Source organism: Ranitomeya imitator, unplaced genomic scaffold (assembly GCF_032444005.1).
Source record: "Ranitomeya imitator isolate aRanImi1 unplaced genomic scaffold, aRanImi1.pri SCAFFOLD_269, whole genome shotgun sequence".
NCBI classification, from domain to species: Eukaryota; Metazoa; Chordata; class Amphibia; order Anura; family Dendrobatidae; genus Ranitomeya; species Ranitomeya imitator.
Genome location: NW_027194684.1, coordinates 10,160 through 154,338, shown reverse-complemented (window position 1 = coordinate 154,338; position 144,179 = coordinate 10,160). Strand labels below are relative to the sequence as shown.

The 144,179-nt window shown below is 45.4% G+C and overlaps 2 protein-coding genes and 1 non-coding gene across 4 annotated transcripts; 1 reads left to right on the top strand and 2 right to left on the bottom strand.

Moving 5' to 3' along the window:
- The first annotated feature begins 30,736 nt into the window (after positions 1–30,736).
- LOC138656268 (transmembrane protein 255A-like) lies at positions 30,737–89,731 on the top strand. The gene is made up of 9 exons (XM_069743666.1): positions 30,737–31,027; positions 75,609–75,751; positions 79,032–79,094; positions 80,167–80,256; positions 81,343–81,420; positions 81,508–81,596; positions 84,695–84,854; positions 85,158–85,301; positions 88,876–89,731. The coding sequence occupies exons 1-9, from the start codon at positions 30,883–30,885 to the stop codon at positions 89,035–89,037; spliced, it is 1,074 nt and encodes a 357-aa protein (XP_069599767.1). The 5' UTR covers positions 30,737–30,882; the 3' UTR covers positions 89,038–89,731.
- A 3,150-nt stretch (positions 89,732–92,881) lies between these two features.
- LOC138656269 (transcriptional regulator Kaiso-like) lies at positions 92,882–109,641 on the bottom strand. Of its 2 annotated transcripts, XR_011316852.1 has the most exons (3): positions 109,170–109,641; positions 97,021–100,897; positions 92,882–96,938 (listed from the first exon to the last, which is right to left on the bottom strand). XR_011316852.1 is itself a non-coding variant. In XM_069743667.1 (2 exons), exon 2 carries the CDS (start codon positions 100,893–100,895, stop codon positions 98,928–98,930), a length of 1,968 nt encoding a protein of 655 aa, XP_069599768.1. In that variant the 5' UTR covers positions 100,896–100,897; positions 109,170–109,641; the 3' UTR covers positions 92,882–98,927. The 2 variants fall into 2 exon arrangements, 1 of the variants encoding a protein (XP_069599768.1); XM_069743667.1 differs by having other exon boundaries at positions 92,882–100,897.
- Positions 109,642–140,878: 31,237 nt separating this feature from the next.
- On the bottom strand, positions 140,879–141,030 carry LOC138656271 (5.8S ribosomal RNA). The gene has a single exon (XR_011316854.1). It is a non-coding gene; the product is annotated as a 5.8S ribosomal RNA (ribosomal RNA).
- Positions 141,031–144,179: the final 3,149 nt, after the last annotated feature.

Sequence of the window (144,179 nt, the reverse complement as noted above, 5' to 3'; positions counted from 1 at the left end):
TACATAGTTTCATAAAGGACTGCTCTGACAGTAAAGAACCCTTTCCTGTTTAGCTGCTGAAATCACCTTTCTTCCACCCTTTTGATCAGAAAATGTTAACTAAGCACCTTACTCGCAGTGTGCTGATTCATAGGATAGGTCACTGTGCTGGCTGCCCAAACATTATAGGACCCAATTTAAACTGCTTGTTCTCACCCACAACGCTCTCCACAGTGCGGCACCTCCCTACATCTCCTCTATCATTCCTGTTTATCAGCCTACCCACTCGTTACGCTCCGCAAGCAACTTTTGATCAACATCCACACTAATCTGTACCTCCCAGCTCCAAGATTTCTCCAGAGTTGCGCCAATCCTTTGGAATGCTCTACCCCAAGAAATTAGAACCACAACTTACACAATTTCAGGTGCTCCCTAAAAACACATCTGCTTAGGGCGGCTTATCATGTTCCCTAATCGAAAATTATATATATATATATATATATATATATATATATATATATATACAGTGGGGCAAAAAAGTATTTAGTCAGTCAGCAATAGTGCAAGTTCCACCACTTAAAAAGATGAGAGGCGTCTGTAATTTACATCATAGGAAGACCTCAACTATGGGAGATAAACTGAGAAAAATAAATCCAGAAAATCACATTGTCTGTTTTTTTAACATTTTTTTTGCATATTATGGTGGAAAATAAGTATTTGGTCAGAAACAAACAATCAAGATTTCTGGCTCTCACAGACCTGTAACTTCTTCTTTAAGAGTCTCCTCTTTCCTCCACTCATTACCTGTAGTAATGGCACCTGTTTAAACTTGTTATCAGTATAAAAAGACACCTGTGCACACCCTCAAACAGTCTGACTCCAAACTCCACTATGGTGAAGACCAAAGAGCTGTCAAAGGACACCAGAAACAAAATTGTAGCCCTGCACCAGGCTGGGAAGACTGAATCTGCAATAGCCAACCAGCTTGGAGTGAAGAAATCAACAGTGGGAGCAATAATTAGAAAATGGAAGACATACAAGACCACTGATAATCTCCCTCAATCTGGGGCTCCACGCAAAATCCCACCCCGTGGGGTCAGAATGATCACAAGAACGGTGAGCAAAAATCCCAGAACCACGCGGGGGGACCTAGTGAATGAACTGCAGAGAGCTGGGACCAATGTAACAAGGCCTACCATAAGTTACACACTACGCCACCATGGACTCAGATCCTGCAGTGCCAGACGTGTCCCACTGCTTAAGCCAGTACATGTCCGGGCCCGTCTGAAGTTTGCTAGAGAGCATTTGGATGATCCAGAGGAGATTTGGGAGAATGTCCTATGGTCTGATGAAACCAAACTGGAACTGTTTGGTAGAAACACAACTTGTCGTGTTTGGAGGAAAAAGAATACTGAGTTGCATCCATCAAACACCATACCTACTGTAAAGCATGGTGGTGGAAACATCATGCTTTGGGGATGTTTCTCTGCAAAGGGGCCAGGACGACTGATCTGGGTACATGAAAGAATGAATGGGGCCATGTATCGTGAGATTTTGAGTGCAAACCTCCTTCCATCAGCAAGGGCATTGAAGATGAAACGTGGCTGGGTCTTTCAACATGACAATGATCCAAAGCACACCGCCAGGGCAATGAAGGAGTGGCTTCGTAAGAAGCATTTCAAGGTCCTGGAGTGGCCTAGCCAGTCTCCAGATCTCAACCCTATAGAAAACCTTTGGAGGGAGTTGAAAGTCTGTGTTGCCAAGCGAAAAGCCAAAAACATCACTGCTCTAGAGGAGATCTGCATGGAGGAATGGGCCAACATACCAACAACAGTGTGTGGCAACCTTGTGAAGACTTACAGAAAACGTTTGACCTCTGTCATTGCCAACAAAGGATATATTACAAAGTATTGAGATGAAATTTTGTTTCTGACCAAATACTTATTTTCCACCATAATATGCAAATAAAATGTTAAAAAAACAGACAATGTGATTTTCTGGATTTTTTTTTCTCAGTTTGTCTCCCATAGTTGAGGTCTACCTATGATGTAAATTACAGACGCCTCTCATCTTTTTAAGTGGTGGAACTTGCACTATTGCTGACTGACTAAATACTTTTTTGCCCCACTGTATATATATTCCATTCACTATCTCGGAATATAATTCTCCAACATACTCCACCGCACCCAAAAGCACCATAAATACTGACTGGTGACTAGCTCGTGCGCAGCTTTATCTTTCTCCATTTCCTCAAGATGGCTGAACCATCATTGTAAATAAGCCCCTGTACCTTGTGTCACACCCACCTCATTGTAGATTATAGCTCTTACAAGCGGGGTCGTCATTATTGTGCTTTAATTATTTTATTATCTTTAACTTTGTTACTTATGACTGTTGTGTATAAACTGTTGAATTGTAAAACGCTGCGGAATATGTTGGCACTATATAAAGATTATTATTATTACATGTTTGTATAATGGTCACATAGCGTACTTGTGCTCCTGTACATTAATTTAATACTAAAAAGGTGCACAGGCCCTATTTTTCGTTATATAGTGACAAACACTAAAGTAGTGACAACCATTTATCTGTACTTATCAGAGGCAGAATGACAATGATGGAAAATGCTAAGGAGTCTGCTGAAAATTATCCCTTTAAGGAAAAGTAGTATGAGTCTAACCTCCCCCAGTGGCCTGAATGAAAACTGCAAGATTACTATATACCGTATATACTTGTGTATAAGCCGAGTTTGTCAGCGTATTTTTTTGTGCTAAAAACGCCCCCCTCCCCCCCCCGACTTATACTTGAGTTATTGTCCCAGAAGACGGTGTGGGAGGAGGCTGCAGAGTTGCAGGTCCCAGAGGCAGGAGACGGCAGCTGCAGCTAAGTCCTGTGCCCCTGCTAAAGGGAAATGAATATTCACTGCGCTGGCAGTGGATATTAATTTCTCTTATAGCGCGCACATTTACAGCCGCAGCCTTTCAGCACACATCCTACTTACTTTCCCTGTGCACCCTCGCTGCATCTCGTTCCAGGGCCAGCAGCTCTTCAAGCTGAGCGATCATGTGGCCCCACTCGTTAAGGTAATGAATTTTCACCTCTCTTTACTCCCATAGGTGTGGAGTGAATATTCATTACCTTAATGAGCGGGAACACGTGATTGCTCGGCCAGAAGCGCCGCTGGAACTAGATGCAGCGAGGGCGCGCAGGGAAGGTAAGTAGGATGTTTTTTTTTGTTTAGTTTTTTAATAGGAACCATGCATACAGGTACGGGGGAGTCAGGGATGGGGAGCTATGCATACCAGGATAGGGATGAGTGGACAATGCATACCCGGCTTATACGCGAGTCAATAAGTTTTCCTATTTTTTTGTGGCAAAATTAGGTGCCTCGGCTTATACTTGGATCGACTTATACATGAGTATATATGGTATATTCTTTTAAATAAAGATCGTAATCTGAAAGCAAAACAACAATTGTTGCCTTAGCATTACATGCAATACAAGAAAAAAAAAAAAATCAAGATTTCTGATGATTACTTCTCTTTACATTTCTTTTAAAGGTGGTCCTATGATGGCAATAATGGTGGTAAATAGTCTTCAGCTGGGTGAAGGCCATATTGAAGCTCAGTGGCAATGGTGCAGGAGATTGCTGAGTATTTATGATTTACAAATGTTGCACATGGTTAGTTAGGTGTGACATGTGTCATGTAGGAGTTTGCATAGGTTTGAAGGTAATCCGAGAAATATACAGAACAATTGGAACTTAATTGTAATGTGTTATGAAGTACATAACTGTCTGCAGTTTACAGTCCAGCAATATGCTATCAGAAATCATTTCCATTACATGGTTAAAGACTAGTGTTTTACATTTGGTTAAGGGGCATTGAAATGTTAAGACGTAAAAATTCCCATGTGCCATAAAAGTACCAATGAGCAGATCTCATGCAGTTAAAGGCTTATATAAGACATTTAGGCTACATATATAAGCATGTAAAACAGATTTACTTACATACGGCTATAATCATCTGATCAATGCATAGGTAATTGATTACTGAATATTTGGTGTATTATTATTTTACCTTATAGTGTCTTTTTGACAAAATCTTCAATAAGTGGATTTGGTGATTTTCAATGTCTATCAGTGCTATCTCATATCTTTGGGTAACATCGATCCTTAAGTGAACCGTCTCTGCACAGACGGAGATGTCCCAGCTCTCCTGGAAAAAGAACGACTGAGAGAGGTTTTCTCACATACAAGCCCCGGACCTAGAGAACTGGCAATGTGTGCCTGTCAGTCAAAACTAGCCCATACTGGCAGGCCTCTCAAAAATTGCCACTATTTTTATCCTTGCATTCAGTCATGGCAAAAAAAAAAAAAACAACGGTTTGCAGTGTCAGTTCCCAGCGAGACATAACTTGTGTGAACTGGATGGAGCAGGCATAGCTGCCGCTGTATGAAGGGTTACATTGGGTAAGAGTTCAGACACACATTACATTCGTGTTTAGAATTGGGCACAGGAACCACAATCTACACTGCACTTGTTTCTACTTAGTTGACTAAATATGTCTCCAAATTTATTGAAAGCTGCACATAATTTAAGAACAGTTTCTGGATATTTATTATTAGGCAGAGGTGTATCTAGGCTTTCCGGCACCCGAGGCAAGAATTCACTTTGGCGCCCCCCTCAAGCAGTTTGAGTAGTCATCGTGTGACCAATCATTCATATGTGATTTGCACACTTACAGTCACATGCCGACAAGCTGCTATTCCTAATTCTCTCCATGTTCAGTGAAAAACTGAGAAAAGCTAATTGTCATGTGACTAAGTGTAAAAATTGCATATGAGTGAAGCGGCTAGGTGATGACTGAAGGAACCAGCAAGCAGAGCTGAATCCTGACTGAGGATATCACACTCCGTTAGGATTGGCATGCTACAAGGCTTCATTTTATAATTTAAGGGTGCGTACAGGTTTGAGATAAAAGTCTTTAATCACTTTAAGTGACTACAAGCTTTCCAAATTCTCATAGTGTAAGCACTGCACACTTTTGGGGTTCTACCTTTCAGGTGGCAAGAGTGGACGGTCATGTGAGCACAAGTATGCGATTTGTATACTTATGGCCACATTCCGACTAGACACTTGCTCAATTCATTTTGATTGAGCGAAGCAATGCATGTCTAATCATCAAGTGACCACATGTATGCAAATTGCATACTTCCAGTTTCATAACATCCCATTCTCACCGTTGGCACCAGACAATCTTGACAGCATGCTGTGGGCGCTGTGAGAATTCAGCAGTTACAAAGAATTACTGATGACTCATCACTGATCCTCTGCGGATTTGATAAATCCGCAGGGCAAAAACTGTGTGTTTTACCGCGGTTTTTGCACGGATTCCACTGCGGTTTTACACCTGCGGTTTTCTATTATGAAGCAGGTGTAAAACCGCTGCGGATTCCGCACAAAGAATTGACATGCTGCGGAATGTAAACTGCTGCGTTTTGCGTTTCCCATAGGTTTACATTGTACTGTAAACGCATGGGAAACTGCTGCGGACCCACAGCTGCGGAAACGCTGTGGATCCACAGCAAAATCTGCAGCGTGTGCACATACCCTGAATGCTCCTAACATATAAAACATACGAAACCTACAAGAAAAATGAGCAAAAACCCTGCTGTAACTAAATAAGTAAAAAGCAAAAGCACATTTGAATAACAGAGTTCTTAGCAATACTGTTTTTGATCAAAAATAGCATAAAAGCCATCCCACTGTCGACAAGGTGAGCCTGATCGGGACGGTCCTACACTGTCTAAAATTGACCTCAATGTGTGAATAAGGGCTGACAAAAGCATAAGAGCACCATTAGAACAGGCCTTACTGATTTGCCAATTCCCAAACATTTTCTGGACAATAAACATTCGGTTAATCAGTTACGTTTCAGAGTAATAGACAGTGTCCCTACTTTGAGAAGAGGGGGTGATAGATTAACACTTCTAAAAAGGAAGGAAATGAGCTGGATCTATGAATTAGGGTCCTTACAACCCAGGGGCCTGAATCTAGACTTTAATTTACAAGTATGTGTCCCCAAAGAATAGCTGTACTTTGATTGTTGTTATGTCGTCATCAGTGTTCTTGTTTTTATTCACACATTTTTGTTTGTTATATTTTATTTTTTCCAATAGACAATGGATGCGACAGTCGGTGGACAGACTATTGGAGTTTTTTGGAAATTGCATTTAAGATTTTGTCTTCTACTCAATGAAGAATACATGGATTTTGTATACAGGCCTCTGATGTATTGTCTCCCGACTGCCTCATTATATGGGTATAAGGTGTGTTTATGGGATTGGGCTTGGCTTGTGTTGACACAATTTGTATATTGTATATCATTTTTGTATTGGAAGGTGGCTCTGTATGAAATCGTTTTTTTTCCTATCGCCACGACAGCACCCACAACGAGAGAGGGGATCCGCCCCCCTTCCGGACAGGAACCTACAGGTTAAAAAGGGGCGGTCCCCCTCGCCCTCCAGTTTGGGTTCCTGTCCGGACGGCGGGAGCCTACAGGTCTCGTTCACCTACCCGGGTCCGCCAAGCCTCTGTGCGGTGTCCAGGTGAGAACGGCAGAGTCGGGGGCCCGGAAGCAGCGTCGGGGGAAGTCCTGTGTCCAGCTTCCCCCCTCGTCTGGCAAGGAGCGGCTGAATGTCGGAGTGGCGTTCCCAGGGGAAGGCACGCCGCCCTGGGTCGTCCACACGCGCGCGACGCTGCGGGAGCAGGTCGGCGCTTATGACCCGGAAGTGATCTAACGACTTCCGGAGGAGGCCGGGAGGAGGAGCACGGGACCTTTGAAAAGAAGGCAGCGCTTGGTGAGTGGTGTGCGGCAAGATGTCTTCCACAGGAGACGCCGAACACCGAAAAGGAGAGCAGCAAAGGAGCAGCAGCAGATCTCAGAGTGGAGATGTGGCACGCGGGCAGCAGGATCCTGGCACGTCACATCGCACCTCACCCCCTCAGAAACCGGTACTCTAATTTCATCAGCAGTGGTGAGTGTTATATCTGAGCCACTGGCTGATACAACTGTCTTCTATACTATGTTTTGTTATAGGGGAAGAAGGTCTCAAAGTCCAAACATAAGCAGTGTGCGTTATGCACGGAGCCACTACCTGACACCTATGTAAAGAGATTATGTCAGACGTGTATATGCCGTACGTTAGAGGAAGAGGCTCCCCTTCGTGTATCGGATTTGAGGGAAGTAATTAGGGAAGAAATAAAATCTTCTCTTAAATCTAAGCGGCATGAGAAGAGTAGTATGGAAATGGTATTCGATTCCAGCCCTTCATTGCAAGAGGGCGAGTGCTCGGAGAGTTCATCACCATCCTCCTCAGATGAGGAAGGAAGGCCTTGCTTTGCCACAGATAATATGGAGACTTTAATTAAGGCAGTCCGTGCGACTATGGGTGTGGCTGAGAGTAAAGGGCCGAAAACAACCCAGGAGATCATGTTCGCAGGGCTGAGCCAGAGAAGTCGCAAAGCTTTCCCGGTGGTAGATACCATTAAAGATCTGGTCAAACGGGAGTGGGACAAGCTGGATAAAGGGTTCTTACCTTCGGCCGCAAAAAGAAGGTACCCCTTTGAGGATGACACCTTATCCCAGTGGATGAAGATCCCTAAAATAGATGCAGCAGTAGCCTCTACCTCGAAAACAGGCTCGCTACCGTTAGAAGATGTTGGACTCCTTAAGGATCCTTCAGACAGGAAGGCTGACATGCTCCTTAAGAAGGTATGGGAAGCATCATCTGGAGCCTTTAAGCCCGCAATCGCAGGCACCTGTACGGCAAGATCAGTTATGGTCTGGGTGACTCAGCTGGAGGAACAGCTTAAAGCAAAAGTACCCAGGGATAAATTGTTAAACTCCCTGTCTCAGGTCAGGGAAGGAGCGGCTTATCTAGCGGATGCCTCGATTGATTCCCTGAAATTGGCTGCAAGATCGGCGGGTCTCTCAAATGCAGCCCGACGGGCACTTTGGCTAAAAACCTGGAAGGGGGATGCTCAGGCAAAAGCCAAATTGTGCTCCATTCCATGTAGGGGTGAGTACCTATTCGGCCCGGTGCTGGATGACATCCTTGCAAAGGCAGAAGACAGAAAGAAGGGATTTCCTAAAACGTTTAATCCCACTTTTAGGAATGCCTTCCGGAGACGCATGCCCTTCAGAAGATTCCAGTCAGACCAGCAGGGAAATAATCGCGACTGGGAAACATCGGATCAAAATAAGAAAGGTGGATACTATAAGAACCCTTCATCTTTCTCAAGACGTAGACGTAATTACAGATAAAGCTGATCTACCAGTAGGGGGAAGACTAAAGTTCTTCTCGGATAAATGGAAAAAGATTACTTCTAGTGCCTGGATAATGGGGGTGGTTGAGTCAGGATTAAAATTAGAATTTTTGAGAACTCCACCAAATCATTTTGTGATAACATCACTGGACACTCCGGCCCAACAACAGGCCTTAGAATTAGAGATTCAACAATTGCTTACAAAGCGAGTTATTGAAGAAGTACCAAAACATCAGGAGAAGACGGGTTTTTATTCTCCGCTATTCTTAATCTCTAAACCTGATGGGTCCTTTAGGACTATCATAAATTTACGTAAATTGAATAAATATCTTCAGTACCACGCTTTTAAGATGGAATCCATTAAGTCAACAACTAAGCTTTTGTTTCCTAGGTGCTACATGTCGGTCTTGGATCTAAAAGATGCGTACTACCATCTTCCAGTTCACAGAAATCACCAGCAATTCCTCAGGATGGCAGTATGGGTAAACCATCAGATTAAACATTTCCAATATTTGGCAATGCCCTTTGGTCTATCCATGGCACCTAGAATTTTTACTAAAGTTATCTCGGAAGTAATGGCCCATATTAGGGAAAAGGAAACCCTTGTAGTGCCCTATCTAGACGATTTTTTGATAGTTGGAAATTCAATTGCTCAGTGTACGTTTAGGGTAAATGCCATAATATCATCCCTACAGGAACTCGGGTGGATAGTCAACTGGGAAAAGTCAAAACTGGAACCCACAAGACGTCAAATCTTTCTAGGAGTTCTTCTAGACTCAGAAGATCAGTCATCCTTCCTACCAGAAGAGAAGAAGCAGAAGATTATTCAAAGAATCACGGCTGTAAGGAAAACTCCAAACTTAAGTTTAAGAGACGCAATGTCTCTACTAGGATCTTTGACTGCGTGTATATCGGCAGTGAGATGGGCTCAGGCTCATACTCGAATGCTTCAATACGAGGTTCTTCAAGCGGAGAAAGATCTTCACGGTGCTCTGAGCAGAAAATTCGGTCTATCACCCGCCACTCTTCACGATCTGAGATGGTGGCTCAATCTGGCACATTTGTCAAAAGGGGTTCTCTGGACCATCACTCCGAACAACGTAATTACAACAGATGCCAGTCCGTTCGGTTGGGGGGCCCATATGGGAGACATTCTAACCCAAGGGCAATGGTCGATTCAAGAATCCCAGAATTCCTCAAATCTAAGAGAGCTAGTGGCAGTCAAACAGGCTCTTCTTTGCTTACTACCATCCCTGAGGAATGCACATGTACAAATACAAACAGACAATATGACTGTGGTAGCCTACATCAATCATCAGGGGGGGACAAGATCACGATCCCTAATGACCACTACAGCACAGATATTGTCTCTGGCCGAGAATCACTTACAATCCCTGTCGGCAGTTCATATAAAAGGGGAACTCAATATAGAGGCGGACTATCTCAGTCGCCATTCCCTGCGTCAGGGAGAGTGGTCCCTAGACCAACAGATATTCGATCGAATAGTCAATCTGTGGGGTTTGCCGATAATAGATCTATTTGCTACGAGGAAGAACAGGAAGGTCAGGAGGTTCGCATCCTTACACATAGCAGACCAACCATTCATAGTGGATTCCCTTCGTGTCCGTTGGGACTTCCAGCTGGCATATGCCTTTCCTCCTATGTGTCTGATTCCGATAGTTCTCAGGAAGATCCGGGAGGAAGGAGCCACAGTGATCTTAATTGCCCCCTTCTGGCCCAGGAGGCCTTGGTTCTCTCTCCTCAGGACAATGTCAGTGACCGATCCCTGGGTGTTGCCAGTGGTTCAGGAACTCCTTTCTCAAGGTCCATTTCGTCATCCAAATTTGGAGACTCTTCACTTAACGGCTTGGAACTTGAGAGGGAGCTTCTGAAGGAGAGAGGGTTCTCCAATGCTTTAATTACTACCTTATTGAAAAGCAGGAAGGAGGTTACTACAAAGATCTATACAAAAATTTGGAAAAAATTCCTTATGTTTCATCAGCAACCATTAGGAGATAAGGCTCCGATTTCAGCTATTTTAGAATTCCTTCAGAAGGGCTGGGAATTGGGTTTAGCAGTCAACACTCTGAGAGTTCATGTTTCAGCCTTGGGAGCTCTATATAACAGTGATGTAGCTGGTAATAGATGGGTTACTAGGTTTATTAAGGCATGTCAGCGTTCTAACCCAATCCATATTGTAAGAATCCCCCCTTGGGATCTAAATTTGGTGCTTGAGGCGTTGACTGAACCTCCTTTTGAGCCATTAGACTCTATTTCGATAAAAAATTTAACTTTAAAGACAGCTCTACTTTTAGCATTAACGTCTGCCAGGAGGGTCAGTGATATACATGCGTTATCAGTAGATCCTCCCTATCTTATAATTCTCCAGGATAAGATTGTCCTAAAACCTGATCCTGCATATTTACCAAAAGTAGCAACTAAATTTCATAGAAGTCAGGAGATTTATTTACCATCTTTCTATGAAAATCCAGGTTCAGAAGAGGAGAAAAAATATCATACCCTAGATGTAAAGAGGGCGATATTAGAATACCTGGATAGGACACAAAGCTGGAGACAGAGTAGGGCTCTGTTTGTTTCTTTCCAGAATCAGAAAAAAGGTTCTGGTGTCACGAAGAACTCTATCGCTAGATGGATTAGAGAAGCGATATGTCTTGCCTATTCTGCCAGGGGAGTAACACCACCAGAAGGCATCAGGGCGCACTCCACTCGGGCCATGGCATCATCCTGGGCGGAGAAGGCAGATGTCCCCATTGAAATGATATGTAAGGCGGCAACTTGGTCATCACCTTCCACCTTTTATAAGCACTATCGCCTTGATCTATCTGCTAATTCCAGCTTACAGTTTGGCCGTTCAGTACTTAGTGCTGTGGTCCCTCCCAGTTAAATAGTCTTTGAAAGTCTCTCGTTGTGGGTGCTGTCGTGGCGATAGGAAAACCGGTTTTTACGTACCGGTAATAGGATTTTACAGAGTCCACGACAGCACCCATACATTCCCCCCCGTATTTAGTTACTTATTCCTGCACTCTGTTGGAAGGTGTGCCTTAGAGATCACTCTATAGAGGTGGTGGTATTTAGTAGTGTTTAAGATAATATTGTCATGTACTGGTTCATTGGCGGTAACCCTTGTACTCTGGAACACAAACTGGAGGGCGAGGGGGACCGCCCCTTTTTAACCTGTAGGTTCCTGTCCGGAAGGGGGGCGGATCCCCTCTCTCGTTGTGGGTGCTGTCGTGGACTCTGTAAAATCCTATTACCGGTACGTAAAAACCGGTTTTCTTTTTTTTCTTCTAGCAGCAGTTAAGCTGCTGTCCTCTGTCGCGGTTACGTGGGTCCGCTCTTGGGGGTGTGTGCGCATCTTCGCTTGATTTGTCTACCTCGTGAACTCACGGGGGGCTTGTCGGGCGGATGATGTGCGGGTGCCTGCATGTTGCGGTGCCCACCGGACCTGCGACTTGATGTGACAGCTTGCGATTAGGTTACCTAGGTTACCACTTCCAGTCGCGGTCACATGGGCCCCAGGTGGTGGGAGTGGCGTTTGCTGTGCTGCTGTACATGTCCACATCGCGGTCATGTGATGTGGGCGTGTCTGGTGGATGTGCGCTTGCGCTCTCGCAGTGCGGTGCCCGTGGGACCTATGACCCGGTGGTGTAACCCGAGGATGGACGCACTTGTACTATGAAGGTATGGAGGTATTATGTTATGGATTATCTGATTGGCGTCCTTAGGAGCACACCTATGTGTGTGCCGATACCATTCGCTGCCTTTGTTTTTTGGCGCCGGTGTAGGTTGATGTCTGATTGGCTTTGCGGATTTCAATATGAACATGGACATTGGCTGGATACTACCATGGAAATGAGGATGCCTTGCTTCTATTCGCCGAACAGAAGATAAACACATCATCTATTTATGTTTATGATTGTATAGTGAGATTATCTATGTGGGATATTGGATTTTATGATTGTCAGAGTATTATACGTTTATCTGATGTGTCTTTTGTATTATGTTTTTATGTAATTGCTGGCTGGATGGTGATTGGTGCCCTGTGTGGTATCCACACTATTTAAACCAGCCTACTGTGCTGATATGTATGCTTGAAAAAGACCATATTTTTGGTAGAAACGTTGCTGTATTATGGCTTAATAAATTTTTCACTTTAATACTACTACACCCGGTTGGAGCGCTGTTCATCTATTTTGAAACTTGTCTGGATATCCGGGATGGTTCCCTGGACATAGAAAGGGCGCTCCATGGGGTGAGTGCTGTCCGTCCCTCCTTCTCTTTATTCCTGTGGGCATGCATGAATTGGCCAAATTATGTGCCAAGCGTCCTAGCTTTTGCCTAGTATCCAGAAGCAGTATTGCTATTCATATTTCATATATTTCACATTGACATGCTTTAGCACTACAGAATGCAACTTTTTTTGTTTATTGTATATGGAGGTAGCTGCTCCTAGTTGGCCCCTGTTCACATTAGCTTGGAAGTGCCAGTCAGTTTTTTGTCACCACCCTGAAATGAAGCGTCATCAGTAAAGTTCATTTTAGGGACTGGACTAGTCCAAGCTCTACCTGAGAATGAGTTGGTTGTCAATTCCAAAGTATGCTTAGTACAAGCCCCCATCGTACCGTGCAATATCCTTTTCAGCCCACAGTGACAGTGTGCTTTCTTGCCAGCTCAAACTAGAATTGACGAGCTGACAACAGAGCAGACTGTCAGTGTGCATTGAAAGGAGAGAAAGTGGTGAGCAGGGAAGAGCCGTGCCCCCGAAAGTGATGCCTGGGGCTGGGTTTGTCTCCGCTCACCTAATTCTCTCCTTACAATGCACACTGACATGGCACTCTGCTACTGGCTCATCACTTCCAATTAGTGGTGGTGATGGGGCACTGTCACTGAGAATAATACTAATAATTTTATTTTAGTCCATAGTAAGAAGGGAGCTCCTACTGAGCATACAAAGGAACTAACAACCAACGCATTCTCATTACAGCAGGAAGTAGCCCAGCCCATGAAATGGATATCACTGATGACACTTCGCTTCACGGTGGGGACAGAGGCATCTGCCCTCTGATGTTTGAGCATCCAAGCATGCACTGGGGATTTTCAAATTAATCATCATCAAAACGGAAATAGGCAAAAAAAATGAAAACAATTCACTGCCTTATAATCCCCGTATTAATATTTCCACCATATAACAATGACCCTGTATCGCCATATAATAAAAACAAGTATACATAATAAAAAGGCCAATGGCCTACTAAACAATATTATGGCCCCCACAGCTCCCCTATGCACCATACTCTCCCTTTCCTAAGCCCCACAATAATAATGACATAAAACATTTTTTTTACTCAATCCTGGTTCCACGTAAGTTCACCACAGCTGCTTTCTTCTCTTTTCGCTTGTATATGGGTAAATGCAGGGGATGGCAGACAGCACCCCCTGCAAAGCGCTGGCCGTCTACAGGCCACAGGAAGTAGCCTGTGCGCTGAAACAGCTGTTGATAGCATTGGCGTCATAGGGGCACCAATACTATTAATAGTTTTCCAGGCTGATGCAGCCCATGGCCTAACTGGCCCATCTGGTATTTTTTTAGATTTGCCATGTGGCCATGATGCCAAGTTGGCCAAACGTGACCTGCGGAACATCTTATGAGTATGGGCACTTACAGACAAATGATGCTGGGAAAGAGAGAGATCAAGCTGGTTGAATTTCAACACTAGTTATTTTTTTCTCCTGGGAGACAAGCAGTCACCAGGTATACTGGTTTACTTTCCTTTCCTCATATCGAAATATTGAGAGATACCTATTTATCGAATGAGTTATCAGTTGGTAGCAATCTGATGTATATGGACTTTAGAGATGATTGTAAATGTGAGATGTATACAGTGGAGTGTAAAAGTTTGGCCCCTTGGTCAAAGTTACTGTTATTGTAAACAGTTAAGCAAGTTGAAGATTAAAGGATCTCTAAAAGTTAAAGATAACACATTTCCTTTGTATCTTAGGCAAACTGTATATATATATTTTTTTCACCTTAACATTAAACAAATTTACAAAAAGGAAAATGGACCGTTGCCCAAGTTTGGGTACCCATGGAAAATTGTGTGCTCAGATAACTTTGACCAAGGCTTCAGACCTTAATTAGCCTGTTGGGGTTATGGCTTGTTCACTATCATGGTTAGGAAAGGCCAGGTAATGCAAATTTTCCAGCTTTATAAAAACCCAGCGTCCTCTAACCTTTTATCAAAAAAATAGCAGCCATGGGTTCTTCTAAGCAGCCGCTTAGCACTCTGAAAATGGTGGAGGCCCACAAAGCAGGAGACAACTATAAGAAGATAGCAAAGCTTTTTCAAGTTGCCCTTTCCTCAGTTCGATATGTAATTAAGAATGGTAGCTAACAGGAACAGTGGAGATCAAGATAAGGTCTGAAGACCAAGAAAAATTTCAGTGAGAGATGCTTGTAGGATTGCTAGAGAGGCAAATCAGAACCCCCGCTTGACTGAAAAAGACCTTCAGAAATATTTAGCAGACTCTGGAGTTGTGGTACATTGTTCAATATTATTAAAGATGACTAGCTAGATATGTTCTACACTGAAGATTTACTACCAAAGACTATACCTTCAATATCAAAACGAGGCCAAGCTGCTCAACAACGCCCAAAAACATAGGAACTGTGGTACAGAAAATGGCAGTAGGTGCTTGGACTAATGAGTTAAAATGTGAAATATTTGGCTGTAACCGGAGGCATTTTGTTTGCCATAGGGCTAGAGAGCGGTACAATAAGGACTGCCTGTTAGCAACAGTGAAGAATGGTGGAGGTTCCTGGCAAGTCTGGAGCATTACAGCCAATGGAGTTGTGAATTTTTGTATTTTTCCATCATGCAGTAAAATCAGGGAGACATCTGACTGGCTCCACATTTATTCTGCAGCAGAACAGGAAATGTAAAAGAAAACTGGTTCCAGTTCCTGTGCGGATATTAAAACTTGATGCTTCATTTAAAACTTCAAAAATAGCAAATGTACATGTGGAAGAAAGAAAAAAAAAAAAAGTAATGTGTTTCGAACACTAACAGGTGTTTGTCACAGCTAGCTGGAAAATGTTCCCAGCAACAAAAAGTATTCTCATTGATCAATGAAAATATGATGAGAACAAGTGCTAGTGAAACAACTAATTAAAACAAATCAGTATATAGAGAAAATAATAACAATGAATACTAAAAACAGAGACATAATCTATGCAAAAAGAAAAAAAACAAAAAACAAGGCAGTTACAAAAATACAAAAGAAAAAAATATAAAGATACATTAGTGTAAGTAATGATACATAATCTCTCTCTACATAAATTCCCAAGTTAGAAATCCAAAACGCCTCTCTCGTTAGCAAACACCTTATGGCATCTCTTTGTGCCAGCCTGTTAACCGCTCGATAACTACAAATTGGAATGAAGAGCACTGTCTTTGATGATGGTACATAAAGAGTTAAGTAGCAGCAGAAACATTGCGATTTGGAAAAATACTGGGTAAAATAATTTTTCCTATAGAGTGAGCTTTTGTGGGGGCAGAATATGACAGCCATCATGCAACAATAAGGATAAAATTTGATCCTCAAATAAAAACAGGAAGATATTTAATTTTGAATAATATTTTTAATGGACAAAAATTATGAACTGTTTTGGAGAGACAAAATAGATTTGGATAATCAAAGATTATAACTGATTGAAGATCTGTCATATATTTTTTTTATTTTTTATAAATCAGGTTTATTGAAGCAAATAAACAATACAAACAATGGTACAGTGCTGAAACAATTGTTAAACTCGACGGGGTACAACCCGTAAATCGTACAAAAGGAGAAAGTCTCAGCAAGTATTAAACGTAGTTGGCCACTGCCAACGATAACACTTTCAAGTTAGCAATGATACTTTTCATAGTTGAAACATATAAACAGCATCAAAGGCAATCAAGCATTACTAGCTATATTTAATCGTTTATATTAGTATAAAATGTCGCTAGATATAAGAAGTAAGCAGAAGTAGAAAGAAGTAAAGAAACGGAAAGAGGAGGAAAGAAAGAAGAGAAAAAGATAAAAAAAAAAGGAGGGGGGGGAGGAGGGGTGGAAGGAAAGCGGGTGAAGGTAAGAGGGTACGCTAGGTATGAGGAATGCGGCACCCCTCCCGGGCTGACCCCAGGCCCCATGTAGTGGAGAGAAGAACATTGAGTCACCAACATTGGCTTTATGCCACGACAGCAGGCCAGAGGATAGGGGCAACAACCGTTACGCGAACGCTCCCATATCGGCTCCAGATAAGAGATGTCATATTTAATCCAATCTGCGCTCTTTTATGCTTTTGTTATAGATCTGCCTCTCTCCATCATCCAGTTAGGGTAAAAATCGATCTTGTAGTCTATAACAAGATTTTTTTTAATTTCTTGTGTTGCATCTGATGGGTCACTGCAGTTCTTAATGATTCTTGTACCGGAATGGCTTTTGTTACATGTTTTGGATGACAACTTGCAGCATGCAAGATGGTACTTCCAGAAAGGGGTTTACGATATAATGAAGTACTGATCAATTTTTTAGGGACTCCTCTTAGTTGCAAATCCAAAAAGTTGATGTTGAAATAATGGTAAAAAAATGTAAATTATAAGTATTTGAAATAGTGTATTTAATGAATGCATTTAATAATCAAGATGAAGAGCAGATCATCGATGTATCTGCCATACCACACAATAGAGTCAGTGAATGGACTCAACACAAAGTAAAGATGTTTCAAATTCCCAAAACTGCCAAAGAGGGGGACCACTTAGCTCCCATTGAAACTCCCTTACGTTGGAAATATTTTTTTATCAAACAATAAGTGTGTGACATAAGGAAGATTGTAATTTGAATAAATTGCAGCAAAAACTCAGTGTACATGTCAGATACTTTGAGATGGAATGTCAATGCTTCAATAGCAATATCCTGTGGGATTGATGTACACAAGGAAATAACATGGCAACTGATCCAAGTATATCCATCAAACCAATATCTCCCCAACATCTGGTCTAAAATGCCACCAGAGTCCCTGACGTAGCTTGGGATACTTTGGGCAAGGGGCTGTAATCCACTAAAATGTTCATTAGATGAACCGTTTCCAGTAATAATGGGTTTCATCGGAGTAGGAACAATACCTTTATGCACTTTAGGAAGTACCGTACATGTAGTGTAGGATTTTCCACAATTAGACAATCAACTTGTTTTTTTTTTTAGAAAAGATATCTAATGCAAAACCCTCATAAATTAGATAATCAGATAATCTAGAAAAATTATCAGTTGGGTTAGCTGGTAATCTAGAATAACCAGAGGATTCATCAAGCATGTTCAAAATGTTAAATCCTATACATGTCAATGTTCATGATAACCACCATTCTGCCTTTGTCTGACATTTTAACAAATATATCCGACATACAGTATGTGACAGTTCATACAATGCTTTTTTAAGTTGGGGAGAAAGATTAGAAATGGATGGAATTGTGGACAAATTGTTCTAGTGAATTTCTTTTATAACTGTAGTTTATAAAATGTTATAGTTTTAGCAGTTGAAAATAATAAATTAAACAATCACATAAAGAAAAACAACTTCAAGAATCCTCAAAGATGAAGTACAATAAAAATGGATTATTGGGGAACACTTCCTGTTCGGGAGAATTTTAAGATCTTTCAATAAAGGTCTTGGAAATAGTCCATTCATTCAAAACGGGATTGAATTGGGTAAAACAGATTTTTTTTAATTTGTAGTTAGGTGCTTAATTGAGATCACCCAAGGTAGTAGTTGTGTCCACATCTCCCACATTCAAAATTGCACTTCGCAGAAGAACAACCCCCACCATACAGCCAGTGTCATTAAGAACCATCTTCAGAGGAAAGAAGCACATGGCAGCCGGGAAGTGATAATATGGCTCTGATCCTAAAATCAGCCAGTCTGTCTACAATTACATGATGACACAGAAGGATTTACAGAATCCAACATCCACAGAAGAGCTGTGGTTAGTTCAGTGGTGGCCACAGATGGAAGAGGACTCCTGTGCATAAACAATATATGGGCCCCACTTTGTGTCCATGAGAAAAGCTGCTTACTGCTTGGAGGTGGAAATTCGCCCAGCCCAGTGCGGCTGCAGGGGGCCCAGGGGCTAGTTCTCCCAAATCTTTGGAACCAACTGTTTACGCTGTTAAGACAAAGAGCACTCATGCCAAATATTGATTTGACTTATATTTGTCTATTATTTACTCACGTTGCATTTTGTTAATTTTAAAAACTAAATTATGAAAAGGAATCTGTCAGCAGGTTTTGCTATTTAACCCAAGAGCAACATAATGTAGGGGTTGAGAGCCTGATTCCTGGGATGCATCATTTGTTTTATCATCAGGAGATAATTACTACTGGAATAGTTGAGGTACCACTGGGGTAGCTGAGACCCTGAAGAACATGGCTGTGGTCGGTTTTTACCATTCCCAGTCTTGTGATCACTTATTTACTGAATAACGGCGATCGCAAACAAACAAGTCAAGATTTCCCATTCATTTCTCTCTCCTCTGATATGATCTACCATACCAGAGGAGAGAGAAATGGGGACCCCCTGAGACCCTTCCCCCCCCGGTATCCCTGGACCCTGTCTCTGTCCCCCAGGATCTTCCTCCTGGAAGAAAATGGCGGGCGCATGTGCAGTGCGTCCGCCATGAACTGCCGGCTGGTACCTTGCAACAGTAGATTTTTCCTATTGGTTCATTTTGATCACCGTGATAGGGTCTAAATCAAACCCCCTGTATCACCCCGTTAATTAGGTAAAAATAATTTAAAAAAAATGTATTTTTTTCTCCATTCTTTGCAGTTAAGGTTAGGGCTACGGTTACAGTTGTGGTGTTGGGGTTAGGGTTGGAGTTAGGGTTGTGTTGAGGATACGGTTGGGATTAGGGTGGTATTGGAGTTGGGGTTATGGATTAGGGTCAGGAGTAGGGCTGGAGTTAGAATTGGGGGGGTTTCAACTGTTTAGGTACATCAGGGTTCTCCAAATGTGTCATGGTGCCACCATTGATCCCAGACAATTTTGCGTTCAAAAAGTCAAACTGTGCTCCCTCCCTTCTGAGCCCTGCCATGCGCCCAAACAGTGGCTTTCCCCCACATACATGATATCGGTGTACTCAGGAGAAATTGCACAACACATTTTGTGGTCCACTTTCTCCTGATACCCTTGTGAAAATAAAAAAAAGTTTGGTTCCAAAGTAAATTTTTTGTGAAAAAAGTAAAATGTTCATTTTTTCCTTCCACATTTCTTTAGTTCTCGTGAACCACCTGAAGGGTTAATAAACTTCTTTAATGTGGTTTTGATCACCTTGAGGGGTGCAGTTTTTAGAATGGTGTCACTTTTGGGTATTTTCTGTCATACACACCACCCAAACCAACTTCGAATGTGAGGCGGTCCCTAAAAAAAGGTTTTGTAAATTTTGTTGGAAAAATGAGAAATCGCTTATAATATCCTAACCAAAAAAAATAATTATGTTTCCAAAATTGTGCTGATGTTAAAGTAGACATGTGGGAAGTTTATTTTGTGCGATATGACTCCCTGATTTAAAAGGGAACCAGCCGCCCCCCCCAGGCGTTTGTAACTAAAAGAGCGGGAGTGGTAGTTTAGCCCAGGGGGGGGGGGGGTGGCTTCACCCCCCCGTGGCTACGATCGCTCTGATTGGCTGTTGAAAGTGAAACTGCCAATCAGAGCGATTTGTAATATTTCACCTATTATAACTGGTGAAATATTACAATCCAGCCATGGCCGATGCTGCAATATCATCGGCCATAGCTGGAAACACTAATGTGCCCCCACCCCACCGATCACCCCCCCAGCCCCAGGATCTGTCCGGTACACTGCTCCGGCTCCCCTCCATCCTGTGCTCCGCTCCCCCCGTGCTCGTGTCCGCTCCCCCCGTGCTCCAATCACCCTCCCCGTGCTCCAATCACCCCCCCTGCACTCCGATCCACCCCCCCGTGCTCCGTTCCACCCCCGTGCTCCGTTCCACCTCCCCCGTGCTCCGTTCCACCCCCCCCGTGCTCCGATCCACCCCCCCATCATGCTTACCGATCCTGCCGGGGTCTGTCCGTCTTCTCCCTGGGCGCCGCCATCTTCCAAAATGGCGGGCGCATGCGCAGTGCGCCCGCCGAATCTGCCGGCCGGCAGATTCGTTCCAAGGTGCATTTTGATCACTGAGATATAATCTATCACAGTGATCAAAATAAAAAAAATAATAAATGACCCCCCCCCCCCCCTTTGTCACCCCAAAAGGTAGGGACAATAAAAAAATAAAGAATTTTTTTTTTCCACTAACGTCAGAATAGGGTTAGGGTTAGGGGTAAGGTTAGGGTTTCGGTATGTGCACACGTATTCTGCTCCTCTGCGGATTTTTCCGCTGCGGATTTGATAAATCCGCAGTGCTAAATCGCTGCGGATTTATGGCGGATTTACCGCGTTTTTTCTGCGCATTTCACTGCGGTTTTACAACTGCGATTTTCTATTTGAGCAGTTGTAAAACCGCTGCGGAATCCGCACAAAGAAGTGACATGCTGCGGAATGTAAACCGCTGCGTTTCCGTGCAGTTTTTCAGCAGCATGTGTACAGCGATTTTTGTTTCCCATAGGTTTACATTGAACTGTAAACTCATGGGAAACTGCTGCGGATCCGCAGCGTTTTCTGCAGCGTGTGCACATACCTTTAGAATTAGGCCATGTGCACACGGTGCGGATTTGGCTGCGGATCCGCAGCAGAGTTCCATCAGGTTTACAGTACCATGTAAACCTATGGAAAACCAAATCTGCTGTGCCCATGGTGCGGAAAATACCACGCGGAAACCCTGCGTTGTATTTTCCGCAGCATGTCAATTCTTTGTGCGGATTCCGCAGCGTTTTACACCTGTTCCTCAATAGGAATCCGCAGGTGAAATCCGCACAAAAAAACACTGGAAATCCGCGGAAAATCCACAGGTAATACGCAGTGCCTTTTACCCGCGGATTTTTCAAAAATGATGCTGAAAAATCTCACGATTCCGCAACGTGGGCACATAGCCTTAGGGTTAGGGTTGGAATTAGGGTTGTGGTGGGGTTAGGGTGGTGGTTAGGGGTGTGTTGGGGTTAGGGTTGTGGTTAGGGGTGTGTTGGGGTTAGGGGTGTGATTAGGGTTATGGCTACAGTTGGGATTAGAGTTAGGGGTGTGTTGGGGTTAGTGTTGGAGGTAGAATTGAGGGGTTACCACTGTTTAGGCACATCAGGGTTCTCCAGCCAATCTCGTATTCAAAAAGTCAAATGGTGCTCCCTCAATTCCGAGCCCCGACGTGTGCCCAAACAGTGGTTTACCCCCACATATGGGGTACCAGCATACTCAGAATAAACTGCGCAACAATTACTGGGGTCCAATTTCTCCTGTTACCCTTGTGAAAATAAAAAAAATGCTTGCTAAAACATCATTTTTGAGGAAATAAAAATTATTTTTTATTTTCACGGCTCTGCGTTGTAAACGTCTGTGAAGCACTTGGGGGTTCAAAGTGTTCACCACATATCTAGATAAGTTACTTGGGGGGTCTAGTTTCTAAAATGGGGTTACTTGTGGGGGGTTTCTACTGTTTAGGCACACCAGGGGCTCTGCAAACTCAACGTGACACCCGCAGACCATTCCATCAAAGTCTGCATTTCAAAAGTTACTACTTCCCTTCTGAGCCCCGGCGTGTGCCCAAACAGTGGTTTACCTCCACACATGGGGTATCAGCGTACTCAGGAGAAACTGGACAACAATTATTGGGGTCAAATTTCTCCTGTTACCCTTGGGAAAATAAAAAATTCTGGGCTAAATAATTATTTTTGAGGAAAGAAAACGTATTTATTATTTTCACGGCTCTGCATTATAAACTTCTGTGAAGCACTTGGGGGTTCAAAGTGCTCACCACATATCTAGATAAGTTCCTTTCGGGGTCTAGTTTCCAAAATGGGGTCACTTGTGGGGGGTTTCTACTGTTAAGCCACATCAGGGGCTCTGCAAACGCAACGTGACGCCCGCAGAGCATGCCATCAAAGTCTGCATTTCAAAACGTCACTACTTCACTTCCGAGCCCCCACATATGGGGTATCAGCGTACTCAGGAGAAACTGGACAACAACTTTTGGGGTCAAATTTCTCCTGTTACCCTTGGAAAAATAAAAAATTGCAGGCTAAAAGATCATTTTTGAGAAAATAATTTTTATTTTTTATTTTCATGGCTCTGCGTTATAAACTTCTGTGAAGCACTTGGGGGTTCAAAGTCCTCACCACACATCTAGATTAGACCCCCAAAGGAACTAGTTTCCAAAATGGGGTCATTTCTGGGGGGGATCTCCAATGTTTAGGCACACAGGGGCTCTCCAAACTTGACATGGTGTCCGCTAATGATTGGAGCTAATTTTCCATTTAAAAAGCCAAATGGCGTGCCTTCCCTTCCGAGCCCTGCCGTGCGCCCAAACAGTGGTTTACCCCCACATATGAGGTATCGGCGTACTCGGGAGAAATTGCCCAACAAATTTTATGATCCATTTTATCCTATTGCCCATGTGAAAACGAAAAAATTGAGGCTAAAAGAATTTTTTGTGAAAAAAAAGTACTTTTTCATTTTTACAGATCAATTTGTGAAGCACCTGGGGGTTCAAAGTGCTCACTATGCATCTAGATAAGTTCCTTGGGGCGTCTAGTTTCCAAAATGGGGTCACATGTGGGGGAGCTCCAAATTTTAGGCACACGGGGGGTCTCCAAACGTGACATGGTGTCCGCTAAAGAGTGGAGCCAATTTTTAATTCAAAAAGTCAAATGGCGCTCCTTCCCTTCCAAGCCCTGCCTTGCGCCCAAACAGTGGTTTACCCCCACATATGAGGTATCAGCGTACTCAGGACAAATTGGACAACAACTTTCGTGGTTCAGTTTCTCCTTTTACCATTGGGAAAATAAAAAAATTGTTGCTAAAAGATAATTTTTGTGACTAAAAAGTTAAATGTTCATTTTTTCCTTCCATGTTGCTTCTGCTGCTGTGAAGCACCTGAAGGGTTAATAAACTTCTTGAATGTGGTTTTGAGTACCTTGAGGGGTGCAGTTTTTAGAATGGTGTCACTTTTGGGTATTTTCAGCCATATAGACCCCTCAAACTGACTTCAAATGTGAGGTGGTCCCTAAAAAAAATGGTTTTGTAAATTTCGTTGTAAAAATGAGAAATCGCTGGTCAAATTTTAACCCTTATAACTTCCTAGCAAAAAAAAATTTTGTTTCCAAAATTGTGCTGATGTAAAGTATACATGTTGGAAATGTTATTTATTAACTATTTTGTGTCACATAACTCTCTGGTTTAACAGAATAAAAATTCAAAATTGCAAAATTTTCAAAATTTTCGCCAAATTTCCGTTTTTATCACAAATAAACGCAGAATTTATTGACCTAAATTTACCACTAACATGAAGCCCAATATGTCACGAAAAAACAATCTCAGAACCGCTAGGATCCGTTGAAGCGTTCCTGAGTTATTACCTCATAAAGGGACACTGGTCAGAATTGCAAAAAACGGCAAGGTCTTTAAAGGTCAAAATAGGCTGGGTCATGAATGGGTTAAGGGCACAAAAATTAAAAGTTAAAAAAAATTGCAAAATTTTACCACTATCATGAAGTACAATATGTCATGAAAAAAAAAAATTCTCAGAATCAGTGGGAAACATTGAAGCATTTCAGAGTTATGACCTCAAAGTGGCAGTGGTCAGAATTGTAAAAATTGGCTTGGTCATTAAGGACAAAATTGTCACTAAGGGGTTAAAATGTTGTATGTTAATATTTTTCTTGCCTTAGAGAGGTGGAAATTTTGCTAAGGACCACATCTAAATCTCACCATTTATTATTATTATTATTATAATATATTAATGGAACATCTGAGCTAGTCAGCTGATTCTGAAATGCTGCATCATAAAACGTGAATCCCCTTCCTCATCTTTAGCTTGCACAAGTATATTTGTATATATATTTCGTTAACCACATTGATTAAATGCCTGGTAACCTTCCAGCAGAAACATAAAAACTTGTACAAGTAAACCATGCACTCGAATTATAATGCTGAAACCCCTTACAAACAATGTACCGTATGTCCAAGATGTTGCTCCAGAACATAACATGGAATCACTGCATCCTACATGGCGGATGGATAGAGACGCTTAGAGGGCATACATAAATCCCCTCAAACAGAATATTGATACATTGACATACAGTATTTTCAAGTTAGAAATGTATTCAGATCTAATACAAAGTCTATGGGATAATATAAACCATTTTATAAGCTTATTTGAGCCCAACAGTTTGTCACACCGGTAACTTGCACACCTTCTCAACGCTGTCCTACTCACTGCGGTTACCGCTCTGCTCCACCAAATGTCAGGCCATCGCGCTGAACTGCCTCTGCAGCTCTCCCACCTCCGCTGCATTCCCATTGCTGGAGAGCGTCCACCTGTCAGGTTTAGCTTCCCTAGCCCATCGGGATATATTAGGCAACTCCTCCATCCACACCTTGCCTCAACTTAGGTTCCTAGTTGCAGTCTGTCTCTAGAAATCTGTTAAGGTGCATGTTCGTTTGGATTTGCCTATTACTAACACAGCTTGTTCTCTTATCTCGTCTGACCTTTCTGCTCCTGACCCTGGCTTTGTATTCTGATTCTGTGCTGCCCGCTAGACCACGTCTCTATCCTTGCCCTCTGTAACTCATGTTTTGCCTCCGACCCTTTGGTTGGTTGCAGGTTCGTGGACTGCCTTGGAGTGGCACCTGGTGGCTGACCAAGCTTTATCATCAGAGGCTCTAGTGAAAACCAGGTTAGATACTTAGTCAAACCCCTCCAGGGTAAGCCTGGCCAGTGGCGCAGTAGGTCTATATGCATCGTTGTCACACAGATTGACCCCATTTCTATGCAATCATAGTAATATTCAGTTGAGGGAGCAGCGATGGTCACCACTCAGAATCATTCTTTATACGGAGCGTTGGCCGGCATTTTGATTGACCGCTTGGTCTACAGCGCATCTGTCAAAGTGTCGGGGCGAGCCTAGAGCGGCTGATCACAATGTAGTGAACAGTGATTAAAACTGCTCAGGGCATTTCTTTATGACTGAGAGCTGGTGGCTCCAGGTAGGAATACGGTTCATGTTCTCCCAGGAGCCATGGTTTCTGGATAGCACAACAACGGTATTAACCAGCAGAAACACATCAGTGGTTTACATATGAATTCATGCCCGGACCAGGACACATCAGCAGGTAGTGATAGTGCAGTGAACTCCTTTGTCACCATGGTGTTCCATGTCTTCTAGTTACATGCGCCTGTAAGAACACAACATGAAAATGTAGGAAGCTGTATAAGAACATGAAAAAATAAAAAAAACAAAATACATCTAGTCTAGAGGAAGGGACTGGCATGTGACACCTTTCAGACAGACTCCCCATGTCCCCTCCTTACACAGAATGCTCTCATCACACACACACACTATTCCTTATGTATGTCCCTGTATCTCACAGACTGCTCCCTATACCACTCGTTACACAGACTGCTCCTTATACCACTCGTTACACAGACTGCTCCCTATACCACTCGTTACACAGACTGCTCCCTATACCACTCCTTACACAGACTGCTCCTTATACCACTCGTTACACAGACTGCTCCCTATACCACTCGTTACACAGACTGCTCCTTATACCACTCCTTACACAGACTGCTCCTTATACCACTCGTTACACAGACTGCTCCTTATACCACTCCTTACACAGACTGCTCCTTATACCACTCGTTACACAGACTGCTCCTTATACCACTCCTTACACAGACTGCTCCTTATACCACTCGTTACACAGACTGCTCCTTATACCACTCCTTACACAGATTGCTCCCTATACCACTCGTTACACAGACTGCTCCTTATACCACTCCTTACACAGACTGCTCCTTATACCACTCGTTACACAGACTGCTCCTTATACCACTCGTTACACAGACTGCTCCCTATACCACTCATTACACAGACTGCTCCTTATACCACTCGTTACACAGACTGCTCCTTATACCACTCGTTACACAGACTGCTCCCTATACCACTCGTTACACAGACTGCTCCTTATACCACTCCTTACACAGACTGCTCCTTATACCACTCCTTACACAGACTGCTCCTTATACCACTCGTTACACAGACTGCTCCTTATACCACTCCTTACACAGACTGCTCCTTATACCACTCGTTACACAGACTGCTCCCAGGGCCGCCATCAGGGCATTACAGCCGTGACTGGCGTAAGGGGCCCGGTGAGCAGAGGGGGCCCGCATCGGGCCCCCTCTTACCTGCTCACCGGGCCCCTACCGGCAGCCGCAGGCTGAACCGGGCCCTTAGCGGCGGCCGGCGCTGCAGCTGTACGCTATTGACATGCGGGCCCGCGCCCGCACGTCAATAGTTAACAGCCGCCAGCCGCAGCGTGCAGGTCGCCGGCGTCTGACGTCATTGTCAGTCGCCGGCGAGTGCACAGTGCAGCTGCGTGGAGAGAGGAGCGCGGCAGGTAAGTAGAACTTTTTTTTTTTTCTATTAAGAGCGGAGAGCGGCGATCGGGGGGGGGGGGGGGGGGGGTTTGGGCAGAAGGCTGGACACAGAGGGGGCAGAAGGCCGCTGGACACAGAGGGGGCAGAAGGCCGCCGGACACAGGGGGGCAGAAGGCCGCCGGACACAGGGGGGCAGAAGGCAGCTGGACACAGGGGGGCAGAAGGCCGCTGGACACAGGGGGGCAGAAGGCAGCTGGACACAGGGGGGCAGAAGGCAGCTGGACACAGAGGGGGCAGAAGGCAGCTGGACACAGGGGCAGAAGGCAGCTGGACACAGGGGGGCAGTAAAGCTGGACACAGGGGGGCAGAAGGCAGCTGGACACAGAGGGGGCAGAAGGCAGCTGGACACAGGGGGGCAGAAGGCAGCTGGACACAGAGGGGGCAGAAGGCAGCTGGACACAGGGGGGCAGAAGGCAGCTGGACACAGAGGGGGCAGAAGGCAGCTGGACACAGGGGGGCAGAAGGCAGCTGGACACAGAGGGGGCAGAAGGCAGCTGGACACAGGGGGGCAGAAGGCAGCTGGACACAGGGGGGCAGAAGGCAGCTGGACACAGAGGGGGCAGAAGGCAGCTGGACACAGGGGGGCAGTAAAGCTGGACACAGAGGGGGCAGAAGGCAGCTGGACACAGGGGGGCAGAAGGCAGCTGGACACAGAGGGGGCAGAAGGCAGCTGGACACGGGGGCAGAAGGCAGCTGGACACAGGGGGGCAGTAAAGCTGGACACAGGGGGGCAGTAAAGCTGGACACAGGGGGGCAGTAAAGCTGGACACAGGGGGGCAGAAGGCAGCTGGACACAGAGGGGGCAGAAGGCAGCTGGACGCAGGGGGGCAGAAGGCAGCTGAACACAGAGGGGGCAGAAGGCCGCTGGACACGGGGGCAGTAAAGCTGGACACGGGGGGGGGGGGGGCAGAAGGCCGCTGGACACAGAAGGGCAGTAAAGCTGGACACGGGGGGCAGAAGGCTGGACACAGGGGGGCAGTAAAGCTGGACACAGGGGGGGCAGAAGGCTGGACACAGAGGGGGCAGTAAAGCTGGACACAGGGGGCAGTAAAGCTGGACACAGAGGGGGCAGTAAAGCTGGACACAGAGGGGGCAGTAAATCTGGACACAGAGGGGGCAGTAAATCTGGACACAGAGGGGGCAGTAAATCTGGACACAGAGGGGGCAGTAAATCTGGACACAGAGGGGGCAGTAAATCTGGACACAGAGGGGGCAGTAAATCTGGACACAGAGGGGGCAGTAAATCTGGACACAGAGGGGGCAGTAAATCTGGACACAGAGGGGGCAGTAAATCTGGACACAGGGGGCAGTAAAGCTGGACACAGAGGGGGCAGTAAAGCTGGACACGGGGGGGGGCAGAAAGCTGGACACGGGGGGGGCAGAAAGCTGGACACGGGGGGGGCAGAAAGCTGGACACAGGGGGGGCAGAAAGCTGGACACGGGGGGGGGCAGAAAGCTGGACAGGGGGGGGCGGGGCAGAAAGCTGGACACGGGGGGGGGGCAGAAAGCTGGACACATGGGGGGCAGAAAGCTGGACACATGGGGGGCAGAAAGCTGGACACATGGGGGGCAGAAAGCTGGACACATGGGGGGCAGAAAGCTGGACACGGGGCAGAGTGCTGGACAGAGATGGGGCAGAGTGCTGGACAGAGATGGGGCAGAGTGCTGGACAGAGATGGGGCAGAGTGCTGGACAGAGATGGGGCAGAGTGCTGGACAGAGATGGGGCAGAGTGCTGGACAGAGATGGGGCAGAGTGCTGGGCAGAGTGCTGGACAGAGATGGGGCAGAGTGCTGGACAGAGATGGGGCAGAGTGCTGGACAGAGATGGGGCAGAGTGCTGGACAGAGATGGGGCAGAGTGCTGGACAGAGATGGGGCAGAGTGCTGGACAGAGATGGGGCAGAGTGCTGGACAGAGATGGTGCAGGATTGGAAACAGATGGGGCAGGATGGATACGATGGAGACAGATGGGGCAGGATGGGGAGATCATATGGGGTAGAATGGATACTCATGAGGGCAGGATGAGAGAACATATGGCTGGAGCCTGAAATGAGACACACGGTGGCCAGGATGGCGAATATTACCATAGGGGCTAATTAAGGGATATTATTATTGCAGTGATGTATTTATTTTATTTTTTGAGTATACTGTTTTAAATGGGGGGGGCGGTCCTGTTACTGTGTAGAGTGATACTATGTTGCCTTCTTCATGTGGTGTAATGTAGAAGTTGGGAAAATTAAGTAATGTGTTCTACAAGCGGAACTCGAGATAACTGTTTTATTTCCTGCAGAGACGAGTCCTGGCTGGATAAAGTGATGGCGGTCTGTGCTGGATGAAAGATGAAGGACTTCACCTAGAGACGTCACTGGTGAGTCAGTGTTACCTATACACTTACACTATACACTGTATACTATATACAGAGGTCCTGTGTACAATGTCACCAGTGATCACTGTATTATCTATACATTATATACAGAGCTCCTGTGTGTAATGTCACCAGTGATCACTGTATTACCTGTACACAGACACTGCTTACTAATTACAGATCTCCTGTGCATAATGGCACTGATGGTGATAGTATTGTGGGTTTTTTTTGTATTACTGATCAGTATTGTAGTATTCAGTCATTGTTGGTAATATGTGGTCTGGTCATGATGTGGAGGTAATATGTGGTCTGGTCATGGTGTAGCGGTATTTGTTCCTTGTATTTTATATTATTCGATCACTGTGGTGGTAATATGTCATCTGGTCATAGTGTTGTGGTATTTGTTCCTTGTATGTAGTATTATAGGTCATTTTAAAAATTGAAAAATAAATAAAAATATACCTAAATTGTATTGCATATTTTAACAAATATTTAGTAGGTTACAGTAGAGTAGGGCCCGGCCAAAAGTGTCTACCTTGTTGTGGTGGCGGCTTAAAAAATCTTTTGGCCAAAACAAAAGCTGCCGGCTATATGTGTGATCTGGTGATGGGAACTGTCAATGTGTGATAGGTGAGAAGTGGAGATTTTCCAAGAGAGAGTGGTGGGACTGTGGACAGTTCGTGGGGTGGAGCCTGGAGGCGGGGCTGGGGTGGAGCCTGGGCGGAGTTTCAAGGGGGCCCCGAAAATTTTGCCAGTATGGGGCCCCGAAATTTCTAGTGGCAGCCCTGACTGCTCCTTATACCACTCCTTACACAGACTGCTCCCTATACCACTCGTTACACAGACTTCTTTCTATTGCCTATCCTCACACAGGCTTGTGCCCCCTCCTTACAGACTTCTCCCTATGCCCTCCCTACTTACAGACCTCTCCGTGTGCCCCCTAATAACACAGACCTCTCCGTGTGCCCCCTAATAACACAGACCTCTCCGTGTGCCCTCTAATAACACAGACCTCTCCGTGTGCCCCCTAATAACACAGACCTCTCCGTGTGCCCCCTAATAACACAGACCTCTCCGTGTGCCCCCTAATAACACAGACCTCTCCGTGTGCCCCCTAATAACACAGACCTCTCCGTGTGCCCCCTAATAACACAGACCTCTCCGTGTGCCCTCTAATAACACAGACCTCTCCGTGTGCCCCCTAATAACACAGACCTCTCCGTGTGCCCCCTGCCTACACTGACTTCTCCCAATGCCACCCACCACAGCCTGCTCCCATCTCCCCTCCCCCATGACCCCGCCAGTCTGCTCCATCCCCGTATTGCTGCCGCCGGTTGCCCCCAGAGCAGCGGTCCGTCCGTGTCTCCTCCGTATAGCGCTGTACACAGCAGCACGCCCCGCCCCTGCTCCCGATCACATGCCCTCCTTACACCACTCCGCCGTCGCTGCTAGCTGTCATGGCCAGCGCTGCTGTGGGACTATGCCCGGGGAGGAGGCGGCGGCGGTGGCGGCAGTGAGGCGCGGGTCACCCTGCAGCCCCTATGGATGCTATGTGCCCAGCCAATTCCCAGCGCATTGTTGCACCTCCAGGACGCGCCCTTGTGCTGCCGCCCAGTAGCCGGACCCTCCGCCTGCAGCATGCTGACTCAGCAGTCCCAGCGCACGGAGATCCCAGCGGCAGATTCCACGGGTGAGTGCAGCCTGGCACCGCCGTGTCCGTCCGTGCAGGGATGGGGAGCAGGGCAGTGACGTCAGCAGCACCCTGGATGTGACTAGTCACTGTGCCATCTGTGCCTGGCACCTCCGCACTGTGCAGCCCCCGGCTGTGTGGCAGCCAGTGCTCTTTCCATGAGTAGCAGAACATTGGGCTTGTGTCATGGCGTCTCTTCCATCACCTTGTGTGTATCCGTGTCCCTCAGGCTGCACCTCATGTATGAAGGTGACATGGTGACTGTCCCATACGTGTCCCACCACGTCCAGCTCTATGGGGTCCTCTAACGTCTCTGCTTTCTGGGGTACTCTGCATGCCAGTAAGGCTTTCTTCAGATTGCCTTTTTTTTCTATTCCATTTTCATACCTGAAACAAAAAACCTGAAACCTGTGTTTTGTTTTTTTTAACCATTGATTGCTCTGTATTGGAAGCTTCATTATCTGGCTTCATAGAAGATTCCCTAATTTTTCTTCTGGCTCCACCTAAATAATCTGTGTTTGGGGGTCTTGTTAAGGTGGCAGCAGATCTACAATGACAGCCGTCGATCAGGCATGTTGTATTCAATATGTCTGATCCCTCTTCCTAGGACACAGACTGAACACATCCGATTGTTGGCCGGTCACCACCTTCTCATTTGCAGGGACACCTAGGCTGGATTTACAGATTAAGGCCAGTTTTTGTGGCATTTTGCCAGGACTTTTGTAAGTAAGTTGGCAGTAGCCGGACGTTTGATATCGGTCATATAAAGGGGGTGTCAGAATAGGGTCTGCAGTCACTTTGTGCTTCTCCTGAATCTTGGTGGTCTACATGATTCCCCTCTGTCTTCTGACCTTATGTATGTGATTTGCTTTCTCTTCACCACAAGCCCTCCAGACCCCGGAGCTCCTCTAGTCTCTTCTATTGCGAGAGTCTAGTGGGGTCATGACTGTATATCACATATATTGGGTCATGTCACCTTCCACCTGCATGGGGTATCCTGGGGCATTGTGCCATTCAATCTGCAGTCAGTGATTTTGATTGCAAGCTTTGCTTAAGTCTGGACAATCCCTTTAAGCTGCTGTTCGCTAAAATTTTGGACAGCCAAAAAAGTCTAATCCAACTCATATTCTGCTGACTTGCCAAGTTTTCTTTCCACTAGTGAGTGTGACAGATGCTGGTCAATTGTGATTATCGCAAACGCTTGATCTGCCTTGTTGGGTTTTGTGTTCGGGTAATGTACTTTAAGGGGTTGTCCACAACTCGAACAATCCCATCTCAATCAGCATGTTTGCACCAGTAAAACAGCAATACTTGCTTGCGCCGTTCCAGCAGGGTCAGCACTCGCTCCTCTGGGCTTGCGTCACATTATGTCATGCGAGCCCTGCGCCCAATCAGCGCTGGCTTCACCCTTCTCTCCTTCAGACAAATGAGAGATGAAGAGGACGTCAGCGCTGCGGCTGGTTGCTCAATTCTTCATGTTTGGTCCCGCCGGGGGGAGAGTGAAGTCAGCGCCGACTGGGCACAGGGCTCTCGTGACATAAAGTGATGTGAGCCCTGGGTGATTGTGCGCCAGCACCTGCCGGGATTATAGGTGTTATGTTACTGGTGCAAGCATGCTGATTGAGAGTGTTGGAGTAGTAACCAACCGCTTTAAAAAGTCATTCATGTCCATCAGTGACAGGCCACAGGTCATGGCAGAGGTTCAGAGGCCATTTATTTTTTTTAAAGTTCTCTGCTTGATGTTGGGATCATTTATCTTTTTTTACTGTCTTTCTTTGGTTATTTGTCTCCATGGCAGTAAATATTTATTCTGTGCAGATATTGGATATGCAAACATTTTCCATGATAAGCCTCCTCTTTCTTGCCTGTTTATATATTTGTAGCTCTCCAATTCTTGGTGGTTGGGTGGTGCGTGACAACTTTTCTAGTGTCAGTCTCAGAGAAATAAATGAGGCTCTTAGCCCAGGTCAGAAGACCTACGGTTGGGATGGCCAACATGGACCCCAAAATACCCCCTACGGCATATAGCACACCATGCCTTTATCATACTTGGAGAGCTTCAGAATCTGATGTTGACGCTTCTCTGGTTAGTCTTAAAATAGATCTTATGTTTTTAATAAATCATATTCATATACCACAAATGTATACAGGGAGGAACTGCCGGGACTGAAGCAGTATTGCATTACTGTTCGCTCTGATGGTTATTTATCCTTTCCATACCCGGCACATGGTTATAACGGCATCGCCTTTTTGTATCTTCACCGAATTTACAGTTGCCGTCTAATGCAGAGTTTCTCAAACTGTGAAGTGGGTCCCACTGATGAAGCACCCCGCCACTGTTGGTGAGGGTTGGCGCCTGCTTTAATCATTTAGTTTATCGGACTGTGGGTGGGCACTGATTGTTCCTCCGCGCTGCTCTAAGAAATGAGCTGCAAAATTTAGCTCCACTTTAGCATTGGACGTCCAGGATAACTGCCCCTCCAGACCCCCCTCCATACACTACTCCAGGAGAAAAACTTGAAAATAAATAAATTATTAACTAAACTTATCTTCTCATAAATCAGCCATATGAGTGGCAATAAGAAATTTTGTAATACGTCTTTTTAGAGAAATATTACAGTTGAGGTAAATTTTTGCAGGACCCTGGTCTGGCAGCCACATCGGTAGTCTATGGCCTCCAGTTCAGAGCACTGTGAACCTCCTGCGGCATCCCAGCTCCCCTCCTGATCAGTAAGTCCAGTGATGTCATTACATGGTGAGGTATGTATGATGTCATAGGGGCCTACAGATCAGAAGAGGCTCCAGGGAGGGAGCAGGCAGTAGCAGGCTCACAATGCTTTTCTTTTTATTCACCTCTTTCATACTCAAATCTACAATTATTAGTGTGGGAAAATGCTACAGCCTTTGCCTATGTTAGCCTACAGAGAGAAAGGACTAAGAACAGGCAGTACACAAAGAGAAAATGCTGAGGCTTTTAGAGCAAGGGAAAATAATTGAAGATCTAGGAGTCATAATGGCAATGTTAGGCTCACCTGGTGAGGTGGATTCTCTAAGCCTCAGGTACGGGTGGGCACATTGGCCCCGGGTGCTGATGCAGGAGGGCATGTGGGCAGCGAGGACTTGGCACACAACAATCTCAGAAGCAGCAAGACAGATAAAGCACCCAACTGGCATGAATGCACTCACACCAAACATAGGACTAATCTCAAGACACAGGTGTGTGTCTACATGGGCCTTAAAGGGACACTGTCACCTGAATTTGGAGGGAACAATCTTCAGCCATGGAGGCGGGGTTTTGGGGTTTTTGATTCACCCTTTCCTTACCCGCTGGCTGCATGCTGGCTGCAATATTGGATTGAAGTTCATTCTCTGTCCTCCGTAGTACATGCCTGCACAAGGCAATCTTGCACAGCGCAGGCGTGTACTATGGAGGACAGAGAATGAACTTCAATCCAATATTGCAGCCAGCATGCAGCCAGCGGGTAAGGAAAGGGTGAATCAAAAACCCCAAAACCCCGCCTCCATGGCTGAAGATTGTTCCCTCCAAATTCAGGTGACAGTGTCCCTTTAAATAGGTCTATGGAGATGATGTCATTGATCTACTCAAGGCAACTTGCAAAACCCGACGTGGAGCACAACAGACCCAGGGCAAGGAAATGAAGCCTGGGATACCTGGAACAGGTGTGTAACCGGCAAGAGATGGTGTTAGTACACATGTAACACAAACGGCAGCTTATTCTGAAATGTCACCTGTAAGTTCAGTTATACTAAAGAACAGTCTGTGCAGCTGCTATATAATGCAGGTGAATTGGGCCACATTGCGACCCCCCCAGGGCACCATGACCTTAGCAGTGATTTGGAGTTTTTTGTATGCTTGTTGTTGTTCTACTGTAGGTATCTCAATGCGACTCAATTTTCCTGTATTATGATGCTACGTAACAGTCAGGGTTGTGGAGTTGGTATACAATGGACCGACTGCTAAAATAGATAGTAAAATGGGTTCAGTGGTACAATGCAGTGTGTGCTGTAAATGTTTTCATAATAATTTTGGAAAGTTATGAAATGTCCTATAAATGTCTGTTCTGTTCCTAATCTGAGGATCTCGGCATTTAGTTGAGATGAATCTGTGCTGCACTTTATGTACAGGCTCTGTAGTGACCAGTGCTGGGCAGTCGTAGATAAGATGAATCTGTGCTGCACTTTATGTACATGCTCAGTAGTGAGGCGGTGCTGTGGGGTCATAGATTAGATGAATCTGTGCTGCACTTTATGTACATGCTCAGTAGTGACCAGTGCTGTGGTGTCGTAGATGAGATGAATCTGTGCTGCACTTTATGTACAGGCCCAGTAGTGACCAGTGCTGTGGGGTCATAGATGAGATGAATCTGTGCTGCACTTTATGTACATGCTCAGTAGTGACCAGTGCTGGGCAGTCGTAGATGAGATGAATCTGTTCTGCCCTTTATGTACATGCTCAGTAGTGACCAGTGCTGTGGGGTCATAGATGAGATGAATCTGTTCTGCCCTTTATGTACATGCTCAGTAGTGACCAGTGCTGTGGGGTCATAGATTAGATGAATCTGTGCTGCACTTTATGTACATGCTCAGTAATGACCAGTGCTGTGGGGTCATAGATGAGATGAATCTGTGCTGCACTTTATGTACGGGCCCAGTAGTGACCAGTGCTGTGGGGTCATAGATGAGATGAATCTGTGCTGCACTTTATGTACATGCTCAGTAGTGACCAGTGCTGTGGTGTCGTAGATGAGATGAATCTGTGCTGCACTTTATGTACAGGCCCAGTAGTGACCAGTGCTGTGGGGTCATAGATGAGATGAATCTGTGCTGCACTTTATGTACATGCTCAGTAGTGACCAGTGCTGGGCAGTCGTAGATGAGATGAATCTGTTCTGCCCTTTATGTACATGCTCAGTAGTGACCAGTGCTGTGGGGTCATAGATTAGATGAATCTGTGCTGCACTTTATGTACATGCTCAGTAGTGACCAGTGCTGTGGAGTCATAGATGAGATGAATCTGTGCTGCACTTTATGTACATGCTCAGTAATGACCAGTGCTGTGGGGTCATAGATGAGATGAATCTGTGCTGCACTTTATGTACGGGCCCAGTAGTGACCAGTGCTGTGGAGTCATAGATGAGATGAATCTGTGCTGCACTTTATGTACATGCTCAGTAGTGACCAGTGCTGTGGAGTCATAGATGAGATGAATCTGTGCTGCACTTTATGTACATGCTCAGTAGTGACCAGCGCTGTGGAGTCATAGATGAGATGAATCTGTGCTGCACTTTATGTACATGCTCAGTAATGACCAGTGCTGTGGGGTCATAGATGAGATGAATCTGTGCTGCACTTTATGTACGGGCCCAGTAGTGACTAGTGCTGTGGAGTCATAGATGAGATGAATCTGTGCTGCACTTTATGTACATGCTCAGTAATGACCAGTGCTGTGGGGTCATAGATGAGATGAATCTGTGCTGCACTTTATGTACGGGCCCAGTAGTGACCAGTGCTGTGGAGTCATAGATGAGATGAATCTGTGCTGCACTTTATGTACATGCTCAGTAGTGACCAGTGCTGTGGAGTCATAGATGAGATGAATCTGTGCTGCACTTTATGTACATGCTCAGTAATGACCAGTGCTGTGGGGTCATAGATGAGATGAATCTGTGCTGCACTTTATGTACGGGCCCAGTAGTGACTAGTGCTGTGGAGTCATAGATGAGATGAATCTGTGCTGCACTTTATGTACATGCTCAGTAATGACCAGTGCTGTGGGGTCATAGATGAGATGAATCTGTGCTGCACTTTATGTACGGGCCCAGTAGTGACTAGTGCTGTGGAGTCATAGATGAGATGAATCTGTGCTGCACTTTATGTACATGCTCAGTAATGACCAGTGCTGTGGGGTCATAGATGAGATGAATCTGTGCTGCACTTTATGTACATGCTCAGTAGTGACCAGTGCTGTGGTGTCGTAGCTAAGATGAATCTGTGCAGCACATTATGTACATGCTCAGTAGTGACCAGTGCTGTGGAGTCATAGATGAGATGAATCTATGCTGCACTTTAATGTACATGCTCAGTAGTGACCAGTGCTGTGGTGTCATAGATGAGCTGAATCTGTGCTGCACTTTATGTACATGTTCAGTAGTGACCAGTGCTGTGGTGTCGTAGATGAGATGAATCTGTGTTGCACTTTATGTACATGCTCAGTAGTGACCAGTGCTGTGGTGTCATAGATGAGATGAATCTGTGCTGCACTTTATGTACATGCTCAGTAGTGACCAGTGCTGTGGAGTTGTAGATGAGATGAATCTGTGCTGCACTTTATGTACATGCTCAGTAGTGACCAGTGCTGTGGTGTCGTAGATGAGATGAATCGGTGCTGCACATTATGTACATGCTCAGTAGTGATCAGTGCTGTGGTGTCGTAGCTGAGATGAATCGGTGCTGCACTTTATGTACATGCTCAGTAGTGACCAGTTCTGTGGAGTCGGGGTCAGGAAAATTGAGGAGTCGGAGGTTTGGCTTTCCGACTCCATAGCCCTGGTAGCAACGGCACAGATGATCTTTGGCTGTATGACCTGTGTCACTGGTTAAATTCCCCATGTAGCCTCAGCCTTAAGGGTAAGTTCACACAGGGCGTTTTTGGTGCTTTTTTCTGCAGCAACCTGATCTTCTTGGCAGAAAAGAAGCTGCGTAAAAAACGCAAGTTTAGTTGCCTTTTTTTTGTGCGTTTTTTAGTGCCTTTTTTTCTCTCTGTCCATGCTAATGTCCTTGAATTTTCAGCATAAAACCGCAGCAAATAATGATACCTGCGTTTTTGCTGCGTTTTTTCAACACCCATTCAAGTCAATGGGTGAAAAATGCAGCAAAAACACTGAAAGAAGTGACATGCTCTATGTTCAAAAAACGCAGCAAAGCACAAAATACTGATCACACAAAAAAAAAACCAATGTGTGTGCATGAGATTTCTGAAATATCATAGACTTTGCTGGTACTGTAAAAAGCATCTGAAAATTAGCATAAAAAAACGCAGCAAAAACTCCCAATGTGAACATACCCTAAGGCTGTTTTTATAAATGTGGCATGCAATACTAAAGGTACCGTCACACTTAGCGACGCTGCAGCGATACCGACAACGATCCGGATCGCTGCAGCGTCGCTGTTTGGTCGCTGGAGAGCTGTCACACAGACCGCTCTCCAGCGACCAACAATGCCGGTAACCAGGGTAAACATCGGGTAACTAAGCGCAGGGCCGCGCTTAGTAACCCGATGTTTACCCTGGTTACCATCCTAAAAGTAAAAAAAACAAACAGTACATACTTACCTACAGCCGTCTGTCCTCTGCACTCCTCCTGTACTGGCTGTGAGCACAGCGGCCGGAAAGCAGAGCGGTGACGTCACCGCTCTGCTTTCCGGCTGACCGACGCTCACAGCCAGTACAGGAGGAGTGCAGAGGACAGACGGCTGTAGGTAAGTATGTACTGTTTGTTTTTTTTTACTTTTAGGATGGTAACCAGGGTAAACATCGGGTTACTAAGCGCGGCCCTGCGCTTAGTTACCCGATGTTTACCCTGGTTACCAGTGAAGACATCGCTGAATCGGTGTCACACACGCCGATTCAGCGATGTCTGCGGGGAGTCCAGCGACGAAATAAAGTGCTGGACTTTCTTCCCCGACCAGCGACAGCACAGCAGGGGCCTGATCGCTGCTGCCTGTCACACTGGACGATATCGCTAGCGAGGACGCTGCAACGTCACGGATCGCTAGCGATATCGTCTAGTGTGACGGTACCTTAACAGAGTGAGGCACAGGCAGCCCCATGTTTTGGTTGAGGAAGTCCCATTGGAAAACCATTAAACATCTGTGCTTGTATTATATTCTAAATGGTCGAATTATTCTCAGGCAGGAAGAATTTGGCTAATTTCTATGATTTCCCCCTGTTCCCACCTCTGTACGGTCGGTACACTAAAGGACTATGGCTGATTTGATCAAGGCTGGCGGTATCGCATGGCAGCCTTGATCCTATAGCCCGCTGGATGTGCCAGATTTCTTAAGAGGCGCTCCACTTTGAATTATACTGGCACATCTTTTGAGCAGTCTGTGCACTGGAAAATTAAATCTATGTAACCTTGTTCTGAAATTGGCAAAAGAGGTAAAAAAAGGTCTCCAGGTGCTAATGACACTTGTGACAAAATTTGCTCCGTTTGAATGCAAGAAAACTGGCGTCAAGATGGTGATAAATTCCCTCTTCTGTTTTATGCACCTGCACTAAGCGAGGTCCACAGCAGCGCTCCTTTCTCCACTGACAGATCCGGAAATAGCTGTAGTGCAGAGGTGATCTCCTGCCACATTTGGAGACTGTAGTGATTGATTCCAGCCATGGTGTAATGACGGCATTGCAAAGGAGACATTGCCAATCGCCATGAAATTCCAGGGCGATCCATTAATTAAGGCCCTTTTTGCCCTGTCTGTAAAAAAAAAAAAAAATATTTAAGGCGTCTGAGATTTTGTTTGAGGCTGAAGTAATTATTTTGACTAATTATCATTTTACAGTGAATGCGGCTGATGTGTCTATGTATCAGAATTATGGGCTGCAGACGTATCTCTTATAATCTTATTGATTTATTATAGATTTCCAATGTGTCTGTATAAAAATATTGTCTGTGCGGGATTTTTTCATAAGCTGTCCAGAAAAAAATAAAAAGTCAAGTTGTGAACCCTACAGGATACTTGTCCTGTCATTAATGACGAGATTAGGGTAAAAACGCGTCATTTTCTTTCATGTGCATTTTGGTGTCAATTCTGCAAAAAAGGTTCAGAGTCAGATTTTTGCAGCCAAAACCACTAGTCAGACGTTAACCACATGTTTAAGGCATGTTAAAGGGAAACTGTCACCAGGTTATGGCTGCCCTGAGAGCAGCATGATGTAGGGGCTGAGATCTGATTCCAGGGATGTGTCACTTACTGGGCTGCGTATTGTATTTTTTTTTATCTGCTGCAGATCTCTGAATGCTGAGTTCTGCATAACCCCGCCCACACCACTGATTGGCTGCTTTCTGCCTACACAAAATCAGTGGTGGGGGCGTGGCCACAATCAGTGGTGGGGGCGTGGCTAGACTACCTGGCAGCAGATTTACTAGTCCTCTAGTGATAATCTTTTGCTGATCAAACAGTGATTTTATCAAAACTGCAGCAAGCAGCCCAGTAAGTAACACATCGCAGGAATCAGGGTCTCTGTCTTTATTTTGTGCTGCTCTCAGATTAGGAGGCAAAAATTGGTGACAGATTCCCTTTTAATTATAGTTGAGAGAAACAAGTGGAAGGCAAATGATAGGGACATAAGTGATTTTGAAATTCTATGGACCTATAAATATATTTTGTGTCGCTAAATTCAAGCTAAAATTCAGAAACATTACTGGGCAGCATCTGTAGAGTGCCTGTGAATTAATTCACTAATATGTCCATCATTCAGAGTTTTATGCAGAATTCAGGGAAATATAATAATAATCTTGCAGTCAATAATGTGCATCCATTGCCCAAATATAGGTCACAATGGGAAATGCTGGCTGCATTGTTCACTTCCTCGGGTCTGTAATTGGGAATGTGTGTTTCTGCAGTGCACATGTTTAGTATTTCATCATTGTTCTATATGTCGGATACTCAGGACACCATTATATTAGGAGGCTGCACTGCCATTGACCTTAGTGTGTACAGTGCTCTGCATCCTTGCTGTTCCCAGGTTATAGAGATTTCTATTGTGATGACACAGATTTTTCCACTGTATACAGTGGATTAACCACGTGGTATGCAGGCCGCTGCAGACAGCGCGGTGTATCTGCTGCTCTGAGTGCTAATGCGGCGCTCTGATGTGTCTGCCTGATGTACGGTAATTACGGTTTTCCAGGCGGCAGGAACAACCCTCATTACACTTTCATCATGCATCCTCAGCCTGTGTACCTCCATAGATCACTTGTGCAGGGGCTGCTGCCTGTCATGGGTCCACTGTGCTGTTTTCTCCCCATTCTATAGATCTGTCCTTACTGTTCTCAGATTTACTTGTTTTATGCAGACTGTATACTCTTCTTAACAAATACGCTTCTGCAGGGGTGGGCAATTAATTTGCCACATGAGAGACCGTGACTGTTATGGAGGGGCCGAAACAATAGGCTGAAATTAATTCTACTCAATATTAATATTGATATATTATAATGATGATATTATTTATAATTATATTAATATTAATTGTAGCACTTAACCCCATTCTGACATCTGGCGTAATACTACGCTGATGTAGGACTCCCTCCCTTAGATGTGGGCTCCGGTGCACATGTCAGCTGTTTTGAACAGCTGACATGTGCCTCTAACAAATAGAGAACAAGACTAGCACATCCAAGCTAGTGTAAACAGGCGCCAACCAAAAAAACATATAAGTTGAAAAACGATAAAGGTTGCACCGTTATTTACCAAGAATGATTACTCTAGAACATTGAAAATGCATTACTGCCATAGAAAATTGGAAAAAAGCGCTATATAATGTACACATGAAATATTTATCTGTAAAAATTGCTATGAAAAAAGGAAGGTACGGTACTTCGCGCATAAATTGGCAATGTATGTGAGCCCAATTGCCATGTCAAGGCGTCCTTCGTAATTGGGTCCCTGTCCTGTTTTGTCACCTCTCCTGTCAAAAAAGCCTACAATTTATGGGTCAGGAGTGGACCAGCTAACTGCTTAAAATAATAAGTAAATAATGGTGCAACCTTTATTGTTTTTCAACTTATATGTTTTTTTGGTTGGCACCTGTTCACACTAGCTTAGATGTTCTGGTCTTGTTCTCTATTTGTATTAGGCCTTTTAGATAGCTGGTCCACTCCTGACCTATAAATTGTAGGCTTTCTTGACATGGCAATTGGGCTCACATACATTGGCCAATTTATGTGCAAAGTACCTTCCTTGTTTCATAGCAATTTTTGCAGATAAATATTTCATGTGTACATTATATAGCGCTTTTCTCCTGTTTTCTATGGCAGTAATGCATTTTCAGTGTGCCTCTAACAGCCGCAGGTGGAATCGCGATCAACCTGTGGCTGTTAACCTGTTAAATGCCGCTGTCAATCTCTGATTTCCCTTATATACTGTTAGAACCCCACGCAGCCTCTCCATATACAGCTTGAGCCCCACACAGCCTCCTCTATATGTGGCATGAGACCCGCACAGCCTCCCCATATGCGGCATGAGCCCCGCACAGCCTCCCCATATGCGACATGAGCCCCACGCAGCATCCCCCATATACGGCATGAAGTCCACAGCCTCTCCATATACAGCATGAGCCCCGCACAGCCTCCCCATATGCGGCATGAGCCCCGCACAGCCTCCTCTATATGTGGCATGAGCCCCACACAGCCTCCCCATATGCGGCATGAGCCCCACGCAGCCTCCCCCATATACGGCATGAGGTCCACGCAGCCTCCCTCACATACGGCATGAGGTCCACAGCTTCCCCATATACTGCATGAGCCCCACATAGCCTCCCCATATACTACAAGAGGGCCCCATCGCCTCCCCATGTGCTGCATGACACCCCTTTGCCTCCCCATGTGCAGCATGTCACCCCAATAGCCTCCCTATGTGCAGCATGTCACCCCCATAGCCTCTCTATGTGCAGCATGTCACCCCCATAGCCTCCCCATGTCCAGGATGAGCCCCCATAGCCTCCCCATGCCCACCCAAACATCCCATATGCATGAAAAAAAAGAACACCACATACTCACCTCGGCCCTGTTCTCCGGCGCTCTGCTTCTGCTCCAGTCTCGCTGTCTCCGGGGCGCTGACTTCCCGCAGTACACAGCTGACACGATAAAATCACGTCAGCTGTTTCACACGCTGATTGGTGGAGGAAGTGGCCGGAGACCTCTCCTCCACCAATGCAGGCAGCGTGCGGGCACGGTGCAGACCGTGGGCCACTGTTTTCTGCCCCTCAGCTGTCTCGGTCCGTGGACCAGACTGAGACAGACAGAGGGACGGATCTGGGCCGCACTTTGCCCAGGTCTGTGCTTCTGCATACACACTGTAGCTGGATTATTGATAGATGGCAGGTACTGAATATGGTTACTCCATTGTCAAAGTTGCCATAAATGTGTTCTTTTTTATGCAGGCTACAAAAAAGTCAGTCTTGTTATCCTAAGAAAATAAAAAAACATTGTTATTATGTGCCGGAGTCTTTGCCAATTCTTTGCATTATGTAATTGTATACTGGCAGGCTGATAATAATATAGTGTACTAGATGGTGTCCCGATTCTAACGCATCGGGTATTCTAGAATATGCATGTCCACGTAGTATATTGCACAACCCGCGTAGTATATTGCCCAGCCACGTAGTATATTGCCCAGTCACATACTATATAGCTCAGCTACGTAGTATATTGTCCAGTGACGTAGTATATTGCCCAGCCACGTAGTATATTGTCCAGTCACGTAGTATATTGTCCAGTCACGTAGTATATTGCCCAGCCACGTAGTATATTGCCCAGCCACGTAGTATATTGCCCAGCCACGTAGTATATTGCCCAGCCACGTAGTATATTGCCCAGTCACGTAGTATATTGTCTAGTCACGTAGTATATTGTCTAGTCACGTAGTATATTGCCCAGTCACGTAGTATATTGCCCAGTCACGTAGTATATTGCCCAGCCACATAGTATTCACTTGTATTGAGTGAGGCAGCACCCTGTCTAGTGACATGGCCGTCCAGTGGGTATGACCGACTAGAGGGAACAGCGTTACTCCATACAAGTGTATGGAAGTGAGGCCGCTCCTACTGGCCGGGAGTTTGAATAACTCATACAGTGGAGAAAATAATTTTCAATGCTCTTACTGAGGGAAGGAGGTTGTTTGCCAACATCTCGTGATATATGACCCCATCCATCCTCCCTTCAATATGGTGGTTGTCCTGTCCCCTTTGCATAATAGCTCCCCCTAAGCATGATGTTTCCCTCCACCATGCTTCACAGTTGAGATAGTGTCCTTGGGGTTGTATTCATCCTTCTTCTTCCCCCAAACACGGCGAATGGAATTAATACCAAAAAGTTCTATTTTTGTCTCATCTGACCCCATGACCTTCTCCCATGCCTCCTCTGGATCATCCAGATGGTTATTGGTGAACTTCAAATGGATATGTGCTGGTGTTAGCATGGGGGACCTTGCGTTCCCAGCAGGATTTTAATCCATGATGGCGTAGTGTGTTACTAACGGCGATGTTTGAGACTGTTGTCTCAGCTCTCTTCAGCTTATTGACCAAGTCCTGTCTTGTAGTTCTGGGATAATTCCTGACCTTTCTCAGAATCATCCTTACCCCACAAGGTGAGATCTTGCATGGAGCCCCAGAACAAGGCATATTGACAGTCATCTTGTGTTTCTTCCATTTCTAATAATTGTGCCAACAGTTGTTGCCTTCTCACCAAGCTGCTATTGTCCTGTAGCTCATCCCAGCCTTGTGCAGGTATACAATTTTGTCTCTTGTGTCCTTAGACACTCCTTGGCCTTGGCTATGGTGGAGAGGTTGGAGTGTGATTGATTTTGTGGACAGGTGTTTTTTATACAGGTAGTAAGTTCAAACAGGTGCAATTACCCAGATCGTACTGTTCGGACCTGATTATGAAAAGCTATATAGACAAAATACCCAGCCCAGAAAGGGGGAGTCATGCTCCTGTTTGTTCATAGAACAAAATACTAAAGCAAAACCAATGAAATGAGATGGAACAGATGTTGGTGGAAGTGCAATGTGTAGGTGTGCATTCACACTGTGGCCATCTAACAGACAGAACCTAACATAAAAAGAGCAAATAACCTGTAGTGAATAAATAAGTAAACCGTAATAGTACATGTAAATAACATAGGGTACTTAATACACAATAATGACCTTATGTCCATTAGGAGTTTATACCAATGCCTAATAGCAGTCAGGGTATCGTTAGTGTGAGGACACATCATTGTATCTTAATTAACCAGATGTCTATTTTCAGCAAGCCAAGAAGTATAGACTGTTATCTATACAGTTGTGGCTAAAAGTATCGACACCCCTGCAATTCTGTCAGATAATACTCAGTTTCTTCCTGAAAATGATTGCAAACACAAAATTCTTTGGTACTATTATCTTCATTTAATTTGTCTTAAATGAAAAAACACAAAAAGAATTGTCCTAAAGCCAAATTGGATATACCGTATATACTCGAGTATAAGCCGAGATTTTCAGCCCAAAATTTTGGGCTGAAAGTGCCCCTCTCGGCTTATACTCGAGTCACGGTGGGCGGCAGGGTCGGCGGGTGAGGGGGTGAGGGCGCTGAGGCATACTCACCTAGTCCCGGCGGTCCTGACGCTCCCTCTGCCCGTCACACGGTCTTCAGTGCTGCAGTACTTCCCCTGTTCAGCGGTCACGTGGGACCGCTGATTAGAGAAATGAATATGCGGCTCCACCTCCCATAGGGGTGGAGCCGCATATTCATTTCTCTAATCAGCGGTTCCGGTGACTGCTGATAGAGGAAGAGGCTGCGGCACCGAAGACCGTGTGACAGGCAGAGGGAGCGGGACGCCGGGAGCAGGTAAGTATGTAATATTCACCTGTCCGCGTTCCACACGCCGGGCGCCGATCTGTCTTCGCGTCCTCTTGCTCTGACTGTTCAGGTCAGAGGGCGCGATGACGCATATAGTGTGCACTCCGCCCTCTGCCTGATCAGTCAGTGCGGAGAGACGCCGGGACCGGACGCTGAGGAGCTGCAAGCAAGAGAGGTGAGTATGGCATTTTTTTTTTATTGCAGCAGCAATGGCACAGCTTTATATGGCACAGCTATGGGGCAATAATGAACGGTGCAGAGCACTATATGGCACAGCTATGGGGCAATAATGAACGGTGCAGAGCACTATATGGCACAGCTATGGGGCAATAATGAACGGGGCAGAGCACTATATGACACAGCTATGGGGCAATAATGAACGGCGCAGAGCACTATATGGCACAGCTATGGGGCATTAATGAACGGCGCAGAGCACTATATGGCACAGCTATGGGGCAATAATGAACGGTGCAGAGCACTATATGGCACAGCTATGAGGCAATAATGAACGGTGCAGAGCACTATATGGCAGCTATGGGGTAATAATGAACGGTGCAGAGCACTATATGGCACAGCTATGGGGCAATAATGAACGGTGCAGAGCACTATATGGCACAGCTGTGGGACAATAATGAACGGTGCAGAGCACTATATGGCACAGCCATGGGGCAATAATGAACTTTGCAGAGCACTATATGGCACAGCTATGGGGCAATAATGAACGACGCAGAGCACTATATGGCACAGCTATGGGGCAATAATGAACGGCGCAGAGCACTATATGGCACAGCTATGGGGCAATAATGAACGGCGCGGAGCACTATATGGCACAGCTATGGGGCAATAATGAACGGTGCTGAGCACTATATGGCAGCTATTGGGCAATAACGAACGGTGCAGAGCGCTATATGGCACAGCTATGGGGCAATAATGAACGGCGCAGAGCACTATATGGCACAGCTATGGGGCAATAATGAACGGCGCAGGGCACTATATGGCACAGCTATGGGGCAATAATGAACGGCGCAGAGCACTATATGGCACATCTATGGGGCAATAATGAACGGCGCAGAGCACTATATGACACAGCTATGGGGCAATAATGAACGGTGCAGAGCACTATATGGCACAGCTTTCTATGGTACATCTATGGGGAAATAATGAACGGTGCAGAGCACTATATGGCACAGCTATGGGGCAATAATGAACGGGGCAGAGCACTATATGACACAGCTATGGGGCAATAATGAACGGCGCAGAGCACTATATGGCACAGCTATGGGGCATTAATGAACGGCGCAGAGCACTATATGGCACAGCTATGGGGCAATAATGAACGGCGCAGAGCACTATATGGCAGCTATAGGGCAATAATGAACGGCGCAGAGCACTATATGGCACAGCTATGGGGCAATAATGAACGGTGCAGAGCACTATATGGCACAGCTATGAGGCAATAATGAACGGTGCAGAGCACTATATGGCAGCTATGGGGTAATAATGAACGGTGCAGAGCACTATATGGCACAGCTATGGGGCAATAATGAACGGTGCAGAGCACTATATGGCACAGCTGTGGGACAATAATGAACGGTGCAGAGCACTATATGGCACAGCCATGGGGCAATAATGAACTTTGCAGAGCACTATATGGCACAGCTATGGGGCAATAATGAACGGCGCAGAGCACTATATGGCACAGCTATGGGGCAATAATGAACGGCGCAGAGCACTATATGGCACAGCTATGGGGCAATAATGAACGGCGCGGAGCACTATATGGCACAGCTATGGGGCAATAATGAACGGTGCTGAGCACTATATGGCAGCTATTGGGCAATAACGAACGGTGCAGAGCGCTATATGGCACAGCTATGGGGCAATAATGAACGGCGCAGAGCACTATATGGCACAGCTATGGGGCAATAATGAACGGCGCAGGGCACTATATGGCACAGCTATGGGGCAATAATGAACGGCGCAGAGCACTATATGGCACATCTATGGGGCAATAATGAACGGCGCAGAGCACTATATGGCACAGCTATGGGGCAATAATGAACGGTGCAGAGCACTATATGGTACAGCTATGGGGCAATAATGAACGGTGCAGAGCACTATATGGCACAGCTTTCTATGGTACATCTATGGGGAAATAATGAACGGTGCAGAGCACTATATGGCACAGCTATGGGGCCATAATGAACAGTATGGAGCATCTATTTTTATTTTTGAAATTCACCGGTAGCTGCTGCATTTTTCACCCTAGGCTTATACTCGAGTCAATAAGTTTTTCCAGTTTTTTGTGGCAAAATTAGGGGGGTCGGCTTATACTCTAGTATATATGGTAATTCCACACCAAACATAAAAAAGGGGGTGGACAAAAGTATTGGCACTGTTTGAAAAATCATGTGATGCTTCTCTAATTTGTGTAATTAACAGCACCTGTTACTTACCTGTGGCACCTAACAGGTGTTGGCAATAACTAAATCTCACTTGCAGCCAGTTGACATGGATTAAAGTTGACTCAACCTCTGTCCTGTGTCCTTATGTGTACCACATTGAGCATGGAGAAAAGAAAGAAGACCAAAGAACTGTCTGAGGACTTGAGAAACCAAATTGTGAGGAAACATGAGCAATCTCAAGGCTACAAGTCCATCTCCAAAGACCTGAATGTTCCTGTGTCTACCGTGCGCAGTGTCATCAAGAAGTTTAAAGCCCATGGCACTGTGGCTAACCTCCCTAGATGTGGACGGAAAAGAAAAATTGACAAGAGATTTCAACGCAAGATTGTGCAGATGTTGGATAAAGAACCTCGACTAACATTCAAACAAGTTTAAGCTGCCCTGCAGTCCGAGGGTACAACAGTGTCAACCTGTACTATCCGTCGGCTTCTGAATGAAAAGGGACTGTATGGTAGGAGACCCAGGAAGACCCCACTTCTTACCCCGAGACATAAAAAGCCAGGCTGGAGTTTGCCAAATCTTATCTGAAAAAGTGCCTAAAACGTTTTGGAAGAATGTTCTCTGGTCAGATGAGACAAAAGTAGAGCTTTTTGGGCAAAGGCATCAACATAGAGTTTACAGGAGAAAAAAAGAGGCATTCAAAGAAAAGAACACGGTCCCTACAGTCAAACATGGCGGAGGCTCCCTGATGTTTTGGGGTTGCTTTGCTGCCTCTGGCACTGTACTGCTTGACCGTGTGCATGGCATTATGAAGTCTGAAGACTGCCAACAAATTTTGCAGCATAATGTAGGGCCCAGTGTGAGAAAGCTGGGTCTCCCTCAGAGGTCATGGGTCTTCCAGCAGGACAATGACCCAAAACACACTTCAAAAAGCACTAGAAAATGGTTTGAGAGAAAGCACTGGAGACTTCTAAGGTGGCCAGCAATGAGTCCAGACCTGAATCCCATAGAATGCCTGTAGACAGATCTAAAAATGGCAGTTTGGAGAAGGCACCCTTCAAATATCAGGGACCTGGAGCAGTTTGCCAAAGAAGAATGGTCTAAAATTCCAGCAGAGCATTGTAAGAAACTTATTGATGGTTACCAGAAGCGGTTGGTCGCAGTTATTTTGGCTAAAGGTTGTGCAACCAAGTACTAGGCTGAGGGTGCCAATACTTTTGTCTGGCCCATTTTTGGAGTTTTGTGTGAAATAATCAATGTTTTGCTTTTTGCTTGACTCTCTTTTGTGTTTTTTCATTTAAGACAAATTAAATGAAGACGATAATACCAAATAATTTGTGATTGCAATAATTTTCAGGAAGAAACTGAGTATTATCTGACAGAATTGCAGGGGTGTCAATACTTTTGGCCACAACTCTATGTTGACTTTTGAATTCATGTGGTTGGTTGCGAAAACAGACTTTTGATTGTGTAAAGGTACCTTCACACATAACGATATCGTTAACGATATCGTTGCTTTTTGTGACGTAGCAACGATATCGTTAAGGAAATCGTTCTGTGTGACAGCGACCAACGATCAGGCCCCTGCTGGGAGATCGTTGGTCGCTGAACAAAGTCCAGAACTTTATTTCGTCGCTGGATCTCCCGTGGACATCGCTGGATTGGCGTGTGTGACACCGATCCAGCGATGTCTTCACTGGTAACCAGGGTAAACATCGGGTAACTAAGCGCAGGGCCGCGCTTAGTAACCCGATGTTTACCCTGGTTACCAGCGTAAAAGTAAAAAAAAACAAACACTACATACTTACCTACCGCTGTCTGTCCCCGGCGCTCAGCTTCTCTGCACTCCTCCTGTACTGGCTGTGAGCGTCGGTCAGCCGGAAAGCAGAGCGGTGACGTCACCGCTCTGCTTTCCGGCCGCTGTGCTCACAGCCAGTACAGGAGGAGTGCAGAGAAGCTGAGCGCCGGGGACAGACAGCGGTAGGTAAGTATGTAGTGTTTTTTTTTTTTACTTTTACGCTGGTAACCAGGGTAAACATCGGGTTACTAAGCGCGGCCCTGCGCTTAGTAACCGGATGTTTACCCTGGTTACCCGGGGATTGTTGGTCGCTGGAGAGCTGTCTGTGTGACAACTCTCCAGCGACCAAACGGCGACGCTGCAGCGATCGACATCGTTGTCGGTATCGCTGCAGCGTCGCTTAATGTGAAGGGGCCTTTAAGGTACCGTCACACTTTAGCGACGCTGCAGCGATACCGACAACGATCCGGATCGCTGCAGCGTCTCTGTTTGGTCGCTGGAGAGCTGTCACACAGACAGCTCTCCAGCGACCAACGATCCCGAGGTCCCCGGTAACCAGGGTAAACATCGGGCTACTAAGCGCAGGGCCGCCCTTAGTAACCCGATGTTTACCCTGGTTACCATCGTTAAAGTAAAAAAAAACAAACGCTACATACTTGCCTACCGCTGTCTGTCCTCGGCGCTCTGCTTCTCTGCTCTGGCTGTGAGCACAGCGGCCGGAAAGCAGAGCGGTGACGTCACCGCTCTGCTTTCCGGCTGCCCGCCGCTCACAGCCAGACCAGAGAAGCAGAGCGCCGGGGACAGACAGCGGTAGGTAAGTATGTAGCGTTTGTTTTTTTTACTTTAACGATGGTAACCAGGGTAAACATCGGGTTACTAAGCGCGGCCCTGCGCTTAGTAACCCGATGTTTACCCTAGTTACCAGCGAAGACATCGCTGAATCGGCGTCACACACGCCGATTCAGCGATGTCAGCGGGACCTCAACGATCAAAAAATGGCCCAGGCCATTCCGACACGAGCAGCGATCTCACAGCAGGGGCCTGATCGCTGCTACATGTCACACATAGCGAGATCGCTACTGAGATCGCTGTTGCGTCACAAAACTTGTGATTCAGCAGCGATCTCGCTAGCGATCTCGCTATGTGTGACCGGGCCTTTAGTCTGTAATGTTGACAATTTGTTGTGACACATTGTGCTCTTATCCTGGATAACTAGTGATGTTTGCTGATGCTAATTACACATTGTCTAGGCCAGCTAGTTTGTTGACTTTTAAAGTAGAGTAAGAAAAACTATGCAAATAGATTAAATAATCAAACAGTGCTACTTGATGTTGTCAATATTCTTCCCCTTTACCTACAAATACTGAATGAAGGACACTTGTTAATCATAAATGGAGGTTATATGCCTCTGTGAGTGACAAAGAGAGAGAGTTTCAACCAAGACATCCAAACATCCAAAGGACCAGAGACGAGACAGCAGCCATGACATCGTGTCTCCATCACAAGGAACGCAGATTTATCCTTCTACAGGATGCCAGTGTAGGGGACCACTGCCCCAGCTGGAAGAATACAGATCTGTCCAATTGACCATCGTGAATCCATGTATACGTTTGGAGAAAGCCAGGATTGGGACACGCCGATTGCCTGGCTCAATGGATATGTTCGAAGAAGCCAGGTTGTGACCCTCCGGTCAACTGGCCTTTTACCTGGATGAGCTGTCATCTTCCTATGCTTGTCATTCCCGCCTCTCTGTGCGTGCCGCAGGTGGAGAAAAAGGCCCTGGAAGATCTAAAGTAACAGGTGCATTCCCAGTGAGTCAACGGAAGGGTGAGACTCTGTAATGTGCACCATCTTGGGTACTGTGCTGGGACTGTTCTATGTGTTATCTGCCTGTTTTGTGGTTCAAGTATTGCCACACTGTTTTACCCTCAACCCGTGTTGTCTGGGTAGTGTTATGTCCATGGTAAAAGTGGAGCGGGCGTATGGTGGGACGATCCATGGTCCATGTGGTTTCGGCTAGCGAACCGGGGCACCCACCACCCCCTTGCCCCGTGTCTCCACAGTTGGCTACTATTTGAAGGTTTATGCTGTTCCCCCTTCCTTAAAGATATATATGGTCTTGCTTTATGATGTTGCAGGCAGCAAACTATTCGCCATGGCATTTCCAACCTCTTTGATGTGTGTCACATGTGCTCAGTATGATCACCCGCTCATCTGTGAGAAGAACAAAACACCAGTGGCAGACCTGGCAATTGTGGTGTTCTCTGGTAATTGTGAAATGGAGCTGCATGGTGCTGGGGTGTAAGCACAGATCCATCTACAAGATGTCAGACCCTCATGTCACCCTCACAGAGTCTGTTTCTGACAGTTTGGTCAGAATGATACACACAAGTAGCCAACTGGAGGTCATTTTGTAGGGCCCTGACAGTGTTCCTTCTTGCACAAATGAGCAGATACCGGTCCTGCTGCTGAGTTGCTGATCTTCTATGATCCTGTCGGAATTTCCTTATGTAATGGCCAATGTCCTGGTATCTACTTGAGACTGTGCTGGGCGTCACAGCAAATCTTTTGGAGATGGCATGTACCGATTTGCCATTCTATCGGATTGTGCCTGACGGCTAAAACCTGATGTGTGAAAGCAGCCAGATATATGGATAGATACAGCTATGTATCTATAGATATATCTATCTATAAATATATCTATAAATAGATATATCCATAGATATATAATCGAAAGGCCGATGTTTCTAAGGCTACTTTCACACTTGGGTTTTTAGCAATCCGTCGTTTTGGGAAAAAAACCGGATCCTGCAAATGTGCTCGCATGATGCGTTTTTTACCCATAGACTTGTATTAGCGACGGATGGCCACACGTCGCGTCCGTCATGCAACGGAACCGTCGTGTTTTGGTGGACCGTCGGCACGAAAAAACGTTCAAGTGAACGTTTTTTTTGTCCATCGCGTCCGCCATTTTCTACCGCGCATACGCGGCCGAAACTCCGCCTCATTCTCCCCGGACTTCAGAATGGGCAGCGGATGCGTTGAAAAACTGCATCCGCTGCCCACGTCGTGCACAAATTTCACAACGTGCGTCGGTCCGTATGTCGGCCCGACGCATAGCGACGGACCCGTACCGACGCAAGTGTGAAAGAGGCCTTAATGAGCGTTTAATTTAAAAAAAGGAAAAAAACGGCGTTGGCTCCCGCGCAATTTTCTGCGCTAGAGGGGGAAAGCCGACGGCCGGGGGCCAATATTTGTAGCCTGCTATGAATATCAAACCGCAGCTGTCTGCGTAGCCTTTACTGGCTATTAAAATAGGGGGACCCCCCAAAAAAATGACGTGGGGTCCCCCTATATTTTATAGCCAGAAAGGCTATGCAGCCAGCTGCTGGCTGATATTCATAGCCTACAGAGGGCCATGGATATTGCCCCCCCCCAAAGCTACAAATACCAGTCCTTAGCCGCCCCAGAAATAGCGCATCTGTGAGATGCGCCAATTCCGGCACTTAGCCCCTCTCTTCCCACTCCTGTGTAGCGGTGGGATATGGGGTAATAAGGGGTTAATGTCACCTTGCTATTGTAAGGTGACATTAAGCCAGGTTAATAACGGTGAGGCGTCAATAAGACGCCTATCCATTATTAATCCAATAGTAATAAAGGGTTAATAAAACACGCACACATTAGGAAAAAAGTATTTTAATATTCTTCATTTAACCATACTTACCATTTTTCAGCGCCTCCAAAAAATGTAAAATAATAAACCGTATACTACCTGTCCGCCGTAGTCCAATTAATAACGAGTGTCCGACGATGATCTCCCCTATAGAACAGTGACATCGGGTAGTGTCACTGCTCTATAGGACCCTAAGTGACACACTGACAGGAGACAATGGCTCCTGCAGTGCATCACTGAGGTTACTATAGTTCAAAGTCTCACTTTATGGCAATTGCTGCGTGGGAAAATTTCTCACACAGCAATGCCAAAAGTGAGACTAGGGACTATTTTTTTTTACAGCAGCGGAGGAATACAGTGCGGAGGGATACCTTCCTCCCGTCATTGTGTTCCTGGAGCCCCTGGAGAGCGGTCGCATCAGCTGATGCTGCCGTTCTCCACGGGAGATCGTCGTGGGACACTCGTGGATTTCTACGGACAGGGAGTATATTGGTTGTTTGTTATTTTAATCTTTTTTACAGATGACACTTGGTTCGGGGAATAAAGTGACAAGTAATGGTGAGTATGTACTCTGTTTAATGTACTGTATGTCTGTATGTATAGTCCGCAGAGAGCCCTGGCAGCCTGCACAGAGCCCCCGGCAGGCACGCACATACCCCCGGCAGCCCGCACAGAGCCCCCAGGCAGTCACGCACAGAGCCCCCAGGCAGTCACGCACAGAGCCCCCAGGCAGTCACACACAGAGCCCCCAGGCAGTCACGCACAGAGCCCCCAGCAGTCACGCATAGACCCCCGGCAGCCCGCACAGAGCCCCGGCAGCCCGCACAGAGCCCCGGCAGCCCGCACAGAGCCCCGGCAGCCCGCACAGAGCCCCGGCTGCCCGCACAGAGCCCCCGGCAGCCCGCACAGAGCCCCCGGCAGGCACGCACAGACGCCCAGCAGCCCGCACAGAGCCCCGGCTGCCCGCACAGAGCCCCCGGCAGGCACGCACAGAGCCCCCGGCAGTCACGCACAGAGCCCCCGGCAGTCACGCACAGAGCCCCCGGCAGTCACGCACAGAGCCCCCGGCAGTCACGCACAGAGCCCCCGGCAGTCACGCACAGAGCCCCCGGCAGTCACGCACAGAGCCCCCGGCAGTCACGCACAGAGCCCCCGGCAGTCACGCACAGAGCCCCCGGCAGTCACGCACAGAGCCCCCGGCAGTCACGCACAGAGCCCCCGGCAGTCACGCACAGAGCCCCCGGCAGTCACGCACAGAGCCCCCGGCAGTCACGCACAGAGCCCCCGGCAGTCACGCACAGAGCCCCCGGCAGTCACGCACAGAGCCCCCGGCAGCCCGCACAGAGCTCCGGCTGCCCGCATAGAGACCCGGTAGGAACACACAGAGCCTCGGCAGCCCGCACAGAGCCCCCGGCAGTCACGTACAGAGCCCCGGCAGGCTGCACAGAGCCCCGGCTGCCCGTACAGAGCCCCCGGCTGCCCGTACAGAGCCCCCGGCAGCCCGCACAGAGCCCCGGCAGCCTGCATAGAGCCCCGGCAGGCCGCACAGAGCCCCGGCAGCCCGCACAGAGCCCCGGCAGCCCGTACAGAGCCCCCGGCAGCCCGCACAGAGCACCGGCAGCCTGCACAGATCCCCGGCAGGCCGCACAGAGCCCCCGGCAGTCACGTACAGAGCCCCGGCAGGCCGCACAGAGCCCCGGCAGGCCCGTACAGAGCCTCGGCAGGCCCGCACAGAGCCCTGCCAGTCCCACACAGACCCCCGGCAGCCCGCACAGAGCCCTGGCAGGCCCGCACAGAGCCCCAACATGCCCGCACAGACCCCCGCAGGCACGCACAGACCCCCAGCAGGGCCGCACAGACCCCGCCCGCACACACAGACACGCAGTCTCCGCCCACGCACAGCCCACACTCCATTATAGTGCATCATTGCACTATGGGAACTTCCGATTCTGGTATCCGATATCGCAAAAGTATCGAAACTTGGTATCGGAATTCCGATACAGCGAATATCGGCCGATACCCGATATTTGCAGTATCGGAATGCTCAACACTATTCAGCACCGATCTTTTGGTGAACGAACAGTTATCGAACAGAAACTCGAACAGCCGAATTTTAAGCAAATTGTTTGAGTTCGACGAACGACTCGAACACCGCCCAAAACAGCTCGAATTTGAAATTGGCGAACAGTTCGACTCGAACACCGCTCATGTCTAGTAGTGACCTGAACACCAGCTGAACACAAAACTAGAGAAGAAGGATAAGGAAAGAGTATTTGTTTGTGGCCACCACCTGCAGAACCATAGTCTGTTTGGGGGGCAGTGTTCCTGTCACCTATCTGATGCGTCTGTTCTCACTTTCATTTGTACCCAAACTGGTGAAGATGGTTCACAATCTCTTACACTTCATAACTGGACCCATTGATATTCCTGAAGTTAACTGACCTGAAGTTAGGTAACACTCATTCAGACGTTGGTGTTTTTTAAGCATGATGCAAAAACAAGGTGTCATCAGTATTTTGGATCCGTGCTTCATCATGGTCATTGTCAGTTTTTACTATCGGTGATCATCAGTGATTTTCATATATGGATAGATAATTTACAAAGCGTCTCCTATCCTTTGCAGTGGTAAACATGGACAGCACACTGATGGCACATATACTATAATGGGTAGGTCTGTCAAAAATGTGGATAGAACACATACGTGCAATACAGATGTCTGAATGAGGCCTTATACTGTGATGTGCAAGTGCTCCCTTCATATTTTTGAGCAATGTACTTTTATTCAGCAAATTATCCATATACAATATAGACATTTTTGACAGTCTGATGCGTTAGTGCTCGTCCTTGTGCTGTGTCCATTCTCGCGGAGGCTTTCGTCATTACTGATGATATTGCTGTCAGTCATTGAGGGGATAGATAATGGTGAACCTATCAGGCATGAAATTGTAGATGAAATGCCCCGGCTCATTCCTGGGGATTAGTCTGCTCCACATTTATGTCATAATTACAATAGGAGACAGACATCAATTCTTACAGTGACCTCTCACTTGGATGAGAGGTTGTCCAGATAAAAAGGCTTATCTGTCAGTCTCACTGAAAAAAAAGAGCTCAAGTACATTGGAAAATACAGTACAAATAAATACCGTAACTATTATATATACCGTAAATATATTCCTTTTTACCAATCGGATGAGGGTTTTTCCTCTGGGTAGACAGCTAAGCACTTGCAAGCAATCACATAAATTACGGTATATGTACCCGCATTGCGTTTGTCAGATCTGGAAAATACGTGCAGGAATTCTTCAGTCAAATAACAAATTTGTGAAGTATGTTTTTAAAATGCATGCTTTTGGTGACAAAGCAATGGACAAGAAGTATAATTAAAGTACAGGTTGGAAAAGTAGCAATTACGATGGCATGTCCAACTCTACCAGGCCCATTAGCCACCTTAGTCCTTACAAATGGGAGCGGGAGGCAGGTGGAACTGCTGTGATGACATCATACCAACTGCACGGTGATATAATTGTAGATAAGGTCAAGGTTTTGGCCTAGGTATATGTTTTGGTATTTGGCATTGGGTACCCTAGACAATTTCTGTAGATTTGACATATGGTTTAAAGGTGTCCGGATAGGATATCAATGTCTGATCAGAGGGGGTGCGACACCTGGCAGCCCTCCCGATCAGCCGTTCCCTGTGTCAGCAGGGACCGGAACTGCTCCGTTCCAAAGCTACACAGAACAGCTCCGTTGACGGTACAGTGACTGCGGCCTGGTGATGCACCTACACCCTCTATTGATTTGAATAGGTGACACATGTGCATTACACGGCCAATATACAGTCGACGATGTTGTACAGATCCATAAATGAGCTGTTGGCGGCCGACACCGAGAACAGCTGATTGGCAGGAGTGCCAGGTGTCACATCCCCACCGATCAGGTATGATGACCTGTGTCAAAGACTATCAATATTAAAGTCCCGGACAACCCCCTTTAACAAAGCTTATGAACAGGAGTTGCGTCGATGAGACAATCCCTCCTGTAGACTGCAACTATTTCATGGTGACTAAAAAAGTGGCCATTGTGATGAGAGGAGTATAACGTGTGCCAGGGGTGGTTTTCTTTAATCCCTCTTATGTATCGATGTGTTAGGATAGTTACACACGGCATCTTTATTTAGGCGATTCTGGCTTGAAACCGCTATCAAAAAAAAAAAAGAAGCTCAATAAGCATTAAAAATAATGAACATACGCACAGCAATGTCAAAACGACTTGCTGTGCATGTGTAATGTCTTTTTTCACTTCTTCCACCTGCTTCAGGCCATGTTCACACAGTGCGTTTTTTTCTGCGGAACCGCAGCGTTTTTGCCGCTGCGGTTCCGCAGCTGTTTTCCATGCAGGGTACAGTACAATGTACCCTATGGAAAACAGGAACCACTGTGCACACGATCCTGAAATTCAGAAAAAAAGCCGCGCTGAATAGCTGCGGGAAAAAAGAAGTACCATGTCACTTCTTTTTTCGGAGCCGCAGCGGTTCTGCACCCATAGACCTCCATTGTGAGGTCAAACCCGCAGTAAAACCCGCAGATCAAAAATATATCTGCGGGTTTTATTGCGGTTTGTGGTGCCGAACCGCTGCAGCAGGAAGTGCGGGGAAGCGGGCGGAAGTGCGTGGGCGGAGTGTGGCTGCCCCGATCCCACCCCCCATGCTCCGATGCCCCCCCCGTGTTCCGATGCCCCCCCCGTGCTCCGATGCCCCCCCCTGTGCTCCGATGCCCCCCCGTGCCGTCCGGCCGTCTTCTCCCTGGGCGCCGCCATCTTGCAAAATGGCGGGCGCATGCGCAGTGCGCCCGCCGAATCTGCCGGCCGGCAGATTCGTTCCAAAGTGCATTTTGATCATTGAGATAGGTTATATCTCAGTGATCAAAATAAAAAAAAAAGTAAATGACACCCCCCCCCCCCTTTGTCACCCCCATAGGTAGGGACAATAAAAAAAAATTAAGAATTTTTTTTTTTCCACTAAGGTTAGGGGTAGGGTTAGGGGTAGGGTTAGGGTATTTTCAGCCATTTTAACCCTAAAAAACTTCCTAGAAAACACACAGACTCTGCATAGAAAACTGCATAAAAAAACGCATCAAAAAAGGACCTGCGTTTTCTGCAAAGAGCTGCGGTTTTTAGTCCTGAAAAAAAGGATAGAAATCAGGAATGTGTGAACATACCCTCAGGCTTTGAAACCTGTGAAGTGACCGGTCCATTTTTCATGCGGCTTCTGCTTGGAAGCTGCTACAAGTTTATTTATAAAATTTAAAAAAAAAATGCTAGTGGGAAAGACACTGCAAAAAATGACAAAAAGATGATAAAGAAAGCGGTTCAGAAAAACACCTTCAAAAACCATGCCGGTACGTTGGCGCTTAAAAGCTGCTGTGTGCACATACCCTACAGGGGTTCTCCGATCTCAAACATTTCTTACATGCTCACAGGATATACCTAGATGAGGCGACTACCGGCAGACACTCTATACACAGTAGTTCAGATTTCCGTGAATTGCTCTCCATGCTCTAGGTATGGGAGTTGGCCGCCATAGAGGGTGACCTGCACACGTCGGTGTAATCCAGATAGAATGCCCCTGTGTCTTCTGAACCCGATTTAACTTGTACTCTGTAAAAAGTAACTTCATATGGTGCCCATACCCCCTTTATAGCTACACATTCTACAGCCATCATCATCTGTCAGTGAAGACATCGGGAGGTCTCGTACAAATAAGAATCTTCTGGTCCCCCCAAAATCTGTGAGTTTTTCTACAATGTGTATACAGGCCTTAAAGGGAACCTATCACCTAATTTTTGAGCTATGAGCTGCGGCCACTGCCTTTCGGGGCTTATCTACAGCATTCTGTTATGCTGTAGATAAGCCCCCGATCCGACCTGAAAGAGAAGAAAAACAAGTTTTATTATACTCACCCCGGGGCGATCCGGTCTGATGGGTGTCGCAGGTCCGGGTCCGGCGCCTCCCATCTTCATGCGATGTCGTCATCTTCCTTGCTTCGTGTTGCGGCTCCTGCGCAGGCGTACTGATCTGACCTGTTGAGGGCAGAGCACAGTGCTGCAGTGCACAGGCGCCAGGAAAGGTCTAAGAGGTCCAACACCTGCGCACTGCAGTACTTTGCTCTGCCCTCAACAGGACAGATAAGTACGCCTGCACAGGAGCCGCAACACGAAGCAAGGAAGATGATGACATCGCATGAAGATGGGAGGCGCTGGACCTGCGACACCCATCGGACCGGATCGCCCCCGGGTGAGTATAATATAACTTGTTTTTCTTCTCTATCAGGTTAGATTGGAGGCTTATCATTGCAGAATGCTGTAGATAAGCCCCGAAAGGCAGTGGCCGCAGCTCATAGCTCAATGAGGTGACAGGTTCCCTTTAAAAGAAATCTGTTACAAGGTTTTTGCTATGTAAACTGAGAGCACTATGATGTAGAGGGCAGAGACCCTTATTCCAGTGATGTGTCACTTACTAGGCTCTGTCATTGTATTTCAATACAATTTGTATTTTATCAGCAGTAGGTTATCACTACAGGACTAGATGTCTTGTACCTTGTAGTCCAAGCGCACCCCTCAGCCCCCTCAGCAGCTTCCTGTCAATCTACACTGGACACAGAAGGCTGTCAATCAGAGGTGTGGGCGGAGTTAGACAGAGCCCAGCATTCAGAGCTCTGTTTGATCTGCAGCAGAGAAAACTGTGATTCTGTCCCAGTAAACTAAGTGACACAGTGCTGGAATCCGGGTCTCTGTCCCTAGATCGCGCTGCTACCAGATTACATAGGAAAACCTGCTTACAGATTCTCTTTAAAGTCCGGTACCAGACATGTTTATTCTAAATGTTTGGTGCATGAAAATTTAAAATTAACCCATACAGCACACAGCTCAAAGAAGAAAATTTGAATATCACCACAATTGTGATTTTTTTTTTTTTTTTTTTTTTTTTTTTTTTTTTGGGGGGGGGGGGAGGAGCAGGAGGAGGCAATTAGTAAGTATCATTAGCAAATATTGATATTGAGCTTGTATTTTACTGATGCAATAAATCTCGGGGCTGCTGTGCTCTGCCTGTAGGTAACTTGCTGTCTGTCTTCTTGCCAGACGCTAATATATTATGGGCAATCAATGATCGTTTTCAGATGTAAATATTTAACAAATCTGCTCACAAGCCAAGCTGAGCCTGATCATGGCATGTATGCAAATGTCGGCTCTTTGCCTGTGTACTAGCAGCAAACTGAGCCCCATCCGAAGACTGAAGCCCCCAACACCTGCTGCAACCTAATACATGTTCTAGGCGGCGGGGCCAGGGGGCGTCCAGACAGCTGAAAATATCAGGATGACATGATTGTGCACTTAGCCCACGCATCAGCCGCTCAATCATAGACTCCCTGAAGTGGAGCATTAATTAGTCTTCTATTTCTAATAATCATTAATGGAAAATTATAGTTTTATGTCTGTGGCCATCCCGCCAAATGGTGCAATGTCCAAACCTTTACCAGTCCTTGTACACCAAAGCCAGGAGCCAGTGCAAATGAAAGATTTACTTTAATTTGTGCAGGCCCCACTCTTGGTTTTGGCTTACGACTGACTAAAATACAGCAGTGTGAATGTGGGCTGTATGATTCTACTACTTTTTAAAAAAAAAAAAAAAATGTTAAAAAATGTTGTATTCTATAATTTAACCCCCCTAAATGATGTGTCCTATTTGGGATCTTAGGATGCAGCCCCAGTTTGCAAATCCGATGTGTCACTTTATGTGATAATAACCTTGCAACCCTTCTACTTATCCAGATGTTTCTGGAAATGTCAATTGTTAATTTTACACTCATTTTCTTTTATAAGTTTTGAGATTATTTCCAAATCTTTTCTTTAACACAACAGGTGTTACCAGACACATGCAACTTCAGAATTCATTCCAAGATACTTGTTCGTTTTTAGAAATTTCCCTAGTTTGGTGCAAACCCAGGCTTAGAAATGAAGGAGCGTCTCGCAGATTTTTGTGATTCCTTGTTTAGGTGCAATGTTTTCAGGTACCATTTCAGTTGAGGTAAAACTTGCATAAAACAATAAGCAAATACCCTGTGGTAAGTAAATACAGTAAGTAAATAGTAACAGTACATGTAAATAACATAGGGCACTTTCATAAAAATAAGTGCAAGGCTGTGTGCACACGTTCCGGATTTTTCACGTTTTTTTTCACGTTTTTTTTCGCTATAAAAACACGATAAAAGCGCAGAAAAAAAACGCATACATATGCATCCCATCATTTATAATGCATTCCGCTATTTTTCTGCATATGTTGCGTTTTTTTCCACGAAAAAAACGCAGCATGTTCATTAATTTTGCAGATTTTTTGCAGATTTCCAACTATATTATTGCATTGGGAACCTCCGGAAAAATCTACAAAAAAAAAAACTAGCGAAAAACGCAAAAAAAAAACGCATGCGGATTCCTTGCAGAAAATGTCCGGTTTTATTCAGGAAATTTCTGCAAGAAATCCTGACGTGTGCACATAGCCTAAAAGCCATTCCACCGTGTCAAGGTGACCCAATCAGTATGGTGTTATCTTTAGCATTAAACCTCACTATGTGCCCTCAGACCTCAATAGACGGTAGCAGAGCAGGACTCAGGCCTGACTGTTTTGTCCCTCAAATGGAAAGTTATATAGACAAGATGCCCAAATCAAAAAGAAGGGGGGCATTCTTGCAGGCACAGAGAGGTGAAATGCTAGAGATGGGTCCATTCCGATTGGGCACACCTTGTCACACTTTTTGGATCAAAATAGTGATAGACAAGTACCTTATTCTGTCATGGGTTAATTGACCATATTGGAAAACTCTGAGCTCAATTAGCCACTCCCTTCCCCTTTATAATCTGCGTTCTGATTCATATCCATGTCAGAGCTAGCATTTGCTGCATGGCTTCAGGAGGAAGAGGTGTTCATATGAGAAGGAGTGTTGAAGGAGTTATCTTTGACCGTTGCGTGGTTTGTAAGTGTGGTAATTCCCTTCACTTCTCTACTTTTGTTTATTCCCCATCCTCCACTTCCCGGTTAATTTCTCTGTTTTATGTGATTGAATATTTTGTATGCCTGAAGTTTTTTGTTAACCTTTGTGTGTATAGCCTTGTTGGTCAGTTTGGTATACTGCCGTGCACAATAGCGCCCCTCTTCCCCGGGTGGGGGGGAAGAGAACAAACGGAGGGCTATCTCAGGAAATAAGGCAAGGGTGGCGGCTTCGGCATCTTCACCTTCAGAAGTATCTCGGGGAATAGGGTGAGCTAGGGCGCCCCTTAGTGGTAGGATCAGGGAAGGAGCCCCTGGTCCCGGGTCACCTGACAGCTGTGTTGTGACAATATCTTTTTATCCTAGGTTTTGTCTGTTAATGGCCACAGTGTGAATGTTCACCTACATGTTGCATTTACACCAGCATGTGTTTCGACCCCATTTGAAAATGAAACCCCTCTCCCTCTAGGAATTCAACTTGGGTTGTAGTCATTATTTTGACACCAAAGATGTTTGATAGTTTTATAGCGTAGGCCATGAAAATGTAAACTATTTTGTTTTCCAAAATTTAGTTTTGGTAATATTTTATTATTTAACCCCTTTCTGCCAATGGACATACTATTCCGTCCATGTGGGGTGGGCCCTACTTCCCAAGGACGGAATAGTACGTCCAGCGCGATCAGCCGCGCTCACGGGGGGAGCGCGGCCGATCGCGGCCGGGTGTCGGCTGCCTATCGCAGCTGACATCCGGCACTATGTGCCAGGAGCGGTCACGGACCGCCCCCGGCACATTAACCCCCGGCACACCGCGATCAAACATGATCGCGATGTGCCAGCGGTGCAGGGAAGCATCGCGCAGGGAGGGGGCTCCCTGCGGGCTTCCCTGAGCCCCCCGCAGCAACGCGATGTGATCGCGTTGCTGCGAGGGTCTCCTCACCTCCCTCCCTGCTCCAGACCCGGATCCAAGATCGCCGCGGCATCTGGGTCCTGCAGGGAGGGAGGTGGCTTCACAGAGCCTGCTCAGAGCAGGCACTGTGAAGCCTGCAGTGCTGCAAGTCAGATCGTTGATCTGACAGAGTGCTGTGCACACTGTCAGATCACCGATCTGTGATGTACCCCCCTGGGACAAAGTAAAAAGTTAAAAAAAAAATTTCCACACGTGTAAAAAAAAAAATTCCTAAATAATGAAAAAAAAAAAAATAATTATTCCCATAAATTCATTTCTTCATCAAAATAAAAAAAAACAAACAAAAGTACACATATTTAGTATCGCCGCGTCCGTAACGACCCCACCTATAAAACTATATCGCTAGTTAACCCCTTCAGTAAACACCGTAAGAAAAAAAAAAAAGAGGCAAAAAACACGGCTTTATTATCATACCGCCGAACAAAAAGTGGAATAACACGCGATCAAAAAGACAGATATAATTAACCATGGTAACGCTGAAAGCGTCATCTTGTCCCGCAAAAAACGAGCCACCATACAGCATCATCAGCAAAAAAATAAAAAAGTTATAGTCCTCAGAATAAAGCGATGCAAAAATAATTATTTTTTCTATAAAATAGTTTTTATCGTATAAAAGCGCCAAAACATAAAAAAAGATATAAATGAGGTATCGCTGTAATCATACTGACCCGAAAAATGAAACTGCTTTATCAATTTTACCCAACGCGGAACGGTATAAACGCCTCCCCCAAAAGAAATTCATGAATAGCTGGTTTTTGGTCATTCTGCCTCACAAAAATCGGAATAAAAAGCGATCAAAAAATGTCACGTGCCCGAAAATGTCACCATTAAAAACGTCAACTCGTCCCGCAAAAAACAAGACCTCACATGACTCTGTGGACCAAAATATGGAAAAATTATAGCTCTCAAAATGTGGTAACGCAAAAAATATTTTTTGCAATAAAAAGCGTCTTTCAGTGTGTGACGGCTGCCAATCATAAAAATCCGCTAAAAAACTCGCTATAAAAGTAAATCAAACCCCCCTTCATCACCCCCTTAGTTAGGGAAAAATTAAAAAATGTAAAAAATGTATTTATTTCCATTCTCCCATTAGGGCTAGGGTTAGGGCTAGGGTTAGGGCTAGGGTTGGGGTTAGGGTTAGGGTTGGGGCTAGGGTTAAGGCTACAGTTAGGGTTGGGGCTAAAGTTAGGGTTAGGGTTTGGATTACATTCACGGTTGGGAATAGGGTTGGGATTAGGGTTAGGGGTATGTTGGGGTTAGGGGTGTGGTTAGGGTTACCGTTGGGATTAGGGTTAGGGGTGTGTTTGGATTAGGGTTTCAGTTATAATTGGGGGGTTTCCACTGTTTAGGCACATCAGGGGCTCTCCAAACGCGACATGGCGTCCGATCTCAATTCCAGCCAACTCTGCGTTGAAAAAGTAAAACAGTGCTCCTTCCCTTCCGAGCTCTCCCGTGTGCCCAAACAGGGGTTTACCCCAACATATGGGGTATCAGCATACTCAGGAGAAATTGGACAACAACTTTTGGGGTCCAATTTCTCCTGTTACCCTTGGGAAAATACAAAACTGGGGGCTAAAAAATAATTTTCGTGGGAAAAAAAAAGGATTTTTTATTTTCACGGCTCGGCGATATAAACTGTAGTGAAACACTTGGGGGTTCAAAGTTCTCACAACACATCTAGATAAGTTCCTTGGGGGGTATAGTTTCCAATATGGGGTCACTTGTAGGGTGTTTGTACTGTTTAGGTACATATGGGGCTCTGCAAACGCAATGTGATGCCTGCAGACCAATCCATCTAAGTCTACATTCCAAATGATGCTCCTTCCCTTCCGAGCTCTACCATGCGCTCAAACGGTGGTTCCCCCCCCACATATCGGGTATCAGCGTACTCAGGACAAATTGGATAACAATATTTAGGGTCCAATTTCTCCTGTTACCCTTGGAAAAATACAAAACTGGGGGCTAAAAAATAATTTTTGTGGGAAATAATTTTTGTTTTATTTTTACGGCTCTGCATTAGAAACTCCTGTGAAGCCCTTGGTGGGTCAAATTGCTCACCACACCTCTAGATAAGTTTCTTAGGGGGTCTACTTTCCAAAATGGTGTCACTTGTGGGGGGTTTCAATGTTTAGGCACATCAGTGGCTCTCCAAACGCAACATGGCGTCCCATCTCAATTCCTGTCAATTTTGCATTGAAAAGTCAAATGGCGCTCCTTCCCTTCCGAGCTCTCCCATGCGCCCAAACAGTGGTTTACACCCACATATGGGGTATCAGCGTACTCAGCACAAATTGTACAACAACTTTTGTGGTCAAATTTCTTCTCTTACCCTTGGGAAAATAAAAAATTGGGGGCGAAAAGATAATTTTTGTGAAAAAAAAATGATTTTTTATTTTTACGGTTCTGCATTATAAACTTCTGTGAAGCACTTGGTGGGTCAAAGGGCTCACTACACCTCTAGATAAGTTCCTTAGGGGGTCTACTTTCCAAAATGGTATCACTTGTTGGGGGTTTCAATGTTTAGGCACATCAGGGGCTCTCCAAACGCAACATGGTGTCCCATCTCAATTCCTGTCAATTTTGCATTGAAAAGTCAAACGGCGCTCCTTCCCTTCTGAGCTCTCCCATGCGCCCAAACAGTGGTTTACCTCCACATGTCGGGTATCGGCGTACTCAGGACAAATTGTACAACAAAGTTTGGGGTCCATTTTCTCCTGTTACCCTTAATAAATTAAAACAAATTGGAGCTGAAGTAAATTTTTTGTGAAAAAAAGTTAAATGTTCATTTTTATTTAAACATTACAAAAATTCCTGTGAAACACCTGAAGGGTTAATAAACTTCTTGAATGTGGTTTTGAGCACCTTGAGGGGTGCAGTTTTTAGAATGGTGTCACACTTGGGTATTTTCTATCATATAGACCCCTCAAAATGACTTCAAATGAGATGTGGTCCCTAAAAAAAAATGGTGTTGTAAAAATGAGAAATTGCTGGTCAACTTTTAACCCTTATAACTCCCTAACAAAAAAAAATTTTGGTTCCAAAATTGTGCTGATGTAAAGTAGACATGTGGGAAATGTTACTTATTAGGTATTTTGTGTGACATATCTCTGTGATTTAATTGCATAAAAATTCAAAGTTGGAAAATTGCGAAATTTTCTACATTTTCGCCAAATTTCCGTTTTTTTCACAAATAAACGCAGGTAATATCAAAGAAATTTTACCACTATCATGAAGTACAGTATGTCTCGAGAAAACAATGTCAGAATCACCGGGATCCGTTGAAGCGTTCCAGAGTTATAACCTCATAAAGGGACAGTGGTCAGAATTGTAAAAATTGGCCCGGTCCATAACGTGCAAACCACCCTTGGGGGTAAAGGGGTTAAAGACGTATGTACACTATCATATCTTACACAATTACCCCTCTTTTGGGGCATTACCCTGTATGTGGCTATAAGCTGGTGGGACTGAGAAAGATAAAGTGAAGTTCAGGTTGTTATGCACATGGTGATATTCTGTTTATTTTTATGTTTCAGCACTTTTATCCAATTTAATCACTTTAAAAGAAAGTGCTATACTTTAGGAGACATAACTTTTTTGTGTTGAATGTGGTGTGTGAGGTTTGATTTGCTGCAGGAAAATCTGTGCTTTTATTGATACCATTTTGGATAAATGTGACTTTTTAATTGATCTTTAAAAAACTTCTCTTATAGACTAGCATGTTAGCCTCTATGTTAATATAGCAATAGCCATATGGATTGTAATTGGGGAGAAATCTAAACCCTCATTCATATGCACTTGCACTTTTATATTTCGAATCTACATGGAGATATATACTTTAAATATGATTAATATTACATTGAATAATGCCATAATTCTATAATTATTGATTGCGATATTATTGCCTGATTGTTTTTTTTCTAGTTGTGTCAGATTTTTATAAAAACTTTTTAATCTATTAAGGGAATTCCACCCCTTTATACTGAAAAAAGTATAATAATGACTATGCAAATAATTTGAACTGATGGATGCATAAAATTACTGCTATGATATGCAGAAATTATTTGTTGTGCAACTCCTCACAAAAGAGGCACCTTTTGTTTTATGAAACTATATGTTGTTTTGTTCTTTTTTAAATAATTTGACTAATAAAATATATTATTTTAAAAATAAATCCGTTGAAGAGGTCACTTCTGTGACGAAAAGAGTCGGGCGGATACAGATATCTCCCTTGCCGTCACCAATCTGTGACGGAACTTACATAGTTACAACCTCTGGCGCCTCCCTTACCCTCAGGTCAGTCAGGGAACTGCACCTAGGATCAGTAGTCACCAGAGAGGCTGCCCTGTTACGTACTGGTTATCAGGGCACCCTGCAGTGAGGGTGGGGTATATATCTCCAGTCCCAGACCGGGAATATATATATAAACCTCTGGTCCATCACTGTCAGGATCCACCAATAACACTATAACGGTATGCTACCACTAGTTGCTCGTTAGATATAAGCCCAGTCCGTTAACAAGCTTATATTGGGTCAGAAACCAACCCCAGGTAGCGCATAAGTACAAGCCAGACTCACGGAGGTGGGAAATCAGGTTTCGAGATAAAAGAGCAGACCAAAATTAATTGATATTTTAATTGCCGAAAGGCGCACTAGTTAATACAAATATATACAGAGTAATACACAAATATTGCAGCCAGAAATACAGATAAAGGTAGGGTACATTATGGTATTGCAGTTAGCTGTATGTGTCCAGTTACGTTCCTTATAGTATGTGGGCTCGGGGAAGCACTTGAGTTCACAGGTACTTTCTTAGTTTCTGGTACATCTCCACGCGTGACGTGACCCGGTTTCTGTGGTAGAACAATGATGCTAGCTAACGGTGTGTGGGTAGCTTCTAACTCTTAGCTCGCCCCTCCCATATTTGCCGCTGCCCCTCTGGGCCGGACTGAAATCTTTGGCCTGACCTTCTAGCTGAAATAATTCCCAATATCTAGGATGGGTCATAACTTCCTAGTGGGAGGTCCAAACGGGACGACTGACGTCTTAACAGGGTTCGTTGGGGCTGGACCGATACGGAGAATCCAAACTCCAGTCGGCTAAGTGGTTCTGGAGAGCCAGTCTCGGTAGCTCGGTATCTCGGGCAGCTAGAGAACAATGAGAACCAGGTGTGTGTGCAGAGGGCTCCCAGGTTTCTGGTGGTATATTGGACATAACCCTGAGATGCATGGTACTCTCATAATTCATCTGTATGTGTCGGCGCCTAACCGTCTAGGGCTTCCAGTGTTAGCTTACAGCACTGCACAAAAGACAGCAGGGGGTTCCAGCTCTGTTCCTCCTCACATTAATGGACATGGGGCCTCTAATTCTCTTGCCATATGGCATGTTCCTGTTCTTTTGGGAATTTGTGTACTTATCTCTTGGGGGGGTTGGGGGGGCACAGTTCAGGAGTGGAGGGAGATCTCTGGATAATATATTGGGCCTGAAATTAATGAATCAAAATGGAGTCTCCCTCGTCCCTCAATGTGGGACATCTTGAATTATATTACAGTATGTGACATCACACTAATGGATACCTTTCTTTGATCTTAAATTACCCTGTATGTGGCTCTAAACTGCTGTGGCTGAGAAAGGTAACGTGAAGTTCAGGTTGTTATGGACATTGTGATATTGTTTATTTTTATGTTTTTGCACTTTTATCTAACTAGTTGGCCCGTGTGAAATTTTCGCACAATGGTTGTCGGGGACGCAGGCAATTTCAGAAAATTCAAGCTGGTCAAATGTTAATGTATTTAATGAGATGATGAACACAGAGAGGTATTTATATATGTAGATTGGTAATACAATAAATTAGTTTGATAAGTAGAGGCTAAAAAAATGTCTTGAGGTTGTGGTGCCACCTGCAGGTTATTGTATTTTTTTCTGCAGGTTTCTGAAAATGAATGTTTAAACTGTATTTATTGATCAATTCGTGAATGTGTGGTGTGTTTGTGTCTTTTCTTGCTGAAGGGGGCAAGTTTACATTTCAAATGGTGTACTATTTGTGTGTGTGGGGTGAAGTAATCACCGAAAAAGCAGTGCATGTTTACAAATGTGTTTGCATATGTGAGTCACCTGCAGTGAAGTGTGCAAGCCTCGAATTTGCCTGAAATAGGCTGAGCAAGCACTTCGGCAAGCTGGAAAGACCCCAAGGCAAATGCCACCTGCAGGTAATTTGACCTTTAAAATAGTGTATCATTTGTGTGTGTCGGTGGAGTATAAACGAAGCAACTTGAGGTCGTGGAGCCACCTGCAGGTTATTGTTTTTTTCTGCAGGTTTCTGAAACTGAATGTTTAAGCTGTATTTATTGATCAAATCGTGAATGTGTGGTTTGTGTGTTTTCTTGCTGAAGGGGGCAAGTTTACGTTTCAAATGGTGTATTATATGTGTGTGGGGGGCAAAGTAATCACCTAAAAAGCAGTCCATGTTTACAAATGTGTTTGCATATGTGACTCACCTGCAATGAAGTGTGCAATCCTCAAATTTGCCTGAAATAGGCTGGGCAAGCACTTCGGCAAGTTGGAAAGACCCCAAGGCAAATGCCACCTGCAGGTAATTTGACCTTTGAAATGGTGTGTCATTTGTGTGTGTCGGTGAAGTATAAACGGAGCAAGTGTGCAATTTAATAGGCAGTGCATGTTTACAAATGTGTTTGCATATGTGACTCACCTGCAGTGAAGTGTGCAATTGTCCAATGTGCCTGATATCGGCTGGGCAAGCTGGAAAGCCCCCAAGGCAAATGTTAGGATTTGTTTGTGATGTCTAAGCAACTTTGTGGTAGTGTGCTTTGGGGTAAGTGTGGTGCTACCTGCAGGTCATTTTTCCTTACTGGAGATTTATGAAAATTTATGTTTAAATGTTTAAACTGTATTTTGTGATCACATCGTGGATGTGTGGTTTGTTTGGCTATTTTCTTCTTGAAGGGGGCAAGTTTACCTTTCAAATGGTGTATCATTTGTGTGTGTTGGTGCAGTATGACCGGAGATACAAAGTAATCACCGAAAAAGAGTGTTTAGAAATAATATATAAGGATTTAATCACTTTGCCATACTTTAGTAGTTCATAACTTTTTTTCTGTTGAATGTGGTGTGTGAGGACTTATTTGTTGCAGGACAAGCTCTGTTTTTCTTGGTAGCATTTTGGGTAAATGTGACTATTTAATTTGAATTTTTTTTTCTTTTTTGGGGAGGTGGGTGCAAGATTACCAAAAACAGCAAACAGGTTGGCGAATGTACCCGAGGTCTTATGGAGAGCTAAGCAGAAATTGCAATGCTTATCCATGAGAAAGTCTTGCTGCCACAAAAGAAACCTGAGTTATTATTTTTATGGCAGTTTTTACACATAAAGATAACCTGTTGTTTTTATTACCATGTTTAACATTTGGATAGGGGGACACGGGGCGCACTTATCAAGCTTCAATGACAGAAAACTGGTGTGAAAGCTTCAAATAGTGACAACATTTTTCTACAACGTGGAGTTGTGCAAAAATTTAGCTACTTTTTGGCATCTTCACATTAGTTTAGGTCAGCATGAATGGGCGGGGTTGGGGTGGAGGCAGGATAGAGTGGCCACACCCTCCTGTCCAGTTCAATAAAAGTGGCGACGTTTCGGCAGCCAGAAATACTATTACTCCAGTTTTAGCCTTGAGTAGCATTTCTACTGCTGTGCACGGAGGGGCTGGCCACTGTGAAATTCATTAAGTGGAGTTCGCCTCCTTAATTCGGAGCATTGGACTCCCCCAAGACTGGTACAGCACGAGCGAGCGCTATGCCAGTCTTAATTAATTGGATTCGGTATGTTTGAGAGAACAGTTACTATAGATAAGTTAATATACACAGCATGATACGACCTTCACGCACTAGCATTAAAAAAAATCCATATTTGCTGTTTTTTTTGGTGAGAATCAATTTTCGCATTATACATATATTATTATATTACGTGTCACATGCCTGCATTTTTTTGTGTTCATTGAGTGGCTCAAAATTTAAATTGCACAGGACACACAAGAGTATCACCTCCAAAAATTGGAGTTTATTTTTTTTTTGGAAGACCAAAATGTTTCCTGACATTAAGCATAAGACATTGGCCTAAATAATTTTTTTCGATAAGGATGCTGTCGCCTTTGCTACATTTTTTTATGACATTGGGATAACGAACAATCCCAAATTAAACGACTTGGCCTCGTAGACTAACTGTTGAGGTTGCTGTTTGTACGTAGTTTTCACCATGGAGTCGCAGACAAATCGCACAGATTTTGTGTTATGCAACCAAAGTAGCCGTCCTGCCCTAATCCTGACTTTTGGGAATTAGAAGGAGAAAAAACGGCACATTGTCCGTTTTAAAATAATTTTTTGCTTGAGGAAGGGACTCGTGGTCCAGACTTTCGGAGGTAGAAACCCCAGCTCCGCAAAGGAAAATGGCACTGTAGGTCTTGCTGCAGTGTAAATTCATTTTATTCCGGCAACGAGTCAAAAAATGATATGGTCCCTGGTAAGCCCACACTTGCCGAATTTCCTGATTCCCGGCTCCTCACAGGTCCTTGACATGAAAGAGATCTTATGATTTATGTTATTGCTCTACTAGATTTCTGCCTACCTGCACCCACAATGGATGTCCTTGACAAAGACCGCTCCCAGTCGAAACGTTGGACCATACCAGTTTTTGAATCCTTGCTGGATCAAAAATGGTTTTTACACTGCAGCAAGACATACAGTCTCAGTTTCCTTTGTGGTTCTGAGGTTCCTACCCCAATAATCCTGGCTGTTGGGCATACTATAACGTCATGGCATCTGTTGTGTATTTTGCTGATCTCGCACAATTTGTACTTTATAGTGATGGTAAATTGATATTAATCATGACATGTCTAAATGGTTTGCTTTGCAGAAATATTGTGATGATCTGGTAATTAAGTAAATGCAGAATATTCTACTTGTGCCAGATGTTATGGTGATTGAAGATATATAAAGCATCGCTCGTATTTCATTTGCAGTTTTATTGAATGATAAAATATTTGAAGGGCAGTTTAGTATATTTCAGTAAAGCAGCCTAGGCTCAGATTGCCCAATAATTCTTCTTCTGCATAGAGCTGCCATATTGTACGTTTTTTTGCAGTCCTGTATTGTACTGTGTATTTGCAGAAGTTTTAGGTTTTGTGCAGATTGGAAGTAGAGTATATATTATGCCTTGTGTCTAGCCTTTACTCATTACATAATTATCTTGTTTAATGGGAACCAGGTAATAACTATGATTGACTGGCTGTGGTTCACTGTTGTGAATTCTGTGGCAGAGCTCCCTCCTGTGGTCACGAGTGGTACTGCGGCTTCTGAGTTTCCTTCCTCAGGTGATGTGGTGAAGTCATTAGGTGCTGTTCTATTTAACTCCACCTAGTGCTTTGCTCCTGGCCTCCAGTACTGTTATGATTAGGTAATTCAGAACCACAATGGACCTTGAAGTTCAGAGCACACAAAGTGACCTGACAATAACCAAAAGACATAGGACGAGCTCTGAGACGTGGGAACTCTGCTGACCGCAATCCCTAATCCTATCCAACCACACTAGAGGCAGCCGTGGATTGCGCCTAACGCTCCCTATGCAACTCGGCACAGCCTGAGAACCTAGCTAGGCCTAAGATAGAAAAACAAGCCTACCTTGCCTCAGAGAAATTCCCCAAAGGAAAAGGCAGCCCCCCACATATAATGACTGTGAGTAGAGATGAAAATACAAACGCAGAGCTGAAATAGATTTAGCAAAGTGAGGCCCAACTTACTGAACAGACCGAAGATAGGAAAGATAACTTTGCGGTCAACACAAAACCCTACAAACAACCACGCAGAGGGGCAAAAAGACCCTCCGCACCGACTAACGGTACGGAGGTGCTCCCTCTGCGTCCCAGAAGCTACCAGCAAGCAAGAAAAACCAATTAAGCAAGCTGGACAGAAAAAATAGCAAAACAAAAATAACACAAGCAAAACTTAGCTTATGCAGAGCAGACGGCCACAGGAACGATCCAGGAGGAAGCAAGACCAATACTAGAACATTGACTGGAGGCCAGGAGCAAAGCACTAGGTGGAGTTAAATAGAGCAGCACCTAACGACTTCACCACATCACCTGAGGAAGGAAACTCAGAAGCCGCAGTACCACTTGTGACCACAGGAGGGAGCTCTGCCACAGAATTCACAACAGTTCACTGCCAAATGACCTGTCAATCAACCAGAGGAGTGTGGTGCTAGGCAAGGGAATACATCGCGAGACAAAGGAGCTGGAAGTGCATGACCACAATGCACTTCCAGACTCGTCTACAGAACTTCAACATGTTATTTTTCACTGCTGGAGCAATCTCTTGGGGTCATGAAGGGATCGTCTGGCTTATTTTTTAAAAGGATACACAGTCATAGCATTATCAAGCCTCTTTTAACATGTCAAGGATATGGACACATATGGGCGCCAACATACACACCCATAATCCATAGTAAAGTTGAGTATCTTTGTAGTCATGTTGCTCTATTTATTCTGTTCTGATTTTAAGCCTTTACATCTAATAATATACTCCAAAGCTGCATTCACTGTTCTTCCCTTTGCTATAGGAAACTGTGAACCGTAAACCTTAACACCTCCATTATTCCATTATTATTTTTGACATACAAATTCTTATTATCAGTACAATATGTAAATGTAATTACCCCTTATAGTGACATTTATATGGAAATCAGTAGGCATCAATCACGCTCCTTCTCCAACTGGGAGCTAATAACTGGGAAATGTGTAACTAGAAAATAACCTGTTTAAATCATGTTCGTAAGTAAAATACATATTTTTTACAATTTTAAAAAAAATAATTTTCCATATACCGTAATTATATATGTATACATAGTGATGAAATCTTGTAATTGTCAAACTTGATTTTTCAGCAGTCTTATTATCATCACAGACAAGATTAATATAAATGGTAATACCTCTATACACAGCTAAAAACACAAAAGCCACCCTTTATGGACAGTGGCTGCAGTGATGATTAAAACATAGTTTTTATTTTTGAATATCTGTTCTGCATTGTGGAGATGTTAGCTTGTAAAGTTTAGCCTATGATTTTATGATAAGCCCAACAAGGCATCACTGGAGATTCTTCTCTGGGAGTGTGTAGTTTTTCCCTTGCAAGACTTGACAAATCATAAGCAGGAGGTGTCATGAAGGGGAAAAGGTGTGAGACATGCAATGATACATGGCCCTGATCTCCTCCTTGACCTCTGCACCTACTGTGTAGAGTAGAGCCATCTCATTACAAACACCTCTAGCAGTTTTCAGCTTGGTAGTCAGTGTGGGAGGAGTAGAGCAGAACGGACAGTGCCCTGAAATAGATGCTGAAAAGAGGTGTTTGTAATGACACACATCTTTGCTGTACTCCTCCTTCTCCCATGCTGACTGCCTTTAGGTGAAAGCTGTTGATATTTTAAAGACTCATAGCTCTGCTTTACCTTCCCCCCACACTAACTGCTGTGGGATAAAAGCTGCTAAAGGTGTTTGTAGTCACACACAGCTCTACTTTACCCTGTAGGTGCAGAGATCATGCAAGAAAGCAGGTCTGTCTGTTGCTACATGTCTCAAAGGAGAAAGCCTGCTCTAAGGTTTTCTGGGGCATGTTATTTTTTTCATTCCTACTTGTGATTGGTCATTGTCATACAGGAGAAAAAGTACACACCTACCAGTGAAGAATCTCTGCTAACGCCCGTGCATTAGAACCTAATGGAGATTAAACATTTTAAAAATAAAAAAAAATGTTTTATTCAGCTCTGAAGCCACTATTCCTTGATGTAGCCAGTTTAACATGAGAAAACTGGTGAAAGGTGATCTTTATCATGTATATGATATAAAGCAGTAGGTCATTTTCTAATAAAACATTCTCTTTAAATGACTTTTCAAATCATCTTTAGTATCAAAGGATGATTTAGCTGGGTGTAGGTCACCTAGTAAACTATCTTGGACAAAAAAAGTACATTTTAATCATACTAGTTTATTTTTTTTATTGTAGGATCTTTTAATAGAAGAAGACGAAATTCCATATTTGTTACTGTGACACTTTTCCTGGTATCCATACTAATTTTAACTGTGGGTCTGGCTGCAACCACCAGAAGTGAAAATGTCACCGTGGGGGGCTACTATCCCGGTGTAATAGTAAGTCTAAATAAAGTACTTTTGAACCTTTAGAAAACTTTAAATTTGTATGTACAGGGAGCCCCTGTGTACGTTGTCATCTTTATTAGATCCATCAGTTTGTTGTAATTTACATTTCTAAAAAAAAAAAGTGTTAATAAATAAATAAATAAATAAAATGAACTGAAATATACGTAAGTTGTAATGCATCTAAAATAGGAGCATGTTCACACTGGTCACCAAACAAACACCCAACACAGAGGCAAAATGAACAAATACCCTGCTGTAAGTGAATACATAAAAGCAGTAGTGCATATAAATAACGTAGGGTACTTCGTAAACACAGGTTTTGAATTACAAAAAAGCTTTAAATCCATCCCACCAGTGTCAGGATGAACCCAAATCGGGATGGTCCTAACCTCTAGTATTAAAACCTTACCATGTGGCAAAGTGACATCAGTGTGAATAAGGGCAGAGTAGGACGGGGTCCCGAATGGATTACCAGCAAATGGGAAGCTATATCAACGTTATGCAAAGCTCCAAAAAAGGGAGGAGACACCATTACCTGCACTGCTGGGTATCCATTTGGGACCCGCTCCTGCTCGGCCCTTATTCACATTGACATCACTTTGACACACGGTATTGTTTTAATACTAGAGGTTAGAACAGTACCGATTTGGGTTCACCTTGACGCTGGTAGGATGGATTTTATGCTTTTTTTAAAGAATCAAAAACAGTGTTTACTAAGTACCCAAGGTTATTTGTATGCACTATTGCTTTTACTTATTTACCTCCAGCAGGGTATATGTTCATTTTTTTCTGTCTTGGTTTTGTTTGTTAGCAAATGTGTTCACCTCTCATTGGAGATGTATTGTCCTACAAACCCATAATATCCAGAGAAACCAGTAACTAATATCAATATACAAACTGCTACATAGTATAAAATTACTGTGCATGAAAGAACACATTTCTGTCCAATCATCCAGTATTTAAATGACAGTCATGGCCAAAACTTTTAAGACTGACACAAATTTTACCAAACTTGCTGCGTCACTGTTTTTTAGATCTTTTAGGCAGATGTTCCTATGGTAACTGAAGTGCAATTATAAACATTTCATAAGTTTTTACACTTCTATTGACAAATCATCAAGTTTATGTAAAGACTAGAGATGGGCAAACCCAAACAGTAAAGTTCGGGGTCTATACCGAACATTTCTCCTTGTGAACTCTCTGAGCTTAGCGGTGCACCGTGAGACTTTTCTTCACTGTGCTAGCGGTGATCTCAGCGAGGTCATTTAGTTCAGGGGCCTGGCTGGAAACGCAGCCTCAGTGACTGGCGGTAACCTCGATGACATCACCACTAGTCACTGAGGCTGCGAACGCAGAAGGTCATTCCCCAGTGGTTCTCAGCCTGGACGGTCGCATTTTGGCACTGTCCTGGCTGAAAACTGTCCACAGACATGGATTACGGCGTGGGACAGAATGAGAGGCATATGAGGGATATGGTTGTTTTTTTTTACAGGAGACGCTGGCTTCAGAGGAATTGGGCATTAGGTGAGTATTTTTGTTGTTTATTATTTTATGTTTATTTTTTTACAGGAGGCGAGGGCTTTGGTGGAATAGGCATTAGATAAGTATAACTGTGCTTGTTATTTTTAAATAAAAAAGTAAAAGTGTTTTTTTTTCTTCAAATAATGGATATTATACTTGCCGAGTGTTTATTTACAATGCAACTATAGGATTAGTAATGGATAGGTGTCTTATAGACGCTTCTCCATTACTAAACCTGCCATTATGATTCTCCAGGTCATTACGAGTTCATAGACACCTAACATGACTAGGTTCTCTTTTATCTAAGTGGTGAAAAAAAATTCCAAAGTTTGCTAAAAAGAAAAAAAAAAATTGCGCAATTTTCTGATAACGGTAGCGTCTCCATTTTTTGTGATCTGGGGTCGGGTGAGGGCTTATTTTTTGCGTGCCGAGCTGACGTTTTTAATGATACCATTTTGGTGCAGATACGTTGTTTTGATCGCCCGTTATTGCATTTTAATGCAATTTTGCGGTGACCAAAAAAACATAATTTTGGCGTTTCGATTTTTTTTTCACTACGCCATTTAGCGATCAGGTTAATCCTTTGTTTTTATTGATAGATCGGGCGATTCTGAACGCGGTGATACCAAACATGTGTAGGTTTGATTTTTTTTTTTATTGTTTTATTTTGATTGGGGCGAAAGGGGGTGATTTGAACTTTCATATATTTTTTATTTTTTTTATATTTTTAAACACTTTCTTTTTTAAGTTTTGGCATGCTTCAATAGCCTCTAGAAGCATGCAGAACTTGATGGCCTCTGCTACATAGAGGTGAAGCACAGATCACCTCTTATGTAGCAGAAATGCAGGGTTGCTTTGAATGCCGACCACAGGGTGGCGCTCAAAGCAATCGGCCATCAACAACCATAGAGGTCTCAAAGAGACCTCTGGTTGTTATGGCAATGCACCGATGACCCCCGATCATGTGACAGGGGTCAGCGGTGCGAGTACTTCCGGCTGCGCGGCCAGGAGCGCTAGTTAAATGCCGCTGTCAGCATTTGACAGCGGCATTTAACTAGTTAATGGGCGCGGGCGGATTGTGATTCTGCTCGTGCTCATTGCGCGCACATGTCAGCTGTACAAATGTCAGCTGTCACCGCCGGAGCCCACCTCAAAGCGGGGGTTCTGCCAGCTGATGTACTATTCCGTCAGCTGGCAGAAAGGGGTTAAATTATTAATTTACAGCACAGGTGCTGGCTGATATGTCATTTGACAGCGTGGGAACCGTGCCTCTCTGACTGGTGGTAATGATTTTACCGCCGATCAGAAGCAGTGTTTGTGGTACTGTCATGCACATGACAGTGTGGCAAACATTAGATGTTCTGGTCCCCCATTCAACTGAATGGGGTCCCGGTTAGGGTTCAGGTGCTGTTCTTGTACCCAAACCTACCTTTTTTTTAACTGTTTGACTGAACCCGCCGGACCTGAAAATTCAGGGGTCCGACCATCTCTAGTAAAGACTCAATATTTACAGAGTTGACCCTTATTTTCAAAACTCCTGTCCTTTGCCCTGGCAGCAGAATATCCGGTTCTGGGCCAAATCCTGCCTGATTGCCACTTGTTCTTGTCTAATCAGTGCTTATGAAAACCAAAATTTGTGTCCGTCTCAAATCTTTTGGCCACGACTGCAGGTATTTCTTGAATATTGAAAAATTAGCCAGTTGAACATATAAGACAACCTTGTCTTTTTTCTTTTCTTTATCTCTTTCAGCTTGGATTCGGATCCATACTAGGAATAATTGGATCCAATCTAATCGAGAATAAAAGACAGATGGTAAGTGTAATAATATATTATAAAACATGAAGCACAGATTTTGTTAAAATGAATGAAATTGTAACTTTATTAGCTCCTTTTATTTAGCGCTTGTACCTTGAATCACATCTCCCACCTCCCTACACAGTATAATGTCCCCACAGCCCCCCACACATTATGATGTCCCAACGTTCACCTGACAGTCCCCCACAATTACCTACAACGTATGATCCCATCGAAATCCCCAGAAATAATTGATTTGCACTCAAATCTGATAGGAGGTGCTGGTAAAGAGGGGAATTATCCCAAAATATCATGGAGGAAGTATCCACACACTCTCAAGGTTTCTTTTGAATTGCAGATTTTTATTATGAAGTACAGTAGAGCATGGTCAAGTGTGACATTTCAGGACATAAAGCGACTGACCAGATAAGGTTGATTCGCCCCGTTCTGGGTCTTTGTCTTATGGTCACTGTTTTCAGCAAGTATCTCAGAAATGATCTGGCGCCAATGCAGTATATACACATATATTTATTATATACATTTTATAAAGTGTTAAATCATGCTTTTAGAACAAGCAGGGCTCAGTAATACCTTTTTCCAAGTTTAAAGGGGTTGTCCAGTGAAGATAAGTTAGCGCGTATCAATAGGATAGGTGATAACTTCTAAATCGATGGGAATTTGACCACTGCACCATTCATACCCTACGGGGCTATTGAGCGCTGCCATCTGCTTTTTTTTGGGTGACCCATGGGGAATGAGTTGAGCAGCGGGGATAATGGTGCCTGATTCTGCTGATTGGTGTGATTCTCAGTAGTCAGACCCTCGCCGATCTAGAAATTGGTGCACCTCCAGACATAACTTCAAAATGTGATTTCTTGCTGCTGGAGCCGCGCTTTTGGGTCACAAATTTTTTTGTCATAAAGGGATAGTACGACTTATCGCTTAAAAGGGGTACATCATTGTATTAATGATTGGGGGGATGGGGGTGTTAATATTTTCGATGAGTTCCCATTTAAGAAAAGTCAGTTCAGTTTTGCCTGTCTATATTTTGCATACTTGTCTATTCTCACCTTTTATCTTGTGTTTTCAGCTTGTTGCATCAATAGTTTTTATCAGTTTTGGGGTGATCGCGGCTTTCTGCTGCGCTATCGTAGATGGTGTGTTTGCTGCAAGACATCTGGTACGTACCTCTTAAGTGACGTCCCTACATTACATTTGTTTGGTTTAATTATGCATTTTTAGCTTATTAACTGTGAGTAATTAAAGGGAGAGTTCATGTTTATAATTTAGGAGCCATTGGTTTTTCTCTTTTCATATGCTAAGAATACCCCAGAGTTAGAGATCTACCTGAATGAATAGTACTAGGTGGAAGTCCCTAATGGAAAACTCAATTTTGTCAGTATGTCATTTTTAATAAAAAAAAATTCTGGTCTAATGAATATCTTAAATAGAATGTGCCATTGGAAAATGGCCAGTTTGAATCAAGTTTTTTTGTTAAATGTATTTTTTCAATTTTTGTTTGATAATGTTTGCGTCCGTTTTACATATTACTATTTATACTTAACAAAAAATCTGAAATCTTTCAATTTTCCCACTGTCCACCAAGCATAATGCTAGATTCATGTTTCTTGCCGGTTACAAGAGACAGGATTACAGTGTAAGAGGACCTCTTGAGGCTAGAGATGGAGCAGATCACTTTGAGCAGCCTGGTCCATAGTCCAGGTCAGTGCTCTCTGGCCCTGGACAGGCGTGAGGAGCAAATTCTCTGACCTGGGTTCCTCGTTGAGGAATTTCATTCACTGGCTTGGTGTGACATAATCTGTGCGGCGCAGAGTTGACCACACGCCAGCTCTGAAAATGATAAGACGAGCCCAGAAGGTCAAGAAATTCACGCAACTCCTGTTTACGGACCAGAGAGCCCTGACCTGGACCATGGACCGGGGTTGCGCAAAACGATCTGCTCATCTCTAATTGAACAGATAAAATAGGATCCAGCATCTACAGAAGGTCATGGTCACAGCACACCACCTCCGCCTACCTTCTTATAGTGAATTGAGCTGATTGGACCTGCCTGGAACAATCTCCAATATAACGTCAGTGAGTAAGAGCCGGTCTATGGTTGATGATAATCAGATGAATTTTCAGAATGTATTATTTATTGTTATTGTCACTAAATCTTGCACCAGCACAAAGTATATTGGGACATGAGAATGTAGAATTAGTGGTCAAGAAGTGATATGAATTAACAACGATTTTACTTTTAAAGGATCTCAGACCAATCTACGCAGGCAGATGTCGATACTTTACCTCTGCTGGAGAAGATCAAGCTACTGACACTGTGGAAGTAAGATTATCATGACGTACTGTGCTATACCTGCAGGAATTACTGACCAAGGAGGTTTACCATGTTATGTATCCATGTCTTGTCCAGGTTACTTGCCAGATGCCGACACGGGGCTCGTGCTCTCTGAAGATTAAGAGCAACACATGCTATTGCTGTGAGCTGTATAACTGTGGAAGGTAAAAACGGCAAGATTTGCTGCTCAAATTTAGCACTAATCTGATACTGATTATTGGCAACTTGCTTGTAACAGTTGTGGCAACTTGTAGGTAGAAGAGTTATCACATTCAATTGTATCATGTTGCAATGTAGCATTATTGTAACAACTCTGTTGTCGGTTGACCTGGGACCAAGGGCTTCTTCCCTGTCCCTAGTGCTAGGGGGCACCCTAGCTCGCCCTGTTACCTGGATTACTTCTGAAGGTGAAGATGCTGGGGCCACGTATCTTTCCTCGTCTCCTGAATCCGTCCTCCGTCTGTACCCTTCTCTCACCCAGGGAAGAGAGGAGTAGTTGCGCATCGTAGTACACCAACCAGATGAACAAAATAACACAAATAGGGGCAACAGAAAATACCAGGCATACAAATATACACTCACAGATAACAGAGGAATGCATTGGGGAACGGAGGATGGGGAAAAAAAACAAGAAGGAGAAGGAAACGGAATTATCACACTCACGAAACCAAGCAATAGTCACAGATACACCCACCAACCGGTGGTCCTGCGGTGGTGGTACAGTGGCAAGGGTGGTGGGCGGTGAGCAGTAACCCTGCGGCAGCGGCATATGGCGGCCGTCATTCTTCTTCTGGGGTCTGGCGTCCAGCTTCAAACTCAGTGCAGGCACAAATGGAGGAAAGCCGATATCTCCATTCGCACCTGCCTCTACGCGATGTCTCCGGGAAAATGGCCGTGGTGCAGATGGAGATCTCAGCAACAAGATCTCCGTCTGCGCATGCGCTGCCCCAGCTGCCATTTTCCCAGAGTCCATCGCATAGTAAACAGTGTGGGGCCTTTGGGCTTTCACAAAATGTTAGCGGAGCTCCAGCACCACCGTACACCCGCAGCACCACCGTACACCCGCAGCACCACTCTTACCTCCTCCAGCAGCGACCCTTCTCCACTTTGGCCTGCACCACCGAACACCAGCGGAGACCCTGGGACCCCGCTTCACCGCAGCAACCCCCCCTGGTAAGCAATAAGATGCCTGGATTGTAATAAGTCCACCATTTTAGTAAAAAAATGTGTTTTATTGTATTTTTCTCCTCAAAATTTGGGGTGCGTCTTATAATCCTGCAAGTCTTATAAACCGCAAAATACGGTATATAACAATGTGATTAAAAATATGTAAAAACAATAACATTAAATAATAAATCCTCTTATAATGGATAGCGATAAGGACATGATGCACAAAACTGTCCTAAAAATCATCCAGTGGAAAGTTGTGTGGGTTTTTCGTTGGTGGGCTTTGCTGCTCCTCAGCTCTGGTAACAATGATCCAGCCACTTCTGCCCCCAACACTGCACATAACATTCTTTATTGCAGCTTCTTCCATGCTCCAGTGTCATTCATGTTGCATTAGCCATTTGTAAATGTGCCTAAGTACCTCTAACAAGAGCGTCTACAACGGCATGAATGAAGAGATACAATTCTCTTTCGTTCTCCTCAATGCTTGCAGTTCTGCTAGGAGTAGATGACCATAGTGACAATCTTGGAGGAAGAGATCCAGTTCACGTTTATATTGCAGCGTATGCAGGGTTAGTACCAGGCAAGCTAACGGGAGCAGAGCTTTAATGAGGACGAGACCGGGACATATTGGGGAAATTATATTGCTATGCAATTAACCTGAGCGCTACTCCAAAAGTTCAAAATCCTGATTCTGAGATAGTTTTTTCGTGACATATTGTACTTCAGGATAGTGGTAACATTTCTTTAATGTGACTTGTATTTGTGACAAAATCGGAAATTTGGCGAAAATTTAGCAATTTTTATTCCCTTAAATCAGAGTCATGTCACTCAAAATAGTTAATAAATAACTCCGGCAGATTTCTGTGCCACAATACACTTCAGCTGAATGTGTGTCCGAGGATGCACATCCAATTGCAGTTTGCTCTGACTTTGGTGTGCCCCTCACTCGCATAGGCCAGGTCGCGACCTCTGCGATCGCCATCTTTACGCCCCTGTTGTTGAGTGATTGGCTCTCTGATCAGACCCTGTCCCAGGCCTAATTGTCAGCCAGATTGCCATTTCTGGGTCTAATATTGGACCAAGTGTGAGGCAAGCTTATCCATTGTAACGGGGTCTACCAAGCTGGGGTGCCTCTTTCAGTACCACCCCGTGTTTCAGGAGGTCCAATCTGCTTTGGCTGGAGTCTGAATGAAGGACGCTGGCTGGAATTGCTTGGTTACATGGGCGCATATAAAAGATCACTGCTTCTCCACGTATTTCCAGTCTGACAACACTTTTCTCACAGGACACAGAATATATCACACAGATACAGAGGGCAGGCCAATATAAAAGCGGCAGGCCAGACATACATTACAATAGCCGCAGGTGGCCGGTGCCTGCCGATATTTACTGTGGGAATTACAAAGGTGGGGGGCGGACAAAAGGGGAATATCGTGTCCCCTCTGCCCAGGGGCGCAGCCTGTGGGCTGATGCATTAGGGACATGCATCTCACATGGAACCTATTATACATACATATAACTGCACAACATTTTTCTGGGTGCTGAGTGGTTCCGTAACACGTAACATCCATTGTTTGGCTGCTCTATCTGCGTGGTCCCAACAGATGGGATTCTCTTTTTCTATATCATCATTAACCAACGCTGGCCTGGTTTGAAAAGCTAGATAATGAAAAGTAGTTTGAAAGTGCTGTAGACTGTAGTTCCACTAAACAAGTAAATTGGCTAATTTAAAGAGGACCTTTCACGTTTCATGTTCAACTGGACATATGATGTAATACTGGCTTCAGAACAGAATTAAATATATTATTGTTATTATTAGCACTCAAAGTATTTGGCAACTAATGAGTTTATTTTCATTAAGTCCTTGTGGGTGTTATCAGATTGTTTTTACTGGGGGTGTGTACTTCTTCTCCCTGTGTAATACTGACCAATCATAAGCAAGCAGCAACACACAGGGAAAAGAAGTGCCTTTCCAGCCATTAGCACAGTACATGCAACCCCCCCCCAAAAAAAACAAAAAAAAACAAAAACCTTGACCTTGAGCATAATTTAATGACCTGATAATAACAATCCTGTTTCCTTACATTTATAGGGCTGGAATTTCAGGTCTGTACTATGAATATATTGATGTTAAAAGCTGCCAAGATGTTATACATCTGTACCACTTACTTTGGTCGGTAACTATACTGAACATTGTGGGCCTGTTCCTGGGGATTATAACCGCTGCAATACTTGGTGGATTCAAAGATATGGTAAGAAATTATTTCCTTCTTGTTTTATTCTTGCTTGTAGTCATTTCACTAGTGTAGAGCAGTCATTTCTGGTATTGGTCCATCTATGGTGGAAATATGTTATTTTTTTACAAGAATCTCTGACATATGATCCATACAAATTATTAGATTTCTGTGTAAAACTGAAGAGTACAAATTAATGCAAGTGGTGACTCGAGCTTGTGTAGTTTCCAGGAAGAAGTAATTAGTATTTTGCTTGCACAAGATCAGAGAGATTCTTGTCCAATACTTTAATATAAAGTTATTACATGTTTATGTTTACAGAATCCTACTATTCCTGCCATTAGTTGTATTGTGGAGACCCCACGTCCTACTGTACAGTACAACACAAGACCACCGGTGCCGTCCTACAATACCTACTATCACAGCACTCCACACCTGCCACCTTACACTGCCTACGACTTGCAGGTATGGAAATAGAAGGGGATTTTTATTTATTAGTGGGCAGAATTGAAATGTCACGTTTACAGTCACGGGGGTGGTGCCGATGCTGGTTCAGTCACTGCGCTGAGAATACAGAGCGGCCGGCCCCGTGACTGAACGCCATTCCATTTATTTGAATTGTGATGTGTTGCCGTTCTGCTTCTCACACATTGTGTGGTTGGAATCATATACAGTAATGGCCGAAATTGTTGGCACCCTTGAAATTGTTGCAGAAAATGAAGCATTTTTTTCCTGAAAATTATTGTAATTACACATGTTTTGTTATACACATACTTATTTTCTTTGTGTGTGTATATGAACAACACAAAAAAAAAACTGAGGAAAAAAAGGCAAATTGGACATGATTTCACACAAAAGCCCCAAAATGGGCCAGACAAAATTGTTGGCATCCTCAACTGAATATTTGGCTGCACACCCTTTGGAATAAATAACTGCAATCAATTGCTTCCTATAACCTTCAACAGGCTTCTTACACCTCTCAACTGGAATTTTTTCCCACTCTTCTTTTGCGAACTGCTTCAGGTCTTTCATATTTGAAGGGTGACTTCTCCCAACAGCAATTTTAAGATCTCTCCACGTGTTCATTGGGATTTAGATCAAGACTCATTGCTGCCACTTCAGAACTCTCCAGCGCTTTGTTTCCATCAATTTCTGGGTGCTTCTTGAACTAAGCTTGGGGTCATTGTCCTGCTAGAAGACCCATGACCTAGGACGCAAACCCAGATTTCTGACATTGTGACCCAAGATCCTTTGTTAATCTTGAGATTTCATGATGCCTTGCACACACTCAAGATATGCAGTTCCAGAGGAAGCAAAACAACCCAAAAATATCTTTGAGCTTACACCTTATTTGACTGTAGGTACTGTGTTCTTTTCTTTGTAGGCCTCATTACGTTTTTGGTAAATGGTAGAATGATGTGCTTTACCATAAAGCTCTATTTTGGTCTCCTCTGTCCACAAGACGCTTTCGCAGAAGGATTTTGCCTTACTTGCATATATTTTGTCAAACTGCAGTCTAGCTTTTCATGTCTCTGTGTCAGCAGTGGGGTCTTCCTGGGTCTCCTGCCTTAGCAGATATTTTGCAACAATTTTGGTTCTCCGACAGTTCTCGTCTCCTCTTTCTGTTCTCCATGCTTAATGGCACACACAGACACACAATACAAAGACTGAGTCAACTTCTCCCCTTTTTATCTCGTTTCAAGTGTGATTTTCATATTGCCCACACCTGTTACTTGCCACAGGTGAGTTTGAATGAGCATCACATGCTTGAAACAAAGTTATTTACCCACAATTTTGGAAAGGTGACAATAATTTTGTCCTTCCCATTTTGGGGGTTTTGTGTTAAATGATGTCCAGTTTGCTTTTTTTTTCTCTATTTCTTTTGTGTTGTTCCAATACTCACAAAAGAAATAAACATGTGTATAACAAAACAAGTGTAATTACAATAATTTTCAAGGAAAAATACTTCATTTTGTGAAACAATTTCAAGGGTGCCAACACTTTTAGCCATGGCTATATGAGATCGGCTAACAGGATGTACGGCCTTTTTGCTGTAGGGGGCAGTACAGGTGACATTTCTCATTCTACCAATAATATGGATGAAGCAACAGCCTTCTTCAAACAAAGCCATGTTTTGCAAAAAAAGTTTTTGTATTATTTATATTTATTACCATTTACTTAGTCATAAATTTGTGTCTTTATTACATTTAGGCTGTGTGCACACGTTGCTGAATTTTCGCGAATTTTTAGAAAATATTCTAAAAATGTCAATGCAACAATAATCAATAAACAGTAGTAAAAAGAGACACAATAGAAAGAGAAAGGCAACACTAGTGCCACGTACGGGAGACGAATCTCAGGAAGGATAACCAAATATAGTCATTAAATATACCTGAATAAATTACAACAAAAAATTATAGGACAATTCAAGGTATCACATCAAATCAATAGAGCCACTATAAATAGTAGCTGAGTACGCCATGCGACTGCTATGTGAGTGTGCGTTTTTTTCCCTCACCTAGCATCCGTGTGACAAGCATATGCCATGCGTTTTTAATATCCGCTTTTACAAACCGTAATTCTACTAGAAATATGTCGGCGAGATACATAATTAGTGCAGTGCATGTGTAGTTTACTGTACATGTACAGTCGTGCTCAAAAGTTTACATACCCCGGCAGAATTTTTGCTTTCTTGGCCTTTTTTCACAGAATATGAATAATAACACCAAAATGTTTTCTCCACTCATGATTTGTGGTTGGGTGAAGCGATTTATTGTCAAACTACTGTGTTTTCTCTTTTTAAATCATTATGACTTTTTTTTTGTTTTTAAACTTTTTTAGCTGCCTGGACACTTTCTGCAACTGGGGCTTATTTTTGGAGTAGGGCTTATATTGTAAGCATACTCCAAAAAGCCTGCAAAATCCTGCTTGTGCTTATTTACGGGTAGGTCTTATATTTGGGGAAAATAGGCCTCTGACAGCTATAGTAACCCGACAACCCACTAGCTCTGCTCCTCCTGCCACTGATAAAATGGGTGTGCTGGTGGCATCCGCAAGATCAACATATCGAAAATGATTGTTATGGAGCGCCAATTAACACCGGGCCATGACTTCCAGTTTTCTCATTAAGTGTTAAATGTCTGATAGTTATGGGCCCGCCTATGGAATTTTAAGAATGCAGGGGATCTGGTCTTTCCCATTTATTTTCCACCAGAATAAGACAGCTGCCACATCAGACTGAATGGGGGGTAGGTATCGATATTTTCTGCAGTGTTAGGCCGGGGTCACACTTGCGAGTGCAGTGCGAGAGAATTGCACGAGTCTCTCCCATCAATACCCGGCACTGGGACCGGAGCGTTCAGCTTCATAGAAATACATGCAGCCGCACAGTGCGGTCCCGAGTGCCGGGTATTGATGCGAGAGACTCGTGTGAGTTTTTCGCATTGCACTCGCAAGTGTGACCCCAACTTTAAGGTGTGACAATAAAACTATATATACAGGGCACAATTGGAAAATGCTAGTCCGGGCTTGTAGAGAGAGCACTCAGGACCGGATTATATAATTGTAACATGACAAATGACAAACAACTTACTATTGTTGTTGAATTAGAAAATAGAATTCTTAAGCCCTCTGATTCTATTCTTCATCTTTTGGGATACATGGTTTTATGTGTATTAAGTATTATTTTTCCTGCCTACCCTTTCAACCCTTCCCCATTGCATTTTTTTCTTTTCTCTCAATTTTTCTTATACTATTTCCTCCTACTTAAAACTAGATTATGAAAGAGAATACCAGTAATTATTTTCCGAGACCACAAAAGCTTGTGATGGACTTTAATATTAAGAATTAAAAAAGGGCAACAAGTCCATACTTTCTCTTTATACAATGATTCACACGCTTTTTTTTAAAAAAAAAATAAAACATTAAAATAAAAGCAGGCCTCGCAAATGTACTGTACAGGATTGTCTGAGTACTAGGTGTAAGTGCAGTATGTAAATGTATTTTTTGGCAAAGTAACTATAATGCATTTGTTCGGCAGCATTCCACTGTGTTTCCGGCTTCCACCCCCTCCGGCTTATCAGACGATCCGAACTCAACCTCACAGTCCGGTCCCAGTTTCATGTGGCCGTCCAGCGCGCCACCTCGCTACTCTCCACCTTATTTTCCGCCAGATGAAAAGCCTCCACCATACACGCCATGATCTGTATCGGCAGCGATTCCCACCTCCTACAAAATGCAGGCCAAAAGTCCGCCAAACAATATGAAGTTTTTTATATTTATGGAATAAATGTAAGATTTCCGCGTGGAATGGACGACTGTGTAAATTCTAAGTGTACATACGTGTGCAAGATGCCTCAGGCGCAACACTGACTTTTCAACTTCTGCCAAACGGAAAATGCACATTGTCCGCTTTACATTGATGTCCCGAAAAAAAGGGAAAAGAGTATATAATGGTGCATTGATTTCATTGTTGCACTAGGTTTTGTGTTTCCTTTTTTGTGCAAGTGTATACTTTCTTTACTATGTATAGTGATTCACAGTTTTTCCATGGCCACTGTGTGAAAATATCTGCCTGGGCAACCTCACCGATGCAACTTGCCTTCGGATCACGCTTTCTCCTTGTAAGTGGAAGCAAAAGACGCCGCGGGGAGATGATTGTCGAAGTCTTAGTGCTCAGTACAAGTGGATCAAGTGTGGATGAAAAACTTTCGGAGTATTTCATTAGCACAATAGAAGTTAATGAAAACTTCCATGGAGGAGAGACTGTTTACATCGCAATCCGGTGAGAGTGAGGAGAACAGGCAAAGTCTCGTCTTATCATGCAACATTGGTGCCTCTTATAAGTTTGTGAAGATCTCACTGTGTAACATGAAATAAAGTCTGATGTGCAGCAATACTGTGGTTAACGGCGATATGGTGTTATTCCGACAGCGAAATCAAGCCTGACGTTACGCATTATAGTGGCCCAACCAAACACCTATGGAAAATACAAGTGCGTCTGGTTCTGCGTTAGAGTGATTCTCCAGGATTAAAAAGAAATAATCTAATTCTTGAAATTTATTTTTTTTTAATAACAGTATTCAACATTTCTGGCCACAGCTGAAACAACTTCTCTTTGTCTCTCTGCTTCTGCCCATTCCTCCCATGTCCATTGACTTATACCGGCAACAGATGTAACCTGATCACTAAGTGAAGACAAATTTCAGCAGATTTTTAATGAGGGCATGGTACATGGAGAGGGAGAAAGTGATTGATAAGTAGGGAGACATTTTTATTTTCTAAAATATATTACACAGATTTTGTACATGTACTGAGATTCAAAAAAAAAAGTGGTTACTATTTAAGATTCACATATACTTAATATCAAAATCTGAAATTTTGGATGGTTGCTGGCTTAGATTTATTTAGATGTGCAGTGTACTGGTACTTCACGAAAACATGTATAGTGGGCTTAATCGAGCCAGGCTACACTGTATCGAAGGTGTTTAGTGACTCAGTTCTGGGATCCTGACAATTATCATGTCCAGGTCACCAGGTCTTTCCTTGGTTTCTCTGGCTTACAGCAGGAAGGTAAGACTCTGCCTACAGTCCTGCCCTGGAGCACGGGCATCTCACTAACCGAAAACTCCTAAACATTGATTACACCCCAGGTATCATTTTAATCAGTGTAACAGCGCCAACCTGACAATGCCTGTAGTTTACTTAGCAAAATGCTGCTGACAGGTTTGCTTTAAGCCTTAAGGTATAGTCATATTAAGCGACGCTGCAGCGATATAGACGATGCCGATCGCTGCAGCGTCGCTGTTTAGTCGTTGTGTGGTCGCTGGAGAGCTGATCACACAGACAGCTCTCCAGCGACCAACGATGCCGAAGTCCCCAGGTTACCAGGGTAAACATCGGGTTACTAAGTGCAGGGCCGTGCTTAGTAACCCGATGTTTACCCTGGTTACCATTGTAAATGTAAAAAAAAACCAAAACACTACATACTTAGATTCCGGTGTCTGTCGCGTCCCCCGACGTCAGCTTCCCTGCACTGTGTAAGCGCCGGCCGTAAAGCAGAGCGGTGACATCACCGCTGTGCTCTGCTTTACGGCCGGCGCTGACACAGTGCAGGGAAGCGGACGCCGGGGGACGCGACAGACACCGGAATGTAAGTATGTAGTGTGTTTTTTTTTTTTTTTTTACATTTACAATGGTAACCAGGGTAAATATCGGGTTACTAAACGCGGCCCTGCGCTTAGTAACCCGATGTTTACCCTGGTTACAAGTGAACACATCGCTGGATCGGCGTCACACACGCCGATTCAGCGATGTCAACGGGTGATCCAGCGACGAAATAAAGTTCCTGACTTTCAGCTCCGACCAGCGATGTCACAGCAGGATCCTGATCGCTGCTGCCTGTCAAACACAACGAGATCGCTATCCAGGACGCTGCAACGTCACGGATCGCTATCGTTCTAAAGTTGCTCAGTGTGAAGGTACCTTTACTTTACTTTAATGGGGTCTTCCCACTAAATAGATGATAAAAAAACATTTAGTGGGAAACCCCTTTAATGCCAACTTTAATTTTCTTGGCCAAACTAGTAACCATCTTTTTTTTTTGTTTCCCTTTTAGTAAATAGTATACATATGTTACAAAGTTTTCTAAGCTTGTTATATTATCTTAGATAAATGTGCTGATTTTTCACAGTGTGGATGTTAATAGGGAGTAAAAAAAATGCGCTCAAATTGTGCGCTCACTAAGGGTATGTGCACATGTTGCAGATTTTGCTGCGGATCCGCAGCTGTTTTCCGTGAGTTTACAGTACCATGTAAACCTATGGAAAACAAAATCCGCAGTGCGCATGCTGTGGAAAAAAACGTGCGGAAATGTAGTGTTGTTTATTCCGCAGCATGTCAATTCTTTGTGCGGATTCCGCAGCGGTTTACACCTGCTCCATAATAGGAATCCGCACAAAAATCACGCTAAATCCGCAGTAATTCCGAAGTGCGGATTACCTGCGGATTGACCAAAATCAGTCTGGAAAAATCTGCACCACTTTCCACAACTTGTGCACGTGGCCTTAGAGTGCTGTGCGGAGGATACAACACCTATAGAAAGCGATGGTAAACCCAACTGCTGCCAATCCGGCAGGGGTAGAAGGATCCACCTTGCCTGTGAGAGTATTGAGAAGGAATTCCATGGGACATTGGACAGTCCGGCTGCACAGCTGGTGTAAAATGATCCAAGGGACATAGAATTTAAGCACTCAAATGCTTAGTTTTATACATCACAAAAAAGTTTTAGTGAGAAAATCTTTGTCCCATGGGACATTCTATACCAGCAGTGCAGCTGGAACGTTGTATCTCCATTGGAATTCCTACTGGGCTGATCATTTAATCTCAAAATTCTCAGTTCATGGATAAAATCTGTATTCAGTAAAGACTGACTTTCCCATTACTGAGATAGGCGATAGCAGTTGGTGCTCATAAAGTTCTATAGAGAAGAGTAACTCTCGTTTCAGGAGAACCTGTCAGCAAGATTTAGCATTTTTGCCTGCAGTATTGTATGGACTACCAAAATCACCCAATGCGGTTTAGAACCTTTGAGTCAGAAATCTTTATGAATGAAAAGGCTTATACCAGATTTTTTTTGTACTTGTATGCACAATTCTAATTGATAACAAATTACTCAAGAGAATGTGTCCCTTAAACTTGATGCATTCTGTTGCCGAATGTGGGCGCGGATATCGAACAGTTCTGAATGTCACATCCGGAGATGAGTGAGCAGCCACAGCTCTTCCTCTGGATGTCCGGTGAAGGGGACATACAAGCTGACTGGCCGCAGGGATTGCCTGACATTATGTCACGCAAGCCCTTGTAAAGTCAGTGCAGACACCGCTGGAATGGCGCAGGCACCAAAGGAGAGTATAGGTGTTATTTCACTTGGAGGGAGAAAACAATGATTGAGAAGAGGCTTTCCGAGTAGTGGACAACCACTTTAACTCGCTCACATCGTGAACACGTGCTTAATAACCGGTTCCAATGAAATCCTGTTACACGAGTCAGGTTGAAAAAGTGTTTATTGGTTTGCCATAAAAAGCTCTAAAGTCTAAAGGCTCAAGTATCAGTTAGTGAAAAGTAGCACAGGACTTTAAAAAAATAAAATAAACAAAAAAAAAAAAGGTTAAGGAAAAGCTGTACAAGTAATAATATATACACAACAAGACTGGTACAAAAAAATGATTTTGGAATAAGATCATTGAAGAAGAAAGGACATACAACCCAACTTCTTAGAGACAGACATATGCATTCCCCGATGGACAGTGACAACAGAATACGCTAACTGGTTGTTATGTCGACACCGGTTTCTTTCTGTACATACGAGACTGGAATGCTATCTGAAAAGCAATATATTTGCCAGGGCTCAGGAAGTAAAGACTTCAACCTTAGAACTGTAACCTCAATATACAAGAGACATCTAGCAAGTAGGGGTGAGTAATAATGTGCCGACAGTAACGGACTGGTGGCGGCTTTTCTTGCTTGCAGTTTAGCATCTTTAGACAGTGCAATGGTCTAAATCAGTGTTCCCTAAGTCCGGTCCTCAAGAGCCACCAACAGGTCATGTTTTCAGTATTTCCTTAGTATGGCACAGGTGATAACTGCATCACCTGGACATGCAATAATTCCATCACCTGTGCCATACTAAGGAAATCCTGAAAACATTACCTGTTGGTGGCTCTTGAGGACCGGACTTGGGGAACACTGGTCTAAATACTGAAAGAATGGGTTGCATAATTTAGTAGCATGCGGTTTCTCCAGGAACTCACAAGTAAAATATTTCTTAATAATCATAGTATTTGTTTCCTTGAAACCCTTCCATAAAACCCAGACCAAAGATGTTACACAAGCACCAAATAGGACATGTCAGTTTTCAAGTCTCTTCTCCCGGTCTCATGCTATTCAGGACCACTGTTAGAACTTCCAATCTTATTTACTGGTTTTAAAGCTTTTTTTTTTTTTAAAGAAAAAATAACATTTCCATGTAAAAAATACTTAAACGCTTAAAGTGAACTGATGAATCATTAAAACGTTTAACCTTTCTGGCATACACAACCCATATGCCGTACATGCATGTGGTGGGGACAACCTATGGCACCCAAGACTTACACTGAACGGTGGGTGCTGCCATTGGAACCTAGTCCAAGTGTTCACTGGTGCTTCAGCTGTTGTGAGACTACAGATACCAGCATGCCCAGCAGTTGGCGAACAATCTTTGCAATTCTCTACATTAAGTCCTGCCACAGCAAATTCGGGGGTTCTTTAATTGTTAACATAAAAGGCATAGGAAGTCGTCCACGACGTGACTTATTAGTATGAAGGACTAAGGCCCAGAGATTCATGAGCATCTCCTAATAAATAAATGCACACACTATTAGGATAAGATGTGTTAACATCACAACCCTGTGATTGTGAAGTTTTAGCTTTAATGACCCATTTCTCCGTCATACTACTCGGGCCGCCTCTCGTCAGTGCTCTATAGGCATTTATACAGCTGATATCATAGCTTATATATACAGATACCTGCACCAAGTCTTTGTACAATGTTCAACATCCACAATGGTATCATCACACATAAAAAAACAAGTATCACTAGTTTAACCAAATCTTCATTATAAAAGAGAAAAGGCCATAGTAATTTGCCTACCGGCACTATGCTAGCTACAATAAGCCCAGGATCCTGCTCAGGTCATTTACACAAGTCGTATCGGTGTGCAACTACTTCTCCATGTTCTGAAAAAATGGCTGGCCCATAGCGAGCAAAGTAACACATAGACAGAGACTAAAGGAAACCCTGTGGAAAGGTGAAGGAGAAAATCAAACGTAGAAAAATAATTTATATCTGTAAAATCCAGTGGGGAAAACAATATCTGCACTAGAACAGCTCCAATGTGAGAGGGCATCCTGTAACAACCTAGCACATCGCCGCTGAAATTCTCAGGATATGGGATTTAATCTGTCCTCTGCCTATTTTGCCTGGGTGAAAAGGGGGCGACTTAGGTTTCCATGAGTTGCATGTGAATAATGCGTGAGAACAAAGATGAAAAGAAAGAAGATGTTAATAAACTTTCATGGGCAAAATTAAAATGTGACCACTCACCATTTTATTACTGTTATGTTTGGCAATGTTATGTTGACAAAGCAGCTGGATCAGGTCACCAGATTTCACAATACAAACTGCTCTTAGACCAGATGAGGCTGGCGTATTTACTTTGCAACTCCTTGTCAGAATGACTGTATAACCCCCACTGTTAAGATGGGAATTTTATTAGTGATTAGTGAGTATACTCGTTACTCGAGATTTCCCGAGCATGCTCGGGTGGTCGAGTGTTTTGGGGTGCTCAGAGATTTAGTTTCTGTCTCTGCAGCTGCATGATGTACGGCTGCTAGACAGCTTGAATACATGTGGGGATTTCCTAACAAACAGGCAACCCCCACATGTACTCATTCTGTCTAGCAGCCGCAAATCATGCAGCTACTGCGACAGAAGCTAAATCTCCGAGCACATCCAAATACTCCATCACCTGCGCATGCTCGCTCATCACCAAATTATACCAATCAAGACATAGCATTAAATAGCTGGTGATCAGTGATGAATCTAAGTGTATTCAGTCTGCTCCCACCCAGCCTGAAAGAGGGACACTGAGCAGTAGACAATCAGGCTACGTGTGAAACTTCCATAAAGGATTATACACCCTTTGTGATGGGGATTTTAAGAGTAAATAGAGCAGCTTCCTCAGGTCCAAGAATTCTACGAAAATGGATCATCCCCACCTGCAGTTCGTGTCATAATAAAAAAAAGCACTCTACTCACTTACGCCATGTTCACTGTCGAATCTCTGCCTCGGTCACCGGCACTGATGTCCCGTCAGCAGTGCATCCAATCACAGAGCTCAGCGACTGTGCTGTTGATGGGACATTAGTGCCATTGCCAATGTCAGACATTCAGACTATCTGCAGAAACTACTCGCCAGTGAAGGAGAGTACAGCGCGTTTTTTTTTTTAACAAACTGCAGCAGGGGGCTCAACATTATATGAAAGAGAACAATCCCTTTAATATTGTATGCAGTGTGCATTGTGGAATCTGGTGACTATTCTGCGGGCCGCTGTGAGTGAAGACATAACTTGGGCTAATTTAACTGCGGTCATCATGTAGCCCTAGCCCAGGTTCTGGTCTTCTCTACACCAATACACCCTTTATAACCTTGAGGCTTGTGCAGATGCACGAGTAATAATTCCTGCATGTTTGTTACGGTGTGTGTTTTTTTTTTACAAAAAAATGTAAGTTGCAAGGCATTGTATGTTAATGTACCACCAAAATCACAATTTATACCTCCTTACAGTAAATGTGATACAAGAGTACATGTTGAGGTTTATTTTTCAGAGACATTTAAAAAAAAATAAAAACACAACTATTATTGTAACTTAAAAAATGAAACCGTGACATCAGCAGGTCTTCAAAGTTCAAAGGAAAACTGTCAGCTGACTCGTGCTGTCCGAACCATGGGGAGCGACAGGCAAAGTCCGGCAGCATTATTGTTACTCTGAAATGGTGCGGCGTTTCATAGAAAACTTACTTTGAAGAGCTGGCCGGACTATGCGCCTTGTATGATTAGTCCGAGATTGGCAGCTCTCCCAGCCCCACTCCAGATAGAAAGACCCGCAGGGTGAGGAGAAGCTGCTGGGGACTGGACTTGGACTAGTAATCCAAGATGCACAGTCCCCAGTCAAAACTATAATTATGCAATATTTTAAAGTAAAGCATACACGGAATGCAATAATGCAGCCAGACTCGGATTTATGCTGTGTGGTCTGGGCAGCAGGAGTCGCCTGACAGATTCCCTTTGACGGGATTTACTAGAATCACAACATTGCAGGGAATCATTTCTCAGAAGAATCCATCCCCTTTAAGTTGTTTATATGGTCCTGTTGCTCCCTGAAAGAGAATGTCATCCACACATCTACTGATGCAATCTGTTGCTTCCCCAATGAAAAAGTTACTGTTTTAATTCACATGTAAAAAGGGCTTAAGAGCAGGGCTGTGGAGACGGTAAGCCAAACCTCCGACTCCTCAATTTCCATGACACCAACTAACTCCTCGACTCTACGGCCCTGCCAGGGCTGTGGAGACGGTGAGCCAAACCTCAGACTCCTCAATTTCCATGACACCAACCAACTCCTCGACTCCATGGCCCTGCGAGAGCTGTGGAGACTAGTGTTGAGCATTCCGATACCGCAAGTATCGGCCAATATTTGCAGTATCGGAATTCCGATACAGAGTTTCGATATTTTTGCAATATCGGGAATCGGTATCGGGATGAATAATCATGTGTAAAATAAAGAATAAAAATAAAAAATATTGATATACTTACCTTCGGACGCGCCCTGGTTGTAACCGCTGCAACCGGCAGCCTCCCTTCCTAAGAATCAGCGAGTGAAGGACCTGCGATGACGTCGCGGCTTGTGATTGGTCGCATGAGCGGTCAAATGAGCGGTCACGCGACCAATCACAAGCCGCAACGTCATCGAAGGTCCTTCACCCTGCATTCTTAGGAACGCAGGCTGCTGGTTACACCGCTAAGGTCCAGGGTCCGCTAGAGGGGTGAGTATATCAATATTTTTTATTTTTATTCTTTACATGAATATGGATCCCAGGGCCTGAAGGAGAGTTTCCTCTCCTCCAGACCCTGGGAACCATTCCAGGATACATTCCGATATTTGTGTCCCATTGACTTGTATTGGTATCGGTGATATCCGATATTTTTCGGATATCGGCCGATACAATCAGATACCGATACTTTCAAATATCGGAAGGTATTGCTCAACACTAGTGGAGACGGTAAGCCAAACCTCAGACTCCTCAAATTCCATGACACCAACCAACTCCTCGACTCCAAGGCCCTGCCAGAGCTGTGGAGACGGTAAGCCAAACCTCAGACTCCTCAATTTCCATGACACCTACTCCACCAAAATGGGCTCCAACGCCGACTCCACATCCCTGCTTAAGAGCTCTGGGTGTGTCAAACAACTTTTCAAGTTTCTGTTCCTTGCCCAGCCCATATTCCTATATTTGGTCAAGCCAGTGAGCTATCTGTCAAGGTGGATAAAGGTGGAGATGGAGGGGTGGGTGGCACTTAAGCCTCATTTTCATATGAATTAAAAGCAGCAATTTTTCAGTTCGGGAGTAGCAGATTGTATCAGAAAAGGATTGGATGCCATTATCTTTCAGAGACCAACATCGCCATATAAAGATTTTGGCCATGGGATCATTTTGACAGATTCTCTTTAAAAGGTCTATCCTTAGGATATAGAGTAACGCTGTAATACCCAGCACAGGCGTGTTGCATATATGTACACCGAGAACTCTCCAACACTGCGGGCTCTTGAAACAGCTGATTTACATAAGTGCCAGCATCTGGACCGCAATAGGCCATCAATACTGTGATCCTAGGAAACCCCTTTAATGTGCAATTGAGAATACTTTGTAAAAAAAAAAAAGTTATTAAAGCGGCTGAAAACCTAATCAAATGCCTTATTTTTTTAGTTCTCGATGCACTGCTTTTATAGAAGGTATGCTTTCCACGGTACAGGTTTTAACTTCCAGTTCAGCAGTTGAGGAGTGGAAGACCTTAGATAGTTTACCTGTCTAAGACATTGCCAAATAAAATTTCTCCATTTTAAAGTGCAAACATGCCTAAAATATTCGGCAGCGGGAACTGTCTAACTCACACCGGAACATCAGTAAAATGTAATTCATACATCTTTATTTTATTTATTACAAAAGTTCTGTGCCTAACTATTTCCTATACAATGATTGCGAATACCAAGGTATACCAATAGTCTCTGTAAATCTTGTATCATTGGCCGCTTAGGAGATTGTTGAGACGATGCCCTCACATACTGGATGCAACGTAGAAGAAAGTCTAAAACTAGGCTGTTTTGTAAGCTATATTAAAATGATGTATTTAAGAGAGAAAAAAAAATCCTGACCGCAGTTCACCTGTTAGATCCATGTACTCCTTGCTCTCATTACACTGAATGTTAATATGATTAATAGGATTCTGGTATAACAAACTCAAACTCAGTACTGCCTTCCGAAGTAGTTGGTTTAAACATGTTCTGGTTGGACTGCTGAAGGAAGATATCGTCCCAGTTTACAGGTTTTGGCCCCTCGTTAGAGTGGTTCTGGTTCTCTGCAGACGCTGGTTCAGATTTGTCTGGGTCAATGTCATACACGATTCCGCCATCACTGATAACGGGGACAGAATTGGAACTATCCGCAATGTATGCATACTGTCTAATCTGTAATGTCTTGCATGGGTTTAGGCGGTAAAGCTTTGAGTCTCCAGCAGGGTCCATACTGTGCACTGATCGAATGTGTGAAGCCATGACTTGGTAATTAATAAATGAACTACCACAGGTCAAGCACTGATATCTTCTTTCTCCTGTATGATGAATTTCATGTTTTGTACGATATTCTGCAAGAGGGAAGACTCTCTCACAATAGCGACAAGGATATTTCTTTTCCCAAGAGTGAACGTTAAAATGTCTCCGTAAACTCGTCAGACAAACGTACGATCTTTTGCACACAATGCAGATATAATAGACTCTTCCGTCGACGATGAGCTCGTAGTGATCTTCATGCTTTATTTTCATTCGTTTACGATCTGGAAAGCCATCGTCATCCTCTAGCTTGACCAACCCTTCTTCCTCTTCCTTGATGGGGATTACGATGTCATATGTATCCTCCCCAATATTTGCATAAACTTTGCACCCTGTTGACAATCCCTCGATCTCGGAGGCCGTGTCCAATGTAATTATTTTTTTTCCATCCAGTATGCGCCGAGGCTCTGATGAATCCTTGCTGGTTCCAGAAACAACATCAGCAATCTTAATTTTATATTCTCCCGGTTTTGAAGATGATGCGGGGCTGAATGTGACCACTTGCTTTTTTTGAACTCCATCGAAAGAAACATTTTTGTGTGTAATTGTGGGCTGTTCCAAAGATACCGCTGAAGACACAGGACATGATGAAATGCCGTTGCCGTCCAGTATCAGTTCTGTTTTAGGCTTAATAATACCAATTGGTTGTAGTTTTGGCAAATTTTGAGTGGCATCAGAGGCTGCTTGCTTCCTATCTAATCCAGCTGTAACCAAAGAAGCAGCATTTTGGAAGGTCTGGTCCGGAAGAGCCACCGAAACCGGTGCAAGTTGTGGAACAGGAGGGACAGCTGAACAGTTTGGAGGAGGATTTGGAGTGGTTAGACTTATATTAACAGGGGGTTGAGGCTGAGGTTTAGTGTCCTGGACCGGCTGCGGAGATTGGCTAGATGGTGCAGCAATTTTTGTATCAGAGACTTGACCATTAGTAGCAAGAGTTGGAGTTTGCGAGGATTCTTTTTTTTCTGATGTCACTGGTTTGTCTGGCATAGTCTCTGAACAAAAGATCACATCATCGTCATCGGACTCATCCTCTATTATATTGGGTTCATCACTGGAGTACAAGGCGAATGCATCGCCGATGACTGGTATCCTCGAGACACCCGCTTTACTAGATGATGGGCTGTTTTTTGCAGACTCTTGTGATTTTGGATCAGAATTAGACTGGGCCTCGGGAGAATCATCCTTTTCTCCACCAGCCATGCTCTTCACTTGTGATAAAGGTATTCCAAGCTCTGCTATAAAAGGAACTCCCAGCAATTTTCCAGATTTGATCAGCTCCTCCAGCATGTCGCATTTCACGCGAACAATTTTAGCGCTGTAAATATAGTTAAGAATTTCTGCAAAAATTTCAGCTCTGATAAAATTCAATTCCACCACAGCTCCAGCGACAATGAACAGCTGGTGGAAATAAGTGCTGCAGGCAGAAAGTATATTCTTGTGAGCTCTGAATTTGCGGTCTTCAACGATGACTGTGACGTCACAGTATAAGCCCTGCAGCCGCTGGTCATTTAAAGATTGCAATAAGCTGCCAGAGTACTGCGTGTCTGTGGCCGTAATCAACTTTTTCCCCTCCATGTCTGTAAGCAAATACAAAAATGTGTCAGTAAAGGGACATTTTATTCTTCTGCTCACATGCTAATATACAATATCACCTGTAAATTGCCATCCTATTACTCTAACTTTACATAAAGAATATGGCCACACATGCACACAAGCTTCATCATTACTTTCAGCAGGGAATCCTCGGTATGGTACTAAACAAATGTGATTTTGCAAGGAAAGTAGTGCAGTAACTTCATTTTGTAGTCACAGAAGCTGTACAAGAAAACATTTATTTCACCCCAATAGCGATTGCAGGGACATGTAATGTAATGGGGTATTTGAAGCTACATCCGCATCCTCACTTAAGTTCTAGCCATACATACAATGGGGAAGGGCATTATTTATATTTTTCCATAAGGGAACCTGTCATCTACAGGTTAATAGTGTTGTGAAGCTGACTGGAACCTGCACTGGGAGCCATGCTGCCAAAAGAAAATTAACTTTATTCTTCACAGTAGCCTCAGGCTTTCAATCATACGCCACTATCCTGTAGATTAACCCCATATCTGCATGTCAATAGTATTTTTTTTTTTTACATGACAGGTTCCCTTCAAAAAACAAAACACATTTATAAAATGTCGTATGATAACAAGTGGGTGTGTAGCCGCACTAATTACTAATCTCCAATGCACACTTGTGGGCCGAATGGTACAAAAGTTGCAAGAACTACAAGCAGCATTTGACAAGTTTCCTTCAGCATGTATTATTTCTTGGATAATATAGAAAACTGTGCCCTCTAGTGAAGAGTTTCTGTACTGCAGTAACCCCTTCTGTGTTTTCCGTCAGTACTGTACAAATTCAAGAAGAGAGAACTCCTTTAGTAGCAATTACACTACTCACAAGAAGTTTAAGATTAGTGATGAGCGAGTGTACTCGTTGCTCGGGTGACCTCCAAGTATTTATCACTGCTCGGAGATTTAGTTTTCATCACGGCAGCTAAATGATTTACAGCTACTACCCAGCCTGAGTACATGTGGGGGGTTGCTTGGTTGCTAGGTAATCCTCACATGTAATCAAGCAGGCTAGTAGCTGTAAATCATGCTGCTGAGGCGATGGAAACGTAATCTCCGAGCAGTCATAAATACTCGGGAGACCACCCGAGCAACGAGTACACTCGCTCATCACTATTTAAGATATTTGGCTTTCGGGAGAAATTTCAGGATGACCCTAAAATGCCCTCTAACGCATCAGGTGAGCTTAATGTGACCTTCTCTAAACTTTTGGATGCACATTGCCATCCATAATTGTAACGCATTTCAAAACCGGCATGCGTTGCGTTAGCGATGTGTTACTTTGTGACACACCCTCGAACGCGGTCTACCGTGTTTTCGGGGCCATTAGGTCTAACGCACAGCGAAAAGAGGCATTCGCTATGCATAGACCTCTATTACTACTGCATGTCAACGCAATGCTACCATGCGTTGGAGCATGCGTTAGCGCAATCGTAAAAAAAAGTGAATTTGGGCATCAGCGTTGGCGCATCCGTTTAATGGATGTTAAACGGATGGCACTAACGCGATGGGAACCTAGCCTTACCGACTCCACAGCCCTGTTTTGCGATGGTACATAGCCACCACTGTGTTGGCTTTGTTTCAATAAATTGTTTCAGATGAGGAAATAACCATTGTTGCTTTTACGTAAATGCCCCATATTTATGATAAAATATATCAAACTTTTTACGTTTTCCATACATTACACCCGAAAGCCAAATATCCCTAACTTTTTGGGAGTAGTGTATATATAAAGAATGCGATAATATAGTCACCGGGAGCAGTCTTCTGTGGTGATAAGTGACAGCATGTGACCTCTAAAACAAGCCACTGTTAATGTAAAGGTACCGTCACATTTAGCGACTTTAGAGCGATATCGCTAGCGATCCGTGACGTTGCAGCGTCCTGGCTAGCGATATCGTTGTGCTTGACACGCAGCAGCGATCAGGATCCTGCTGTGACATCGTTGGTCGTTGCTGAAAGTCCGGAACTTTATTTCGTCGCTGGATCTCCCGCAGACATCGCTGAATCGGCGTGTGTGACGCCAATCCAGCGATGTCTTCACTGGTAACCAGGGTAAACATCGGGTTACTAAGCGCAGGGCCGCGCTTAGTAACCCGATGTTTACCCTGGTTACCATTTTAAAAGTAAAAAAAAAAAAACACTACATACTTACATTCCTGTCACGTCCCTCACCTTCAGCTTCCCTGCACTGTGTCAGCTCCGGCCGGCCGTAAAGCAGAGCACAGCGGTGACGTCGCCGCTCTGCTTTACGGCCGGCGCTTACACAGTGCAGGGAAGCTGACGCTGGGGGACGTGACAGGAATGTAAGTATGTAGTGTTTTTTTTTTTTTTACTTTTACAATGGTAACCAGGGTAAACATCGGGTTACTAAGCGCGGCCCTGCGCTTAGTAACCCAATGTTTATCCTTGTTACCCGGGGACTTCGGCATCGTTGGTCGCTGGAGAGCTGTCTGTGTGACAGCTCTCCAGCGACGCTGCAGCGATCGGCATCGTTGTCTAGATCGCTGCAGCGTCGCTAAATGTGACGGTACATTTAGACACACTCAGAATGAGGCAAGAAAGTAACCGCAGACCCGGTGATCTGACAGGTTACAAATGTGGCCTCGTGCCACTGGAGTGGACCAGAGCGCCGCGGAAAACAGCGACCGGCGAGTATGGTACTGAAATTACTACACATGAGTGCTACTACGGGGACAACTAAGTAGAAATTACAGGAGTTCTTCTTTAAATAAAATCTGTGCTGCTGGCTTTGTAAGGCCAAACTACGTTCCCATGTGAAGGATTTTTAATTTGGGAGAGGCTGATGGACAGGTCTGGCCACTCTCTACTCCATACACGGCTATTTTGTGGTTTGCTGGGCGAGCTGAAAAAGTGAAAAGCGGCACTCACCGGGTATGCGATTCATAAATCTTTTCTTTTGACTTTATTGGAACGAAGATTGGTGAGCGGAGGGCAGGGAGTGTGCAGGAGAGAAACTGAGAATGACGGCCGTTTTGAGCAGCTGCACTTTAACAGGTTCAGCTACCGTCTTTCTCGGTTTCTCTCCTGCACACTCCCTGCCCTCTGCTTACAAATCTTTGTCCCAATAAAGTTAAAATAAAGGATTTATGAGTCGCATACCCGGTGAGTGCCGCTTTTCACCACCGATAGATGTGATGCATAGCGTATTGCTCTGCAAGAGAGTTTTGAAGACTATTTATACCGCCATATGCTGGGACTTGTGCCTTATCAGCTTCTCTGAACGTTAAAGAAAAAAAGAAAAATCCCATCCAGATTCACAGCTAACGTTAGCAAAAATTGTAAATCTGCAGTGCAAGTCAATTTCCAGCAGAAACGGTCTACAGTATATGGATGACACTCGTAAAATCTCCTCCACGTGTCTGGTACTGTAATGATCTGTGGGTTATAATTGCACAAGTCGGCGGGTAAAACCTTCAGAAATTCTGTCCTGTGCGGACTTCCATAAGGTAAAACTTAAAACTGCACTGATCCCCTGTAAAGCCCTGGCCGAACTTGTTCTGACACTAATGATGTGGCTTGCTGACCTGTGACCCCTGCAGAGGTGTGGACATGTCATCACTGGAGTCAGGTGAATAAAGAAAGGGGTGCGGGGAAGATCAGAGAAGCAAGGGCTGGAAAGTATTACTACTTTTATTTATACCAGGGAGGCTTTATGTAAAAAAAAAAATATAGGTTTGGATAACTCCTTTAACAATAAGTGTACATGACTGTCTCCTACATTGGACATGGGTGCAGGTGACAGGTTGCCCAATGTGACACTTCACACAATGGCTCAGCTCAGTTTGCTCATCACCTGGATATAAAGTCATATGAGACTAGAAGTAACCTGCATTCACATAAAAAGCAAGGTCAGACGAAAAGAAATAAATGCTACTTCTATATGTATGTAATGTTACGTAACCGCTCTGATGGGGTTCTCCAAACTATCTCAAACTAACACATTTCGGATGAGGTCCCACTAATACCCGTGATAAGATTATATCTCACGCCTTTGCCCCTTATCACAATGAAGCCTTAGATCGGCGTCACACACGCCGATCCAGCGATGACAGCGGGTGATCAGCGACCAAAAAATGGTCCTGATCATTCCCCAACGACCTCCCAGCAGGGGCCTGATCGTTGGTCGCTGTCACACATAACGAGATCGTTAGCGGGTCGTTGCTACGTCACCAAAAGCGTGACGTTGCAACGATATCGTTATGTGTGACTCCAGCTTTAGAAGCCACAGACAGACACCATGCACATACATGATCTATGTTCCCTTTGTCTCTGGGTTCAGGTTACGGGCTCGGAGCATGTGCAGGTTTACATAAACCTTCTCGCAGTGTCTACCTCCCCCTCACGCCTGATTATTTTGGAGCCATCTCCATCTTCGTTGTTATTCTGCCTGCTGAACCTGGGATCTCGCTTTCTCTCTGCGGATGACTCCAGTCTCAAATAACACAGCAGGTTATTTTGTTGGGAAGACGGATTCTTACACCCAGATCAACGGAGTGAGAGAATAAGCAGAAATTAGACTCTACCATCAGCGGTAGCAGATCTCGTAGCAACCCTATGTGACGGCATGACAACATTACACCTTGGGAGGCAGCGAGACAAGGCCTACAGCTCAGGGACAACATGTTTGCCTAAACTACATTGTGACATTTTCTGATCACGACCCTTTGACTTTATCCTGACACCACTGAGCAAAGCGAAAAGCTCCATATCCTTTACAGAATGCTCACAATTCCCTAAGATACTGGCAATCATATACACAATTACCCACAGAAGTCTGCGTCCCATGATCTACATCTGGTCCCTCTAAATTTTCTATGAGAAAACTTAAAGGGCTAAATACTATTACCCTGCAGATCTAGGGTTAATCTTCAAGTTAATATTGTTCTAAAGCCGTTTGGCCGCTGCACAGAAAGCCCGGCTGCCAGTCAGTGCCGGGGCGTGATAATAGCCGCTGCTCACTATGTATTGAGTAGTGACTGAAGTTGCGCCTCTATGACTGAAAGCCCAAGGCTGCAGGGAGGAATAAAGTTCAATTCCTCCCAGAGGCCGGAGGCCACACATTTTAAAACACTTTACCCAGCAGATTAACCCCATTCCTGCAGGCCAACAGCGTTTGAGGACAGGAGAGGTTCCCTTTGAAACAGTCATGAGATTTAAGCTTCTCCAACCCCTGGGCTCTTCCCGTCTGGTTGAAATATCAAGTCTCACACTATTTAAGTATGGGGAGTCATGTCAATCAAGCTGAGGTGGCAGAGGAGGCTGTGGGTATCTCATGCTGCTTGTTAGGACAGCGTGAATCTGATCACAGGCTCCAGCCATATAACGTAAGTGTATCCATCTACTATGCGAACATACAGCTTAACAGTTATCAAAACTGTCTAACAGAAGAAGTGGTCTTGTTGCCCACAGAGCTCAATCATAGCACAGATGCACTATAACTGGTAGTTGTGGGCAATAAAGGGTGCTTTTCTGTTGGGCAGTTATATGTGCGGCTGTATGGTAGCCCAGATGGGTACACTTCACTAGGTGTACTGCTTCTGTAATATGGCGGGAACCTATCACCAGATTCATGCTGACCTAACTTTAGGCTGCACAAATGGCTGACAAGTTCAGCAGAAAGAAGCAGTGTTTGGGGTTTAATGTTTAGTATGGCATAGAGACCAGACGGGAGAGGCTCCTGATGCAGCTAGCTGTCTTACAGCCAGACATAGGCCAAGGAGAAGGGGGCCAAGGTAGACCACCAGAGATACATATTGCTCTAAGACAACAGTTGCACAGCTGGATACCAAAGTGCCAGTCCTTTTTGTTCCTTGGTGTGAGGTCACCACTAGAGATGTCAGACAGCATTCAGAGCAGATGCCTATATATACTTGGCTGTGTGGGGGGAGCTCTCTCTCAATATATATATATATTTTACACGCACATATTGAAGATCATGGAAATAAGTGGAGCTGGGCGCGGCTCCACAAAATCTTTCTTGAAGGGAACGTGTCAAACATCTACCCCCAAAACCATCATTTAAGACTGTGTAGCCTTTTTGATGATAAGCCAGTTGACCCCAAAGTGATGGTACTGAAGTGCAAAATGGTTATTTGCAGTTCGGTATCCATCAGTGCCGATGCACCTCCAGCTCCTCAGCTCACTGCTGTATTCCATGCCGAGCGCCACCATCTCGCATAATTGACAGGTTGTTTGCTCTAGCACATGGCCACTGACAGGTCAGTCTGGGGAGGGTGGTGCCAGACAGGGAATTCAGCGCCAGGCTGAGGAGCCGCTGCTGCATCATCACTCCCTAATGCACCGTCACAGATTTGAGAGTCACTGAAAATGAGAAGACGGTGAGTATGGTACCGCCATAAGTACACACACGACACCGGGTAGAGATGAGCGAATTTGTTCGGCTCCCTCCTTATTCAGCAAGTTATAGCGCTTAGGGAATAAGCTGCAGAGGGAACCTGGAGCGCTCTTGCTGATCAGCGGTCACCTGGGTGTTGGGCTCCCCATGCATGAGTTGTGACAGTGAAAGAGCCGCGACACATGCAGCTGCGGCACTGACAGCTGATCAGCCGGCGCGCTCCATGTATCCGGGTTCCCTCTGCAGCTTATTCTGTAAGCGCTATAACTTGCTGAATAAGGAGGGAGACAAATTTATTCACTCATCTCTAATCCCGGGTGCTTAAATAGGAGCTGATGTGCAATACTGGAGAGCGGCCACTAAGAAGTGATGGCGCCGTGCTGTCCTCTCCGCTGCTGATAATTATGGGGCTTCAATATCAGATCGGAGGGGCCGTTCATCCAGCTCCGCAGCCCAACACATTGGGTCAGGGTAGTGGAAACGCCTGGAAGTGCTGGGACTTGTTGGTGCATCAGTTCCTTCACAGTGAGATGCTCCTGAAGCTTCCCGGCAATGACAGGCGACACCCTGGAGCTCCAATTATTAGGGTCCGGTCACCTACCAATGCATACACAGAACCTGACCGCGGCCAGACCTGGGTATGAGGAGCTGCTATTCCCACAGCAGCGGAGGACACCTACACGGCTTTGCCTGCCTTTGATTTGAACAGTAACACTCCCATACATCCCGATGACGGATGTTAGCGGGGAAGCGGCTTTAACCCTTTATTGGGCTCATGCTGACATGATCTATCATTCATCGCCCGCTCCCCCTGGTGATAGACTCCTGCCAGGTATAGGATGGGTGCATACCCCCATTAGGCGGGGAGGGCTGTGTCAGCCATGCAGTAGCACATGCGGCTGTGGTGACAATACAGATGTGACTTCTCGGCAGGGTCCACGGCCATCACTCTGGGCATTGTGCACGGGGGGGATCACGTTGCGCGCGTGGGGGGGGGGAGATCACGTTGCGCGCGGGGGGGGGGGGATCACGTTGCGCGCGGGGGGGGGATCACGTTGCGCGCGGGGGGGGGGGATCACGTTGCGCGCGGGGGGGGGGGGATCACGTTGCGCGCGGGGGGGGGGGGATCACGTTGCGCGCGGGGGGGGGGATCACGTTGCGCGCGGGGGGGGGGGGATCACGTTGCGCGCGGGGGGGGATCACGTTGCGCGCGGGGGGGGGGGGGATCACGTTGCGCGCGGGGGGGAGCACGTTGCGCGCGGGGGGGGGATCACCTTTCCCCTTGGTATCTCCAATCCGCAGACTTATTCCACAGTCAGGGGCGCATTGGACCGCCCGGCCAGCGTCACCGTCCATCTCCCAGGGTGAGGACCTGACAGAGGCGGTGAGCGGCCTGCTGACAGCCATCCATCACTGGGGTCATGGCAGCCGGCATGAGGGGCCGGCAGGCTGGGGAGCAGTCAGGAGGGGCCCGGCCTATCCCTCCATGTGCGGCACCTCCCAGGAGATCGCATCAGACAGTCGGCCGATCCCCTCCCGGTGCCGGCCTCCATGCTCCCGCGGCCTACACTCCCGCACAAGGCGCCGGCCTAGAAGGCCTCAGTGGCCGCCAGCACCGCGCTGTCTCCAGCACCGCCCCCGCCCCGTGCACAGCCCGGGCCCCGCACCAGCCCGACAACATGGCGGCAGCGGCCTCACAAAGGACGGCAGTCCGGCACTGCTACTGCTGGCGCAGCTAGGCCCGGGCTTCATGGCGGCACGTTGCCGCCCCCGCTTCACAGAGCGCGTTGGTCTGACTGCCCCGGTGCCGGAGCCCGCGGGAGCACAGGCCCCGGCCGCCCCCTGCTCGGTGGTTACCTGGTGTCCCCGGGCCACCCGGTGCCTCGGCTTCCGCAGACAACGAATGAAACAGGCTCCTCCCGCAGCCACCGAGCACCGCCGCAATACCAAGCTGTGACCAGCAGAGGACACCCGCGGCGACCCCACCGCCCGAACTCAGGAGCGAAGAGCTCGGAAAATGTCGTCAATTTCCGTCAGTGGAAAATCTCGCGAGGTTTACATTTCTTCTTTCTATGGCTGTAAGGCGCTGTTTCCTACACGAATACATTCGGCTGGTTGTTACAGTGAGGTGACGGAGCCATACTGAATGAAGCTGCCAGTGCGCGCAGCAGCGAGGCCGTACTAACGTCCCTGCGCGGAATAAGGAACCGGCCTCTTTGTTCTACACGAAGCAGACACCAGCGCCCCCTGGTGCTCGGCCGCGGGCATCACACCACGGTCAGCTCTGCTGAAGGGACGGCGCCAGCACGTGCGGGATTCTCCGCAGCCATGACCGCGCTGCGCGTTCACATGCGAGCTGTCCAGGGTCCTGCTTCACATCTCGCGGGGCTTTGTGTTCCGTGGACCGGTACCGAGTGCATAACACCGGACTTAACCCCTTCACCCCGAAGCATGTCTTCACCTTCCTGACCAGGGCCATTTTTTACAATTCTGACCACTGTCCCTTTATGAGGTTATAACTCTGGAACGCTTCAACGGATCCCGGTGATTCTGACATTGTTTTCTCGTGACATATTGTACATTCTGATAGTGGTAACATTTCTTCGATATGACTTGCATTTATTTGTGCAAAAAAAAAAAAAATTTGGCAAAAAATTTAGCAATTTTTAAACTTTTAATTTTTATGCCCTTAAATTAGAGAGTCGCATCATGCAAAATAGTTAATAAATAACATTTCCCACACGTCTGCTTTACATTACTACAATTTTGGAAACATAATTTTTTTTTCTTAGGAAGTTATAAGGGTTAAAAATTTGACCAGCGATTTCTCATTTTTACAACAAAATTTGCAACACCATTTTTTTACGGACCACCTCACATTTGAAGTCATTTTGAGGGGTCTATATGACAGAAAATACCCAAGTGTGACACCATTCTAAAAGCTGCACCCCTCAAGGTGCTCAAAACCACATTCAAAGAGTTTATTAACCCTTCAGGTGCTTCACAGGAATTTTTGGAATGTTTAAAAAAAATTGAACATTTAAGTTTTTTCACAAAATTTTTACTTCAGCTCCAATTTGTTTTATTTTACCAAGGGTAACAGGAGAAAATGCACCCCAAAAGTTGTTGTACAATTTGTCCTGAGTACGCCGATACCCCATATGTGGGGGTAAACCACTGTTTGGGCACATGGCAGAGCTCGGAAGGGAAGGAGCGCCGTTTGACTTTTCAATGCAAAATTTGCTGGAGTTGAGATCGGACGTCATGTTGCGTTTGTAGAGCCCCTGATGTGCCTAAACATTGAAACCCCCACAAGTGACACCATTTTGGAAAGTAGACCCCCTAAGGAACTTATCTAGAGGTGTGATGAGCACTTTGAACCTCCAAGTGCTTCACCGAAGTTTATAATGTAGAGCCGTAAAAAAAAATCTGATTTTTTTCACAAAAATTATCTTTTCACCCCAAATTTTTTATTTTCCCAAGGGTCACAGGACAAATTGGACCCCAAAAGTTGTTATGCAATTTGTCCTGAGTGCGCTGGAAAGGCCTTTGGCATCTGGCTTCACAACTTAGCAAAATATTTTTAAATGAAGTATGTCAGTAGGATTTCACCCCCAAAAGTATTTATGTAGATGTAGCTTTTTCAGAGACCAGTCCAGAAATACCTTTACATGGCCAGTATGTTCCTCCATTGCGGAGAAATGAGTGTTTGAATTTATATGCAAATGAGGCTGAAGAGCTAGTGTAGATCTGAAGCCTGTGTCACTCCAGCTCTTTCCCCACCCAGTGCGGCTGCTTTCTTGACTTAGGCCGGGATCACACATGCGGGAAACACGTCCGTGTCTCGCATGTGAAAAGCAAGCTCTGGCGCCGGCACTTGGGAGCGGAGCGTGCGGCTCCATGTGTTGCTATGCGGCCGCACGCTCCTCTCCGAAGTGCCGGCGCCAGAGCTTGCTTTTCACATGCGAGACACGGACGTGTTTCCCGCATGTGTGATCCCGGCCTAACAGCCTCTATGCTGTTAACCTCAGTTAAAGGGAACCTATCACCCCCAGAATCAAAGGTGAGCTAAGCCCATTCTGTAATGCTGTAGATAAGCCCCCGATGTAACCTGAAAGATGAGAAAAGAGGTTAGATTATACTCACCCAGGGGCAGTCCCGGTACGATGTGCGTCGCAGTCCGGTCCGGGGCCTCCCATCTTACGATGAAGTCCTCCTCTTGTCTTCAAGCTGCGGCTCCGGTGCAGGCGTACTTTGTCTGCTCTGTTGAGGGCAGAGCAAAGTACTTCAGTGCGCAGGTTGAGGGAAAGGTCAGAGAGGCCCAACGCCTGCACACTGCAGTACTTTGCTCTGCCCTCAACAGGGCAGACAAAGTACGCCTGCGCCGGAGCCGCAGCGTGAAGACAAGAAAAGGACGTCATCATAAGAAAATGGGAGGCCCCGGACCGGACCGCGACACCCATCAGATCGGACCGCCCCCCTTCCCGACCTCCGCCGTACAAGTACTGCGCATGTCGTGCCTCCCCCTTTGATGTGGGCCCCAGCGCTGAGCCCACCTCAAAGCCGGGACATGTCAGCTGTTTTGAACAGCTGACATGTGCCAGAAACAGCGGTGGGTGAAATCACGATTCATCCGCCGCTATTAACCCCTCTGTGACCTTAGACGTACTATCCCGTCGAGGTGCCCTGGGCTTATCTGACCCTGGACGGGATAGTACGTCATAGCGATCGGCAGCGCTCACGGGGGGAGCGCCGCCGATCGCGGCCGGGTGTCAGCTGCTTATCGCAGCTGACATCCGGCACTATGTGCCAGGAGCGGTCACGGACCGCCCCCGGCACATTAACCCCTGGCACACCGCGATCAAACATGATCGCGATGTGCCGGCAGTGCAGGGAAGCACCGCGCAGGGAGGGGGCTCCCTGCGGGCTTCCCTGAGCCCCCCGCAGCAACGCGATGTGATCGCGTTGCTGCGGGGGTCTTACCTCCCTCCCTGCCTGCTCCAGCCCCGGATCCAAGATGGCCGCGGATCCGGGTCCTGCAGGGAGGGAGGTGGCTTCACAGAGCCTGCTCAGAGCAGGCACTGTGAAGCCTGCAGCGCTGCTAGTCAGATCAGTGATCGGACAGAGTGCTGTGCAAACTGTCAGATCACTGATCTGTGATGTCCCCCCCTGGGACAAAGTAAAAAAGTAAAAAAAATTTTTTCCAAATGTGTAAAAAAAAATAAAAAAAAAATATTCCAAAATAATGAAAAAAAAAATATTATTCCCATAAATACATTTCTTCATCTAAATAAAAAAAAACCCAATAAAAGTGCACATATTTAGTATCGCCGTGTCCGTAATGACCCGACCTATAAAACTGTCCCACTAGTTAACCCCTTCAGTAAACACCGTAAGAAGAAAAAAAAAAAAAAAAAACAAGGCAAAAAACAACGCTTTATTATCATACCGCCGAACAAAAAGTGGAATAACACGCGATCAAAAAGACAGATATAAATAACCATGGTACCGCTGAAAACGTCATCTTGTCCCGCAAAAAACGAGCTGCCATACAGCATCATCAGCAAAAAATAAAAAAAGTTATAGTCCTCAGAATAAAGCGATGCAAAAATAATAATTTTTTCTATAAAATAGTTTTTATCGTATAAAAGCGCCAAAACATAAAAAAATGATATAAATGAGGTATCGCTGTAATCATAGTGACCCGAAGAATAAAACTGCTTTATCAATTTTACCCAACGCGGAACGGTATAAACGCCTCCCCCAAAAGAAATTCATGAATAGCTGGTTTTTGGTCATTCTGCCTCACAAAAATCGGAATAAAAAGCGATCAAAAAATGTCACGTGCCCGAAAATGTTTTCAATAAAAACGTCAACTCATCCCGCAAAAAACAAGACCTCACATGACTCTGTGGACCAAAATATGGAAAAATTATAGCTCTCAAAATGTGGTATTGCAAAAAATATTTTTTGCAATAAAAAGCGTCTTTCAGTGTGTGACGGCTGCCAATCATAAAAATCCGCTAAAAAACTCGCTATAAAAGTAAATCAAACCCCCCTTCATCACCCCCTTAGTTAGGGAAAAATAAAAAAAATGTATTTTTTTCCATTTTCCCATTAGGGCTAGGGTTAGGATTAGGGTTAGGATTAGGGCTAGGGTTAGGGCTAGAGTTAGGGTTAGGGCTAGGGTTAGGGCTAGGGTTAGGGCTAGGGTTAGGGCTAGGGTTAGGGTTGGGGCTACAGTTAGGGTTGGGGCTAAAGTTAGGGTTAGGGTTTAGATTACATTTACAGTTGGGAATAGGGTTGGGATTAGGGCTAGGGGTGTGTCTGGGTTAGAGGTGTGGTTAGGGTTACCATTGGAATTAGGGTTAGGGGTGTGTTTGGATTAGGGTTTCAGTTATAATTGGGGGGTTTCCACTGTTTAGGCACATCAGGAGCTCTCCAAACACGACATGGCGTCCGATCTCAATTCCAGCCAATTCTGCGTTGAAAAAGTAAAACAGTGCTCCTTCCCTTCCGAGCTCTCCCGTGTGCCCAAACAGGGGTTTACCCCAACATATGGGGTATCAGCGTACTCAGGACAAATAGGACAACAACTTTTGTGGTCCAATTTCTCTTGTTACCCTTGGGAAAATACAAAACTGGGGGCTAAAAAATAATTTTTGTGGGAAAACAAAAAGATTTTTTATTTTCACGGCTCTGCGTTATAAACTGTAGTGAAACACTTGGGGGTTCAAAGTTCTCACAACACATCTAGATAAGTTCATTGAGGGGTCTAGTTTCCAATATGGGGTCACTTGTGGGGGGTTTCTACTGTTTAGGTACATTAGGGGCTCTGCAAACGCAATGTGACGCCTGCAGACCAATCCATCTAAGTCTGCATTCCAATTGATGCTCCTTCCCTTCCGAGCCCTCCCATGCGCCCAAACGGTGGTTCCCCCCCACATACCGGGTATCAGCGTACTCAGGACAAATTGGACAACAACTTTTGGGGTCCAATTTCTCCTGTTACCCTAGGGAAAATACAAAACTGGGGGCTAAAAAATAATTTTTGTGGGAAAAAAATTTTGTTTTATTTTTATGGCTCTGCATGATAAACTTCTGTGGAGCCCTTGGTGGGTCAAAGTGCTCACCACACATCCAGATAAGTTCCTTAGGGGGTCTACTTTCCAAAATGGTGTCACTTGTGGGGGGTTTCAATGTTTAGGCACATAAGTGGCTCTCCAAACGCAACATGGCGTCCCATCTCAATTCCTGTCAATTTTGCATTGAAAAGTCAAACGGCGCTCCTTCCCTTCCGAGCTCTCCCATGCGCCCAAACAGTGGTTTACTGCCACATATGGGGTATCAGCATACTCAGGACAAATTGGACAACAACTTTTGAGGTCCAATTTCTTCTCTTACCCTTGGAAAAATAAAAAATTGGGGGCAAAAATATAATTTTTGTGAAAAAATATGATTTTTTATTTTTACGGTTCTGCATTATAAACTTCTGTGAAGCACTTGGTGGGTCAAAGTGCTCACCACAAATCCAGATAAGTTCCTTAGGGGGTCTACTTTCCAAAATGGTGTCACTTGTGGGGGGTTTCAATGTTTAGGCACATCAGTGGCTCTCCAAATGCAACATGGCGTCCCATCTCAATTCCTGTCAATTTTGCATTGAAAGGTCAAGCGGCGCTCCTTCCCTTCTGAGCTCTCCCATACGCCCAAACAGTGGTTTACTGTCACATATGGGGTATCGGCGTACTCAGGACAAATTGGACAACAACTTTTGTGGTCCATTTTCTCCTGTTACCCTTGGTAAAATAAAACAAATTGGAGCTGAAGTAAATTTTTTGTGTAAAAAAGTTAAATGTTCATTTTTATTTAAACATTCCAAAAATTCCTATTAAACACCTGAAGGGTTAATAAACTTCTTGAATGTGGTTTTGAGCACCTTGAGGGGTGCAGTTTTTAGAATGGTGTCACACTTGGGTATTTTCTATCATATAGACCCCTCAAAATGACTTCAAATGAGATGTGGTCCCTAAAAAAAAAAATGGTGTTGTAAAAATGAGAAATTGCTGGTCAACTTTTAACCCTTATAACTCCCTAACAAAAAAAAAATTTGGTTCCAAAATTATGCTGATGTAAAGTAGACATGTGGGAAATGTTACTTATTAAGTATTTTGTGTGACATATCTCTGTGATTTAATTGCATAAAAACAGGTAATATCAAAGAAATTTTACCACTATCATGAAGTACAATATGTCACGAGAAAGCAATGTCAGAATCACTGGGATCCGTTGAAGCGTTCCAGAGTTATAACCTCATAAAGGGACAGTGGTCAGAATTGTAAAAATTGGCCTGGTCATTGACGTGCAAACCACCCTTGGGGGTAAAGGGGTTAACTAGTTAAATGCCACTGCCAAACGCTGACAGCAGCATTTAACTGGCACTTTCGGCCGCGCGGCTGGAAATGAGCGCATCGCCGACCCCCTTCACATGATCGGGGTCGGCGATGTGTCAGGACAGTAACCATAGAGGTCCTTGAGACCTCTATGGCTACTGATGCCGGCCTGCTGTGAGCGCCACCCTGTGGTCGGCGCTCATAGCAAGCCTGCAATTCAGCGACAGAGCAGCAATCTAATGATCGCTCCTATCTAGCTGAGCCGATCGTGTTGTGCCTGCTTCTAGCCTCCCATCGAGGCTATTGAACCATGGCAAAAGTAAAAAAAATATATTTTAAAAAATATGAAAAAAATATATAAAAGTTTAAATCACCCACTTTCGCCCCATTCAAAATAAATAAAAAAAAAAAATCAAACCTACGCATATTTGGTATCGCGGCGTTCAGAATCACCCGATCTATCAATAAAAAAAGGATTAACCTGATCGCTAAACAGCCTAGTGAGAAAGAAATTCGAAACGCCAGAATTACGTTTTTTGGTCACCGCGACATTGCATTAAAATGTAATAACGGGCGATCAAAAAAACGTATCTGCACCAAAATGGTATTGTTAACCCCTTTCTGACCTCGGACGGGATAGTACGTCCGAGGTCAGAAGCCCCGCTTTGATGCGGGCTCCAGCGGTGAGCCCGCACCAAAGCCGGGACATGTCAGCTGTTTTGAACAGCTGACATGTGCCCGTAATAGGCACGAGCAGAATTGCGATCTGCCCGCGCATATTAACTAGTTAAATTCCGCTGTCAAACGCAGACAGCGGCATTTAACTACCGCATCCGGCCGGGCGCCCGGAAATGACGTCATCGCCGACCCCCGTCACATGATCGGAGGTCGGCGATGCTTCTCCATTGTAACCATAGAGGTCCTTGAGACCTCTATGGTTACTGATCGCCGGTGGCTGTGAGCGCCACCCTGTGGATGGCGCTCACAGCACACCTGCAATTCTGCTACATAGCAGCGAACAGCAGATCGCTGCTATGTAGCAGAGGCGATCGCGTTGTGCCTGCTTCTAGCCTCCCATGGAGGCTATTGAAGCATGGCAAAAGTTAAAAAAAAAATTAAAAAAATGTGAAAAAAATAAAAAAAATATAAAAGTTTAAATCACCCCCCTTTCGCCCCAATCAAAATAAATCAATTAAAAAAAAATCAAATCTACACATATTTGGTATCGCCGCGCTCAGAATCACCCGATCTATCAATTTAAAAAAAGCATTAACCTGATCGCTAAACAGCGTAGCAAAAAAAAATTCGAAACGCCAGAATTACGTTTTTTTGGTCGCCGTGACATTGCATTAAAATGCAATAACGGGCGATCAAAAGAACGTATCTGCACCGAAATGCTATCATTAAAAACATCATCTCGGCGCGCAAAAAATAAGCCCTCAACTGACCCCAGATCATGAAAAATGGAGACGCTACGAGTATCGGAATATGGCGCAATATTTTTTTTTTTTCTTTTAGCAAAGTTTGGAATTTTTTTTTCACCATTTAGGTGAAAAATAACCTAGTCATGTTAGGTGTCTATGAACTCGTACTGACCTGGAGAATCATAATGGCAGGTCAGTTTTAGCATTTAGTGAACCTAGCAAAAAGCCAACCAAAAAATAAGTGTGGGATTGCACTTTTTTTGCAATTTCACCGCACTTGGAATTTTTTTCCCATTTTCTAGTACATGACATACTAAAACCAATGATGTCGTTCAAAAGTACATCTCGTCCCGCAAAAAATAAGCCCTCACATGGCCACATTGACGGAAAAATAAAAAAGTTATGGCTCTGGGAAGGAGGGGAGTGAAAAACGAACACGGAAAAACGAAAAATCCCAAGGTCATGAAGGGGTTAAAAACATCAGCTCGGCACGCAAAAAATAAGCCCTCACCCGACCCCAGATCACGAAAAATGGAGACGCTACGGGTATTGGAACATTGCGCCATTTTTTAAATTTTTTAGCAAAGTTTGGAATTTTTTTTTACCATTTAGATAAAGCACAACCTAGACATGTTTGGTGTCTATGAACTCGTAATAACCTGGAGAATTATAATGGCAGGTCAGTTTTAGCATTTAGTGAACCTAGCAAAAAGCCAAGCAAAAAACAAGTGTGGGATTGCACTTATTTTGCAATTTCACCGCACTTTTTTTTCCCCTGTTTTCTAGTACACGACATGGTAAAACCAATGATGTCGTTGAAAAGTGCAACTAGTCCCGCAAAAAACAAGCCCTCACATGGCCATATTGAAGGAAAAATAAGTTATGGCTCTGGGAACGAGGGGAGCGAAAAACGAGAACGCAAAAACGAAAAAGGGTGAGGTCGTGAAGGGGTTAAAGGAGCCTTGAGTCATGCAGGAGGATTTGGCGCTGGGTGGGGAATAGAGCTGGAGTGACGGAGGCTTCATATCTACACTAGCTCTTTAACCTCATTTACTATAATTTCAAACTCCTATTTCTCAGCGACAGAGGATTTCATGGCTGTTCATCAGTAAAATTGCGCTCACAGGAGGCACATTCACAAATTGAGATCTCAGCTCAATTACGTCTTTATTCAGCCAAGATGGACTAGGAGACCAGCCGTGAAGTCAAACTGTGCACGTGCCACCCACACCAGTGATGGTGGTGTGAAATTTCAAACCAGAGGCAGGTCATTGAAAAATCATGGTCCTGTCATTGAAACTCCGGAGGCAGGCGGAGGGTCCGGAGCAGGAGGAGAAGACCCTACCCACAGTCTGGCCCCTGTGCTCCGAAACATCATTAGAAGACCATTTCAAATGGTGATTAAACAAGAACCACAGGGCGGATTTCTTCGCCAAAGGTATGTATCAGTGTAATCAGTATTACAGCATTATTACAGGCTTTACTTTACAAAAATGTGCTGACAGGTTCTCTTTAATGTGCCGCTAAGTTTTACAATAAAGTATATTTTTTTATATATATTTTTCTCTGACTTTTTATTTGTTTTCTTTTTAAAATATTCTGAAGTCTGCAGTCACATCAAGTGACTGCAGGCTTTTATGCAAGCCTGGACAACCCCTTTAAGGAGAGTGTATATGTGAGTACACATGTGGGGAGCTGTTACTTAGATCAGAAGTGGTTGAGACCGTGTGGGCTTGGATGTCAGCCATGTGGGATAGCAAACTGGGTTGGGCTGTGTGACACTTAAACTCTGTGGAAGGCTATAACTAAGGAGAGGTGGTTAATAGTGATGAGCGAATATACTCGTTACTCGAGATTTCCTGAGCACGCTCGGGGGTCCTCCGAGTATTTTTTAGTGCTCGGAAATAGTTTTCTTCGCCGCAGCTGAATGATTTACAGCTACTAGCCTGCTTGAATACATGTGGGGATTCCCTAGCAACCAGTCAACCCCCACATGTACTTATGCTGGCTAATAGCTGTAAATCATTCAGCTGAGGCGATGAAAACTAAATCTCCGAGCACTAAAAAATACTCAGGACACCCGAGCATGCTCGAGAAATCTCAAGTAACGAGTATATTCGCTCATCACTAGTGGTTAAGCCTGGAAAGGGTTTGAGAGACGGGCATATAGATTGGGGATGGTTGATCTTTGGCCTGTAGAATTTACTCCTGTAACACCAGTAGACTGAAGGTGAAAGTAGCAGCTATACATTTGAGAGACTATGGGGATATGGCCACTTGAGTGGAGAGTGACCCTCCTGTTGTGAATTCTGTTATCGAACTCCCTCCTGTGGTCATGAATGGTACTTCGGCGAGTTCTGTCCATGGACTCCCTCTGGTGGCTGTGAGTGGAGCTGCTGCTTCTGAGGTTCCTTCCACAGGTGATTTAGTTTATTCTTTGGCTGGCTGCTCTATTTAACTCCACTCAGATCGTTACTCCATGCCAGCTGACAATGTTCTTGTACTGGTTCAGTTCGCTCTTGGATCTTTATGGTGACCTCTCTACTCCAGCAGAAGCCCCTGCTAGTTAATTATTTGTTCATTGTTTTCTTGTCCAGCTTGCTATCATGATTTTGCCTTGCTCTGGGATGCAGAGTGGCACCTCAGCACCGTGAGTCGGTGCGGAGGTCTTTTTGCACACTCTGCGTGGTCTTTTGTAGTTTTTTGTGCCGACCGCAAAGATACCTTTCCTATCCTCAGTCTGTTTAGTTAGTCTGGCCTCCTTTGCTGAAACCTGTTTCATTTCTGTGTTTGTGACTTTCATCTTAACTCACAGTCAATATATGTGGGGGGCTGCCTTTTCCTTTGGAAAATTTCTCTGAAGCAAGGTAGGCTTTATTTTCTATCTCTAGGGCTAGCTAGCTCTTAGGCTGTGAAGAGGCGTCTAGGCAGAGTTAGGTACGCTCCACGGCTATTTCTAGTTGTGTGATAGGATTAGGGGTTGCGGTCAGCAGAGCTCCCACTTCCCAGAGCTTGTCCTGTGTTAGTTTAACCATCAGGTCGTTCCGGGTGCTCCTAACCACCAGGTCCATAACACCCTCCCTCTTAAAACTAGGATACTTAGAGAATTTAATCATATGGTTCATCTCTTAGTAGTTTGTGTGGCAATAGCAGCAACATTTGGTGTTTATGAAGTAACATTGACCTCATGAGAACTGTATTGCTCTACAAAGAGGACCTTTCACCAGTTTGAACTTGTTAAACTGGTCACATTCTGGACTAGTGGCTGCAGAACCAAGTAAACGATAATGTTTGTTTTTTAATTTCTCTCTGTTGCAGAGATATTGGCTCGTAAAGTTTAGTCTATAATATATGTTATAGTCCAAGTGAGCATTACCAGAGATTTCTGTCTAGGGGGTGTGTATTTCTTCAACTGCATGAGGTTGACCAATCAGAAGCAGGCAGGGTCATGTTGGGGAGAAAAGGACACGCCCTCCTCACTGATCTCTGCAGCTACTGTGTACTGTGCATGTAAATTGGAATAATTCCATATGCATTGCCATTGCCTTAGGTGTATACTGCACCTTGGAGGATAAGGATAATGTTATGGTTACATGTGCAAGCTTTTGAGGGCTGAATAAATTTATATATGTTGCCATTTCCATTGTATTGCCACAGAGAAGGATAATGATAGTAGGTATGACTATTACAACATTAACAGTTGGGGTTTTCATTGTTATGCTATATTATACTTCCCAACAAGGTTGCAGACGTATTGTGGAATATTTAGTAGAGATGTGATCTCATTGTCCTCTTGGACAATCTGTTCTTTTGATATTGCTTGCTCTTGTTGATTTTATACATTAATAAAGACTTATAAAAATAATTATCTTAGGGTATTCTTCTTGCGGCTAAGTTAATTTAAGTCTGCATCTGATTTAATTCTGTTGTTGAAGTGCCATAGCAATTTTCATTGGACATTTTTTGGAGTTAAAGGTACTGTGTACTGTAAAGATACAGCAGAGCTGAGCTATGTATCATTATAAACACTTCCAGATCTCATTTCATCACAGTCTTTGTGGGCAGAGAGTGAATGCTGACCGCACTGTGAGATGGGATTCGGAAGTGTTTGTAATGTTACATAGCTCAGCTCTGTGGCATCTCTACAGAGGAACTACAGAGACGAGCGAGGAGAGGAATATGTGTGTTTTTCTTCCCTGCATTACTCTGCCTGTTTATGATTACTCAACCTGATGCAGGTCCACGTCCACAGAGACAAATATCTGGTAACGACCAGTTGAACAATAACAAATTGTAACCTAAACTTTACTGTGGTGAAATATATGTATATACTAGATGGTGGCCCGATTCTAACGTAGCGGGTTTTCTAGAATATGTAGTTAGTATACAGCACAGGCTACGTACTATATTGCACAGTGACGTAGTATATAACACAACCGACGTATTATCTAAAATAGCTACGTAGTATGTAACACAGCCACGTAGTATATAACATAGTCTTGTAGTGTATTGCATGGGTATGTAGTATATTGGTTAGCCACGTAGTGTATAGCAGAGCCACGTAGTATATAACATAGCCACGTACTATATTGTAGAGCCACGTAGTATATTGCACAGCCACGTAGTATAAAACACAGTCACATAGTGTATTGCACAGCTACGTAGTGTATTGCACAGCCACGTATATTGGTCAGCGACGTAATATATAGCAGAGCCACGTAGTATATTGTAGAGGCACGTAGTATATTGCATAGCTACGTAGTATATTGCACAGCCACGTAGTATATAACAGAGCCACGTAGTATATTGCACAGTCGACGTAGTATATAACAGAACCGACACAGCCACATAGTATATTGCACAGCTACGTAGTATATAACACAGAGCACGTAGTATATTGCACAGCCACGTTGTATATTGCCCAGCTACATAGTATATAGCAGAGATGTAGTATATAACAGAGCCCACGCAGTATGTAACAGCCCACGTAGTATATAGCAATGTGGGCACTATATGCGTGGTTAAAAAAGACTTAAAATAAAAAATAAACATATACTCACCTTCCGAAGGCCCCTTGTAGTCTTGGCGCCTGTGTGCGGTGCACGTGGCAGCTTCCGGTCCCAGGGTTGGTATGAGCGTCTGACCTGTGATGACGCCACGGTCACATGACCGTGACGTTATGGCAGGTCCTTCTCGCGTAGCATCCTTAGCACTGGAACCTGCCGCTTGCGCTGCCGAGGACAGCGCGCGACGTCGGAGGGTGAGAATAACCTTTTTTTTTTATTATAATTATTTGTAACATTAGATCTTTTTACTATTGATGCTGCATACACAGCATCAATAGTAAAAAGTTGGTTACACAGGGTTAATAGCTGCGTTAATGGAGTGCGTTACACCGTGGTCCGTTAACACTGGCATTAACCCTGTGTGAGTACTCAGCGCTGACTGCAGGGCAGTAAAGCAGCGGCCATTTCGCTGCCAGACTATGGCCGTTGCTGATTGGTTGTGGCAATGGTCGTGGGCGTTTTGCCACGACCAATCAGCGACTTGGATTTCCATGACAGACAGAGTCAGCGACCAATGAATATCCGTGACAGACAGACAGACAGACAGATGGGGGTGACCCTTAGACAATTATATAGTAGATATATATACATATATATATATCTATAATATAACGCTGGGAGCGTCACTCTGTCCAAAGCCTTTATAGACTGCGCAGGCGCAAGCGCCGGCGCAGTCTGGCCCCCACAGAGTGACGCTCCCAGGAGATCGCGGTATGCGTAAGCACTGAACGCATACCGTGATCTCCACCGGAGAGTCAGGGACCGCCAGGAGGGTAAGTATATTCACCTTTCCCCGTTCCAGCGCTGCGTGCAGCTCCGTCTCCCGGCTCCTCTGCTGTGACAGTTCAGAGGGCGCGATGACGCGCTTAAGGCGCGCCGGCGCCGCCCTCTGACTTACCAGTCACAGGCAGAGGAGCCGGAGTGTGTCTTCAAGAAAATGGCGCCGGAAAGCGCGGACTGCGCAGGCGCCGATTCCTGCTGCTGGAATCGGCACCTGCGCAGTCCGCGCTTTCCGGCGCCATTTTCTTGAACACACACTCCGGCTCCACTGCAGGTGTGTCTTCAAGAAAATGGCGCCGGAAAGCGCGGACTGCGCAGGCGCCGATTCCTGCTGCCGCAATCGGCGCCTGCGCAGTCCGCGCTTTCCGGCGCCATTTTCTTGAAGACACACCTGCAGTGGAGCCGGACGATAGGTGAGTATGGTATTTTTTTTTTTTATATGGCAGCAGCATACGGGGGCATACACACTGGAGCGTCTTATGGGGGGCATATAATACAATGGTGGCGCAGGATGGGAGCAGCACATGACAGAACGGGCGCAGGATGGCAGCAGCACATGACAGAACGGGCGCAGGATGGCAGCAGCACATGACAGAATGGGCGCAGGATGGCAGCAGCACATGACAGAACGGGCGCAGGATGGGAGCAGCACATGACAGAACGGGCGCAGGATGGCAGCAGCACATGACAGAACGGGCGCAGGATGGCAGCAGCACATGACAGAACGGGCGCAGGATGGGAGCAGCACATGACAGAATGGGGGCGCAGGATGGCAGCAGCACATGACAGAACGGGTGCAGGATGGCAGCAGCACATGATAGAACGGGCGCAGGATGGCAGCAGCACATGACAGAACGGGCGCAGGATGGGAGCAGCACATGACAGAACGGGCGCAGGATGGGAGCAGCACATGACAGAACAGGGGAGCAGGATGGGAGCAGCACATGACAGAACGGGGGCGCAGGATGGGAGCAGCACATGACAGAATGGGGCGCAGGATGGGAGCAGCACATGACAGAACGGGGGCGCAGGATGGGAGCAGCACATGACAGAACGGGGGCGCAGGATGGGAGCAGCACATGACAGGATGGGAGCAGCAAATGACAGAATGGAGGCGCAGGATGGGAGCAGCACATGACAGAACGGGGGCGCAGGATGGGAGCAGCACATGACAGAACGGGGGCGCAGGATGGGAGCAGCACATGACAGGATGGGGATGCAGGATGGAGCAGCACATGACAGAATGGGGGCGCAGGATGGAGCAGCACATGACAGGATGGGGACGCAGGATGGAGCAGCACATGACAGGATGGGGATGCAGGATGGAGCAGCACATACCAGGATGGAGACCATATACCAATATAAATGCTCGCCACCCGGGCGTAGAACGGGTTCAATAGCTAGTATATATATATATATATATATATATATATATATATATATATATATATATATAGTGAGAAAGGCTCTCAGAATGTGTGCACAAGATTACAGCCACAAAATAAAGAGGCTGCAAGCATGGCTGGAAAATAGCACAGCCAAAAAGTGCAATCAGAGCTGCACGACCGACTCACAATAATGAAAGAAGAGCCAAAAAAGATAATTACATGTCCGTGGCTGCCATAAAGAGGACCCCAATGCTGGCGAATCTGCGGGCAAAAAAGGAGAAGGTGTGGGAGAATCCCACGCGTATCGCTGCACTGGGCAGCTTCGTCAGGGAAATTTTCCAGCCATGCTTGCAGCCTCTTTATTTTGTGGCAGTAATCTTGTGAACACATTCTGAGTGGCTTGCCCTGTTGTGCCTCTGTGCTGATTTAGCCTACACATTTTTTCTGGCCTTTTGCTTCCCTTGTGATGGACATCTAGCCTTAGTCACAGGGTTTCTTTCACTTAGTGAATATTTCACTTGGCTGGGTCTGGCTTATGGTTTGATAACTTTGGGGACGCCCATGTGTTATCGCGATCTGTGTGGTTATATTTATCCATGTCACAAGTGCTCGGCCTGTATATATTTATATGACTGTATTTATATTTATGCATATCAGTGTATGAGCATTTTTCAATATTTTGGGCTGTGGCTCGTTGGTATATCATTACTTAAGTAGTATGGTGTGTTCGTTTTTTGATCCTTATGGGACATGTTTTTAATGTTTTTATATTTTGTATTCTTTTGTGTCTTATAATAAAGTTGTTATTCTTGTGATACATAGGTGTGCACACATTTATGCAGTGTCTTTCTCTTCTCTGGTTCAGTATTTGCATTTTTCATGCATTGTGTAGCACCCTAGTGGATATATTTATATATTGGTTGTGCTCCCGACATATCTCTTTATCTTGTTGACTATGAAAATTGTACATTCACACTGAAGGCATCAAAACTATGAATTAACACATGTGGAATTATATACTTAACAAAAAAGTGTGAAACAACTGAAATCATGTCTTATATTCTAGGTTCTTCAAAGTAGCCACCTTTTGCTTTGATGACTGCTTTGCACACTCTTGGAATTCTCTTAATGAGCTTCAAGAGGTAGTCACCGGGAATGGTTTTCACTTCACAGGTGTGCCCTGTCAGGTTTAATAAGTGGGATTTCTTGCCTTATAAATGGGGTTGGGACCATCAGTTGTGTTGTGCAGAAGTTTGGTGGATACACAGCTGATAGTCCTACTGAATAGACTGTTAGAATTTATATTATGGCAACAAAAAAGCAGCTAAGTAAAGAAAAACGAGTGGCCATCATTACTTTAAGAAATGAAGGTCAGTCAGTCCAAAAAATTGAGAAAACTTTGAAAGTGTCCCCAAGTGCAGTGGCAATAACCATCAAGCGCTACAAAGAAACTGGCTCACATGAGGACCGCCCCAGGAAAGGAAGACCAAGAGTCACCTCTGCTTCTGAGGATATATTTATCCGAGTCACCAGCCTCAGGAAACACAGGTTAACAGCAGCTCAGATTAGAGACCAGGTCAATGCCACACAGAGTTCTAGCAGCAGACACATCTCTACAACAACTGTTAGGCCGGGATCACACATGCGAGAAACACGTCTGTGTCTCGCATGTGAAATCCAAGCTCTGGCGCCGGCACTCCAGAGCGGAGCGAGCAGCTCCATGTGTTGCTATGTGGCCACACGCTCCGCTCCACAGTGCCGGCGCCAGAGCTTGGATTTCACATGCGAGACACGGACGTGTTTCTCGCATGTGTGATCCCGGCCTTAAGAGGAGACTTTGTGCAGCAGGCCTTCATGGTAAAATAGCTGCTAGGAAACCACTGCTAAGGACAGGCAGCAAGCAGAAGAGACTTGTTTGGGCTAAAGAACACAAGGAATGGACATTAGATCAGTGGAAATCTGTGCTTTGGTCTGATGAGTCCAAATTTGAGATCTTTGGTTCCAACCACCGTGCGACGCAGAAAAGGTGAACGGATGGACTCTACATGCCTGGTTCCCACCGTGAAGCATGGAGGAGGAGGTTTGATGGTGCGGGGGTGCTTTGCTGGTGACACTGTTGTGGATTTATTCAAAATTGAAGGCATACTGAACCATCTTGCAGCGGCATGCTATTCCATCCGGTTTGCGTTTAGTTGGACCATCACTTATTTTTCAACAGGACAATGACCCCAAACACACCTCCAGGCTGTGTAAGGGCTATTTGACCAATAAGGAGAGTGATGGGGTGCTATGCCAGATGACCTGGCCTCCACAGTCACCAGACCTGAACCCAATCGAAATGGTTTGAGGTGAGCTAGACCGCAGAGTGTAGGAAAAAGGGCCAACAAGTGCTGAGCATCTCTGGGAACTCCTTCAAGATTGCTGGAAGACCATTCCCGGTGACTACCTCTTGAAGCTCATCAAGAGAATGCCAAGAGTCATCAAAGCAAAAGGTGGCTACTTTGAAGAACCTAGAATATAAGACATAGTTTTAGTTGTTTCCTACTTTTTTGTTAAGTATATAATTCCACATGTGTTAATTCATAGTTTTGATGCCTTCAGTTTGAATGTACAATTTTCATAGTCATGAAAATACAGAAAAAATCTTTAAATGAGAAGGTGTGTCCAAACTTTTGGTCTGTACTGTATGTGTGCAGTGGACTATGTATAGATTTATTGTGTCACTGGCAATAATGTAACATCTGTCCTGAAGGCTGCAGGTTCGCACCCAAGTGTTAATATGTATTTTCCTGGGACAAGTAGAATTCTGTCTCCAATCTCACCAAGGGGTCCTGTGAGAAGCCAAGAAGAAAGGTAACATTTGACACCTCCTAGCAAATTTGCAGTGATTTTGCTGCATCTGAAATGAGATAAGTGGGCATTTATGGAAGAATTGTCCAGTATTGTAATAAGTAATAGTGACAATTTGGGGTAGTAAAATTACCCAATAAGCTTCCATTATATGTGTGCCAGAACAAGCATTGACATCTTAAAGAGGCCTGTCAACAGTTCAAAAGTGGATAGCTTTTATTCTTATTTGATACCCGCTTGCACATCTGTTTTTTCTTTTCAGAATTCACATTTGGTTATAGAAATATGGACCTTTTTATTTTATTTCTAAATAACTTACTAACTGCTGTCTTTCCCTGTTTCTAGCGGTGCTTCGGACCTCTTCTCATGCGAATGAAATTCTGACTCCCTGGATCACCAAGGGGAATTTTTGTGAACTGAATGTCAAAAATTCAATGTATGTGATGTAGCCTTGTTCTGAATCTCCAAAGTCTTATGTTATAGGCTATTTATTATACACTATAGACTCTTTCTTCTCTCATTTCCTAAAGTTCAATGTGGACAAAACTGAATTCATCATCTTTCTTCCATCTCACCTAACAACCCTACCAAATTTATCTATCACAATAAATTACATCATGCTTTCCCCTGTACTGAAAGTATGCTGCCTCAGAGTAACCCTCAACTCTAGGGCTCTGTTACCTCAAGTTTGTTATAGTACATTTTGACATCATTATTATATACCTGTGAGAGGGGCAGAGCTGTCTATGTAGGCATGGTCGTATTAGCCACCTTTGTCCATGAGAGTATTTAGCATTAATTGTTTAGTCCTGTGTGTGGGTTGTAGCCTTATTATGGGCTTTTTGTATAAAGTATATGTTTTGAAATGTTTTTAACTGTCTGTATTTTTGCTACTTGTATATGGTGTCTTAATAAAGTTGTGTCTTTACTAGTGCCTTATCCATATGTGTGGTGATCCCCTTCTATGAGACCGTTTCTGTTTTTCTTGCTGTATATGATTGGCTCGTATGTAGGTCTCGGTGTGATCCCACTGACCGTGGTGCCCCCTCATAGTTTTTTTCAACTCAGAGTAACCCTCAACTCTGACCTGTCCTTCAACCCACATATTAATATTTCCTGCTGCCCACAACTCAAAAATAATTCCAGAATCCGGCCGTACATGCCCTCATCATCTCCCACCTTGACTTCTGCAATATCCTCTGTGCCCTCCCTGCTAATGTATATAAAGGCACGGATGATTGACCTTGTGGAGACCAAAACATCCAACACCGCGGAGACACCATCACGTGTTTCTCAACGCAGTGATCCAGAACACTGCCCCCAAATATGCAAATACATGTAGAGGAGCTGCGGAGACACCATCACGTGTTTCTCAACACAGGCAGTGAATAGCCAGGCCTTTCCCCGGGAAGGAACATCCAAGGGAAGGGCAGCATCCAATAAAGGAAAACATCCAATAAAGGAAAACCACCTATGCCAAGCATGGTATCCATCCACAGACAGCTGTTTCGGGGTTTTTGCGCCTCATCAGTGTGGAGTAGGAAACTGGCTATCAGGAGCAGTGCCTAGTAGAAAGTCTATAAAGGCACGGATGATTGACCTCGTGGAGACCAAAACATCCAACACCGCGGAGACACCATCACGTGTTTCTCAACGCAGCGATCCAGAACACTGCCCCCAAATATACAAATGTATGTAGAGGAGCTGCGGAGACACCATCACGTGTTTCTCAATGCAGGCAGTGAATAGCCAGGCCTTTCCCAGGGAAGAAACAACCAAGGGAAGGGCAACATCCAATAAAGGAAAACCACCTATGCCAAGCATGGTATCCATCCACAGACAGCTGTTTCGGGGTTATTGCCCCTCATCAGTGTGGAGTAGGAAACTGGCTATCAGGAGCAGTGCCTAGTAGAAAGTCTATAAAGGCACAGATGAATGACCTCGTGGAGACCAAAACATCCAACACCGCGGAGACACCATCACGTGTTTATCAACGCAGTGATCCAGAACACTGCCCCCAAATATGCAAATGCATGTAGAGGAGCTGCGGAGACACCATCACGTGTTTCTCAATGCAGGCAGTGAATAGCCAGGCCTTTCCCCGGGAAGGAACAACCGAGGGAAGGGCAGCATCCAATAAAGAGCAGCATCCAATAAAGGAAAACATCCAATAAAGGAAAACCACCTATGCCAAGCATGGTATCTATCCACAGACAGCTGTTTCGGGGTTTTTGCCCCTCATCAGTGTGGAGTAGGAAACTGGCTATCAGGAGCAGTGCCTAGTAGAAAGTCTATAAAGGCACGGATGATTGACCTCTTGGAGACCAAAACATCCAACACCGCGGAGACACCATCACGTGTTTCTCAACGCAGTTTCCTACTCCACACTGATGAGGGGCAAAACCCCCGAAACAGCTGTCTGTGGATGGATACAATGCTTGGCATAGGTGGTTTTCCTTTATATGATGTTTTCCTTTATTGGATGCTGCCCTTCCCTTGGTTGTTCCTTCCCGGGGAAAGGCCTGGCTATTCACTGCCTGCGTTGAGAAACACGTGATGGTGTCTCCGCAGCTCCTCTACATGCTCCCTGCTAATGTAAACATGCCCGAGGTGGTAGCCGTAGGCAAGTGTCATATGTCCAACACCCTGGCACGTTACAGAAAACAGGTCTGTTTCTAGTGTGTGTATGTTTTCCTGTTGTTATTGTGGAACTTCCAAACTCCTCTGGCCCAACACGCTTAGCATGGCCATGATTCCCTGTGACCCCAGGAACAGGAAACCCCAACTGTACATAAAAACAAATTCAACTTTACTGTCTGTTTCATTTATCAACAAAGCTCAGCAGGAGATGCAGGTGTCTTTCTATGGGTTGCGGTACATTGGCATGTCCTCATCAAACATTTTCTGCGGCACAGTTGGGGAAACTTCTCACTAGTAGAGTTAGGGACTTTCAAGCTTCCTAGCCATGTATAACACTTTAGCTGCTCCTTCTGGTTTTCTCTATCTTCTGCCCACTTCTCAGTAACCATGTAGATGAAGCATTGGTGGCTAACTCCTTTTCTATATGTAACCCAAGTCTCGCTGACTTGTCTCTTCTCCGACCTACAGCTCTAAAGCTGTGGCTGACACTTTCCATTCCTGGAGACCCGTAGGAACTCTCACAAAGTTGCTGAATCAAAGTTCCCTTCTCCAGCTCGCTTGCTAGGAGTACTCCACTGCCAGAACTCAAGCTCTTCTTCTTAGTTGTTTTACTTCTCTGTCTGTTTGCTTCTTTGTTCTCCTCTTCCATGCACACACACACACACACACACACACACACACACACACACACACACACACACTACAGTGAAGATCACCTCGACCAGAGAAGTGTCCTTACTTCTTTTCTTGTCTGAACTTACTAAATTAACTTCCTATTCCTGTCATTAACCCAAAATCCTCAATCCTCCCTCCCAACCTCACAGTTAACCCTGCCTACACTACTAACAGGAAACTGCAGCCACAGAAGGATAACTCAAATACAATACTGTAAAATACATGTAAAATACATTTTCATACACTTAACCACTAGGGGATGTAAGAGGAGTAAAACACCATCCTCACCACCCTTACACTAACACTCTTGTGCCTTTCCAATCCATCCTTAACTCTGCTGTCAGACTAATCCATATCTTATAACACAGAAAAAATTGGAGTTCCATACACGGAAAGGATTTATAAAAAGTTTTGATACATTTTATTGAGAATACCATAAATAAATTAAAGTAACAACAAATTTTTAAAAAGGACAAAAAACCCTAGTGAGGACACAAGTAAATCCTCGACATCACCAATAAGTAAATATAGACTCCCACCATGGTTTAAGTATACACTGCTCTATAGTAATATAGGTTATATTGCACCCAGTTCGTATAACATCAATGTGTGTAAAGATCACCGAATGCCTACAAATCGATGTGTGCTCCAATATCTGTCATAGTGACCAGCACGCAAGTGAAAAGATAGAGCAGTGACAATATATCTAAAGAATCATCTTTCCCATGGTGGAGATAGATCAGATGCCGAGGTACCGAGTCAACCCCCCTGACGCGCGTTTCGCGTATGCTTGTTCACAAAGAGGAAATTTCTCTTGTGAACAAGCATATGCGAAACGCGCGTCAGGGGGGTCGACTCGGTACCTCGGCATCTGATCTATCTCCACCATGGGTAAGATCCATATCTTGCCTCACTACTCCACCACTTCTCCCCTCTGCAAATCCCTTGATTGGTTCCCAATTCCTCAATGTATTCAGTTCAAACTACTAACATTGATTAACAAAGCCGTCCATAATCTGTCTCCACCATATATCTACGATCTAATCTCCCAATACCTTCCCACACATAATCTCCGCTCCTCCAAAGACCTCCTTCTCCCACCCAAACTTGTACATTCCTCACCCAATCACTTCGAAGACTTATCCAAAGTATCCCACGTCCTCTAGAATTCTGTGGCTCAATATGTCTGATTACCCACCACATTCAGAACTGCAGATAGAACTTGAAACCCCATCTCCTCAAGAAAACTTCAGCCTGCTATAACTTTGCTGCCGCCTAACCACTAGCAGAGCTGATTCTACCCCCCCAACCTACTGTCTCTTTCCCCATTATCCTGTAGACTGCAGTTGCTCTCTCCCCTCTGTACCTGTCTGTCATTGATAGTTTATTCATTGTAATTTATTTGTTTTTTGTATGTAACCCCTTCTCATGTACAGCACCATGGAATCAATGGTGCTCTAATAATAATAATAATAATAATAATAATAATAATAATCAAAGAATCATAGAATTTTAGAGTTGAAACTAAGCTCTAGAGACTTTGTGTGACACCTCCTGCTAATAAAATAGATGTGGTTTCTGGGTCACACCTAGAGCACTGTGTGCTAGTGAGTCAGAATTGCAGTCAAGTGAGTAAGAGGACGACCAGAGTGGCGCTGAAAACCAAGGAAGGTTGCATTTTCATTACACAACATACGTATTTAGACAGACTTAGCAAATAAAAAAAAACCTTGGGAGTGCTGATTGGTGCATTGCAAGAGCCATAGCTTTCTATTATCCGATTCCGAAATGCGTCAGAAGAGATTTTGATACTCAATTTTAAATGTCATCTATGCACATGATGTTTGAATAAATAAATAAGAGTTCATCCTGGGGGACCGAGTGCAGACTTTTCTGCAGTGGATTTATCTTCATGCTTGCTCAGGTCGTCGAGCACCCGGAATGTTAATGGGGCAGGTGTGGTGAGTGATTATACTTGCTTGTTAACCCCTTCATGACCCAGCCTATTTTGACCTTAAAGACCTTGCCGTTTTTTGCAATTCTGACCAGTGTCCCTTTATGAGGTAATAACTCAGGAACGCTTCAACGGATCCTAGCGGTTCTGAGATTGTTTTTTCGTTACATATTTGGCTTCATGTTAGTGGTAAATTTAGGTCAATAAATTCTGCGTTTATTTGTGATAAAAACGGAAATTTGGCGAAAATTTTGAAAATTTCGCAATTTTCACATTTTGAAATTTTATTCTGTTAAACCAGAGAGTTATGTGACACAAAATAGTTAATAAATAACATTTCCCATATGAATACTTTACATCAGCATAATTTTGGAAACAAAATTTTTTTTTGCTAGGAAGTTATAAGGGTTAAAATTTGACCAGCGATTTCTCATTTTTACAACGAAATTTACAAAACCATTTTTTTTAGGGACCACCTCACATTTGAAGTCAGTTTGAGGGGTCTATATGGCTGAAAATACCCAAAAGTGACACCATTCTAAAAAATGCACCCCTCAAGGTACTCAAAACCACATTCAAGAAGTTTATTAACCCTTCAGGTACTTCACAGCAGCAGAAGTAACATGGAAGGAAAAAATTAACATTTAACTTTTTAGTCACAAAAATTATCTTTTAGCAACAATTTTTTTATTTTCCCAATGGTAAAAGGAGAAACTGAACCACGAAAGTTGTTGTCCAATTTGTCCTGAGTACACTGATACCTCATATGTTGGGGTAAACCACTGTTTGGGCGCACGGCAGGGCTTGGAAGGGAAGGAGCGCCATTTGACTTTTTGAATGAAAAATTGGCTGCACTCTTTAGCGGACACCATGTCACGTTTGGAGAGCCCCCGTGTGCCTAAAAATTGGAGCTCCCCCACAAGTGACCCCATTTTGTAAACTAGACGCCCCAAGGAACTTATCTAGATGCATAGTGAGCACTTTGAACCCCCACGTGCTTCACAAATTGATCCGTAAAAATGAAAAAGTACTTTTTTTTCACAAAAAAATTCTTTTAGCCTCAATTTTTTCATTTTCACATGGGCAACAGGATAAAATGGATCCTAAAATTTGTTGGGCAATTTCTCTTGAGTACACCGATACCTCACATGTGGGGGTAAACCACTGTTTGGGCACATGGTAAGGCTCGGAAGGGAAGGAGCGCCATTTGACTTTTTGAATGAAAAATTATCTCCATCGTTAGCGGACACCATGTCGCGTTTGGAGAGCCCCTGTGTGCCTAAACATTGGAGCTCCCCCACAAGTGACCCCATTTTGGAAACTAGACCCCCCAAGGAACTTATCTAGATGCCTAGTGAGCACTTTAAACCCTCAAGTGCTTCACAAATTGATCTGTAAAAATGAAAAAGTACTTTTTTTTCACCCCCAAAAACTTTTTGCCTCAATTTTTTCATTTTCACATGGGCAATAGGATAAAATGGATCATAAAATTTGTTGGGCAATTTCTCCTGAGTACGCCGATACCTCATATGTGGGGGTAAACCACTGTTTGGGCACACGGCAGGGCTCGGAAGGGAAGGCGCGCCATTTGACTTTTTGAATGGAAAATTAGCTCCAATTGTTAGCGGACACCATGTCGCGTTTGGAGAGCCCCTGTGTGCCTAAACATTGGAGCTCCCCCACAAGTGACCCCATTTTGGAAACTAGACCCCCCAAGGAACTTATCTAGATGCATATTGAGCACTTTAAACCCCCAGGTGCTTCACAGAAGTTTATAACGCAGAGCCATGAAAATAAAAAATAATTTTTCTTTCCTCAAAAATGATTTTTTAGCCTGGAATTTCCTATTTTGCCAAGGGTAATAGGAGAAATTGGACCCCAAATGTTCTTGTCCAGTTTGTCCTGAGTACGCTGATACCCCATATGTGGGGGTAAACCACTGTTTGGGCGCACGGCAGGGCTCGGAAGGGAAGGCACGCCATTTGGCTTTTTAAATGGAAAATTAGCTCCAATCATTAGCGGACACCATGTCACGTTTGGAGAGCCCCTGTATGCCTAAACATTGGAGATCCCCCACAAGTGACCCCATTTTGGAAACTAGACCCCCCAAGGAACTTATCTAGATGCATATTGAGCACTTTAAACCCCCAAGTGCTTCACAGAAGTTTATAACGCAGAGCCATGAAAATAAAAAATAAAAATTATTTTCTCAAAAATGATCTTTTAGCCTGCAATTTTTTATTTTCCCAAGGGAAACAGGAGAAATTTCACCCCAAAAGTTGTTGTCCAGTTTCTCCTGAGTATGCTGATACCCCATATGTGGGGGTAAACCACTGTTTGGGCACACGTCGGGGCTTAGAAGGGAAGTAGTGACTTTTGAAATGCAGACTTTGATGGAATGGTCTGCGGGCGTCACGTTGCGTTTGCAGAGCCCCTGGTGTGCCTAAACAGTAGAAACCCCCCACAAGTGACCCCATTTTAGAAACTAGACCCCCCAAGGAACTTATCTAGATGTGTGGTGAGCACTTTGAACCTCCAAGTGCTTCACAGAAGTTTATAATACAGAGCCGTGAAAATAATAAATACGTTTTCTTTCCTCAAAAGTAATTATTTAGCCCAGAATTTTTTAGTTTCCCAAGGGTTACAGGAGAAATTGGACCCCAAAAGTTGTTGTCCAGTTTCTCCTGAGTACGCTGATACCCCATGTGTGGGGGTAAACCACTGTTTGGGCACACGTCGGGGCTCAGAAGGGAAGTAGTGACTTTTGAAATGCAGACTTTGATGGAATGGTCTGCGGGCGTCACGTTGCGTTTGCAGAGCCCCTGGTGTGCCTAAACAGTAGAAACCCCCCACAAGTGACCCCATTTTAGAAACTAGACCCCCCAAGGAACTTATCTAGATATGTGGTGAGCACTTTGAACCCCCAAGTGCTTCACAGACGTTTACAACGCAGAGCCGTGAAAATAAAAAAATCATTTTTCTTTCCTCAAAAATGATGTTTTAGCAAGCATTTTTTTATTTTCACAAGGGTAACAGGAGAAATTGGACCCCAGTAATTGTTGCGCAGTTTGTCCTGAGTATGCTGGTACCCCATATGTGGGGATAAACCACTGTTTGGGCACACGTCGGGGCTCGGAAGTGAGGGAGCACCATTTGACTTTTTGAATACAAGATTGGCTGGAATCAATGGTGGCGCCATGTTGCGTTTGGAGACCCCTGATGTGCCTAAACAGTGGAAACCCCTCAATTCTACCTCCAACACTAACCCCCCCACACCCCTAACCCTAATCCCAACTGTAGCCATAACCCTAATCACAATCCTAACCCCAACACACCCCTAACCCCAACACACCCCTAACCCTAACCACAACCCTAATTCCAACCCTAACCCTAAGGCTATGTGCCCACGTTGCGGATTCGTGTGAGATTTTTCAGCATCATTTTTGAAAAATACGCGGGTAAAAGGCACTTAGTTTTACCTGCGGATTTACCATGGATATCCAGTGTTTTTTGTGCGGATTTCACCTGCGGATTCCTATTGAGGAACAGGTGTAAAACGCTGCGGAATCCACACAAAGAATTGACATGCTGCGGAAAATACAACGCAGCGTTTCCGCGCGGTATTTTCCGCACCATGGGCACAGCGGATTTGGTTTTCCATAGGTTTACTTGGTACTGTAAACCTGATGGAAAACTGCTACGAATCCGCAGCTGCCAATCCGCTGCGGATCCACAGCCAAATCCGCACCGTGTGCACATAGACTAATTCTAAAGGTATGTGCACACGCTGCGGAAAACGCTGCGGATCCGCAGCAGTTTGCCATGAGTTTACAGTTCAATGTAAACCTATGGGAAACAAAAATCGCTGTACACATGCTGCGGAAAAACTGCACGGAAACGCAGCGGTTTACATTCCGCAGCATGTCACTTCTTTGTGCGGATTCCGCAGCGGTTTTACAACTGCTCCAGTAGAAAATCGCAGTTGTAAAACCGCAGTGAAATGCGCAGAAAAAACACGGTAAATCCGCCATAAATCCGCAGCGGTTTAGCACTGCGGATTTATGAAATCCGCAGCGGAAAAATCCGCAGAGGGATATATCATCAACCCTACGGATGTTTAGCGACCGTGGAGGTGCCACCCCCTGGGCTGACTCAACCCCCGTGGTGACCTATATCAGAGTACGGCAAAACACATCCGGTTAATTTCAATCACCTCAGCTGGCGTCTTTCACCTGCGTGGCTGACTCGCGCGGAGGAAAATCATTTGCCACAGTTCAAGACACAGAGAAACACGGCACTTTAATAAACTATTACGAGACGCTCTGTTTGACTGCGGGAAACCCTTCGCAATGGAGCGGTGAGTAGAAGACATTTGTCGGCCACGTAGAGACACATGAATGTACCTTGTAGTGGAGTTGTACACTTGCTGGCAAGGTGACCGGTTTTATTGCTTGTGTCTCCCCCGCAGGCACCCACGGACACCACTTACATGCCCCGTGTGCCACAGGGTAACCAAATATATATCCACACATCTGAGAAGGGTATGCCTGAGGTCACACGGTGATTCGGAGATAAAAACCGCCATAGCCTCCGCAAAGTATCAACTTCGCTGTATCGCCAACAAGGGGACAACAATCCAATTCAGTGAGCTCAAGCCCCTCCAATCCTTGGAGGAGACTGTAGCCTTCTTAGAAGGTCGCGGCTTTTTGATAGCAAACAAGCCTAGGTTTGAGTCACAAATCACACCACTGACCTGTGAAGGGCCCGCTCAGGTACCAACTGACAATCCGGAGCTCCGCCCAGGCTCCATGCCAGAGCTAGATTCAGATGTGATGGATGTGCCTTTCCTTTTACGGCCGGGAGACAGTCTGGAGGGAGACCCGTGCCCCCCGCCAGAGCTAGATTCAGATGAGATGGATGTGCCTTTCCTTTTACGGCCAGTAGACAGTCGGGAGGGAGACCCATGCCCCACGCCAAAGCTAGATTCGGATGAGATGGATGTGCCTTTCCTTTTACGGCCGGTAGACAGTCGGGAGGGAGACCCGTGCCCTGAGCCTGACCACACAGGGAGCATTTCTGACCGCATAGGCAATGAGGAGGTCATGGATGGCAGCAATTTAAGTATCCAGAAAAGGGAATGGAAAGACAAAAACCGCACGGCTACCAAGGCCGCCGGATTGTACAAGCGTCACTCATTGAATCACCCCATGTTAAAGGGGTTCCACTCGTACCTAACAATTACCCATGGGGTCCCAAACTGTCAACAGGAGGTATCAAACGTAGCACGGTTTCTATTTTTTGTGAACCCAAAATCTGTAACTCTGGAGTACCTCGTAAAACCAAACCAGGTTAATAATTTTTTTCAACAACTTGGAAAACTCCATCTATCGAGCCAGACCTCCCTCAAAATGTTGAAGCATATACGGAGATTTACCATGTATCAGATGAGGGCTACCAAACTGAGACTAGAGAATCCTCAACTTTATAAGGCATGCGAAGTGTTCATGAATTTTACAACAGACCTTCAGAAATCATTGTACAAGGGAGCCTGCCGAGAGTCTGTAAGTAAAAGGTACACCGTTCAAAAGAGCCAATATTCAGCGCATTGTTACCAAACCTTGGATGTTGGTTAATTGCCTTTATTTTTCCCCACAGGTACGATCTATTGATGAAGCCATCAAAGTCACCCAAGGACTGCCAGATTATACTGGAGGAGGCAAGGCCAACATTTCTAGCTAGCATCGAGGCTGTGACAGATGGCGGATCAGAAGTAGATCGCCGGGAAGTGGTACTGTACCTCGAGGCCCTTCTGATTCTAAAACATCTCCAAAGACCAGGTGTTGTTCGTAACATGACGGTAAGTCGTCGGGCCCTGTGGGTCAGCGGTATTTGCTGAACCGGTTCAATATTTTTCCACCTTTTTTTTTCACATCGTAGGTTTCAGAGTGGAATGAGAGGATCCATCACACGTACCAAGGAAGACGCAAGACAATTGTGGGTGTGAAGACTCACAAGTGCTCCACCTCTCAGGTAGCAACTTTTGTACTTTCAGAGGAAGAGGAATCGGTAAGCTTTTCTCAAAGCCAGGGAACCCAGGCAACCCCACTCATTGTGGGGAGCAAAACACTCTCTTGTCCCCATGTAAAACCTTTTGGAGGGGTGCCCCCAGACTGGAGAGTAACATATATATATTTTTTTTCTTTTTCAGTGGTTCAATGCGTATGCGGAATATGTCAGACCGGTCTTTACCTTTGGCCGAAAGATTATCACAAACTTTTTCGTGACGTGTACCGGGAAGGTCATAAAAAATCCATCCATGAGACTCAAACGATACCATTCAAGGTAAGGTAGCCACAAGTCAAGTGACCCACAGCCATAAGTAGCAACCAGTACTAACAATGTGCTTTCCTCCGTAGCTACAACCTCCCAAACATCACCAGCCACCTTGTACGGCGGATTTGCGAGACATGGACTTTGTCACAATACACAGATTGCGAAAAGCGCTTGTTTGCACGCTACTTGGCACATACAAACGATGTGGCCGAGAGAGTTTACCGGGAGAAGACCCTGACCGATATGTGCCGTGCCCAAGAGCTAGTGTTCAACGCAGGAAATCATGAGGACGCAAAAATTATGTCGCCAGTAATGGCATCAACCAGTGAATTGGATAACGAGGTGGTAGACCTCACGGAAAGTGATACCGAGTCATCCGATTCTACTGAGGAGTATAGTCTCAAGAATATTCGGCTCATCCCAATCAGGAGAACAAAGCCCTTGTGAATATGTCAATTTTTATCTGACATTAATAAAATTATTCAAATGTACATTCATCTTTGCCTCTTTGACTTGCCTCACTTTTCTCCCACTTTGGGGACCCTTTCGGGGTACTCTGCAACATATTGAAGCCCCTCTTGGGTGGGGGGTAAGGGGAAATGTGATTTTTTTTTTTCTCAGAAAATTGCCCAAAATTTTCCAAGTGTCAAGGACTCTTCCAGAAAAGCTTCCCCAGGCTTCTGGAAGTGTCCTCGGTACACCTCCAGCGGTTTCCCCCTGCCTGGAAGTCTGACACATGTCTGAAATTTTCAAAGTGTGAAAGTATGGTTTTTCACCCAAAATTCAACTTTCCGCCCATGAACCACAGACTTCACCCACACTTAGGTCACTGTCTTGGGGTACACCTCCAGTGCTATGTCACGGTCATCACTGTTGTCACAAAAAATTGACTTTTGTTTAGGCCAAGCAATTTGAGGACGGCACGGCAGCCAGCAGCCCGTACGGTACAGGGGTTGATCAGACCCCCGTACGTCCGGTTGTGGTCTCCGTGCCCCGAAGGGGTTCCCGCTTCTCGCCTGCACCAGGCACGGCAGCCAGCAGACCGTACGGTCCAGGGGTGGGTCAGACTCCCGGACGTACGGTTGTGGTCTCCGTGCCCCGAAGGGGTTCCCACTTCTCGCCTGCACCAGGCACGGCAGCCAGCAGACCGTACGGTCCAGGGGTGGATCAGACCCCCGTACGTCCGGTTGTGGTCTCCATGCCCCGAAGGGGTTCCCGCTTCTCGCCTGCACCAGGAACGGCAGCCAGCAGACCGTACGGTCCAGGGGTGGGTCAGACCCCCGTACGTCCGGTTGTGGTCTCCGTGCCCCGAAGGGGTTCTCGCTTCTCGCCTGCGGCAGGCACAGCAGCCAGCAGACCGTACGGTCCAGGGGTGGGTCAGACCCCCGTACGTCCGGTTGTAGTCTCCGTGCCCCGAAGGGGTTCTCGCTTCTCGCCTGCGGCAGGCACAGCAGCCCGTATGGTCCAGGGGTTGATCAGGCCCCTGTACGTCTGCCCGTGGTCTCCGTGAGTCTTTCGCCCCTATACCCAGGGACCACACCTATGGCCATTTAGCTCAGTTGGTTAGAGCGTGGTGCTAATAACACCAAGGTCGTGGGTTCGATCCCCGTACGGGCCAAGCACATCTACAAACGCCCCTATACCCAGATGACCAATTTGCACATCAGGGTCGCTGCGGACCTCCACCAGAGTTTCCTCTGGCTTCGTCCTGCCCAGGCATAGCTCACCATCTTTCGGGTCCTATCGCGCACTCATGCTCCACCTCCCCGACAGAGGCGGGCCGATGGTGCACCCGCCGTGTCAACCCCCCGGAGCGGGCGGCGGGATCCCACCTCGGCCGGAGCGCCCCGGCCTTCACCTTCATTGCGCCACAGGGTTTCACGTCACAACGGGGGGAGTGACGATGGTAAACCCCATCAGGTGGGCCCAGGGCAGGTGAGTCTGGCCTTGGGGGGACGTAAGGGATAAAGGAGAAGAGACCATCAGGGCACGGAGCCTCAGGCCTCCCTCGTTGTCACCCTTGCGAGGGGACCCCAGCTGCGCCATGGAGGCGATAGATGGAGGGGCAACCCTCAGACAGGCATAGCCCCGGGAGCACCCCGGGGCCGCAAGGTGCGTTCGAAGTGTCGATGATCAATGTGTCCTGCAATTCACACTTAATTCTCGCAGCTAGCTGCGTTCTTCGACGCGCGCGCCGAGTGATCCACCGTTAAGAGTCGCGCTTTCTGGTTTGGGGACACTCGGAGGCGCCCCCCTTTTCACTCTCGTGTCAGCCGGCCGCAAAAGACTGGGATGCTTTGGAGGGTTGTTTTCAAATCTCGGCCCTGTTGCCCGGGCGCTCGGCCTCCCCGTCCCTCCCTCCAGCGGGGAGGAGAACAAAGGAGGGCTCGAGGCTTCTCAACCTACCGCCCAGACCCACATACCCCGGGGAGGGGTGTGTGAGCGCACAGGAGAATGGTACCCGGGACGGCCTTTCGCGTACGCGGGGGGCTTCTTATTTTTCCTCGGCAGGCAGCGGCAGGGCAACAATCGTCGGCGCGAGGCCGGGCGTCTTTTTCCTGGGCGACGGAGCGAGAGGGGCTCCCCGCACCCTCCCGACGTCGCCCGCCCGCTGTCCTCACGTGCCCTCACCGTCCCCACCCTGCGGAGCGCCCTGGCGAAGCAGAAAGAGACCTACCACCGCCCCCATCACGTTCGGTACCCTTCGGGGATTTGGCGGGCGGCTGGCCTCCTGATCTGCACCTCATCGGTATTTTTCACTCGCCCATTAAAGATCCTTCCACAGGTTCATCTAGGGAAACCTTGTTACGACTTTTACTGTCTCTAGATAGTCAAGTTCGATCGTCTTCTCGGCTCTCCACCATGGGTCTTGGCCGAACCCGGCGGGGCCGATCCAAGGACCTCACTAAACCATCCAATCGGTAGTAGCGACGGGCAGTGTGTACAAAGGCCAGGGACTTAATCAATCGAGGGAGAGAAGCCAGATAGGAAGCCCCGCAGCGGGAAGGGCACCCGGAGGAAGGGAAATCCTCCTCGTCGTCCGTGCCGGCAGGCGGGCATCCCGGGGCGTCACCTTCCGGAGGAAAACAGGAGCCTGAACGGCGAGTGCAGTGCCACTGGGGAGATCGTGCACGCTGTACGGTGCGAGGCGGCCGATGCGGAGGGTGTCTGGAAAAAAACCCACCTTGCACGGAGAGGGCGAGGTGACTGGCCTCCGGAGGACACCACGGCTCCCCTGCCTCGTGACCCACCGCTCCCGGGGCGACACACAGAGTCGCTGCTGGGGAGAGGGGCCAGGGCGGTGGGGGGCCTATGCGGCGCCACCATCTGGCTTAGACCCGGCCTCCCGATCGGAGGGCATCTGTTGTAAAAACCACCCCTTGCACGGGGAGGGCCGTAGGTGACTGGCCTTCGGAGGACGCCACGGCCACCCTGCCTCGTGACCCACCGCTCCCGGGGCGACACACAGAGTCGCTGCTGGGGAGAGGGGCCAGGGCGGTGGGGGGCCTATGCGGGGCCTCCGTCTGGCTTAGACCTGCCTCCGCCGCGGGGGGTCCTCGACCCACCGGCGGACGGGCGCGAGGAGTGGGAGAGGGGGGCTGGCCGTCGGGGTCCACCGCGGCTCAGGCGCAGAGCCCGCCAGCGACGCAGAGGTCGCACGGGGGGCGCAGTTGGCCTGGCCGTGTCGGCGTCGCCCTATGGCGTAGTCCCTCGTCCCGGGCTCTTGCCCGTAACCTCAAAGGAGCCCCAACCGAGCGGCGTCTCCCCCCCAAAGCCGTGCCTCCGCTGTTGAGAACAGAAGAAGCCCGGGGCGGCAGTTCGCCGGGTACTCCCCTTCGCCAAAACTCTTTTTGCCCCACTCGTCTCTCCCTTTTCCATCCTCCCTTCTCGCTCTGGGGCGTCCGCTTGGTCTCTCTCTCTCTCTCTCTCTCTCGCTCTCTCCCTCTCGCGCTCCCTTCCGAGCCGCCTCGGAGGACGTCGGACGAGCGGGGAAGGCGACGGCGTTCGGCCGGGCACACCACGCGGTGAGAACCCACTCCGCCTGCCTCCCCACGCATCTGTCGTCCCCCCACTATCGTAGGGGCTCGGGAAAAGACTGGAGAACGCGGAGCTCGGCGGTGGCGTGGAAGCGCCACCCACCGCCGCCGCTCTCGCCGATGCCCACCGCGGAGGCCGCCCATCGGACGCTGGGTGGGGGTCGGCACGGGCCTCCGCGGGCAAGCTGCGCATCTGGAAGTCAAAGGGCCGCCCTCGGAGAAGATCGTTGTGCTACCCCGCGCGGGGAGCGATTCGGACGACGGGCCCCCACGCCGAGGTGGGTGGGCGCCCCGCCATTCGCCCGCGCGGGTCGTCGGACCCCTGCCGTACCACAGTTCGGGTCAAACTCCCCCTCTGCACGGCAGCCACCGTCCTGCGAACGGGAGGCGACTGCCGGCGTGCACGCCCAAGGATGCGTGCCTGAATCCCGGGGGGTAAAAGAGGAAGGAGACCGCCCGCCTTAGACCGACGCGGGCTCCAAAGCCCGGGCCGAGCGAGCGGCACCACCTCCCCACCCGGGAGCGCTGAGCCAAATCGATCGGAGGAAGAGCCGGTGGGGGGCATGGGTGAGAAACCCCACCCGCTGCCATCCTTCCCCTCGGGGAGACGGGGAAGAAACATGCCCGATAGTCCTGGAGGTCCCTCTCCGACACGCTACGGGCGCCCTCGAGACGGAATCCGGGTCACAGTGCGATTCTCTCATAGGTCTCCCCGGTGGCGTGGAAGCGGGAGACATCCGACACAGAGAAACGCCAAGCCTGCTCTGAGGGGACCGAGTCAGGGGGTGCAATCCGCCCTCCTGGAGCCCTCCTCGGGACGAAGACTCCAGATCTGCCTCCCTTCTGACATCCGTCACCCTCGGAGAACCAGAACACGCTTGGGGAGGGTCCGTTCAGGCTCAGGCGACCCGGGAAACGCGTCTCTGACTTGGGGCAGACGACCGGCAAGAGTCCCCCTGGAGCCGCGGAAGCCTGGTGTCGACGCGAGGGCGGACTTCCATGCAAACAGGGGGGTACTCGCCAAACCGCCTACCCGACTTGAGGAACCACGAAAACATCGGAAATCAGTCGGGCCCGAGAGGTACCCCTCTCTCCTATATCCTGCAGCTGGTGTGCAAAAGTGGGTATTTGCATGGCGAAACACCGACCCACACTTTAAGGGAGCGAAGCCGAAAAGTGTCCGACTTCCTGGAGCTGTGCGGCGGATCCGGCGGCCAGAAATTCCTCATTCCGGTTCTATTTTTTTTTTTTTCGATTTTGCGAAATTTGGCGGCCAGGCGGCGTAGCTGGGGCCTGGACTAGCCCGAAACACCTGGAGCCGGCGAGCGGA

Excerpts from the sequence above, each read along its gene's own strand:
- LOC138656268 (XM_069743666.1), top strand. The coding sequence starts at position 30,883 with ATGCTATGTGCCCAGCCAATTCCCAGCGCATTGTTGCACCTCCAGGAC. Across the intron at positions 75,752-79,031 it reads GCTACTATCCCGGTGTAATA|CTTGGATTCGGATCCATACT; the intron begins GTAAGTCTAAAT and ends TATCTCTTTCAG. Across the intron at positions 84,855-85,157 it reads TTGGTGGATTCAAAGATATG|AATCCTACTATTCCTGCCAT; the intron begins GTAAGAAATTAT and ends TTATGTTTACAG.
- LOC138656269 (XM_069743667.1), bottom strand. The coding sequence starts at position 100,895 with ATGGAGGGGAAAAAGTTGATTACGGCCACAGACACGCAGTACTCTGGC.